This window comes from Colias eurytheme, chromosome 3 (genome assembly GCF_061535395.1).
Source record: "Colias eurytheme isolate Ceu_HAF_F1 chromosome 3, ilColEury1 Martin Lab GWU primary, whole genome shotgun sequence".
In the NCBI taxonomy this organism is placed as follows: Eukaryota; Metazoa; Arthropoda; class Insecta; order Lepidoptera; family Pieridae; genus Colias; species Colias eurytheme.
This window is the reverse complement of record NC_142982.1, coordinates 12,940,655-13,062,704: the sequence shown is the minus strand read 5'-3', so window position 1 is coordinate 13,062,704 and position 122,050 is coordinate 12,940,655. Positions and strand designations below refer to the sequence as shown.

The 122,050-nt window shown below is 34.6% G+C and overlaps 4 protein-coding genes and 1 long non-coding RNA gene across 8 annotated transcripts; 2 read left to right on the top strand and 3 right to left on the bottom strand.

Moving 5' to 3' along the window:
- The first annotated feature begins 28,748 nt into the window (after positions 1 to 28,748).
- Positions 28,749 to 81,668, top strand: LOC149910022 (uncharacterized). 3 transcript variants are annotated; one of them, XM_090120124.1, is made up of 8 exons: positions 28,749 to 28,836; positions 67,899 to 68,102; positions 72,342 to 72,479; positions 75,753 to 75,922; positions 79,016 to 79,149; positions 79,480 to 79,604; positions 80,240 to 80,571; positions 80,799 to 81,668. In XM_090120124.1, exons 2-8 carry the CDS (start codon positions 67,952 to 67,954, stop codon positions 80,889 to 80,891), a joined length of 1,143 nt encoding a protein of 380 aa, XP_089976250.1. In that variant the 5' UTR covers positions 28,749 to 28,836; positions 67,899 to 67,951; the 3' UTR covers positions 80,892 to 81,668. The 3 variants fall into 3 exon arrangements, with proteins under 3 accessions (XP_089976250.1, XP_089976249.1, XP_089976248.1); XM_090120123.1 differs by lacking the exons at positions 28,749 to 28,836; positions 67,899 to 68,102; positions 75,753 to 75,922 and adding exons at positions 70,651 to 70,803; positions 75,964 to 76,052 and having other exon boundaries at positions 72,366 to 72,479; XM_090120122.1 differs by lacking the exons at positions 28,749 to 28,836; positions 67,899 to 68,102 and adding an exon at positions 70,651 to 70,803 and having other exon boundaries at positions 72,366 to 72,479.
- Positions 81,669 to 81,932: 264 nt separating this feature from the next.
- On the bottom strand, positions 81,933 to 83,729 carry LOC149910021 (thialysine N-epsilon-acetyltransferase). The gene is made up of 4 exons (XM_090120121.1): positions 83,537 to 83,729; positions 83,411 to 83,462; positions 83,107 to 83,321; positions 81,933 to 82,549 (listed from the first exon to the last, which is right to left on the bottom strand). The coding sequence occupies exons 1-4, from the start codon at positions 83,618 to 83,620 to the stop codon at positions 82,382 to 82,384; spliced, it is 519 nt and encodes a 172-aa protein (XP_089976247.1). The 5' UTR covers positions 83,621 to 83,729; the 3' UTR covers positions 81,933 to 82,381.
- Positions 83,730 to 84,372: 643 nt separating this feature from the next.
- Positions 84,373 to 92,026, bottom strand: LOC149910020 (uncharacterized). Its single transcript, XM_090120118.1, has 10 exons — positions 91,294 to 92,026; positions 90,545 to 90,673; positions 90,014 to 90,234; positions 89,524 to 89,646; positions 89,193 to 89,293; positions 88,699 to 88,898; positions 86,221 to 86,343; positions 85,836 to 85,978; positions 85,339 to 85,416; positions 84,373 to 85,119 (listed from the first exon to the last, which is right to left on the bottom strand). Exons 1-10 carry the CDS (start codon positions 91,866 to 91,868, stop codon positions 85,040 to 85,042), a joined length of 1,773 nt encoding a protein of 590 aa, XP_089976244.1. The 5' UTR covers positions 91,869 to 92,026; the 3' UTR covers positions 84,373 to 85,039.
- A 1,083-nt stretch (positions 92,027 to 93,109) lies between these two features.
- Cad96Cb (protocadherin Fat 4-like Cad96Ca) lies at positions 93,110 to 121,662 on the top strand. Its single transcript, XM_090120117.1, has 16 exons — positions 93,110 to 93,371; positions 101,398 to 101,528; positions 106,657 to 106,719; positions 109,109 to 109,198; positions 109,273 to 109,469; positions 110,709 to 110,903; positions 111,097 to 111,324; positions 115,495 to 115,677; positions 115,904 to 116,152; positions 116,413 to 116,559; positions 117,008 to 117,207; positions 117,729 to 117,846; positions 118,753 to 118,895; positions 119,211 to 119,395; positions 119,645 to 119,898; positions 120,646 to 121,662. The coding sequence occupies exons 2-16, from the start codon at positions 101,471 to 101,473 to the stop codon at positions 120,712 to 120,714; spliced, it is 2,379 nt and encodes a 792-aa protein (XP_089976243.1). The 5' UTR covers positions 93,110 to 93,371; positions 101,398 to 101,470; the 3' UTR covers positions 120,715 to 121,662.
- On the bottom strand, positions 98,831 to 100,287 carry LOC149910019 (uncharacterized). Of its 2 annotated transcripts, XR_016458623.1 has the most exons (3): positions 99,994 to 100,283; positions 99,418 to 99,662; positions 98,831 to 98,929 (listed from the first exon to the last, which is right to left on the bottom strand). It is a non-coding gene; the product is annotated as an uncharacterized LOC149910019 (long non-coding RNA). The 2 variants fall into 2 exon arrangements; XR_016458622.1 differs by lacking the exon at positions 98,831 to 98,929 and having other exon boundaries at positions 99,436 to 99,662; positions 99,994 to 100,287.
- Positions 121,663 to 122,050: the final 388 nt, after the last annotated feature.

Genomic DNA, 122,050 nt, shown 5'->3' with positions numbered 1-122,050 from the left:
AATTTGCATGAAATTTGGTACAGAGATATTTTGATACCCGAGAAAGGACATAGGCTACTTTTTATCCCGGGAAATAGGATAGTATTTATCCCGGAAATCCCACGGGAACGGGAACTATGCGGGTTTTTCTTTGACTGCGCGGGCGAAGCTGCGGGTGGAAAGCTAGTATTATGATAAAAGTAAAAGATTTTTCAAATGTCAACGACTTTTTGTTTTGTTTGATTAGGTATAAACAGTTTTAATTGTCATCTTCCTATTTATGGTACCTACCTACCTAATTAAACCTTACAAATTATAAAAAATGAATTTTATTTTTTCTGTGAAAAGAAGCACACATATTTTAAATTTTTTCTTTGAAATATTGTGATAAAAAATTTATTAGGTATAATATTATGAGTATTGAGATCCCCTCCAACTTTTTTGTTTGAATGTGCTTTCATAGAGATCTAGAGCCAGAGGCTATCTGATAACTAAACATTAGTAGGTAGGTATATCTATAACAAATTTTGTAATAAAATATCTAATGATAATGCAAATATGCACTATCTACATAATACCTATCCTTTCTTTATCGAAAGTCATGACTAATCATTATAAGAATAGATCCTAAATTCCTAACCTAATACATACCTACGTCATGCCTACAGGTAAAAGTTGGAATCTCTTCTCTATTCTCTATCTTTTAAAAATGTTGATAAGAAAAATTTTAAGCTTGTATGTATCTTCATTGGTATCGTCTATATTATTTCTTATTTACCTTTATGATTAATACCTTTATCTATACATATAATAAATCTGTAGAAACTAGAAGGGTCAATTCTGTACATTGAAAATATTGAAAAAATAAATAGCAGGGGGTGTTACTGGATCGATACCAAACCCAAATATGTGATTAAAAAATTTTTTGTCTGTCTGTCTGTCTGTCTGTATGTGAAGACATCACGTGAAAACTAACGGTTCGATTTCGATGAAACTTGGTATGATTATACCTTATTATCCTGGGCGTAAAATAGGATACTTTTTATCCTGGAAAAATACGTAGAAAAAAAATTAATCTTAATTTTTCAGTTTTATCCATAGACGTTGTTCTGTAGAACCGCGAACACACGTTGCGTATTATTATAGGCCTAGCCGTATTTGGGTCCAATAGATATTTATAAGATGTCATTGTCAGAGTTAATCAAAATGGAGACCATCCACGCGAAGACCGACATCCGCGCGGACGGAGTCGCGGGCGGAAGCTAGTGATTAATAAAAATGAGGTTCAACACGGCTTCACAGATTTTGATTATTTTTATTTTTTTAGGTTTGCTTTAATTACGAAGTAAGTATGAAAATATATTCAACAATAGATTAACATGCGACATCCTGGCGACTATAGTCTGTCCCACGTCTGTCCACTATAAGGATTGCTTTTTGACAGCTCGACGGGTGATACCAGAAGTGATGTTCAATAGATTATCGATTGTGATACCATTTCAATTATAAATTCAAAATATTATCATAAATCGAATCAGGTACGTAAATAATAATTACAACGTAAACGTACTAATAAGATATGTTATAATGTGTCCACATATCTATGCATTGTATGTTAAAACTAAACTAAACTAATATTTTATTATTTATTGGTTTCTATCTTACAATTTGGTTGTCTTTACGGTTAAATTATATAACATAATAGAAGAGTTTTTCTATATCGGATATATTTTACAGAGTATTTCTATCGATTATTATAATCTATCGACCCATCATTGAATAATTCTGTGTAGACATCACTAAGTGGGCGGGACCTGTCCATGAAGTACGATAATTATTTGTATGACATTTTAACATAGACAATACAATCCTACATAGGCGTGAAGCTGTCAAAAAGCAAATAATATAATGGACAGAGTATAGCTAGTATATAATTAAATTTTTAATTATAATAAGCACGTTTCGTTATTGTAGCGCCATCTATGAATTCCATGTGTAAACAAAAATTGTTTACAGTTGTTTTTGTTTCAGTTATAGATGGCGCTGTAACAAAAAGGAAAGTAAAGTACTAATCATTTTGAAACGATATGTCTGCTGACTTTAGTGTAATTGTAACAATTAAGCCTTTCTTAAATATAATTGATAGTTAATCATAACAACTAAAACATGCTATTCGATAATACAACTTCATAGAGTTTTACACACATTTCAATAGATGGCGCTAATGATTCGTAAACTTAATTCGCGTCGCTATGTACAATATAATAATTATTAATAATTTTATACGGCAAGATTTCTAAGTACATTGTATTTATATTTTACATGTAACTAGGTAATGTTAGTTTCCTACATTGTCATTTATAGTCAGTTTAACGATAGGAGACGATATAATGATACATCTCATCTAAGGGTTTACGCGAGGCTGTAGAGCCGACCGCATTATAAAATTGAATTAACTCTCACAACTATACATACCTACCTACATAATAATTTATGTTCCTACCTTTGAGCAGAAACAAAGTACATATGTAGATACTTTGCTTAAACTCTATGTAGGTATCTTTATTCTCTACCTACCTTATTGAATTCAATCCATTACGTACGTACGTTTCAATCCATTACGTCAAAAATAAAGTTTTTCTACATAATAAATAATAATGTAGGTTACCTATTCTCTACGCACCTAAATATCATTGGTGATATCTCTCTACGAACAAGAACTTTTGGTAGGTAGGCATATGACCTTTTACAGAGGAGAATAACTTTATCCATACTCAGAATAAAGGACCTGATGAGGCGTAGAGTCGGACTCCTGATGCCCAGTGAGCAGAGGACAACCGACTAAACTTCTCTGTGTTCCTTCGAGAAGCTTTCAGTAGCTGGTACTTGGCAGGCTGGTAAATATCATTACGCTGGTTATCAGTCCCGTTGGCTGGAGAAGGAGATTTTTTTTTCAGGGAATCGATCGATCCCTTACCAGCATTAAAGCTAAAGATCAAAGGAAATAATATGAAAACAGTTAATATAATTTCAGTCAACATTGCCCGGGTATTGTAAAAATAAAATTATTCTAAAAGTAATATACCTACCTACCTTTATCACATCACATACGTACCTATTGTTAATTTCCTATTAATATCTGCGTGGTGATAAACATCCTGAAATCATGATTATATTGTACTTATTTTAAAATGTCTTGTGTTTATGCTGCACCCTTACCACTTAGGCAATTAGGTTATTTGTTTCATTGGTAAACCTCCGTATTATCACGTTCGTCCCATATTATGATTTATTGTTTATTTTTCTCTATCATCATCACTAGTTCACACAAAAGAGCTGAATACTGAATTTATTTAGGTATGTAGGTACATTGCGTACAAAATTGGTGGGACGCAGGACGCAACTGAAAAACGAAAACATTACTTTTTCTTTCATTATATAGAAAACCATATCTTGTCTATATTTTAAGGTAGATTCCAACCGTCACTCTGGTATACCTATATATAATGCGTTTGTGCGACAAAGTTTCAGTGGAGTCACACCTTTACAGAGCTACAATCTCCTGAGGCGTGAGTTAAATCATTTTGATGAATGTCTCTGCTCTTAAACCTAAATACGGAATGTTTATTACGAAAAACCTTTTAATTTGTTTGATAACATTTATTTCCCATAAAGATGCAATTAAATTTATTGATATTATCGTTGATAGAGCGAAATTAAGTTTCCTCTGCACGTCACACAGTACACAGGAGTAAAGATAATACTAAATACTCGGTTTAAATATAGCTTAGAATTATAGTCATAATCTAATAAAAAAGTCATAAAATATATCTAATTTTTATCGCATTTTTATTAACTAGGTACTTATTTAATCATATCATAACTAGTCATTTATAGTTTTATAAGGTTTTATGAATGAATTTATTATTTTTTAGGATTATATTGGCATACCGAGAGGGTGAAATAAAAAAAGAAAAACGAATGAATTGCTATAAATTTCCCTACAATAAGGAGATAGATGGGTATCAGAATTTCCATGACTGGAAAGTTGAATATACTTATCTACCTACCTAATGTAAAAATAAAGTTATTAATTTTTGAACTTTGAACATAAAAGCTCTATTTGTTATTGACTTTGATGATTAATTTAGCTTATCGTAATAATCGTCAGTTAAATAACACGATGACTTATAAAAATAAATAATATCTTAGCTATAATAATATTAATAATATATTTATTTTCAGATATTTATCCATATTTGTGTTAGTATACATTAATCTTAGAAACTATGTTAGTAATACATATATATTATATAACTTCACATAAAATGATTCAAATAAAGTTCCTTTAATCTACCTCCCGATCTGGTTTCCTGAATCCAATGGAAAACAGGATTTAATTAACTTAATCGTATTTATATTATACTATAAAAATATATAAACTGACATTCATTTAATTATAAAGAAATCAAACTTAATTTCAAATATTTTTTTAAACTTGGTAACTTCTTAATATGTATCTACTCAATTGTTCGCATAAATATTGGCATTATAATATCAATTATCTCGTAAATATATTAAATCATGTAGCAATATGGCGACCCCATTAAATTCCGACACTTAACAGAATTTGATAATACATATTTTATTGTAGATACATACCTACCTACTGTGGGCTGGACCGAAACATCCCATATCTATTATTTTATCAATCTTAAATATATCGTTTCAACCTTGTCTTGTTTAACTTTCCGTGTCGCTTTTTTGTAGAAGATTGTAAAAGCAACGTGTCATCTATAGATACTTACCTGATTTTTTAAACTTATTTTTAAAAAATAGTCTCAGTTTTATATTATACTTATTTGTATTGTACCTTATAACCTATGAGTTGTTTATGAAATATAATGCTCTACTTATTTAATTACTTTATGTTTTTAATTTTAAGATACGTAGATACTAAATATAAATTTTTGCTCTCCTTTTTTCTTCAACCTTACGTATTTTTTTTTATTCGATTTGTCAGGATTAAGTCAAATCACGTAGAAAGCCTTCATAAAAATGTAAATGATTAGTAATAGGACACGAGTCACATAACACGAAGCGGCGGGAATAGGTATCTAAATACCATTTCCAAAGCGCTAATTCGCGATACACAATCTTGCGACGGACGTATCGCTCAAACGAATCACAGGTTTTCCTGTCGCGCTTATGTCATCCTGTACATATTGTACCTACGTTAGAAATTAATAAGAAACGGAAAATATTAATATGTTGTAGATAAGAAAATTACTTTAGTATGCTTGAAATGTTAAGCTCTGACGCAGCGACGGACTACGGCCTGCCGTGATTTACTGTATGTAGAGTGTAGACTCTACATACAGTAAATCACGTATCCGTAGGGATAATTTTGTTTATTAGTGATATAGCGTGACGTCGATCTCCTGTTAGGTTGGGGTACCTTTCCCGGTGCCAGCTGGCCGAATTCATACCGAAGCGATTCGTGTCGGCTTCCACATATTTTTTTTTTCCAAATAACATTGCAAATTTGTAATATTATGTACATTGTACATTCCCTCTGCCACTTGTCGGTGACGTCCGCGCATTGTGACATACATAATGAATTTGTATGAGTGACCATCATACTTAATATTATAGTCTACAACATTTTGGGTTTTCTCACAGTTTGATTGCATTTTTATGTAAAAATTGTTCAACCAAATAGCGTAGCTGTGTCTACGTGACTTGAGTAATTTAAATTTAGTCAAAATTTAGATTTGAAACCTGCTCAACTTGAGGAACAGCATTTTTAAATAGGTGCCATATTCATTATCAACTATATTTATTTATTTTTATGAATAGTTAGGCATCAGCCAGGCAATTCATAGAATGTTAAGGATACTGTTGGATATAATATCATTCAGCCAGGTCAATCAAATTTAAACACATCCATACTTTCACATTATCCATTAATCATCGCATACATAGATAGAGACATATTCGATTGAACCTATGTTTAAGCCGTCGCTAATAATTGTCACAATATTAATCCATAGTCCTGATCAAAAGTGACGATGTTACTGCAAACTTCAATTAAATATTTAACATGCAGGTCGGAAAGAAGATTCTGTGATATTCATAGTAAATTATAATTTTGATGTACATATTTGGGTTGTTGAGGAAGTGATTATGAGGAAGAGGAGGAGGAAGAGGAATTTTCACACACAAATTTAGGGGATGCGGATGAGGAAGAGGATATTTTTTTGAGGAAGAGGATGCGGATGAGGAAGCGGAAGAGGAACCGGATGAGGATGAGGATGATAGGAAATTATAATCAAAATTAAAAAACAAAAACTTTTAAAATTAAAAATTAAAACAAGAGCCATTCTCCTGTCTGTAGGTACATATTGATGTTTAAGGTTAGGGGAGGTTAGCTCGCCCGATCGCGAATTTACAAAGCCTCTAAGTACTATACTATTTGAGTCACGAGCCAGACTCAGATGAGCTTTTGTTTATGCATATTACTCGAAAAAACTTAATCTATCTCAGTGCCAGAAGCGACATTAGGCGATTTCCACAAAAAAAAAACTATTAACTGGTAGTAAATATGTAAGCTTAAACAACTTGTTTGTTTTTTTAATTTAAAATGACTTTTGACACACATTATTTGGTAAAATATGTTTCTTCTGAGTATGAGAGAAAATGTTATATTATTATGTTTAGAGATAAGTGTTAGGCGCAGATATAAATATGGCGGTAAGACTCTAATCTTGTTCATTAGTAGAGTCCGACTCGTAACTCAAATACATAGTCTAAATAGGCTTTGTAAATTCGCCGCCCGATCGGATCAGAATCCTCATAAATTTCCTCTAAATTTTGAGGAAGCGATAGCGGAAGAGGATGTTTTTATTTTCATTTTTGAGGATGCGGTAACGGTAGAGGAACCCAAAATATTGCGGAACTTCCGCATTATGAGGAAGCGGAAGAGGAATCCTCAACAATATATGTACTACATATATTCAAAAGAGCCTGTTGTAAGAATAAAGATAGAGTCGTATTATTCGTCGAAAAACGAACAAACAGTAGGTATAGGTACGACATGAATTCATATAAATTTATTAATAATTAGTTACATTAATAAATTGTAGTATTGTATAGGCAAACTAAATTTGTAATTACACCTTTGTTTTTAAGCGTCACCAATTCATAATAATTAAGACACTTTTTTAGCGTGTTTATTAAAATCTAATTTGCAGATTATATCTAACGCTCTTTTTTTTATTTTCCATTGTTTGTAGGTACCTAAGTTAAGCACATTCATCACTAACATTAGGTACTAAGTGGGTATCGGATTGTCTGATCTGTTATTTTTTATATGGCTTGAAACGGGTTAATAGTTAATACAATAAAACAAATATTTTTCCATATTTTTTTTTTATTTTACCACTTTGGCTTTATATTTACATATTGAAATAATATTTTTGTTTTAAAATCTGTTTAAAATTTGTTTATAAATCTCTATAAATAATAGAATGATTTGCTGGAAAACAACAACGATTGACCGTTAAAATAAAATAATTGTAAAAATAACGTATCGAAAAATGTTATGCAAGAATTTTGAGAATATTCAAAATGAATGGAGAAGTTCTCAACGATCACGACATCGGTTAACATAATGATTAACGTTAAATTAATAATTTTATAACCTCAATGATCAAATGATCTGATTATTTGTCCTAAAAATGCAGACACTTAACGTTGGAAGGGTCCGAGTGATAAGCAGATGGTAGGAGCCGACTCGGACGTTCATTAGCTCGCATTGATATATTATACTTACACACGTATCGACTAAATTGTCCTTACGATAAGTGGGCGGGCGAGCGGCGCAGCGCGCGCACGCAACAACGAGATTAGCGCACGGGAAAAGCGATCCAATATCGATACGGGGAGCGATCTGATCGGCCTGATCGGAATCGCAGTTACGACGCTCCGCACAGATCTGCACCGCGCGCTGCACGCGGCAGACTGGCCTAAATCATTGGAACATCCATCGGAAAGTGGACTCTATGCCAGCAGCTGTAAGTAGAGTATGTTTCGCGCGACGGCGGCGGTTGGTACGCGCGGGCCGGGCGCGGCGCCCGCGAAGGGCTAATGTGTAAGCGTTGTCGCGGGCGCGCCACTAATGCGGCCGGCGCCGGCGCCTGCCTAAAACGAACTCTACGACATTCCTGCGTTTAGTTCGCTTTATTTCTTTTTTATCTCGAAATAATAGAATAGGTACAAAGCAGCCGCACTTATCGCAGCTTCGATTTATTAAAGCAAGCCGTTACTATGCTTAGACAAAATATTGGATTTCGATGAGGCTTTGGTGGTTGCGACATTCGTTCGATAGATTACAACTGTTTTATATTATGTCATCGCTCCGACTCCCACTCGGTGTATAGTGTTTGTTTTGATGCCTGGACATAAACGTTCGGAGTTTGACCAGTTTAGAAACACACCAAGTGTATTTACCATTTAACAATTACTCACTATCATTAAGAATCAAAAAGTACAAATACAAGAACCGTGCCTTAAAAATTGAAATAGCTCTGGTTGTGAAATTGGGCCAGGGTACCTACTGAAAAACCTTCAATCTTTACACTGACACTAGAGCAGTTTCAAATTGACGCTAATGAATCTGTCAGACAAGTCAATGTCCTACTTATAGCTCTTACTAAATTTAACGTTTTTAAGATCGAATTGTCAGATAAGAGTGAACATACAATTTGCAAGAGCTTTTTCTTTTTTTTTAAAATAACAATTTAGATACCTACCAATTATAGATACAGTCTATATAGGTATAGGTCTACCAGAATCTGATGGCATATTTATATTTACGAAATAAAAGATTTTCATATGGCAATTTTATTTGACAACTATCAAATTGGTTGTCAAATTATTTGTCTTCTTTGCAATTGATGAATAATTTTTAGGATTTTGTCTAAAAAATCTTCGAAAATGTCGAAAAAGCCGCTGCGATCACAAGCAAGAGGTGTTGTTTATAATGTGTATAGAAAAACATTCGATGAAGAAGGGTCAAACACATCACAATTTTCAATTTTGAATATTTTATTGGTAAATTGGACTTACCCGTTTTGATACTTAAAATAAAAAATATTTTATGTAGGTAACTATAATATTGTTTGTTGATTACAATATACATAATATTATGAAAACTTATTACAGGAGTTTCCAATACGGCTATTCGTCAAATCCAAGGTGTCCAAGTCAATTTTATAATGTGTGTATCTTTAATACTTACGAAAATAAACATAGTTTTATTTTATTTTTATTTTATTTTATAAAAAAAATATTTGCAATCTAGTTTTGATCTGCATTATCATTACATCCATATTTTTACATGGCATAATGATAATGAATATACAAATACATATTGGTATGTGTAAATAATAATATACAGTATTACATAGATAAAAGTAATATGTATATTATACCTACATATAAATATGTACCTACATTATATTAAGTGGATATCTCATTATTAAGTACAGTATTGTTCACTTATGTAATGTGACTAATGATGTTGAGGACAAAATAAAAAATAAGCAGTATCAAGATCGTTCAGTCCATTTTCCCTAGGGTTGCACACTCAAAATTTTGATTTCCCAATTTGCCATCAGATTCTGGTTTACCTATACCTATTGCATTGTAAGATAATAACTAATAAGCCACATAATAAGTAGGTATACTAAATTCCTACAAATTAAAATATTTAATAAAAAATAACATTTCAAAGTCTATTTATTAAGGTAACAACGTGTTAAGTTTTTGTCAAAATATATTTTATTAAACAAACCGTAATTTTCTTAACATGAAATGTGATAGAAATGTGTTCAAAAAATCATACTATAAAGATAACTGGAATAACATAGATAATATTAAAAATGCAGGTTTAATAAAAGTTATCTTGTCTAAATATCAATCAAATTTATCAATGCAAACTAAATTATAAAAAATATACTATTATATATAATATTATTTACCTTTATAACGATATTATTTATTTGAAAGAAAGAAAGAAAACATTTATTCCAACACACACAACACACATATAAAATAGCATTGTAAATTTTAAATAATATGTAATAGAAGACATAAATATATGTGTGGTTGCATGCGCTAAAAAAGGAAGCCACTCAGGATACCTGAGGCATAATACCTCAGCACTGATTTTCAGTGACCCCTTATGACATCCAGAATGTCAGCTGCTTTAAGTACTGGATAATAATAATAAATAAGGACAAAGTGATAAATAAATATAATTTGTGGAGTACACAAATAAGATACCATAATGCTTTAATGAATACGCTAATATTTTAATAAATAAACTTAGATGTAATAAAAGATATGAATGGTTATGTAATATGTAATAAAATATATTTATTAAATTCTTTTATAGAATGCTGTAATGTGCCAAAGAAATGTTTTAAAAATGTTTCAAGGAATGCATATTACCTATTCGAGTGTGAAGTTCAAAGGCGGACCGGGCGTGTATCGGCTCGACTCTTCCTTTTTCCTTTGTACCTTATTTGGTCTCCAAGCACAATAAATCGAAATATTTTCAGCTTTTAATCACCAGAGCTTGGGCCTTCTAATAATTTATTTTGTATACAATGTTGCATTCAAATTCAAATATTTTATTTCATTAAATATTCCTACAGGGTTATGCTGCTATGTATATAAAATGTAAATCTTATATATAAAATTCTCGTGTCACAATGTTAGTCTGCATACTCCTCCGAAACGGGTGGACCGATTCTCATGAAATTTTCTGTGCATATCGGGTAAGTCTGAGAATCGGCCAACATCTATTTTTCATATGTACCACGGGCGAAGCCGGGGCGGACCGCTAGTCTTATATATAAAATTCTCGTGTCACAATGTTAGTCTGCATACTCCTCCGGAACGGGTGGACCGATTCTCATGAAATTTTCTGTGCATATCGGGTAAGTCTGAGAATCGGCCAACATCTATTTTTCATATGTACCACGGGCGAAGCCGGGGCGGACTTCTAGTAATGCTATAAAATGCTATATTTTCTTCTATTCCAATTTCGTTTGCGCGACAAAATTGTCCATTTGTCCAGTTGTAAGCTCTTAAATGTAGACATCATAATATTTTCAACTAAATGAATAAGCGTTAAAGCCGCCTATTGTATATATTGTTTACCATAGGTACCTAAGTTCTGTACCATGTAACAATTGCTCTGTTTGTTTCATCAATTCATTCATATTTAAAACTCGCAGAAAACATTACAAAGCGCCAAAGATTCTTCTTTAAACCAATAAAATATAAAATATGTACTCATACCTATATATATATGGGTAGTTCTACAAAGTATGGAAGAAACTGAGTCTCATTTCGACCCACATTTTTTTAAACGTTCTGTTTGCGGAATTTAGTCTAATGACAAGAGTACAACGTCTCTAAAAGTATATAGAGCGGAACAGTCAGAATATCTAAAAGTTTTCGATTTATGACCATTTTAAGGAAATCAAGCCACAGGAAACTGAGTAGGTCACCAGGAAACTGAGAAAAACCACAAAAATCGGCAGAGATCTACGAGATCAACGTATATTTATCATGTTTTACATGAATTTGTATTATTAAATAAATTTTTAATGGTACTAGTACCTTTAATAATAACGAAAAATAGCTCTATGCTTGGCTTACATACTAATTCTATACTTAAAGAGTCTTGAACAGGAACTCTATTCGTCAAATGATCATTGAGCATTAAGAATTAAGGAAAATCTAATTCTAATTCTAAATTTAATTAAGTAAAATCTTCTTATAGATAGTTAACAATATGAAAATAATGAAGTCTGAGACTTAATGACACTTCAACCTAGCATTTTACTTTAATCTAGTAAAAGAAAATAATAAAAAAGGTAGGTATTAATAACTTTGGCGGTTGAAATTGATATTTTTTGTTTTATGGCATTCAAATGCTTTATAAACATAAATTTATATTTCTATTCTTTATAAATTTATATTTATAAAGCATTTGAATGACAAAAAAAAGGTCGTGTTCCATCGTTACAATATTGTATTCACTGAAAAGTGTTTCATATTGGTTGAGATTGTTGTTAATCATTTCAATAGATGGCGCGCGGTGTGTCCCTTAGACACATAAAACTGAAAGAATTGAATAAATTCGATTGCTCTGGCGGGTCACAAGTGACTGAATTTTACAGGCATCCGCCCCAGAATGGCGCGAAAGGATGCGGGTTCGAGTCCCACCTCGTGATCGAATTTTTTCTATTCTTTATAAATTTAAACTTTTGCGGTTTCAATACTATATTATTTTTATGCTAAATTTTAAAATCACAGTCAGCTGAGCAGTCAGGGCATGTGAACAATATAGAATCGCCTTTAATGCATCCATCATGTGCCCAATTATTGCATGCTAGACACTGGAACCAGTCATTTCCTGTAGTATCTTCGCTGTGAGACCACCACAGATAAGGCACTCACAGTCACTGTATTTATTTTCCTCTCCATTTTTGTTTCATTTTCTTTGCATCTACATTTCTTGGAATTCAATTTTCGCTTCTGTTTTGAGTCTGTTTTTTATCGTAGTCTGTCTTTTTTTTTCAGCTGCCAATCTCAGGGGATCAATTTTAATCAATTTTTTCATACCTCAATTTCTAGCTTTCCTTTGGTTTCGCAATTTTTTCTGTACAACAAAATATAATATTTAGTGTTCAAAATACAGTGCAACGCAACCAACTTTATTTTACACTTACATGTGTATAATCATTGTTATTAGACTATTAAAAAGTAATGTTTTATGCTTTTTTCCGAAGTTTCTAAGAGATTACGTGCATACTTAAAGATGACCGTTACCAATACTAATTATCTGTAGATATTTAATTACGACAGCTACTCAAATGATTTATTCTACGTAGTAGTATAACTAGCCAAGTTATAGGCAGTTTATAATATAACCTACTTTCCTGCTTAATTAAATAAATTAATATAAATATTTTATTTAATTTAATGTATTTCAATATCAAATAAAAAATTAAATCTCAAACTTGAAGGTTTATATTAATGACCTTTTGAGAAGTTGATGTACAATTCGCTACAACAGTGCGCAGTGTTACAGATAAGCTCTAACATCTTATACATAATATACTAGAGCTTACTAACAGCACCTAGCACAGAATCATCGGTTTTCTATTTATTAAAAACACAGTATCATCTAGGTAACGGTAAATAATTTAAAAGAGAGTTAGGTTTATTTATGTTTATATTTTATTTAGGCAAATCTAGAAAAGTCTCATTGAAGAAGAAAAGTTTGAGTTTTCTTAATATGGACCGAAATTAAAACCGATTTTTATTGAAACTTTTCATACTTACTTAAAATAGCTGTTTAAAAACTTACTTTATCTCTTTAACATAACGATTTCTTTTTAAAGAAAATTAATCAATAAAACTAACCTAACAAGTAGGTACCCGCTGCGATGACAACTGTAGATCCCAGAGGACAAACAAACAAACGCCAATACGAGCGAGACTTCAAAAAGCGCTGCACTTACCATGATTCAGGTCCCAAATAACACAAAAAACAGCAGAGTGTCGTCGAATCCGACTCCGCTTTGTCTTAAAAATAAAATCGATGTAAAGCAGAAGATTGTGAAAAGGGAATGATGCCCGGCGCCAGCTGATAAGCGATGATAGCGATCCCGCCGTACTAATGCCTCGCTTACTGCATTCCACACTTTTTGTGGCCGTGTAACACTTGCTGGACTTCTTAATGGATAGCCATGGGCCACGGGACGTAGGAAGTCCTGTCAGCAAAGCGTCAAAAACTATATAATTTTGACACTTTGCTGACAGAACTACCACCTTATTCAAGTGCCCACTCAGAAACAAACATAACATTAGTCCTTAAAAGTTAAAGTTAAAATTACACGCTTCATCAGTTCTTTCGAGGGTAGTGTAAAATTTATGTGTTGAGGTACAAGTTAATATAATAAAAAAATAATATGGACCGTTTTAAAATAATTGTTTATTTAAACGTAGGTACCTAATGTTCAATTAAAAAAATAATAATACCGTGTTAGTAAATCATCGTTTGGTAGAAAAAAAGTGCAATTCGAGGGGTCATTTCAAGTTCATAAGACGATGAAGATGATCTGGAAAAATTCATTCAACTGACTATATCTTCAGAAGCACTTTTGACTTGTCAAAATACACAAACATTTACCACCAGTCCGGAAAGCTTATCTGCAGAGAAGATCCGACAAGAAAGTCTATAGCTGCTCTTTTAAAATCATGTTAATAATAATTATTATACAATTTACTTTTTTATAATAGGTAAATATGGTAATAATGAAAAAGCTCCTGTGGTTAGCGACAACATTCCATAGATTTTCGTCTTCCATATATGTAGTATATAATATAATAATATCTAAAAAAATGTATGCGTGTACTAGAGTACACACGTAAGAAGTGAAACTTCTTTATGACCTTAAAAATGTCACGAGTATGGAGTAACGCAAAAATGTCACGCGTACGGCGTAACGCAAAAATGTCACGCGTACGGCGTAACGCAAAAATGTCACGCGTACGGCGTAACGCAAAAATGTCACGCGTACGGCGTAACGCAAAAATGTCACGCGTACGGCGTAACGCAAAAATGTCACGCGTACGGCGTAACGCAAAAATGTTACACAAAATTTTTGTCCAACCCCGATAAAGAAGTTTCACTTCAATAATACTATAGCGTGGTAGGCTCTGAACCACCCATTTTCCTGTTGGAGTGAAAAATTTTATATCGTATATTGCATGTTTAATAGTTGTAAACATTTCCTTATAATAAGTTCTCTCGGGAGTATGTAGGTACATAAAATTTTAAGTAATTAAAATAGAAACAATATTGTTATACGAATTGCTATGAAACTTTAATTGAGAGAAATTCTTTCACTTCAACAATATGTACCGAAGTACATCGACAATTAATAAATTTTAAGAAAAAATTAAAGACGACGACGGGAAGACAAAGCGTGGGATTCCCACAAGATGGACAGACGACCTGGTCCGAGTGGCAGGGAGCCGCTGGATGCAGGCCGCCGGTTAAGGGTCATACTGGAAATCCTTGAGGGAGGCCTTTGTCCAGCAGTGGACGTCCCACGGCTGATAAGAAGAAGAAGGAAAAATTCGAAAATTCAGTAACATGGCATTGTGATTTTTTTTGTAATTTAAATATCATCCAGTATATTACCTATATTAAAATTAAACTTGAAAGTTAACAAACGAAAAAAGTTTAAATTCAAATATTTATGAGCTTTTAAGCTAGCTATTAAGCTTTTAAAAAAATATAATTTGGTAATGTTTTTACGCTATATAATTTCCATGGGGATCCTCTTATATATTTTCAACGACAATAATTAACATGCACAGCAAGGAGCGGGTGAGATCTCCTTAAATATTGTGATTTTTATCTTATATTATCGCAAAAGTACAAAAATAAAACAGTCTTGGTCTGTAACAGAAAGTCAACAAAATCGATCTCGAAGAACGCATCTGATCTACGGTGACCTCCACAAGGGGATCCATCACAATTATAATAAAAATTCATTGAATAGGTCTAGGTTTATGTTATTGAAGTGCTATACTAGGTTTCCGCCCGCGGCTTCGCCCGCGCAGTCAAAGAAAAACCCGCATAGTTCCCGTTCCCGTGGGATTTCCGGGATTACATCATTTTCCCGGGATAAAAATTCATACTAATATCACCGTATATATCTGTCAACTGTGCTAATATTAATAAATGTGAAAGTAACTGTCTGTCTGTCTGTTACTCAATCACGCCTAGCCTATGTCCTTTCTCGGGTATCAAAATATCTAGCCTATATCCTTTCTCGGGTATCAAAATATCTCTATACCAAATTTCATGAAAATTGGTTCAGTAGTTTAGGCGTGATTGAGTAACAGACAGACAGACAGTTATTTTCGCATTTATTAATATTAGCACAGTTGACAGATATATACGGTGATATTAGTATGAATTTTCATTTGACATGTGCTATCACCTGAAACATAATACGTGACGACTGACGTAAGGACAATGCGACTACGAAATACAGTACCTATATGCACTGAACATCTCTTGAATGTAGAGTTCCTTTTAGCATAATGTATATAAAATATTGAAATCGAAACATCTTATGGAATTCCGAGCTACTGTATTGATGAGATGCACAATAGCGACTGAAAAACTACGAATTGCGATCTAGTCGTTTCATCCCTTTGGGAAATTTTCGAATTTCCCCAAAAAAGGTGTTTGTATTTCGATACAAACACCTTTTTTGGGGCTTGTTTCCTTTTATACTTACCTATATTACTCCAACGCGCACGGCAATGTTTCGACCAAAGCACGTTGTAACTATTAATAAATCCATAAATGAATAAATAGTCAATAGTAAAGTATCGTTATCTATCGACAATAAATCAAACTGCGCAGCTGACGGTTCGGAGCTCGCAGGCTGGCCGCTATGATTAGCTCCTAATGCAATGTACTCAGGGGTAATTGCTGCTTAATGTGCAACGTGTTTTTTACTTTTGATAACATTTAGAGCAGTTAATGTCGTACATATTTATTTGCTCCGTTTGTCGGTTGTTTGGCACATAGTTATAATAAATACTGAATAAATAATAATTTTACGTGTCGTAGTTTATCAAAGTAACTGCTTCCTGCAGAGTATGGGAGTTTTCCGCTCGCCGTAGCCAGCCTACAGCCTCTTAGTTTTCCCGGGGTTGGGCCTGGGAGATGTCAACAGTTACTACTCTCACACACCATCAGCAAACTATAAGCAATACTTAAAAACTTTGTATGCAAAATCCCTTGCGAGAGAATGTATAAATAATTTAAAATGTAGAACACATTCAAAGCGAAGTCAGTTTGTAATTCATTTTCAATCTCATAAATATATTTCATATTTTTGAATCATATAGCAAAGAAAAACTAATAAAGATCCTTACAAGCTTAATAATATTAGGTACGTATAAAAAACTTACATATTAGGTAGCTCTTGCTTCTTAATTTCAGTTTTTTGCTATTCCCTTTCTTAGAAATATCTATTGCACGCCTCATAAGCGAAGCGTTGAGGTGGGTACTACTGTCACTTCGCGCAAAACATCTGATTTTTCAAACTTAAAATGTCTTTATGTATCATACATTGCACTTGTAAGATAATACATACACACACATATTAAGAAAAAACACTATTTTTAACATTCATGATATTTTTGATGTCATTTTTGTTATTTAAACTAGTTAAAAAACAGTTTAAAAAAGTTCTTTCTTGGACGTCCGTGTGTCTGTATGTGCGGAGGATTTTCTTGTTAACACGATAGCGACCGAAATACTTTACTAATCGAGTCTTTTTTTTTCTCTTACGCTTGAGTATGCTCAGGAATAGAACCCTTTCATTTTTCAGGGTCTGATTCGATGTGGTTTAATTGTTATTAAATAAACAAAAATAATAATTAATAAATAATTATTAAAAAAAAATTATGAGGCGTGCACTTTTGGATTTTCCAAATTATTTATTTTTATGAATAAATATTCAAGTTAACCTTTTATTTTTTATGTATTACTCTATTATCGCAAATTTATTGTGTACTAGCGGTCCGCCCCGGCTTCGCCCGTGGTACATATTTACGTTTTCTCTCTACATAAAAACCATCCTCGTACTTTAAGGAATATAATAAAAAAAAGAATTATCGAAATCGGTTCAGCCGCTCTCGAGTTATGCGCTTACCAACACATTTTGCGATTCATTTTTATATATAAGATACTTATTAACGATAGGTATATCTCGTTGTGTCAGAAGAATGTTACATAAAATATTTATTAACTCAAATAGGTAATACAGGTAGGTATCCTATTTGTAAATGTGAAGGTAATATCTAATAAAATATCCACTTATATCTATGTCGTTATTTTTTTGTTACCTATATATATTTGTGTAAAATCTATTCAGTTCACATCTGATAACAGTTTCACAAAATATAATAAATTTTATTTTAAATGTAGACTTTATTAGATATATAATATACAGATTCATTTTATATGCCTGATGGAAAAATAAGGATATAAATTATAGAGCACATTTCAGATACATATTGCAACGATAATGTTATCTTCGTATATATAAAAATAGTTTGGAAAATCCAAAAGTGCACGCCTCATAATTTTTTTTTAATAATTATTTATTAATTATTATTTTTGTTTATTTAATAAAAATTAAACCACATCGAATCAGACCCTGAAAAATGAAAGGGTTCTATTCCTGAGCATACTCAAGCGTAAGAGAAAAAAGATGTAAAATTTTCGTCGGCGCCATATTGAATTTTAGTTTTGACCTCATATTGGTTAATAGATACCCCAATAACCATGAAAATGACACCCATGACGAAAATATGTAAAATTTTCGTCGGCGCCATCTTGGATTTTAGTTTTGACCTCATATTGGTTAATAGCTACCCCAATAACCATGAAAATGACACCCATGACGAAAATGTGTAAAATTTTCGTCGGCGCCATCTTGAATTTTAATTTTGACCTCATATTGTTTAATAGCTACCCCAAAAACCATGAAAATGACACCCATGACGAAAAGATGTAAATTTTTTGTCGGCGCCATCTTGGATTTTAGTTTTGACCTCATATTCGTTAATAGCTACCCCAAAAACCATGAAAATGACACCCATCACGAAAAAAAGTCAAATTTTCATCAGCGCCATCTTGGATTATAGTTTTGACCTCATATTCGTTAATAGCTACCCCAAAAACCATGAAAATGACACCCATGACGAAAAGATTTCAAATTTTCGTCGGCGCCATCTTGGATTTTAGTTTTGACCTCATATTGGTTAATAGCTACCCCAAAAACCACCCACATTTGCAAATGTGTTTGCTACTTAGGAAAAGTTCAGATTTAAAGATATAAGTAGGTAATGTGACGAATTTAATTTATTTCATTCCGACTGTTTCTCGGAATAACATACATTTACTAAGAATTGCATACAATGCCGGTTTTAATATATTGCCGGTAACATAATATTATGTATGATAATAATTCTTAAAAAAGTATTTTACACATTTCTTAAAAAGCTTCGATATTGTATACAATAATACAATTCATATTCAAATTGTTGTAAAATAGTCACACTTTTTTAAGTTGGTTGAATACACTAAAATACTTATAAGGATCGTACCTACTAATAAAAGTAACAAAATGAATTTTTAAAGTTCCCAGTAATCTTCTGGAATCAATTTCAATAAAAATATAAAAATTCACTTCAAAAAAAAAAAAAAAAAAAAACAGCCGAGTTTTTTTTGTTTATTTAATAACAATTAAACCACATCGAATCAGACCCTGAAAAATGAAAGGGTTCTATTCCTGAGCATACTCAAGCGTAAGAGAAAAAAAAAGATTCGATTAGTAAAGTATTTCGGTCGCTATCGTGTTAACAAGAAAAAGGATCCGCACATACAGACACACGGACGTCCAAGACAGAACTTTTTTAAACTGTTTTTTAACTAGTTTAAATAACAAAAATGACATCAAAAATATCATGAACGTTAAAAATAGTGTTTTTTCTTAATATGTGTGTGTATGTATTATCTTACAAGTGCAATGTATGATACATAAAGACATTTTAAGTTTGAAAAATCAGATGTTTTGCGCGAAGCGACAGTAGTACCCACCTCAACGCTTCGCTTATGAGGCGTGCAATAATGAAAATAATTTAATTTAGATAAGATTAAATAATTAAAAATTAAAGATTTATTCAAATTTAATTTATATGCAACGATATATTTCTAAGTAGGCAATATAAATGTGGGATAATTTGGTTTTCCACGATATTTTAAATTCATTAATGGGGTGGATTTGCCAGTTCAGTCTTGAAATTTCCATCTATATATTGACTGATACGATACAATCTGTTAGAAAATATTATGTATCTATATTTTATGCCTTAGATTTTTGAGCCTATCTATAACTGAAGCTCATGCTGTTGTAATAAAAGCTTCACCTAGTTAGGTACTCGTAGGGAATATAATGTAGGTATTTTGTTATTAATAAGTTTTTTATATTTTTGTAATAAAATATTATTGGTCTGTAAGAGTTAGAAAAATATTTTGGTTATTGCACTAAAAAAGGGAGCAATCGCAAAATTCACGAATTCAAAAAGCTTATAATTTTCAAAATGAATATAGTTTCACAATAATAATTACCTATAATATAAGAGTCGTAGTAGGATACAATACGTGATTAAAAATATCGCGTGATCCTGTTACAAATGTATATTTATAGATATATATCAATTGTAACCAAAATACGTCTTAAACAGGCTAACAAGTATAAATTTAAATACGAAGCTTATTTCAAAAAATAAGTCTATAAAATTATATCCTGTTTATAGATATGCTAATAGGTATGTGATAGCTTATCTAGACTTCACTAGACACTAAGAAAACCTAAGTAGTGGTATCTTAATGCTGTAAATGGAAAACTTTAACTACTATTCCATTATTGTTGAAATGAAAGAAAATAGGTAGCGTTTAATGCTCTCTGAATCTGCGAGTAGAGAGAGGTTTATCCTAATAATTGATATCGATCGGTGCAATAATAATAGGTCTTTTCTCTATATATATCTAAATATCTCTAGTAGGTACCTAGGTATTAGATTTTAGTCGGTTCACCCACCCATCGTAAGCGAATTTTCGGTATTATTTGAATGCACTTTTCTTTTTCTTTGAGTAAAACTTCCTATCTATAGTATTAACTATTAAGGGTACTTTCTCTTCAGGTGGCATTATAAAATTACACGCTATATAGGTAAGTGTGTTAGTTCGCGTTTTCTAAAAAAAATAATTACCTACAATACTATACTTAATGCAGAACCTGAACAAGTAAAATAAGTTCCATATTTCAGGCTATGCCTTATAATATAAAGAAAAATAACTGTAAATAACAATGAGCGAGGGGTGAGACCTATTGTATGTTCCAGATGGTTCCAGGGACGTAAACAAACATCTAAATAACAATTATTATCGGGACTGCTGCTGCTAAAATGTCACAAATAATGGTTAAAACTTCATAAGTCATAGATTAAACACCTGAATGCAATATATCAATATTTTTTTTACCTTTTGTGCTCTTTATCCCCATTAGGTAGAGCGCCTATTTTCAAAGTAGGTAGGTACTTTCATTAGTCACTCGATGAACCGGTGAAATATGTGTCATTTAAAACTAATTCTATGTAATTTTAAATGAAACATCCCGGAAAAAACAAAAAATTGTAATCAGTTTAGGGTGCTTACCTACAGCTTGAGTTTTTCATGAATGTTGCCTTATTGACGAATATCAACAATCAACTTTTTGAATTATACCAATAAGAATTTCCATTCTCAGTCACTATTTAATCTAAAGTGATAATAATTAACAAAGCATTTATGTAAAATGTCAATAAATTACCACAATGGTGTCTTAAATCTTAAGCAAGCATATCTAATTCAAAGTCGATTTGAAGCAGTTTGTTCATAAATTGTGTTGTATTATAATTATGATTTATTTGTGGAGTAAGTGCGGCTAGAGCAGTGTAATTTATATAATTTATGCAATTTAGCCGGTCGAGCACGCGAGTCCGCCATAGAGCGACTCATTTACATACGAATAGCGGTGGGTTGCTCACTCCGCCCCTTCGCGTATCGTGGGTCAGCACAATAAACAATTGTTTTAAAACATACCTACACATTTTAATTGCAAGAAATGCAAGGATTTTGTACAATGAAGGTAAATGAGAATTAACATAAATTGCAATGTATAAGGTTGCAGAAACAATTCGTTTACTTTTTAAACAGATTACTAAATAGTTTCCTGATAGCCTTATTTTTGTTCCTTTATAATATGGTCATTAAAGAAAGATTATGGTTTAAACATAGAGTACCTACCTATGATTAAATCTCGTAACCCCACAAACACATACACTAAGTATAGTTTTAAGTAAATCTTATGTATAGTACCTAGTACCTACCTACGTATAGTTTATTTACATGATTTTGAGTGCACTAATACTAGATACGTAAACCTTCTAGAGCTTCTTTATTTAATTTAATTGTAAGTAGGTAAATGAAGATATTTTTGGTTGCATAAAAGACAAACTCGTCCCTTTGGCACTTGAATTTTACAAAATTAATCATCACGTTTCGCCACCAGTGACACCTTTTCTTTGCTATAAACCTCACGGAGCCCGAGACCTTTCCAACGAATGCAAAACCCTGGAAATCGGTTCGTGCGTTCTGGAGTTATAGCGTCAGGAAGGAAAACCCACTTATTTTTATATTTAATCATTAATCATCATAACAATTGTAATAGACCTATTTAATAAGCCTCCAATATGAGTCTATTATTTTTCGTTCCTAAATAATCCTTTAGTTATTATAGAGAACTTAAAGCTTTTCCTCTAATTTTAAAACTAAGTATGTTTTTACTGAAAAAGTAGAGAGTTCATATATTCGATCCATATAGTTACCTAGAAATATTTGTTATATTAAGCAGAAAAATTTAAACTTTCTTTGAAAATCTCTTTAATGATTTCATTAGGTAGGTATGATAAGAACCGGTGCCAAAATACTCAGGTTGATTCAAATAATTAAAACTACATAATAACTATACAAGCATAAATGCTGAATTTTTGAGAGATTCATAAACACCATTTTTAAGATTGCATTTGGTTGTAATGATGCCTCGGATGCAAGGCACCTTAAATCTACCACAAAATTGCAATGTCCACATTAAATGCATTAGGTACTTAAATAAACGAAAAGCAAAACATTTGGCAAATTCGATGAAATTGGCAACAAGCGTGGGAACGTCGCCAGTTCAGCTGAGCTCGTTATATTGAGACTGATAACAGATAAGACTCCATTGTTGCGACCCGGCTTTGTTTGTGTACTTAGAACGTTTGTAACTAAAGGATTACGCACTTGAACACTCTCATGAAAAAATCTTCTACTGTTATGTACAAACAATTAGTTACCGCTACAGAGAATGAGCATAAAAAATGTCTCAAGGAATGAGGTGTAGATTTTTTATGGGTGCTTCAACCAAGAAATTGCGGCATTGCCTATGAACTATACCTACACTCTGCCAGAGCTCCCACAAGTCAAGGGTACATCAGTTTGTCTATATTATTAAATTCATAATAGAACATGGGTGATCTATTCACTGGAATTGCTTTTCCCGTTTTTCTTATAGGTATCCCTTTCTATAATCTTTGGATACATTCATGTTTTTATCAATCTCAGAAATTTTAATTGAAAAATATAAAAGCATCTAACCTCGCCCGATGGAAAACGATAAGCTTGGTCTACGATGGAGCATGTTTAGGTACCTACATGTAAAATGTATTCACATTATGAATTGAATTAGTGTTTGAAGATATCCTGATGATAGAGGTAAAGATATAAAATATGAAATGTCCTCAACGTTCGTCTTTTGGATAGAAAAAAAAATGTCGAACCAAGAAAGGCTATATATAGGCTATATAAGTAGGTAATATGACTATTGACTATTGATTCCATTATAAAAGTTCTCTGAATCTCTGAAAAAGTTTTCTGAATTTTTATAATAATTTATTTTGATTTTAATTTTATAGTATTTTAAGCAATTATTGTATTTTAGCCATTTTATGAGTAATTTATACCCGTATTTTTTATTGTGTTTTAAAATTTATATTGTATTTTTATTGTATTTTAATGTTATTCGTGCAAAAAAATAAATAAATGCAAAAAATGTCTCTGGACTATAATCCAGAGGTGGCGCGAACACTCTGTGATGACGGGTGCTCTTAAAAAAAAAAATTATAAAAGTTCATGATTCATAAAATCAAGTCCCCTTTTGGAAGATGAATCAAAATCACAAACATGCACACGATGTTTGCAAATATCGGTTCTAAGAATCATTTACAGGATTTTTAAAATCCAGTCAATAATCCTCACTCCTGGTCATCGCTCCTGCCTGACAGCCTGCTATAAAAATATTACAATATAACGGAACAATTTGACTGGAATCCATACTACTTAGTTGCGTAAACGCCCATCATTGTAGACTTGCTTCACAATGTCACGTAGCGAAGGGATCAGCGACGCTAATCACACAGCGCGAGGGGTGCGAGCCACCCCTGCGAGGGTGAGCGTGTTCCAAGCGCAGCCTAATGGACAAGCTAGTCAACGTGCCTATCACACAACTATGTAATTTAAACGTTTGACTTTTTGTTATTTAGTGCATAATATGGTTAAAAGCTCGTTATTTTTGCAATTTATAGTACCCACGTAGATATAAGTCATGTTGTTTAGTTTATTATGAAAATGCTTATATTGATGATAAATACAATAAATTATTGCAATAGAAGACTCTATTTTACTCATGGTTTTACTTTAATGATGTCGATTGAAAATAATAACATTCTCAGATCGACTTGCTGTAGAAGTCAACTTCAGTCTACAAAAATAAAAGAATTTATGTATCCATATATGTACCTACTTTAAAATAAAAAAATGGTTTCAACAAAGTAAAATTAAACGCTCAAATATTTAGCAGATATTAAACATAACAAAACATACAACGAAATGATATTTCAAAAATCGTAAAGTGCTTGTAAAAGCCTTAACAAAGAGATAATTTAGAGGTTGGCTCCGAGCTTAACGGGCTAAAGTAATAAGTAATAAAAATCAATTAATAAGTAATCATACAGAGATAACTTGCAATATGTGCTTGAAACTTAAAACTGAAGTCATCTGCTTCGCGTTATCAACTCCCCTTAGCGGATTAGCGATCATTACTGAATGCTTTTGGTTTGAGAATATGATTTAAGCTGCTTTTGTTTATTTTGAAGTATTATAATGTCGGATTTTATTAATCGATCTGTGATTAACTTAATTTCCTAGAGTAATTTTAATTCGTCATAGCCTTAAGGGCTCCACGATTTCAATAAAATTAAAATAATCATTTGGGAAAAAAACCTTACGGAAATTGTAAAGAATATTCACAACTCTACCTTTTTTTGAAACTCAAAAATGGATCTAATTCTTGAAATGCTATAGGTAGATACAATATGCTAAATTATGACCTAAGAAAAAAAAATTTATTTGGCATGACTTGGGGACCCTCTTTGTGAAGAATAGAAAAGCCTTGTCCGTTGGATTGTGTCACTTACGAAAACTTATTTGACGTCTCTGCAGTACAATCACAATGTGTTCATAATCGTGTAAGGGTCCGTAGTCAACATTATTGCATCATAATATCCTCCAATAACCTTCTAGATTTTAAATGATATAATTCAACATTATAAACTTGAATAGTATTTAGCTACATACAATTAATATTCAACTTAAAATTGTAGAACATTTGAATAAATATTTCAAGGAAAAAGGTTTTTTCAAAATTTTATCACGTTGTTTACGCCAATTTTATTTCTAAACAAGTCAAATGATGATATGAACATTAATGTCTAATTTTATGTAGATGTATCTACATCAATATATGATATCATATGATTTGATGTCAAACTGCTGAAGTCAAACGAAAATTTTTAAATATTTTTGTATGATAGGAATTAAACAGATCTATTTTTCTAGCAAAAGTTTTCGTTGTTTCGTCTTCGAAGACGAAGTAGAGCAGCGTTTTATCATTTCTAATTGTTCTGTGTTTTTGTTATTTGTGCGAAAATCACAAAACCAGCTAATAGCTTGTGATTCAAAGCATAAACATTAATGAGATTATGTTGGTATTATATGTTATTGTTCCACGATACACATACAGTTTCCCACGGTGCGCTCAGAGCTACGGAGAAGCTACCTGCTAAGTCGCTGACTGCACAAAGACAGTTTCATACGAACTATTACTCACCCCTCACCCCTAATGACTTCGCGGAATATTACAACCTCTTACTAATCCCAAGGAATATGTTATGATTATTCATACTTTACTGTGAAGTACTGCAGTCTAGAATTTACCAGATTTAGGTACGCGTAGAGTTTTCTGTAGGGAATGTATGTAAGTATAGATTTGTTAACTTTAGATATTTCAGGGTAATTTGTTATGATAGTTATGTAGATACTATTACACTTTTGATTAATTAAAATTTTATGTTTTAATAAACGCTGGTATGAAACTTAATACACCTAGTTACTTGTTAATTTTTTTTTGTAATTACATATTTGCTACCTTCTATTAATCACATATACCTACCTAGTTCAGATATAGAAGGTAAACTATACGTACCTGTCTTTTCTGAATATTGTAAACGAATTAGAATTAAATTATGCATTATCTTGATAAGAATCTAATCTTTATGAGGCGAATTCGGTTCCTACATTTTCTTTTTTGTACTTTTCGGAAAGCTCCTGTTCCTATACAATAATGTGAATAAATTTGCGATGGAATAATATAATTTCGGTTCTTTAAATATTTACAAATTTTAAAAGGTACAATATGCATAACTTTTAATTCGATTATCTTTTCGCAACATTTCACTCCCAATATGGAGCTTGTCACGGCCCACTTTTGTAACAATTGTCAATTATATACAATGCTTATTTACAATACATTTAATTGGTTTATATTTAACCGATCGATATTAATTTATGATAATATAAATTGAAATTAATGAAATGAATGCAATAATTCCATTTAAGCAGGAATTCATTGTGCAGAACCTAATTGGTTCTAGATAAATTTAAGACCACTTTGTAACTAAATACATATTATATAAATATAAAAATAAGATAATTAATAAGAGAAGTAATTAACTCAGTCATGATACATACACTGTATTGTCATTGTTATCAGTAGGTAATGTAGTAGGTAATATAAGTAGTCACGCCATGTAAGTAGGTAGATAATGAGTATTGTATTTCTAAATAATTAGTAAACCTTATTCTAACAATTATTTAAAACTAGGTATAAGCGGATACAGATAATTAGGTAGGTATATTTTTTTAATAAACATGATTTAGTTATAGTAAGCGATGGGAATGCAATGAAGACCTGTATAAGCTATAATTATTAATTTATGATGCTAATTAATGTAGGAATTAAAAATTACTCAATTAATTAGCCAAGATTTCATTATTTTGGGGGTATTACACAAAAATATTAATTCCCTTGTTTTACAGTTTAAAGGTTGTCTAACACACCCAAGTTCGGGGACAGATGTAGTCACATATGTTTCACTAATGGATTTAATTGAATAGCTAAGCAGGTGATTAGTCTTCAGAGACAGACCTAGATGTTTTGTGGAACTAACATACCGCCAAATGTCTCTCTATCATTTATTTGCCAGTATATACCTACTAGGAGGCTTTAAATTAGTTATTATTTAAATTATAAGAGGTTGTTGTACATGCAGCTATTTTTATTGTTAGATATGTATAGATATGACTACATTCAAAACTGTATTAACGTAATTCAAACGTATTGTATAAAAAGAAGGAGTTTCATTATGTTTCTTATTTTATCTCAAATCTTGCTAGTAGTTTTAACAAAACTCGAACTTTTTTAGTAAATTAACAATCACTAATACTGTGCTAATACTAAACCCATTATATTCGTTGTAAAAATTGTTATTTAGTATGCGGTAGGCAGAGCTGTGGCCCGTGGCCGGTAGCCGCTCACCATTGGTCCAGCGCTATCATCCCATCTACACGCATCTTATCGGCTCATCTTGTATCATTCGATCCGACGTACTTCCCGCGACTGTTTACACATTATTATTGGTTCATCCGTTGATTAACCGTGTAATGGGACAGAATTATTCGGATTTTATTGATTTGTTTTGTATGAATTGGTTATTTTGGGAATAAACTAAATTGTAGACAATTGTGTGGTTTTGTGATATTTTGTAGGTAGAGAGGCGTTAATGATCGACGTGCGTAATAACACGTAATAAGTATAAGACTAATTAATAATTATCAATAAAAAATAGCACCTGCACCTTTAATCTCTTCAATGTGTAGTTGATTATATGTATTTTATAGCGACTATTTACTGCTATTAAAGCTGAAATTCCATTGTGAACTAAATATGTTACAAAAAATTCATTCATTCATCATTTCAAGGTGTTTCCATAGTACTTAATTGAAAAACTTGATTGACTTAAAAAGAGCTTTATTAAAATCTTAGGTAGATAAGGGTAAGTCGTCAACGTCCAGACTCTGGCACCCACAGGCCCTCGGAACGCAACGTGATGTGCGATATAATACTAGTTAGTGGTCAATAGGAACTGAATATAGGAAAATAAATTGGACTGGCCGCGGCGTACAATCGATAAGCCAGCCCGACCAGTACTGGCTATTAAGGCCAATAAGCGCGCTGCAGCGGCGCGTCGATAGGGTATCGTAGCGCTACGTCGTAGCGCGTATTAGCGGCCACAATTAACGTCCCGATTGATTTAAGCCAAGTACCAATTAATTAGAGACGGCCGCCATAAACAATGCTCCATTAGGGCCGCGGGCCCTAACGTAAATCTCCACCCACCGCGGGCGCTCCGAGCGACGGAAAAGCCGGTTTTCCCGGGCCCGCCCCGGCCAATCGGCGACTTGCGGCCCGCCTGCTGCCCGCCGGCCCGCCCGCCGGCCCGCCCGCTCTGGGCCGGCCCCGCCCGCGCGCCAGTCCGCTCGCGGCCCTCTCGGAGAGCACACGCGTCTGTTTGTGTGAAGTGCCACTTAGTGCTGTGACATTTGTTTAGTGTTCAATACCTTTGGCCCCAATCAATGTAAGTTTTTATTTGTATTTTTGTGAAATTATAAACGACACCAAAATCTCCTCGATTGATCGTTTTTTCGTTTTCATGTAGAGCAAGCAGGCAGGTAGATACAATATGAAGATAATAATATATGTTACTTAGGTATATACAAAAATTTGTGCCGAAATAATGCCATACTTATTTGAAAAGGCTTATACCTACCTACATTAGAACTGAATATAAAGACATTAATTTATATTATGTGCCTTCAATTTTTCATCGACATGCTTTACAAAATGAACATATTGCTGTAAACTCTACATTTTATATTACTAATTAGCATAGATTTAACTCTAGAACTTTCACCCTGCACTAAGAAATGTATTAGTGCTTAAATAAACATAAAGACCTAAACCTACATTATAGGTAGACACCTAGTTATAAGTTAAGTGTAGAAGAACTAAGGTAATTAAGTGAATGCTAACCGCTTTGTTTATTTATTTAAGTTTCACTTCAACGTATTTAAAGCACAATAATAAATAAATCGACGTTTAAAAACACATAAAGTACATCAAGATATGCTAACACAAACACACAAGCAAGAAAACAATAAATAATTTAATTAAAATGTGCATCGGCTTGTAAAACTTTCCGCCCAATTAGCTGCGAGTGTGCGTGTGTGTGCCGACAAAATGCACGGCGCACACACGGGTAAATAACTTACAATAATAATAAGTAAGTTAATAGGTACAATTATACATGCAATAAAAAGGGCTGAAGATATGAAAAGGTCAAGCAACGTTTTCCATTTAAGCTCCATATTGAAAAAGGTAACGGCGCGACGGGCAGATTAATCATCTGAATTTAATAATTATTGTTTTGTTGATTGAAAGTCAGCAGTAGGTAAAAACCCACCTGAAAAGGATGAACGCACTCTACATTCAAAGCAAGAGAAAAAACTGAAACAAATGTAGAGTATCCATCTACCTAACTTAATCATGCCTTATTCAAAATCAAACATTTATTTATTCAATTAGACGTCTTCTAGAAGCACCTTTGAATCGTCATAACATACCTACTTATTTTTAACATTTACCACCGATTCGGAAAACAGTATCTATGGAGAAGAACCGGAAAGAAACTCTATAGGTACCTAGTATATATATTACATATTTGCATAGGAATGCTTCTAATTCGCTCAAATCATAAATAATGTGCATTAGCAAATTGTATTAACAATTTGCTCTTCCCTTATCTAACAGTAGGTATTGGTAGTTAAGACAGTAGTTACCGTTAGGTAGGTAACTATATTCTGAAACAACTCTATATTTTACTGAAAATGAAATAGGTACCTACTGACATTTAATAATGTCCTCATTTCATTGATAAACTAGATTTCCGCCCGCGGCTTCGCCCGCGTTTTCAAAGGAAAACCCGCATAGTTCCCGTTCCCGTGGGATTTCCGCGATAAAACCTATCCTATTTGTTAATCCAAGTTATCCTCTATATGTGTGCTAAATTTCATTGTAATCGGTTCATTAGTTTTTACGTGAAAGAGTAACAAACATCCATACATCCATACATCCATACAAACTTTCGCCTTTATAATAGTCATTGATAAATAAGAAATTTCAAGTTTAAATAAAAAAACAGTCTATATGAATTTGAAAAGTATCCACTGATTAATTATAGTCTCACGTGCATTCAGCAACTTACGGGGCTGATTTTCTTAAATACATGTCATTCAACTCATAACAAACTTCACCATCGAATATGGCATGAAACAAGAACAACCATCACAAATATTATATTTATCATTCTACTTTCTTGGCTCAACAACGGACAAGTTTTCAGCAGGGATTGAAATATCGGCTCCAAATTAAACATAATTTGACCAACTGCAATCGAGGCTAGTCGGCAAATTGTTATTTCTTTTAGTTTACATTAGGTATATTTAATTAAGTGAGAATGCAAATGTGAATATTCGTATTTTTGGGTTACCTAATTGTAGAGCAGTCACGCAGTGGGTATACTAAACTACATTTAGATACTTATAGGACTAGTGCAATTATATTTTTCAAGCAAATTTCTATGGATATGTACCTATACGTTCACTTAGATATCAACCTACTCGTTGATATCTAAGTGAACCATAAACCTAAATGTGAATTTTTCGTCCAAAAGATGCATCTAACTCCCCATCTTGCGCTTCAATATCCTATTGATATATTTGTTAGCCTTAGATATTCTGTGTAGTTCGAAAATTTAAAATAAGGTATTTGATACAAACTAAATATATTAGCACTAAAAATTTTGGCCTATGGCTGTAGTTTACTATTTATATATATGTACATAGATATTATTTTAACCGCGCTTCACAAGCCCTTATCGTAAAGAATATTCCATTCGTAATTTAACAAAGGAAAATCTTTGATTACGAGTAAAATATACATATTTTGCTTTATGATTCAATTGAAGTACGTATATTATTATAATATAAAGGTAATTATACGCCCTATGAAAAAATTAAATATCGTACAGATACCTACACTAGTCGTATGATAAAATAAATTGTTACACCAATGTAACATTTATATCTCAAAAGATACAGCTTAATGTTTAATGACTACATATTTCTATGAATTCTAAATGTTTCTCATAGCTCATTTAAATCGTCTAAAGTCAAGTCTCGAGCTCAGATTTTTTCTTGTTCAACTTTGAATTTTAATGAAGTAGACTGTAGAGACATCACACTTTATTAGATGTCGAACCTTTCGAATAACTGTTTTGTTTTTATTTTACTTTTAAAGTATTAAATGCAATTTATAAATATATGAATAATTCAAAAGTTTATTCTTTTATATTACCTATAACAATATTGCAATTATTGACCTTTGATAATTTATTATTATTTGATTGAACATATAGGTTAACAATTTAATTCGAAATAATACGTGTAGACAGACAGTAGGTCCTCAGTCCTCTTTAACCTACCTAGTTACAAATTATAATTTGCTCTCGAAATAGGTTTCATTCGTAATGACGAGCAAAATATTATCATTTTTGAGGGACTGAGGGATATATCTATATCTACTATGTAATATATACCTACCTAGCTAAGTTAAGTAGGTACATGAGCTTGTTATAAAATCATAGCTGCATTCATCAATGAACTATAGACATAGGTAGGTAACTTATACATTATTATAAAAAAACAACCCAAATTAGACCTGTTGAAGCCATAATATAGATATTTCAAAATTATTACTAGACACAAAATAGAAAGCAGGTGTATAAATAACATATTGTTTTATTGTAAATAAATTGATTTCTTACGACCCAATATACGACGCGTAATGGCATTCTTCAAATACATTATAGATATATTATGCGCATATCTTAATTGTGTCGCAGGAAAGTAATAGCGCGGTTTGTCGACACTCGAGATGAATGTCTCGAATTGCAATCTTATTATATGCACAAATAAGTGTCATATTCTAATGACCCGGGGCGGAAATGACACATCATAAGCGATTTTTAAGTTTAGAAAAATATACTAATTAATTAAATTTATAGGCGAATTATACGGGCCGCGTAATGGATTAATCTGATAGTACAAGTTATAAATAATGGAGTGGCAGATCATTATCGCGATCTGATATCGATAAAGATTGCGTAATGCGCCGCTGCGCCTGTGTGAGTGTGTTCGCTGAGTCTGTGTGCGGCTCTGCGCGTGCGCACATTCGGGGAAAGTATAGCCAAAATATACAACATCAAATTAAATGACCTATGGCACGTATGACAAAAATGAAAAATTATGAACATTGATTAATAAAATAATTTTATTTTTTTAAACATCTCACTTTTAATTCCGTTCATAAAGATTATCAAATATTAAAAATAAATATTCATTCTACGAAAACACACACAGATGTAAAATCCCAAAATCAACGTATCATTGAAATTAATCATAATATCTACCGTGATAATATTATTAGACATATGATATACCTACATGATTAATTCAAAAGCTTAGGTAATTAAAACAATGACGTCTGTATTTGATATTTATATGTGGCAGCTACCAACGAAGTTTTCTTCAGAATAATATTCAGTTCAAGGATTACACTTAGGTACTAATTAAGCTAATTTAGCACACAGCACTTGATTTATACCAATATAATATCTTGAAGCACATACCTATCTAAAGAAAACTTATGCATAATAAAAGCGAAAGAGATTTCCATAGGCTTAAAAATCACATTTATAGGTACTTATATGAGTTGTTTCTGAGTCAAGTGAGATAAGTGTCCACAACATGATGTCTCATTTACCGATCTGTTTAGCCAATAGAGAGTCTACAGTACATTCCCCTGAGTGCAGTAACGCGGGCATTGTTTAGGAACGGCAGGTACGAGGTAGGCTCGGCGCCAGGCGCTGGTCGCCGCATACCGCACATAGCTGCTCGCTTACTCATTGCACTTGCTGATAGCAAAAGATCTTGCACATCGTTACTAGATGAGTTTTTAGCTAATAAGTAAATGGTTACTTGTGGTGGATGGGATGTGGAAAACGTTATTAGGTATATTATGAGTACCTACCTATAGTAGAACGGTGCGTCGTACAAGATTGACTTCGTAGAGCCATTGCTCTGTAGAGCAAACGAGACAAAAAGCATTCTTTTGTCTCGTTTGCTCTACATTTTATAAACGTAACTCAAAAGTACAACACGTTTGCGTTATGTATAAAATATAAATTCAATAATATCGAAAACAATGTATAAGGTTCATGATAGAGCTCTTACTTAGAAAATTTTAATATTATTACGTATTGAAAATAGATAGCTCTACATTTTTCAAAACTATCTATATATATTTTTGTGAATTACTAATTTACTCTTTTATTGATAAAACTATTGGCTAAACACTGAATTTACGTATTCTAATTTATCTTTTAGCCTTTTAATTATATTGCAATCTTAGTTGGGAAATGTTTAAATGTGACATTTTCGTATGCATTTTATTATCTTCGCACAAAGGCAATATAACCAAATTCATGTGGGAAGCCATACAAAGAAATTTATGAATAAAGCAGTATTGAGACAACTGTTAACGCCCCATAACGAAGGTCGAAAGTTCAAAGAAAGAGATTTGAATTTAAATTTATCGACATGATATACGTCTGACGGCAAGTGACCAAACTAGCCATTGCCAGCGCAATGAAATACCCTAAAGTTTAATGTGAAAGAAATATGGAAAATACTTTAGGTATAAAGCAGACAAAATATTTAAAAACAAAGGTTTTTTTAACAAAACTAACTTATGTATAAAATAGAATATCCAATCGTTGCTATGAGAATGTAAGTACATAGACGTAACTTAGATTTTTTCACTGTTTTTCAGTGGTCACCACTTTAACCTACTAGACTGGTAATGAGTTTTGACTTTAACATAACCTATAAGTACCTATATTATATGCATGTCGGAATAAAAATGCTTAAAACATGGATATCCTATACCTGACCAATAGTAGGTACCTAGTCACGTCCAAACTGAATGCATGACGTCACATATAAAGTATAGTGTCCCCTGTAGTGGTCTGTGGTATCAACCAGCTAGTTACGCGTGTATGCTTGTAGGAGGTATAAAGAGAGCTTGTAGGAGGTCGGCCGGGAGCCGGGACTAGTTTACGGCCCCATAAACGTGTCACAGCGCCCGGCGACGCTCGCCACTACCTGCCGCGGCTCAAGCGACACGCAGCGCTTTTGTTTTAGTTACAAAAACTTGCACAATCAATCGTAAATCTTGTAGTTACTCTATTTCACATGATAGAGGTTAATGGTTAAGTGCAATTAGAGCCGTTTATATGAATAGATTTTTGTATGATGCTATATATTCAGTTGTTAGAGCTTCAAAAATGAGTTATGCCGTAGGTAACAGAAGAGAAGAAAATATTTTTAAGAAAACTTACGTCAGAATTATTTAATATCTCCAAGATGTAGAGTAATAATTTGATAAAGCGACATTGATGACGACAGAGGGAGAGAAGGTGATTCCTTGTTTCATGGAGATTTAATCAGTTATTAAAATATCATAAGTATGCGCATGAACTTGTTGGTGAGCAAATAGACGGAATCTAATCACAGCTCTGAAACCAAACTCCTGAAGAACAATCAGCTTCTATGCTTTGTTACTGTATACAATAGTTTACATTTCAAACGTCAGCTATCGTTTGGATGTCACACAAAGATCCAGTTAATTTATAACGTCCACAAAAAGGCCACTCCAGCCCTTATCGCGCTAATAAGCGATTTGCAGTTTTTTGTGCGAAAGAATGCGATATAAATCAGTGCGGGGTGAGATAAGGAACGCGCCGACCGGAACTCACTTCCTCTCTTATTGTCACTCTTATAGACATCAGTTGTAAATTGTTATGGTTAGGGAGCCAGGTGCAAATTTGGTTAACTATTTCCTCTCAAGAGATAATTCGCCAGACGCATGAGAGTATAGTATTATAAAGCCTCGTGAACGTCAGCTGGCGCTCGGTTGGGGGGGTGAGCGGTTGTAGCCTCCCACGCACATAGGAAAAAAAATACATTCATTCATTCATTTCCTCTCAGCTAAAAATTTGTCAAATTGTAGCTAACCCAATATCTCAACGAAAAAAAATAGTCAGCTGGTTACAACATGGTGTATTATACGTCAGCTGGTGTCTCGAACATGAAAGTTAAATTTAAAGAAAAATTTATTTTCCGTTATTTCCTCTCAAACAAAAATTTACCTGATGATAGCTTATATGTAACTGTGGATAAATATATATGTCAGCTGGCTGTATCTTGGTGGAAAAACCGTCAGCTGATACGGGAGGCTACAACCGCTCTTCCCCCCAACCGAGCTCCAGCTGACGTTCACGAGGCTTCATAATACTATACTTTGATGCATTTTACTAATTACCGCTTGAGAGGAACTTGGTCATAAAATCTGCTGCTGGCTCCCGGACCATTACTTTTGTTCCCTTTTACGTTTACGTTGAAACAATAGCATTGTAAAGTAATTTAAACTTTTTGTAATGTTACTTACGGTTATATATTCAGTTAATTTTCGGTTATCTATTGGTGAATTTTAAGTTATTTTATGTTTTTTATAAAGTATAAGGATCACATTACAAATCTATTAGGCCCGTCAGCACGTAATGTGACGCGTCGGGTCGGAATGCGGCGCTAATCCCGACCCGATGTTATCGCTGGAGTATCGCTGGTGTCGCCAACTTCCATAAAAACACAATCACACCGTTTACCGGATATTTGCACAATATCAAAACGTGTAGATTTCGTCAAGATCGTGCGATTGTTTTGAAAGATAAAAGGAAATTAGTCTTTCAATGTACGTGTGGGTAGATGTAGAAATGACGTTGGTTAAGATAAAATTTTTCGTATAATTTTTTTGGGAAAAGTGTAATAGGTATTTTTATCTTTAAAAAATTTATAGATCATTATTCATTATTTAAAAAAATCCTAAAAACCAAAAAGTCAGTAAAAAGTTATAGCACCACTAATTGAAGTGATATTACAGATTACCTACATTAGTTCAGTCATGCATCATGCCTCTCCTTTTTAATAATTCCTATTGTTTTTAGTATCACAATAGTTTATGTTAGAATATATACATAATGTGTCATTTTCATTTTTAACTTTTTGATCCTTCGGCGGCTTCTTAAAAATATTAGCTTTCATCGATATTCTAACAAAATAAACTCTACATTAAAGGGTCAACGACCGTAACGTCCGCACGTTCAATAAAAAAAATTAAGACAAGTTTATATCGAGAACATAGGACATCCTTTGTTGTTATAAATAGAATTTAACTATATTTACTTGACCGGAAATCGATGGCGATCGAAACAATTGATATTTTTCCATTAATAGAACAGACCTAATTAGGAATTATGACCCATGAATTCAGATTAATTCGAATTGCAACCTTTATTAGTATAATTAATTCACGTGAGGTGTCAAGCACTTATTCCCACACATTTTTATTTATTGTTAGTTGTATCCGCAATAAACGGTATATGTAGTGAAAGGAAGATCGAAGACTCCCATTTATCTTATTTATCAGCGAGTTGACATTTAATCTAATAAATATTGTACTTGAAAATGAAATACTTAATAAATATCAAGAAACAATTGAAAATTGCATTGCATAAGAATTTTTTATATTAAAACATAGTAAAATGTCTTATTCACAGTTTAAAAAATGCCAGAACTGACCGGAAAACCATAAAAATCGTAATCACCAGGATCTTTGGCAGATTTGATACGATCTCGAGATAAGCGCAGGCGCCGCGCCGCGCCGCTCGCTCGCACTCTTTGATTTAGACCTCATTCACACGAGAGCTTTTTTAACGTCCGTTAAAAAAGCGTCCAAATAGAACAAATGCATTCCCAAGTATATGTTCACACGTCAGCGCTTTTAAAGCGCGACGCTTTTTTATCGCGCAGTGTTCTATTTTCAACGCTCGGCGTTGGGCGTTAAATAAAATAGACCATAGGAAACTTCTTACTATTATTCAGACGAGCGCTAAAAAAGCGCCGGCGCTGCGTTCAGTATGCCGCACGCTCGCTCAGCGGTAGCACGTGTTTGTTGTGCTTATAATCATCAGAAAATCGATACGATGTCGTGGATTGTTGATCCCGAACTATTAATTATAGATGTGGAGTCTCGTCCGTTCCTGTATTCAAAATCGTTATAGACATTTGAAAATAATTAAAAAAATTCCGGGGTATTGCCTTAACTCTTCGTACAGTGTCACAAACTGCCCTTTTAAGTATCTCTGTTCATTCAGAGGATGTACCCAGAATGCCTTTTGTTTTCTTTTTCGTCTTTTAATAACACAAATCGCTAGTGCCAATCTTTCTTTCTTTCAAATATACCTAACATATAAAAATTAAAACAGTAGGTATTTTTATCATATTCCTTTAAGTAACATGTTTATCGATGACGAGTTTGAACAAATACCTAAGTAGGTACCTACAAGTGGTTTATTAAGAACAAACTTTCCGAGGAATTCTAAGCAAATATAATAATATAAATATCATAAAGATATTACGCAACTGACATTACGTAATTATTTTAGCAGAAACCATTTCCACGTCTTACTGAAGCCAGAGACGAGACATGAGTGATTTTAAAGCGTTAGTATGAACAACCACAGAGAGAACGTTTAAAAAGCGCCAACGCCGGGTTTTAACGCAACGCTTTTTTAACTCTCGTGCGAATGAGGTCTTAGAGTGACCTGACTCAACGTTTTTTTTTTTCAATAAAATAAAGTGGTTTATGCAAGATGTGACCTCTAATTTCTCTAATTTACACTATAAAATATATAATATCGTAAACAAATATGAAACTTATTCAATATTTTAATATTTAATTAATTAATGAAGGCTCGTATTAGTGCATTAGCACTAATAACATTAAAACAAAAAGCACCTTGTAACAGATACGAATACATTAATATCGGTTTTTGTCAACCACACCGCCTCTAAAGTAGGACAAAAAATTTCCATCAGGGACTCACACTTGGCGACACTTCGGTAACTGTAGAGCGACTGTGCACTCTTGATATTTGATGCAGTTAAAAAATAATAAATTTCTCTATACTTTTGGGTTATCTTGCTCACTTACGAAAATATAGTGCGACTATAATAAGAGCGAAAATGGTCGCTCTATGTTTGTTAATAAATTTCCTCTATTCTAAAGCATAAAGTAACTTATTACATTACATACAATTTTGTATTTTTAACGAACTAAACAAATAAATTTTCACATCTTCGCAAATATCCTACAACATGATAAAATGCGTATAATTTGAATGTTTAAGCCATTTAGATACACTTAATATCTGTCTAATTGTTAGAGAGTATGCGATTACGAAGTCTAGTTCAATAGTAATTGCGACGATAACATACGATAATTACACTACCAATAATAATTAAAAACTGGGCAAATAGGCTACATCTAGTTTATATTATGTATAATTAAGTCTTAAAATAAAAATTTCCTCTCTCTAATTTTTATGCGAAAATTACATTTTGTATCACATTTACAGTGTGAATAAGCTAAAAATAGAGAGTTAAGTGCAAACTTGCGTAACAAACGGACAAAAAAACAACGTGAAATTTTGCACCACCACTATTCACAAAAATGTATTTGTTTGTTTACCTGACAGACGTCGAGTGAGTTAATCGCACTTCAGAAAAAACTCGTGGCGCCTGCACATTAGGGTAGAGTTATTTATAGGGATTAGGGTCCAGCCGTCCTGCTCTCTCCCGTGGCATCCCGTGTGTCGGTCTCGCTCGCGCCAACAATTAGCCGGGCCCTGTCAGCGATAGCTCAATAAGTCGTACAATGGTTTTTTGGGTGGGTTTTGCGCAAGTTGGCTCGTGCCGGCGCCTAATGATGCGCCAGCCCGTGACGTCACAACAGACGGCCCACAACCGAAGGTGCCCATTATTCGACACTGACCGGCCTATCCCCTCGCCCCGGTATCGATATTATCATACGTCATTATAGATGCGTGACGTCAATCGTCAACACGCTGTAACGTCGAATGATAGTTTTAATGGAGGTCGAATATTTATCTACTTAGGTCCCATCGAAACATAAAACAGCTATACGCTCAGTAGGTACAATATAACGCAATTATTTTTAAGATTGTGTAATAGTAACTGTTTAAAATACACTCTATTAAAAAATCACAATGCTACAAAAACATACTGTCTGAATTTGTATAAATTTTAATATAATACAGCAATTTATGGTAGTTATGTTAATGAATAAATTATTATTTTATATTGGATCGGAATCGATGTGACCGGAGACATCGCGAGTTAGGTAATCGTGATGAAATTGTGTTTAGAAAGTATTTAATATTTATATTTTGAGTGATTCCCTTTCTCACGTTATTGGCATACGAGTGCAATGCCGCTGGTGTCCCGTTCGAGTCTCGTTTTGGTCACTAATTAAATGGGCTCTTCCGTCAGCTAAATGTTGCAAAATAAACGACAAGCAAATCCGGTTTGTGATTAATTGCTGGTTAGCGCTACTCGCTGACACGGCGACTTGTGGTGTAACTTGTATCTGAGCCTCGGCTTGTATTATTCTACCTTTTGGAGCGTTATGACTTTTGGTATTTAGCATAATGCCACCACAGGAATCTCGATAATGAAACATCATTTTGGAAAAATTAATTACAAAAATAAAACTAATGTATCTATAGGTAACTCTTGGTATTCCATACACTCGTATTTCGTACTGGAAAGTTTTCTAGTTCCAAATATCATAGAATTAGTATTTATTTTCTCTTCTACCGAGTTCCTCGACCAACCCTATTCATAAACATGTCAAATGACAGAACTGCTTACTTTAATGACCACACATAATAATAAGTAAGTGTAAGTCAATCTCTAATGTGTGCTAAGCTAAGCAAAGGCTTTACTTGTAAGGCAGCTGCAGAGTTTATCTGATTGTCACCACGTTTATCTGATTGTCAAACATTACACTTATTAATACTGCTTTATTCATACAACATATTGTGTCTGCATGGTTAGCTTTTTTTTTTAATTCATTCCTATATTCTTTTCTCAGTCCTCTATTAGTGAGTGCCATCCAATATCTGCATTCAGACCAGATCATAGAATCAAAATTGAATAATTAATAAACAAAATACCTAACATTGAATTTTTTATCGAACACTGTGCAGTGTACACTGTGTACAGTGTATACTGAACTTTCACTTTTGTACACTTAAGTATAATACTTTATAAAACGATATGCCTATTAACACTTGCTAATAAACTATAGCCGTCACAAACAACAACGAACTGCTTAACATTTTTATAAACTTCCCCACCATACAAAACCACATTAAAAGTCGCTTCATTATTTGAAGAGTAACATAAAGTACAATTAAACGAGGCTATAAAATAATTAAGTACCTAGTCTAAATAATATTATTATGTTCGCACCTCGCATTACTTGCGCGTGGCGAGCGGAAGGCGCGGTGGCCGGTGACGCTCGGCCTGTCCGCGTCGTCAACCAAGGGTCACCAATCACCATGCTAATTATAACATTAAGGAACTCAACGTTATTTCTCGAGGTCATAGATTCGTTCATATTAGTCGTTTGTTTTTTATTTGAAACACTACAATGAGATGAATAACTAATTAATATGTTGTTGTTTGTTTGGTTTTTAGTTTTTACGGAACTTTGATCTGTGAATTGGAAACCCAAGTACTTACTGCATATTTCGGTGAAGAACTTGGAGATTCTTGATTTACGAAATAAGTTGATATTAAAATGCACTTAAGTTGTTTAAATATGTAAACAAAACACCGTTAGTATTTTGCTGTTATACAATATGGTAATTATCAAGTTTTTTTGTTGTATTTTAACAGTTTCATAAATTTAAATAAATTAGAATTTATCATGTGATACTAAGTCAATATAATAAACAAAATGTACTAGTTCGTTCCCAATGTACGAGAGATTCAATACACGACTGACATGATCCCTTGTACGCCATTTTGAAGCATTTAACGAACATGACTTATCTCATAAACAAAGGGATTTACATCATACGTTGAACATGAGAAGCGAATATGGTTAATTAAATGAAAGACAGCTGCGATCCGAGTTTATTCTATCGAGAATATATCGACTAAACCTCAGGTCTCACTCACACTGACTTATTAAACAACTTTTGCATGATATTATTTCATATGAACTTGTCATATTTTTGGTCCAATCAATCTCTGTATGTACAAGAATGAAGAATTTTTAAATCCGTACCTATTTGCTACATGGTTTCAATAGATGTTGTTCAAACACACCACCAATCCTAATATTTAAAATCTAGTTAAATGTCTACAAGACAGCTAAAAATAGAGAAATAAAAAATTAATGAATAAATAAGAACAAGCAAACAATGATTATTATTTAAATTAAAAGTTTTAAAACTCTACAACCGGCTCTATTGTTTACTACAACTTGTTTTTACGCGATTTTTTTAAATTTTTTGAATTGAATTAAGTATTTTTTATTACTTAACCAGGTTTAAAATTATGTTTTCTGAGATGCTGTACGCGTGTTGATATTGATAGATTCTTGTGTGTGATTTGGTTATCTAAATATCAACAAACAGTAGGTACCTAATCCGTAATCCTATAGATTGATTGAAATGCAATTTCACATAAATTTAATTAAGTAATAATGAAAGAATTTCTAATATAGTCTAACTATCATTAATGGGCAACATAAAATTGTATTTTGTAAAAATAGAATGTTAAGAATTACATATAAAAACCATTACGAATTTCTGCCGGAGTTCCCGAGCAGCTGTTGCTCCCAAACCTCTCATAAACTGTTAATTTTATTTACGAATTATAAAGTAAATAAGCTTGTAACATTATTATATTATATTCAATTTTATTTTATTGTCTACATTAGCAATTTTATGAGTGTAATTAGCAATTTCTAAACATAAAAAATAACAGTTAAATGTGTGTCAGTAAAGCACTCTGACGGATCCGCAACACAATAAATATAAGATAAAATAAAATAAATTACAATAAGACCCAATTTCACCAATATTTTCTAAATCAGACATTTATTAATCGAGCTTCAAATTAAACATGTATTTTAACATCGTTGTCAACTCTACAGGTCCCAAGAAGGAAATCTAACAGCCGATTATCAAATCGACCATTAACTGAGCGACTCACGAATCATTCATTCGTATTTTAAACCGCCCGAAACAAAATGTCATAGTTGACAATGCCATAGTTTCGCACGTTGGGGCTATTTGTTCTAGTTGTATAATAACTGTCATGTTTGGTAATTCGACTAAATTGAAATGTTCTAACACAGTATACAATTTAATAATCATGTAGAAACTTTTACGTTTGCTGGTTTATATGTCAAACGATTTGGTCGTTACCATGGTTACAAATGTTTGATGTTATTTGGAGATTGTTTTGTTGTGATTTTTCTTGTGTTATTTTAATTTTATTTTGAGTTGAATAAATACAATAATGTTGAAGAAAAATTGCGGTTCAATTTCACTTGGTCGAAGGTAAACTGGATCTGGTTGAAATTACGAAAAAAAATTCGGAGTCCGAAGGAAAGTGCGAGAGATCTCATACTAGAAGAGCAATTAAAACAAGAAAAATAAAGACAAAGCAGCAAGATACATTTAAAGTAAATTAATAGTAAATTCTTGTTTGTAATAACCTAGTATCTAGTTGTTATAACCTATTTATTGAATGATGTTGATAGGTACAATCTAAGGGTACAATAAAAAAGTTTTATAAAAACACAAGTTTTATTTATTTAGGTAACATGAAAAATTACATATTTCTATAACAATGTCACATTTAAATTAAATTAGGATCATCATCATCGTCAGCCTATATACTTTCTCACTGCTGGGACATGGGATTGGTAGTGCTAACTTAAACTTAAACACGGTAAGGGATCAGGTCATTATCCACCACGCTATCTTATGATATGTCGGTTTCCTCACAATGTTTTTCACCACTGAGCCATCACTGCACTGCACTACAATAAGCAGTTGGTCTGTAGGTGAAACTGATAGGTTCCTAAAACAGAATTTAAAATTAAGATAAGTACATTTCATAATCATGAGGAGGCCTGAGCCTTACCTGAGTAGTGGTGAAGTTTACATTTTAAGTACCTATATTGGTATTCAATACTAGATTTGACATGACTCACAGGATTATTATGGTTTAATTGAAAATAATACAGTATGTAGGAAGGAACCTTTTATGCACATAAATATAAATATTACCTCACGAGATAGTTTTACTTACAGATCCGACGGTTATTCGAGTTTATCTTCAATTAATTGCAATACTTCCAAAACCGATTGTTTTGATAAACGAAATCTTGTACTAAAATCAACATCATCATATTCTTCGAAACAATGACGACGTCTTTATAAATTCTGGGCCGTCGCGGTCGCACTATATAATCCAAATTATACAAATCATCCAACACATCTTCATTTACAAAAATAAAATAGTATGCAGAGTCCATCTTGACAGCAAGAAAACTTCAAATCATTTTTTCTAATCGCTTGTTAAAAATTTAAAGAGCCTCTATGCCACGGGTTAAATATAATGCCGTGTTAAGGAAACTAATCCTCGATTAGGTCATGGTGGGACACTCCCTTACATTGATGTCCCGTTAAAAGAGTTAACAGCGTGTTAAACTAACTAACAGAGCTTGATGAAACTGGGCCTAAACCTTCCGAATTGACGCAAGATGTATCTTGCATACATTTCATATTTGTAATATTACATATATGCTCTTATTTCGTTTCAATTTTCTTCTTAGAACGAGATATAGCTTCCCATCACCAGAAAGAGCAAGGAAGGCCTAGCCCAGAGACATTATGACGAAAAAGAAATAGAATAATTTAAATTAAAATTCAATGAGATAACACTGGACCAGCAATGCTCAAAGTAACACATGAATGTAACTTCAAACCTTCTGTTAATTTTCGAGTCCAGTAAGCGACATAAATATTTATAAAAGTTGTTTATAAATTGCGTTTCATTATGAGCTGGCCGAGTTATTCAAATGAATGCGCCCTACACGACAATCCACTTTTGCGTAACTTCTAAAATGTGCTCGAATTTGGCAAAAATTCTAAATCGTCATTATATCAGAGTGTTAATGTCGGAGCTACAGCCGGCCGCTGTCGCCTGGCGCCACTCGTATACTTGCTGTCACTTTATTGATATACTTAATGCTTGGCTTCGATTTAAATACACGGTTTGTTCGATGCGTTTTGGTTGGAAAAGATCACTCAACTGATGTTCCTTTGATGTGGGTCAGGGTGACGTACCTATAGTTTTACATTAGTAACTACTAACTAACGTCCATGTCACATAGAGTCAATAGTTTGGTCTTACCTCAATTGTTTATGTTAACATACATATAACATATATTTATTTTATCTAGATCCTCAATTGTTTGCTCCTATATAAATATAAATACATACAATAAGACAGTTCAAATGAATCATTATTCAAATAATACTTAAGTAATTTTAAGACACATAGAAAGAGTTCGATAATAAGTTTTACGGTCAAGTGAGTAAAAAAATCAATAATTGGTAATGGTTATTGATACTCAATAAAATAAAGATGAATGAATGAAAGATATTATTATATCAACCTATTTACTGTTATCTTAATATCAAGCTAGGTACTTAGGTATAGGTACCTACCTACTCTAAAAATTTAAGATTTTTGTGTGTTATTTAAAAACTAAATTACGTATTCTTTAATATTATATTACTTTATTTTTAAGATAATATACATTAAATTGCTTAAGATAATATATGGAATGGTATTGTACCAACACGATTAATATAATATAAAAGAAATTAAAAATATGAAAAAAATACATTATTAAATTAAGTAAAAGCAAATTACTATATTACCTGGAATGCCACTAATTGCATTGCATAATATATTGTATAACACTTTAGATTCTAGATGTTCATGATGATCTTTTAAAAAGTCAGGTAAAATTAATATGTACCTATCTATATGTATAATAGAATAGTTAATTTTACACAAAATCTTAACTATGAAATAAAACGACTAATGAGTATGTTAAACGTACTCAGCTATAACATTCCAGTGCAATGTTAAAAAAATTTAGTGCAATGTTAATAGTATTCAACATTCATTCATTACTTTAACTTTAAAAATGCGCTTGCATTGACATTGTGAGTTCGTCCTACCTATATATCGTTCGGCATTTTAATTAAAAACGAATGTTTTAACCAAAACCGAATCTAGTGCGGCAGTGTGTAACGGGCCTAGTGCGATCGGCGCGCGCTTCAGAAGCGCCGCCTCGAAAGCCTTTCCGTGTTCCGCCGACTGCCCCCGCGCCCCGCGCCCTGCGCCCCCGCGCCCTCCGCGCCCTGCGCCCGGCGCCCGCGCCCCCGCGCCCCCGCGCCCTCGCCTTCGCCGCCGCAATTAAATCGATCGTCGAATGAATTCGACCAGCTATGAGACCGGCCACTTACCGACACTTAGCTACAATATGGATTTAATGAACCTATATGATACGCTAGATGTCCGCAGATAGCTGACGTGACGGGCGGATGCTTTCGCGAGATCGCTTGTCTGATAACGCGATCTCTATCTCTCAACGATTTATTGGACTTTTTCTTATTGAGAACTTGTGAATGATGCAAAGAAAATTATATTTATATTAAAAATCAATGAATGAACGGTCTCTCGTGTTCCCTGCGACGATACCTATTACATATAATGTCATTACTCACTAATAGGTATGCGATTCAAATAAGGATTCTTATTCTAAGGTCATTAACGTTGACCTTTACGTGTCCATTTCGTGTCAAAAGTCATTTAAACACGATTTAAGTACTTCGAATTCCCTTTTTGCATTTCACAAACAGTTTATTTTAATGGCCTAGGTAACTCTTACTGTCTTACATCTTTAAAAGCAAACTTTATTATTTAACTAAGATTATTAATGACTCGTTTGAAGTTTGAAATTAACACCTATGACGTCAAAATGATTCCATGCTCAGTTGAATCGCATGGTAAGATTTATTTTTTAACTTTAATAATTAATGTTGTTTAATTCAGCTAAGATTAAATCAATCTCTACAACATCCAGAGGTGAATATGTACTTCTATTCAGTCGCGTATTAGTTGTGTCATGTACCATAACTGATAACACACACAAACAGTATCACGTATGTAAATTGTGATGTACTAAGTGGCTGGGTGCATAAATCGGTCCGTGTGTGGATGCGGCGGCGGCGCGGCAAAGCGCGGCGAGCGGCGCGCGGCGGCGAGGAGGCTAATGTATTCAGATGTTCGGCTAAAAAGCGGCGCTCGCCCAACATCTACTAATTGCGGCCGCCTGAGAGCCTGTCACCGAATTTTTTCCGGCGACATACACCGGGAATGCTTTTATACCGGCGACATCGGACCTCTAATGTGTTAATCCATTCCGTGGATCTTGTTCCCGTGTTATTAATAGCCAACAAACAAAAGCTGCCGTCCCGCTCTCGCTCGCCGGCCGCCGCGCAGGTGTGAGGGGATCGGGTAGACCTCATAATACTAAAATTATTAATGGCTGGTAGCTAGGTTGGAACTAACGACCCGCGGTATCGCCTCAAGTTTTTGTTTGAATTATGTGAAGGGCCGACACTTTCCTGTCTCGGGTCGCATTACAATTTTGACACGTCCGAAGACGTAAATAACCTACAGACGTTCAGATAATAATATTATATTTATAGGACACAATGCAGCATTCTTACTGACATTACATAACTCTTTCTGCTTTCATAACACCGGAATGGCCCCTTTCACAGGTTGACTTATGTACCAAATGATTTATGCAGGTTTTAATAATTTGTAAGCAAAGTTTATAGCATCTTATATCTACATTACACTTAGGTACCTACTAAAACTTAGGTACTTAATTTAGGTATAGAAACGATTTCAATACTTTTGTGTAGGTACATCGTAACACCAGAAATGAGAATACCAGTTCAGCGTTATACACCTATATCACAATGATATCCTTCCCAGTGAAAGTTCTAAAAGCTCGCAAAACGTATCGGTCTCTAGAGCTCTAATTAATTACCTTCGACACTAAAAAAACAGTGACCCTTGTCGTCTTAAGAGCGGCGGCGCCGGCCGAGGGCGCGGGGCGCAGGCCGCGGGGGCGCGGGGCGCGGGAGAGCAGGGCGCGGGACACTAATGCCGGCGCCACGCGATAACGCCGGCCATGGGAAAGTGTCCCGGACAATATCCGACTTTAATTACCCTAATAATCCGATCAAGCTAATCTCTCGAGCGACGATCGATTTTGGTTTGGGCTCAGGTTCCACGGAGCCCGCGACCAACGGACCTTACGAGATTTTTAGAAAGTTATAAGGAAAATTAATGTTTATGGAAATGATCTCGTTTAAATATCATTAAGAAGTGATTATGCATAAGTCATTTTTTGTAGAGCACAAACAAAGGCATTGAAATTAGTCGACTACAACTCCAAATCTGTAATACTATACCTAAAGAGATTATTTCAGTTCTTTCGAAGTTTCGAGCGTAATTACGTACCTACATGTTTATTACACACTACGACGTAGGTAATACGTAAGTGTAGACTGAAATTAAAGTGAATTGAAACACTATTTGTTATTAATAAATAAACACATCTTAATTACTTAAACCGTAAACTAAATCCGCGCGTTGAATCAAATTAGATACATATGCAAGAACATGATATCTTACTGAAAGCAGACGTCATAATTTCGTTTGAAACGTGGAATATGAAAATTAATATTGTTTGAAATTAACGTAATTTTTTTTTATATTATTTGAGTGCAATGTTGAAATATGTATACAGTACAATCTATATGAACTTGGTGTGCAATTTACATTAATGAATATAGCTTGCAGACGAGCGCAGGCCGCTAACTGCTAGTAATTATGTAGCAAACGTACAAGCCCTTCAATGTTCTCGATGCGTTTGAATATTCATTCGATTCGCGATTGACAACTAGTTACCGAGACAATCTTGATACTTGATAGTTAACCGCAACTTTGTTGATGCACTCACCTTAATGTGTTTATTAGCGAGCCGTGTTGTTAATTGTTGGCGAGCCGCGAGTGTCATAAGTGGGGACCGTTGCAAAACTGCATAATGAGTGAATTTTTTGATCGCAACATAAATTTAAATATTAATGCATAAGCAATATATAAACAATACTTATTACATTAAAGGAATCAATTCAATCGTGTTAGCTGTCGTGATTCATGTGTTTCGTAACTAAATTAAACTCACTTCAAGTTACAGCTACTACATATTTAACATAATATGAACACCGATCTTGCGAATCAAATGCAATCATCAAAATATTTATATATTTTAGAGAACACATAAACTTTCCACACCACTCCCAGTTTACAGCTAATTTTCATAATTTAAACAAAAAGCAGAGTAAAATTTGATTATAAAGCACATTTTTAATTTAGCGTCGGCCAGTTTGGTATTAATCGTGCTTTTTATGGCGACTCGAGCGACATTTATGAAACTCCGGAGTTGTCGAAGTCCGGCGGGCGGCGGGCGCAGACCGACCCGAATAATTTTATATTTATTGTCTGTACTTATCTGAAAAGCAAATACGTGTTGCCTAAACACACTTACACCTCACTTGGGATTCACAACGTTAAATATAAAATATATGAAGATACTATAATATTTTATGTTGAGATTCTCTAATACATATAAAATATTACAGTATCTTAAGGTATCCGGTATCAGCGTTCTGACCATCATTTTTCTTTTTTTCATTGTGTACTAAGACCCCTGTAGAACCGCCATCCTGTTACAAATGACCCGAAACACTGACACAAAATTTCGAAAAAATATTATGGTATCCATAATGGTATCTTCACCGTGTGTGACGCGCTTTACTTACTGTACCTGATGATTTCTTTAGTTTGTTAAAGCGAAATATTGGTTTAGAGAATTGAAATCAATTAAGACGAAATAATCCGGTCAATCTAAACATTCCGTGATACATTAATTCAATTCAAAATCATTAAAATTGTTTTGCTTCTTTTATAAATTGGTTTAATTTGACCGGATTAAAATAGTATTAGTCAAAGTAATGAGTGCTATGTCATTGTAACAGTTGATTCCATTTATATATTACTAGCTTTCCACCCGCGGCTTCGCCCGGGTTTTCAAAGAAAAACCTGTTCCCGTAGGATTTCCGGGATAAAACCTATCCTATGTCCTTTCTCGGGTATCAAAATATCTCTATACCAAATTTCATGCAAATTGGTTCAGTAGTTAAGGCGTGATTGAGTAACAGACAGACAGACAGAGTTACTTTCACATTTATAATCCTATTAGTATGGATGTTATAATATAGAGATATCCATAAATAGAATTTTTTAAAACCTACTGTAAATGTAATTATTTTCTACACTAATATGTATATATAACGAAGAAAGATTTGACTGTGTGATTGTTTGAAATGCATAGGAATTAGGCTCCGAAACTGACAGATTTGAAAAATTCTTTCACCAGCAAAATCTTCATTATTCTTGAATGACAGAGGCTATTTTATTTTATTTTTATTACGGGTCAACCCAGGGAAAGCGGCCAGATCATAACAAATTTTCAATAGGAGAAAATGTAGAGTTTCTTTATTCTTAATTACAATAAGAAACTCTACATTTTCTCCTACACATATAATATTATGCTATAATAAAATAATGATTTAATGTTTAATTCATTTAATAGAGTACGTAGAGAGAGAATGCTTAGTTAGGTATGTATCGAGGGTCTCGTCGTCGTCGACCCTAACTAAATAACTTAAAGCACTGAAAACCACATTTAATTTCTTCGTTGGTTAATTTTATTAAATAAAACCATAGTATTATGTGTTTGAATGGTTTCATTAAGCTTCATCTAATAGTTACAGTAAAAATTAATCGCCCAAATGAGTTGCTAAGCGTATAACTCGAGAACGGCTCTACCATTTCGACTATGTATACCTATATTTCTTTAACGTTTCTTGCAAAAGAAAGGTGCTTGGAGAGATACAGATTTCATTTATATGGATAGGATAGTTTTCTTAAATTAACATTAATAAGTAGATAGGTACAGCTGCTTGTACTGATATTTTACAAGGATATATCAATTCACAATTGTTGCTGACATCACACTGACATAGAGACATCCAATTCGAATATTTTTTATAGGCTATAGGATTCAAATTCAATGCAAATATCAAGCAATCTAATTAAGGGCCGGCGCCCACTGCCGGCACGGCGTGGCATGGCAGGGCAGAGGATTTTATTACTAATGAAGTTATTTTGAATCTTATTTCAATCAGTTTAGAATTCAAGTTACTTTATTTCGATGCCACGATGCCGCGACGTATCGCAGGATGCTGCAGCATGACGCGGCACGCCGCAGGATGCGGCGGCATGACGTGTCTTGCTGTTTCATTCCAAGGAATGCCGCGGCGCGCCATTGCATCCCGCGAGGCGTATGCGTCACTTTGGGGTCGAGGAATTATGATTGCTAGCTAGTTGAAATAAGGTTGAAACTTATGCAGCATTAGTGGGGCTTTTAGCAGGTTGCCACGGCATGCCACTGAATGCCGCGGGATCACGCAGCATGCCGCGGGATGCCACTGCACGCCGCGGGATGCCATTGCACGCCGCGGGATGCTCTGCCGTGCCATGCCGTGCCGTGCCGGCAGTGGGCGCCGGCCCTAAATGTATAATCAGTGTCGAAAATTATAATTCTATACATTTACATTCCTAGAATATTTTTAATAGATATGTCATACAAATTTGAAATACGGTAAAGCCTTCCAATTGACACGTATTATCTACTAATAATACGATACAATAAGATAAGACAAATACGATAAGATTTTTACAGTAGGTACCTACCATATTTCGCTTTGCATTATTTTACAGAAAATTGGGTTTTTCAAAATGTGGGGTAAACAAGCTTTTAAAATTTATAACAATAAAAATAACGAAATAGACGTAGGTATCTATGTATAAATATTATATGATTTGCTTGATCATATTAACTTAACGCTGAAAAAGCTTTCGATCGTGTCGATCACATTACTCTTCAAAATAAACTTTACGCACTTGGTATAAGAGGTGACCTACACAGATGGATTTGTTCTTACATAGTAAACAGAACACAGGCGGTAGTTTTGGGTTCTGCTAGGAGTGACTTTGTGGGCATAGTATCTGGGGTACCCCAAGGATCTATTCTCGGGCCATTGCTGTACAATGCCTACTTATTTGACATATTTACCTGCATACAACACGTGCGCTACTTAATGTACGCTGATGACAAAAAAATTTACTACGGAATTGAATCCGTCGAACACTGCCGCCTAATTCAAAGTGACTTAGATAGACTGGCAGCATATTATATTACGAATCGTATAAGTGTAAATGTTAATAAATGCCAAAAAATCACTTTTAGTAGGAAAAAATATCCAATAAACTTTGAATATAAAATAAACGATGTTTTGATAAAAGAAGTGAACTGTGTACGTGATCTAGGCGTATCGCTAGATTCAAAATTGATTATGTCGGAACATATTGACATCATTGTAAATAAAGCCTATAAACAACTTGGTTTCATAAAGCGATCATGTAAAGATTTTAACAGCATAAATTGTATAAAATCTCTATATTCGGCCTATATTCGAAGCATACTCGACTACGCGTCGAGTATTTGGTCTCCCAGCTACGCCGTATACATAGATAGAATATAATCAATACAAAAAAGGTTTCTCAGGTTTTTAAGCTTTAAAAACTTTACTTATTTTGACAGCTATGATGAAGCTTGTGTCCGCTACGAAATAGAACCGCTAGAAATACGACGTAAACGAAGTGATCTAATGTTGCTTCACGCATTATGGAATAACCACATTGACTGCTCAGAATTGCTTGAATCGATGCAATTGAATGTACCCGGTTTTCGTACGCGTCAGACTAACTTATTTTACATCCCTAAAGTTAATACTAATTATGCACGAAACGGTGTGTTAAATCGCATTATGCGTGTATACAACGCAGAGTACACAAGTGCTGACATTTACCTACTCTCTAAACAACGCTTTGCTAATGAAATATCTAAAATAAATGGTTTTTTAAACAAGCACTAGCACACACGCACACACCTACACGCACGCACACGCACACATACACACACACTGGAGAGTCTTCGTGTTTGAACCGGTGCAGGTATTCTCGGTAACAACCGTGGCCAGAAAGCATTTGAGTCAGGTAATAATTGACCTCGCCATGATTTCGGTTGACCCAGGGTTTAATTTGCGGGATGAGGCGGTGAGTCCATCTTCCTTTAGTGAACTCTCCAGACTGCACAACATGCAGCGGACAGGACGAAAACGCCGAACATGTATTCTTCGCATGTCCAGATTACCAGGAAGCTCGGCAGACCTGGAAAGGTATAGTAGGAGCAGAAGTTTGTCCTGAAACTCTAGTAGCAGCGATGCTCTCATCAAAACAAGCATGGGAAGCAACAAGCAACTTCGCAACAGAGGTATTAAAAGACCTACGAAGCAAGGAGCAGATGCGAAAAGCTGTGGCGTAATACCTAAATAAGAGGAAGAGCAGCAATGCTATACGTCCCCCCGTGAAGTAAAGCCTAACGGCCATCCCACGGGGATACGGACTGGAGAAAGAGGGTTGTTTTAGTCGGTATGGACCATGAGACCATGATCGAGACCGACATACCAGGTCACAGATCTAGACCTGCGATACTCAACGGTATTTTTTCCCTCTATAATAAAAAAAAAAAAAAAAAACATACACACACACTCACACACACTCACACACACATACTCTCACACACGCACACACTCAATATGTTATGTTTTTTGTTAATATTATTGTTACTAGTTTATAGTCGTAGAGTGAGAATGAACTATAGAGACGACATCGGCGTATACCCGAACGAGATGGCGAATCCTTACGTCAATGTTGCCAACTATTACAAAAACTTTTTATCCGAAAAACTGGCAAAATATCTATAAATGTTTGGGTATTTTTTTGTAAGATAGGTTTATGAAGAAAAAGACAGATTTGAAAAGATTTTGTTATTTATTAACTTAACTAGCGACCCGCCCCGGCTTCGCACGGGTGCAATGCTGATACTAAATAGTAAATACACTACAGAAAAACTGTGAACGTTGTATATAAAAACATAGCGGCCCGCTCCGGCTTCGCACGGGTATAAAATATATAGCCGGGCAATATAATATTAACTTTTGAAATTAACAAAGTAATATTGTTCAACATGATTTTTTATTAACTTTTGAAACATAAAAGTAATATTATAGAACAATGAAATCAATTTCAAACGGAAGAGAATATAGGTAACAAAAATTAGAGGAAAAGTTATTTACGATCGATCTGAGATCGGGATTAAAAAAAACTATAACTGTGGAATAAAGTTTAATGGTAAAGTTGTAGGTATTTAAAATATTTATTACAACTTTTGCTTTTACACTTCTCGCAATTAACCACAAATATCGAAATATCCCAGTTCATATATTTTTTATAAAAAAACAAGGCTAAAGTTTAGATATCATTTCAATCAATGGTAAATAATAATAGAAAATACAGTAAAATTAGGACAAAAAAGGTCAAGTGCGAGTCGGACTCGCGCACCGAGGGCTTCGAACAAACTTAGGTAATTGTTTTATTATGTTGTATCTTTAAATGTTGCTTGTAGCAATTTTTTCTTTGTCTGTGCTATAGGACGTGGGGAGTACCTTGTAGGTTGTGATTCCCTTGCAAGTAGTTGCTAGTTTCAGAATATGCGGTTTTAATTGCTATTTCTTCTGATTCAAATTCAAATTGAATTTGAATCAGAAGACAGAATAATATGTTATAAAACAGATACGGGAATAATTACGAAAGACAAAAATTTTTTATTACATTATATAAAAAAAAAATATTTTTATTTTTAACTTATAACCCCTTTACTCATGAACGCAAATATTGTAATGTATTCAATTGATATTCACATCAAAAACTTAGCTTTATAGTCATAAGTGTATTTCTCTCACGCATTACTTGTCATTTTAGTGCCTATTTATAATAAAAAAGTACTGGGAATAGTTCAAATTAAAAGCAAATTAAACGAAATACATTTATTTGAAAATGAACAGCAAAATGACGGTAGAAATAAATGGGTAGAGGTTCCGCGATGATGTGCGCGCGAGTAGCAGACGAAAGCGCGCCGCACCGCGGTGAGGAAGGCGCGGGGGGTGGCCTTCCGGATTTTACTCCAACACGGCCTCTCCTGACGGGGCAGCGTCCTCGCTGCCTTCAGTGGCAGCTGCAGCTCGTGTGGAAGGGCCAGCTTCGCAGTCTTCAGCGTTATGATGTGCATCGTAACCTGGAATATACAAAAAAACCGACATTGAAAAAAAAAATACTTAAACCAATGCAAATGAGGAAAACTGAACCGGAAAACCGAACCGTGTAACAAACTTTACACAAACATTAACATTTAATATTAAAAAAAAACATTTCACGATTTTGGGGAAAATTTTACCCTGTACTGGTATCCCTCATGTTAATCACATGATTATACCATAAATTTGAAACTACGTAAAAACAAATGGCGTCCTGAACAACAAGAACACTTCGTAATTTAGTCGGATAACACAAAAAAATGTTTACGTCTATTTCGATGAAAATATTATATATTTGTAGATAATTTCACATTAGAGTTAATGAAAATGTATCAACTATATCCAGTTCTATAAAACAATATACTTCAAATAAGTTTACTTACGTGTGAAAGGTAATATTTGGTAATCTTCGTTCCGGCCGATTTTTACAACCAATCACACTACAACGCACCATATTTTCACTTAAAGTCGGATTAAAACAGATCACTGTCAATGTTTATTAAACTTTGAAGTCACATAACAGCGAGAAAAAACAGAAAACTAGCAAAACAATGGACTGTAGCCGCTTGTTTGGGACAAACTGCCTTTGTCCCCAACAAAAGAAATCGCATAACATGAGAGAAACAAAAAACAATGTTTCTGTCTCGCTTGCTCTTAGCTTTATAGTCATAAGTGTATTTCTCTCACGCATTACTTGTCATTTTAGTGCCTCCTCTATGGTTCATTCTCACTCTACGTTTATAGTCTATTCTTGAGAATGATATTATGTTGTAATCCTTATTGGCTATTTGTTCAGTTAATCAGCAAAATAGTGGTCTTGTTAAATGTAAAGCTGTTGGATTACCAAATAAATAAATAAATAAATAAATAACTGCAGGATACTACTATACTAGTTTACAATGTAATGCAGGGATGCACAGACTTATTAAGACTAGGGGCCGCTCGGGCATATTATGAACTGATAGCGGGCCGCCAGAAGTATAGGTAATTAATGACAATAAAGAATTCATAATAATTATTAAAATTGAAAAAGAATTTATTAATTTTAAGCGTGGCACTGCGCATAGTGATTACAATCTTTTTTATATTTGGCTTAAATTTACTTGTAGCAACACGTAAAACTGCTTCCAAACTTTCGTTTGCAAGGCGGTTTCGTTTTTTTGTTTTATTATTATTTAATATTGGTTTGTTCACATATATAGGTAGAACCAAATAAGCTGGCACATTTCAGAGCGTTTATGCACAACTCTTTGTTCATATTTTTATCAATGCAGCGATAAAAGTTCAGCAAATCTGCTTTGTTGCGTAAATCTTGGTCGTTTTGAATGTCGATAATTTCTAACTGCATTGACTCTGACGCATTTTCAACTGAAATCGTGAAAGGATTGCTGAATATGTCCAACAGAGGTTTCACTTTTTTACACTCCGAAAATCTTAAAAAGATTGAATCAAAATATCCAGCTTTTCTACACAACTGGAATTAATCGCAGTTTTGTTGAATTTTTCAGCCATTTTCTTATACTTCTGAAAATTGTTGTAATTTCCAGAATTCAATTGCGATCTGATAAGTGTCAGCTTGCATTGAAAGGATGATACATGAGCGTAGAGCTGGGATATCAGTTGATTTTTGCCTTGAAGCAGTGTGTTCAAGACATTCAAATGATTTGTTATGTCAACTAAAAAAGCCAAATCACACAACCAATCAGGTCAGGTCATCATTTTTAAGTTCCTGTAGGTACATCCCTTTATTTTTCCGCCAGAAATATTCAGTTTTATTCTGGAATAGAATTCAATATCTTTCGAATGTACGAGACTATTATTTATGCTGTAGGCGGGCCACCAGTATTCGATCGGCGGGCCGCATGCGGCCCGCGGGCCGCGGTCTGTGCATCACTGATGTAATGTATGTCGTGTGATTTTTAGTCAAACATCACGAAACTTAGTCCGAAGTTGAGTGTTTCTTGACGACTTTTCACACCGAACACAGCCACAGATAATAAATATACCTAATACAGTAATACTATATGTACTAGTAAGTAGGTACCTACTACAGCCTTTCCGACGCACATCATATTCGCGGAACGGGGACCCGTCGCGCTCCGTCGACTTTATCTTAACTCTTAAGAGCTCGTATATTTACAATTAAACATACAAGTTACTTTTTTACTTGTTAGTGTCAAAGTCCATTGTTACCATAACGCGTGTCTAAAATTTTGAATTATTCATAGAATAATTGTATTAGTAGTATTGTTTTTTATTCAACGGTCAATTTATTAGTTTTAATTGTTGGTTTGATTCAATTTCATAGCTTGAGAATAGGAGTTTACCAAATTATCAAATAGGATACAAAATTCTAACAATCGTGTTAACTACAGTCTATAGGTATCTATTGCTTATTTTCTGTTAAAATGTAGAGCTGGTACAATCATTTTGTGTTAGCCATAAATAGGTACTAAGTAAGGCAACTAATTACCAAGTTTATTGTGTGTTCTCTGCTGCGAAGGTAGGTATTAAAAATTTTTGACAAATATTATACTGTGTTACTACTTAGTACCTAGGTACATATTTCTAATGCATGCTTTGCAGGGCAGTTGAATTTTTTCAGATACCTATTAGGTACCTAAGTTGTTAAATATAAAAAAAATAGTATTAGATAATATGCGGACTTAGGTATGTTAATCATCGTGCAAAAAAGGGATTTCTTAATAAAATCTTCTTTGGAGTTTCTTATGACACAGGGGAAAAATTCATCATTTTATAAACATGTTTTATTGAAAGTCCACATTTTTAGGAAATTGATATTCTTTTTAATAACGTAAGTACAAGATAAGCTTTCCCTCACGTCAAGGGCTGCTCGCTCTGAGCTTTAAAAAGTTTCCAAATTGATTCGCGTCATTACCGCATACGTTCAATGATTGTCGTGGATTGCCGAACTCGGCCACTGTCAGTAATCGCGGATAGCTCGCCAATTTGCAGCATGTGTAATTGTGATTCAATTTAATTTGTTAAAATAAAACGTGCGATAACACGTAATGAAATGAGGCACGGCTTCATTGCGTAACTCGACGGGGACATTTCGATATGATTGAATGTCGTGTATTACAAAACAGTAGAGGCGGTCGCGCGGCCATTGGAGGCGGGCGGGCGCGGGCGGGTGAGGGGGGGCGTGGGGCGGGGGAGGGGCGGGGCGCGCTCACGACAATATCGTTTTATTTTTTGTGGCCGCCAGCCGTATTATTATTCAGTTTATTGTGTACCTACTGCAATATACTCGGAACCTGAAAGCAAGGACGTAATCTCGCGTACGACACTAAAGATGTTGATTTATGAACTTCGTAATTACGAGCCTGCTCGGCTGCGGGGATTTTATTATAACTGAAACGATGTTGATCTTTTTTAAAACAATGTTGACAACGATTTAAATAGATACGCTAAAACACGAAATTGGAAAGTCTATCGATCGAGATGTAGTAAGAGCTAAGTATGTAATCTTAGGTCAGCATTGACTCTACCTACGTAGCTGCAGTAGATAGAGCAAATGCCTATGAGAACCTAAGTGAATAGAAGAGACGAAGAGCTGAATAAAATAAAATCCATGGGTAAAACAAGTTTAATAAATTGCTATTAATAATCAAAAGGTACATAAAATTCCCCATTACTTTTGAAAAAATATACTGCCTATAGAATATAAAAATCCGCTTTATCTATCTCAATAAACTCCTCTAGGTATCTACATAATATATAATATCTACATTTTTATGTATAAATAATAAATAAATAATTTGAACTAAATATTATATTTTTAATTTTTTACAAATTAAACAGATAAATATATTCTATATACCTAATTAAATATTTAATGTCATTAAATCCATTGCTAATATTTGCTAATAAACAACCAAAAGGATTTTTCGTTTCTATCGGTTATAGCCAGAAGCAAAACTCAAGAGCGTCTAAGTAAGAATACAGTCAAATTCAAAATCCATGTTTTTTATTCTGAATCATGTAAATCAAAATTTTTCCATTAGATCCCTACAATACCTATACCTACCTACTTAGGTAGTAGGTACCTACATAGCTACGTAGAGCATGCGAATAAAATTAAAATTAACTACTAGATTTTAATTGCAAACGATGTAATAATTCGTACAATTTTACGAGTCCCACACAAGAGCAACGACCAGACAGACGATAAATATAATCGGCCAATGCAATATCAGCATACATCTGGAGTTACGTTTGAACCGCATTAAGTTTTGCATTTCCTCCAAATTCGACTGACGATAGTTTATAAGATTGTATTGTGAATGCGATAACATCGGATAACAAGCCATTAGCGGATAAAGATGCTATAAAAGTGTACTACTTAAGTACTCAAATAACTACACGGTGGCTGCGCCGACGGACAAAAAATGCCTTTTATGGATTTTCAGTCTAAATACTAATTGGGGTGGCATACATTGCTCTTTTACGATATTTCTTACTATGTATGATGCGAAATAATCGCACAATGTAATCGCAACGAAGGCTAATTGTATTTTTATCAAATATTAAACTCTAATTAGTCTATCACTTATCTATACACTGCTAGTTTGTATTACATTGTCGCTGGGAGACTGGTTAAAATACCGCAATGTACGATCAACAAGTGTACACAACGCTAATTTCGTTTTAATGATTACTTTATGAGTTTATGACGCGTCGTCAAATTGATTTATGGCCTTTTTACGAGTACATTATTCTCGGTTTATGGGAACGTACATCAAGTGAATTATTTTATTTACTCCGGAGCAAATTATGAACGTTTTTGAGGATTACACACGACTTTATTGCATGTCAGTCATTATTGCAAATTACTCACAAATAAATTGCTTGCATTTAACATATAATAGGTACCTAGGTACCTACTACCTTTATATATATTTAAAGTTCAGAGTTCTCATACATTATGTACTTATACTTTCAATGGGAAATAGAAGAAATATAAATTTAGTCATATTTTTATATTGTTTTTAGAAAGGAAGCTGGTAAAGAAAAAGTAAAAAAAGACGTGTGGTAAAGCTATTGCATAGCATGCCTTCAAGCCACACCTCCGAGCCAGTCGGAGTGGGGAGCGTGAGGTTTTTCCGTTACGGAATTTTTCGATTCGGTCCCCGCGCTCAAGGCCCACGATAGAAGCTATGCAATAGCTTAAAAATAATCTTTGCATTTTTCAATTCAAGTTGTAAAGCTTTGTTTTAAGAACCTGGTTATTAATGTTCAATGTTCAATGCACGATAGAATATCAGGCATTTATCACCAGCTGGTCATTTTGCGCTCTATTTTCTGGAAATTTAACATTTGTACATAAAGTTGTTTGTAAGTACCTAGGTACTCTAAAGGAATTAGTAGGTATTTGCTACTTTTCTAGCAATCAAAACGTATATTGTTTTGTAATCTGTGTAAATAGTAGAACTATTTTTACAATTCAAACTGAAAATATCAGCTGCTACATTCTACAAATAAATGTCTACCAATATATCATGATCACCATCAATTTTCACCTTCCAAATGCGCCCGCAGTAACGTCAATTACTTTGCCATTGACTTTAACAGTTACCTCCGCCCCTATCGATGATTAGTGATTACAATGGCTATATATCAGTGAGGGACTGCCGCCCTCACCCCCGCACTCCGCGCCCCTCGGCCCTCCCCCGCAATCGCCGTAGATCTGCGCACGAGCACGGAGAACGTGACGTGACACGCTATAGATACACTGATAAGATCACATAATATCAGGGTATTAAGTAGACTCATCTATATTGCTTTTCGGCTTAAGAATCGTAGGTATACATGTTTGAATATAGGTAATCCGTCAATAAGACACACTTGTGCCGTGTGCGCCATCATATTATTGTTGTAAGGTTATTTTATGATCGATTTCATTACAAATGCTGATCAAAATCAAATGTATTTACTGCTACAATTATCCAATTACCTATAGATACTATACCTACCCACAAAATCATCTTTAATCATTTGTATCCGTGTTGATTGAAACTTCATCAATACCAAAAAACTAAAGAAGCTAAAGATCTCCAATACATCGCAAGCAACATAACGGTAGGTAGGTACCTACTTAGCTCTTAAGATTCCCACAGTCCCGAGGTCCGGGGCCGGGGACACTTGAGGCATGTGCGCTACAGGTGCCGCCGCTTCAAGTGCATCAAGTGACATGGCCCTGCACTTTACTGATCCACCATGTGACACGAGCAAAATATTATACCAATTAATACAGAAAAACTGTAGAAATGAGACACTGTTCCTACTTAAAAACATAATAAAGCAGGAGTTATAAATGCCAGTCCTCCTTATACTGCTTACAATAGCGATAGGTACCTATGTCTTGATTTAAAAAGTATAGTTAGTTTGGTTTCATAAATTCTGCGCATTACACACAAAAGGAAATGTAGTGTTATCAAATAAGTATTAGAATACTTCATATAAATTCGTCGGAATAATTTGCTTTTGTAAAAATATACACACAAATGTTTTATCTTTCAGCCCCGAGGTAAGCCTTGTGTGAACTCGTAAATTTTATTGCACATTCAAAAATAAGGTTATCACCATTGCTGATAGCACTCGAATTTGTTAACCAAACATTTTCACTTAATTAACAAACGAGTAATTGTAATTTTTAGGCCAATGTCAGACTATTTTAGGCAACAGAAAGCACTTAGAGCGGTATCTGGCGATCAAGTGCAGACCCTCCGGAAATATTGCGTCTTTGAAGCTAAATCTGATATGTTGCTGCCAAGTTACAAATGTATAAAACCATAATATAGTACATTAATAATATATTGTATAAATGAGAAATATGAAACATGATAAATGATTACCTATAAATAAATAAATAAATTCATCTTAATAATAATGCATAAAAGTATACAAAATTTACCAGAAGGCAATTTTACTGTAAGAAAATAATAATATATAATACAAGAAAGAACTTATTTTAAACTAGCTTTCCGCCCGCGGCTTCGCCCGCGTTTTCAGAGAAAAACCCGTTCCCGTAGGATTTCCGGGATAAAACCTATCCTATATCCTTACTCGGGTATCAAAATATATCTATACCAAATTTCATGCAAATTGGTTCAGTAGTTCAGGCGTGATTGAGTAACAGACAGACAGACAGAGTTACTTTCGCATTTATAATATTAGTATGGATTCCTACCAAATCTTATAGATATGAATGTGTCTCTATGTATGTGTCCTATAACTTAGAAAGCAATATTTTTTAAGATTCAGCATGATCAACAAGATTTTTAGCTTTTATGTAACTTCATACAGCAAGAAAAGTGAGTCTTTCATCAAATTTTTCACCATTACCTACCGAAATAATACCTATCCTATCTATATCCACTCGCAGGATGAGGATCTTCTATTATAATAGTTCTGTATAATGTGTTCGTTTTTTCTTGCATAGAGATTTAAAATAATACGCAATTGTTAGTTTTATTGAAACCAAATTTTTTGCTTACATTTTTTGTGTAGCTTGTTAATTTAAAAGCAATTACATAACCCAAGTGTACTACCGTACTCAGTCAAAATTGTGCAAATAAAAGTTGAAAGGTGTTGTGACGCTGATCCACCAGACCTTAAAGCAACGGCTCCTGCACTTGCACTTTCAATGAAAACTAAAATTGTAATAATATTTTTACATTTTTTGCGTTGCAATAATATGAGAAAGTTTAAACGAAACTGTAGACACTTATAAAAATGATTGTATTTAAAATGAGCTATTTTAAGTTACATCTTTATGTAGAGCAACTCTGCGCATAGAGAGAGCATTGCATTATGAATAACCAAAATTACAATTGCCCTTGACCGCCTTCTTATATTACAATAGGTACCTGCTTCATCAAGAGAACACAAGTGTTTTGAAATTAGAATATTATGTAGGTCTCGATAAAAAATCTTTTTTTAGTAGAGTTTTCGTAACACAACCGTAAACACAAGTGAAAAGATTAATTAAATCGCTTGATTTTATATGTCAATACTTAATGAGTGAAATTTTTACGTGATTTTATTGCTTTTCTATGAAAAATATCACAGTAGTTCAAGTGTGAAATTTTTCATGGAATGGTTATAAATATAACATAGCCGTGTGAAGTCACAAATTGTCTATACATATTTTGATCCATAACCTATTGATACATGGTAAAACTATGTTACGACGATTCAAAAGTGCTTCTAAAAGCCTTATTGAATTAATAAAAGTCCGATTTTTTAGTTTAATGTCAATTAAGGATTCCTGATTTTCATTATGAAAAAAAAACATAATTAATTAGATATACCAATGGTTTAAATGTATCGATTTAAAAATTGACAGTGTAGCACTTTAGATATTCCTATATTCTAATTCTGCGTATCGATTCAGTACTTATGAATAGAACGCATGAATGCTGGAATAAGGTTAAGTTGTAAGCTGACCTACGGCAACGCGGCACTTGAGCGCGGCGCCGGCGCACTCAGCCGGGAGTCGAGGCGCTCGCGCTGGCGAGCGGCGAGCGGCGGCCGATCAATCGCTGCAGACGCATTAGCCAGCTAGCTACATCTGTCTTTTGTTCAGCTAGCGGTTGAGCGATCGAGCTCCGAGTCATGACGAATTATTCTGGTTTTATTTTTACTATTTGATGGGTTATAAACTTATAAACTACATGGCTTGTTGATAACTTGAGAATTTCAGTTTTTAGTTCACATAGAGTAATATTTATAGTGGCACGTATATTTTTTGTAAGTAATTAAGACATCAGCAAAAATAAAGGTTGTAAATAAATAAAACAATAAGACAAAGACAACATTAGACTTGTCTATAGGTATGATCTCTAGAAAATGTAGAATTTCACAAGATTTTAAATGTAGAGTTTCAAACGAGTTCACTTTTAGATTTTATAAATATGTAAGGATTTTGATAAAACTGGTGATAGTAAAAGGTGCATCACATGTAAAAAAATAATTTATATATTTTAACGATCACCTTTCTACTAAAGTCATCAGAGTGAGCAGTAAAAGTTAAAACCAACCACCGAATGATTTCCATAGCCGTTTCAAATTAGCATGCTTGTGGAACTATCTCTTAAATTGTGGTTTGTAACGGGACACAATGGCGTCGTAAAGCAGAGAACGCACAATAATTTGTGTATGATCGTAAACATGGCGGCCGCGCTAATGCAGCGCATAAATCCAGACTAGCTCAGACACCACACCTACATAGTGGCCTGTAGGTGCCTGTAGCCCGTCCGTACGTTCGCACAGCGCACACGGCACTGCTACATTATAATACCAATGTTATACGGTTTATTTGGCAGAGATAGCGCGCGATCGCTTCATATTTTAGTAATATATTAGCAACGTTACTAGATTCTGTTCGATACTGCAATATTACAATGTCGATATGACGGGGCTCTATTATTTACTCATTTGAGGTACAATTTGTTTCATTTGTGTACCGAAGTAAAAACCTATATAATATAGAAAGGTCCTGTATGTTTCACGAATGTTATTCAATACCTAATTTGGAGTAGGACCTAATTTGTAGATATATCTGTGCTCTATACAACTTGTCCTATATTACCGAAAACTTTTCTAATGGAAAAGCTATGTTATATGACTCCTGTTCTTCCTTATATGATTAACATTAATTGACATCTATTAGTTATAATTTCCGACTTTCTGTTATTAGTTGAAAATAATCTGTTCATACCGCTACACAATACACATCCTCGCTTCCATATTATCTTATCACACAAATAACATGTATGTGTACAAAAAGTTTTAATAAATAAAGTTTAAAGTTTAAATAAAGTTTAAAGTTTAAAATATATCGTCTAATAGAATCTCTGAAAAAGTAAGTATCAGCTAATGAAGCATATGGCCCGCGCCCACTAGGCGCCTCGCTGCGATAAATCCGTATCACGTGACGCTGTTGACACGTCGACGGGTGACGTCCAGCGCCGCGCCGGGTACGTGCGACCCCCGGGAATGCGGCCGTGACGTCAGGTGTCCTGATTTATGATTATTGGCACGGGGTGTTTGCTGCCGTGCGCTATGTTTAGCGGGTTGCGTAATGGAGCCGGCATGAATGCAGCATTGAGATATGAGATGTAATCGAGCTTCTTTATGCTATTCTTGTTGCCAGATTGGTGCTAATTATACACTTAAAACTGTATTTGGCGACTCCGTTGATGCGTTGGCTCGCTCTATGGCGCCAAATCCCAGTGGACAGTTAAAATTGCATAAACCGCATAGAAAACATAGTAGTACGATTAACTTTGTATTTTGTAGTATGTGGAAGTTCATAAATATGATTATTTTTATTACTTAGATTACTTTAAACAGTCGTTAACATCAAAAAAATTTTTATTTAGTTTTGAACTCGATGGCTTTGCGACTTGCGCGACATGAAGGAAAAAATAATACGTAGGATTGACAAAAAATCACCTACTTGACAAAAATAGATTTTAGCAAATGTGCAAATACTTGTATAGGTGTGAGAAACGTCAGTAAGGCACCGAGTCAGCTGCGTTGCAGCGCGAGCTCGCTTATCGCACCGCAACGTGAGCGTTTTTTGCGCTCGTAAAGCGACGTTTTAGCGACTGCGCTAATAGCAACTAATTCCGTCTACGCCACATGCTGTGCACTGACAGTTTGGCAAAAAAATATACGCCCTTTAGAAACTTAAAAAGCAATAAAAATGAAATAAAAGCGTCTTTCTCAATTCGGGTTATTCGAGAGAAAATATTTTGTTGCGTTTTACATTCTTCTATTTTACTTTAAACACTGTACATATTTAAATTATATATTTAATATTATTATTTACCTACATTTAAAAGGTCGTCTAAATGACATTTGTTTTTTGTGCAACATCTTTGAATCGATTCGACTTCCAAGTCCCGACATGACAAAAAGATCATTGGAAGTTAATTAGTACCGCAATAAAGTAACCCTTTGCATTCTTGTTCTATTTTGGTACATAAAAAGGTACCTAATGGGTATATTTGTCGAGTAATGATGTAACAGGATGATGACGGATGCGCTGGAAAGCTTAGCGGACATATTGTGTCGCCTGTCGGCGTCGCTTGCGGCGTGAGGACACGTGGGCGAATACTCTCACATTTATTTATAAAACAATGCATTCGAGACATTCTAAGCTCGTGGATTATGTGTTGTTTTTGTTTTGTTTGGAAATATTGTTTCATGTACATGTAGTTCAGTGTTCGGAATTGAATATGTTATTATTTGAGGGCAGATGATGTCAAAGCTTTTTGAAAGCTACAATAAAGTCTAAATTATTCACTTGAGGTATTTATTCATAGTTTATGTAATCAAATTACAATATAGATAAAAAGTATATAATTGCAAATATGAGATGAACATTATTTTGATTAACACTTAATGTTGTAAGAAACTGCGTAGTTGTCTCGAAAGCTCGTCTATTGTGAGCTTTTAGTTCCGCAGTGCAGCGCGTGTGGGCTTACGTTTTGACAAAATCTTATCACATCTGGCTTTCTAATGATACACACTCTAATGCATACAGATTGTATTGTGTATTATAACTGTTCTCTATAAATTGTGTTGGAAGAGATTTGCCGTCAATCGTTACATGAAATATTGTTGTTTAAGTATGCAGATTATAAAGTTATATTAATGGCTCATTGGTGGTCATTTTTTTCGTAAAATAGTTTATATTCTTCATTTGCATTCTTTATTTTTATGAAATTAAGAAACATTTTAAAAATAAACTGCAAATTGTTAATTTTTTTCAAGGCTTATGTTGCGTCTGATGTAACACGTCATCAAGTTATATTATAGTACCTATTTAACTATTAATTAGTAATCACTTGACTGAGTTGTATTTATAGTTACTGATGCCACAGCTGTATTGACTATATTATACTCATGCATACGCTATTAATTGATATATTTTCATTAATCTGGTACTCGTTCAGAAATAAACGTGAGCTATCCGATATGTCTCTATCGGCCAATAATCAATATACGTAATATAAGGTACCTAGGTACTTAGATAATTTCTTCACTTTATCCTCGTTGGCTAATAAACCAATCACTTCATATTCGTACAAAACTTAGTATTTTTTTTAATTATGCTACCATTTGAAATAAACGTAACGTTTCTAAGTTGTAATGTATTTTTTTCCTTTTAGTAATTAATTATAATATTTATTAACACAATTTCTTTCGTATTATACATAACTTAATAATGCATTATCAAGCTAAATAGGACAAACGATGATTAAATACATGATTTCTAAAGAATCAACAAACGCCCAGCTATTTCGATATACACTCGCACGTCACTGTTGCGGTCGGGTTCCCGGTAAAAATGTCGCGTTTGTCAATACCGTGACAACACGAAACACTTGCTGTTTCAATACACTGATATTAGGTAAGTGAGTCACTGTAACGACCAGCTCGACAAACATATCGGATGCTCTTTATTTTTATTAAATATATCGTATTGCGAGTGGTTAAAAGCTATTATCGAGTAATAATTAAACGCGGAGTGAGTATTTCGCTGCGCGTGCCGTATCTGCGGCGCGCTTATCAACTGCGATATGTTGCTATAATCCAATTCTAATTTAATAAGCATCACGCCACTCTATCTCGTTGTTTCAACCTTATCATAATTTGCCTATTGAATTTAATTTAGCATTTAATTTCTGTGGTTAAGCAGATAAATGAAAACGTAGCGAGTTGCGGGCTCTCAGGCGTATCGATACATGTTGATGGGCATTGTTGATCCACATACAATAGCGTAAAAACACAGATCACAGAAACTCTATGCGTAAAAACTTACATAGGAGTTTTCTATTGACAATAAAAAATCTATCGTCTATCCGTTTATATTAATTACCAATGGCTATGCCTTCAATCTTACCAAATGTAAACCTGAAAGACAGCATTACATTCCACATCGCAAAACCATTCTAAAGGTGAACATTTCCTTGCAGCACGGTCTCCAATGCCCAAGTGAGTGGCAGTAGCGTGTATAGCACACTCAGTCATGTTCGGCGGCGGCAGCGGCGGCTCGTACAGCGGCGACTGCGGCGAGGGCTACGGGCTAGGCTACGTGGGCAACGGCCGCCTGCAGCAGTACGCCGCGCACTTCGCGCCGCACCAGACCTGGCACCACGCGCCGCACCACGACACTTATGGTACGTCTCCCACTGCCCTGACACACCTCCAGGGAGGTTATAACATGATGACTTATAGCAGCTTGAAATAATACCGCTTGACGTAGACATCATGGTAGGGGAGCCAGCACCAACATAAGCCGACATAACTCACGGCTCCATCCCCGGGGGCAAAAGGGGCATCACGCTCACTGCATCCTTCTTCTACAGCGAATGCAATGTTTCTATGAGTTAGTAAATATATGGTTGTTATTAAGGTAGTTACAGTATGGGCGAGTTTCACGGCTTACTGAAAAATGTATATTTGTGATTGTAATGTAAATTTTCATACATGAGGCGTGTCGCTTAAACTCAACGATCAGCAAATTAAACTAATTTGGAAGCTGTAAAATCCAATGATTTAGAAAAAAAATAGGTGTGTTTGTAATTTGTATTAAATATTTCATAATGGAGAAGGAAAAAAAATATTCACATCACAGGGTATTAAACTGTGCTATTAAGCGTAAATGGTCTCTATAAACATCTATTAATAAAAGAATATGTTCTCACATATTTAGATGATAATCATTGTGGAAAAAAAACGTTTAAAAATTTTCCCTGAATTAGTGACATTTTGTAAACGTTCAAAATGTCACTTGATGACGTCGGTAATAATTGGTAAAAAAACAGGATTGAATTATTGTTGTAGTGTAAATATATGCTTATTATATGTATAGATAAATAAATAATATACATATAAATATACATAACATTGTAATATAGACTTCACACCGAAGCTTCACACATTAACATAATCATGAGCAATGGGAACACTCGTTTGATTTAAATATAAACTTTACATTAAAAATTATCCTTGCAATTTGCGATAAAACAACAACAATATCTTTTAATTTAAAAAACATTTTATGGCATTTTTTACCGAGGTTTATAAATTGATTAAATAAAAATTTATGTATCGAATATGTAATAATATCAACACATTTAAATTAAATAGTCGAATATTTTGGATACACGCTGAGATGTGTCCAAGTGGAGTCTTATCTATAATTCTATAAGTAGTGCGATTGTCGCAATGTCGGTCACTTGCGCACACAAAACCGCAGGGCTGAGTCAGTGTATCTGCACTCATTCCCCGAACGATAAACTTTTCCCTTCAGGATAAACTGCTGTTTGTGCGATCTGTTTTGATGAATTTTAGTTTCGAGGATAGCACGGTTGTGGTGCGTGTGATGAGCGATTGCGAGATTTTAATGTCGTGATATATTGCTCTTTACTTTAAGTTTTAGCTCTATTTTGGTAGAGCAAAATAGAGCAGAGCAACGAATAATAAAAAAAACCGGCCAAGTGCGAGTCGGACTCGCGCACCGAGGGTTCCGTACAAACCTGCAATTTTTTTTACGGGTTAAAGGCAATTAGATCTAAGTATTTGATATGAATTTCAACTTGATAGCTCTACGCGTTCATGAGGAAAAATCAAAAAAGTAATAAGTTTATATTTATTAAAAAATAAATATATTTTTTGTAATGTAACTAAAAATTTAAGGTTTTGGGAATTTTTCCTTTATGTGTGCTATAAAACGTTGCTTCATGCCAAATTTCAAGATTCTAGGTCGACTGGAAGTACCCTTTAGGTTTTGATTCCCTTGCGAGTACTTGCGAGTTTCAAAATATGGAGCTTAAATTGCTGTTTCTTTTGATTGCGTTGACATAGAAGTTTAATTTTGTTACAGCTTAAAGGTATTATAGACCTGAGTATTTGGTATGAATTTCAATTTAATACCTCTACGCGTTTATGAGGAAATGGGTAGTTAGTTTAAAATTATTAAAAAGAAAATATATATTATGTGATGTAACTAAAAATTTATGGTTTTCGTAATTTTTTCTTTATCTATGCTATAAGACGTTGCTTCGTACCAAATTTCAAGATTCTGAGTTCACGGGAAGCACCCTGTAGGTTTTGATTCCCTTGCAAGTGTCGAAAATTTGCGGCATAAACGGCTGTATCTTTTGATTGCGTTGGCTTAGAAGTTTGATTTTTTCACAGCTTCAAGGGACAGTAGACTTGAGTAATTGATATAAATTTCAGCTTCATACCTCCACGCGTTTCTGAGAAAAAGGGTCTTGACAGACGGACGGACGGACGGACAACAAAGTGATCCTATAAGGGTTCCGTTTTTTCCTTTTGAGGTACGGAACCCTAAAAATGTTACAAAATTTACCTACCCAATGTTTTAATATGTTTTTATAATAATCGACATGCATCAATTATTAGGTAACAAACAAATGTTATAAAACACGCATTGCGTAATGACGCGTTACAATGGATTGGGTATAAAATGCAGGAGCGACGATAGTGCCGCACTTATTGATATAATGAGATTGTTAAATTCCGCGCACAAATCCTTTAACTCGCTCATTCTGTATGAAAAATTACATACTAGAAGTGAATTATTTTCGGCTAGATGTGATAATACCTATCCGTAAACGTTTGTAACTTGGACCACAATAAAGCTGACAGTGTGAATAAGTGATTGATACGCTCCCGGCCGGTCGGCGGTCAGTTCGCGCCGTGACCTTTACCCGAAGGGTCGTGTTGGCTCGCCATTGGTCACTTGATAGTGCTTGTTATCAGCTCGTATCTCTTATCACTTGCGCCATCTTTGCGTTAACATGGATATACCGCTGACGGAGAGCATTTTGCAGAATATTGTTTTGCTAGCAGGTTTGTTTATGATAGTTAAATCTAAATATTTATAATGAAAAACTCATATAATTTTCTCAAAGTTTTTTTTTAATAAAGGTTTATTTATTACTCTACAAGTTGTAAATAAAAATACTACCTACTTATAATTATTAATTTATTCGTTTATATTTATGCAGTCATAAATTGTAATTAAAATGATAAGTCACGTGCATTACTTGGGGAAAACGATAATTTTAACATCTGTCTAGTTGATTTATCATTTAGTTACCTACATAGGACATATTCTTCTAATAGAACCTATTTATTGAACATTATTAAACTAATCAACCAAAGGTTATGAATTAATTAAATTATTATTGTTTTTAAACAACGATAGTCATGTCTGACTCAACGAGATAACGGCATGATTAAGTTTTAAGGTTAGATGTAAAAACTATTAAACAGTTGTTTGTTTAACATTGCGATACTATAGTCAATAAAGTAATATTTACAATAGAGCTATACCTGTGTACTTAATAAATGATTGGTATCCATATTTACAAACCAAGGGGAACGTTTTTTATACAATAGATGGAAAATTAAATTAGTATTGGTAGCAAGAACCAAAAAGGATTGATTTATAAAAATCATGAAACAATGCCTACTGAACTGAACAACACATCAAATGAAGAGAAGATATTCTAAAAACTTTCCTCCTTTGTAATCCGCTTTAGCTTTTTTAACTTTAAAGGTTATTTATGACGTCTTCTTTAATAGATCATTTAATGTGTCTTGTGGTGACTGGTGTGTGGTGTCTGTCTCTACAACGTTAGATTATAAATTCGATTTATTTATTCGATTTCGATTTATTTATCTGGATTGTAGTGACAATATAATACCTAAATGTATTTGTTTCATTAAAGATTCGTTGTTTTATTTTATGTAGGTAGGTAGTTGATAGTCATATAACAAGGATAATTATAGCGTTATTTTCCAGCAGATTTCCCGAAGCTATGGTATTTTGGGAACTCATATCAACACGCCGCGCTGGCGTGATACACAACACAGATAAAAGCTTTCTCTATACGGATTCCACATGTTATGCCAGACCATCACATATCTGCATATGCTATTTCAGTTGTTGTTTTTTGCGCTAAGCTGAAAATATCTAAAAACGTTTTCACATTCGTGCAAACTTTCGAGTATAAAACACACTCAATTTTTTGTCCATGTTATCTTTTACACATGTAAGAATATTAATTTTTATCTTACTGCAGATTTTTTCGAACAATGGCTCTACTGAAATAAAATTAACATAAATGCAGGCATATGAATAAAAGTAGAGCCTTTATCATTTACGAATAAACTTTATTAATTATAAAGCAGTTTCAGAGCTTATTTATAAACCTTCTCACTTCATGAAATTACGATAGAATTAACACACTACCTTCAAATACACTTGTGGATCAATAGATATATATTTAACAATATGTAGTTAAGGTGGATGATATAACAAACATTCAGTAACACTTCCAGAACAATGATAGTATAAAAGTGTAGTATAGATAAGAATTAAGAAGGTAATATAAGCTGTGTTGCAGGTGGAGGCAGCGTGGGCGGCGTGGGGTCGGTGGCCGGCGGGCTGTACGGCCAGAACATGGTGATGGGCTCCTGGTGCGCGCCCTACGACGCGCTGCAGCGCCCGCCCGCCTATGGTGAGCCCAGCTCTTCAAGTGTTTACATTTTATTTTATAATATTATGATTATTAGTTGTTTTTAATGATAAACTGTCATAGATCACATGCTTTATTTGTACTATTGGAAAATGGGACATATTCTTTGGAAGAAAACTTGCAAGGTAGATTTGAACAGAAATTGAGGCATAGTTTTGATTATAAGGCGACTTAGAACGTTTTTCCATTGTCTATTTTTCCGGAAAATTCTGTAAGAACAGCAGTGTATTTGTGACTTATGCAGAAGTGCTTATATCATCGTTTAACATCAGGTAAAATGACGGATTAACAACAGATAAAATACTCACTTTTACATTCAGTGGTTATGTTTAGTTAGTAATTAACTAAATAAAAATATATTTTTAAATAATAAAAACGACAGAAGTAGAGACTTTACCTATCGACCTTGCTTTTTTGTTCATACTTGTCTATTAATTATTTTGAATTGATGCACGAACAAATTCTAAGGAAGTTTAATTCGCAAATAATGCTATATGTAAGCCCAAAGATTAATAGTATAATTACTAGCACCTACTTACTGTAATGAACGTTATAACTTATTTTTAAACAGGAATACTAGCTCCTATTTAGTTATTGACCTTTACACAACTTGCTTTTAAACTTTTGGAATAATTTTACACTTCAAGCTTAAATTGATTAATTAAAATATAATTTACTTTGAAATTACAATAAAACACGTCTTTTATTATAATTATTTATTTTATTTTTTTATATTTACAGTGAGTTTACTTAAATTTTTTTTTTGCATTCTTGTTTAAATGCTATGAGAAGCATGAAATCTATTCGTGCTAAGTTTGATAATAATTATGAAAGTTTTAACGACTACAAACTTACCTTACTTTATTTTGAATAATAGGTACCTGAGTATTAAAAACTAAATAGGCATAGGGTAAGACAAGATGGAACTTTTTCGGTTACACGCTCACGCTCTGGCGTTAGTTCAGTCCATCACTTTGATCCGGCTTAGACTGATGCCAGAATGATGGATGAAAAACACGGTTATTATTACGGTATTTTGTCATTCTGAACCATCAGTCCGTCAGTCAACCGGTTAGACAACAATTCTCCCGTCATTCTGAGCAGACTGATGGACTGAACTGACGCCAGACTGAGCGTGTAACCTAGGTATGTCTTACTTACACATAACACAATATTGTAAATTATAAAGCAGCTTATAAAACATTATCAGTTTTTTATTATTATTTTCATTTAATCTGTGGATCGTTTAATGTCGATGTTTTATCTCTCACGATTGGATGTGAAACCACTCTGGGATACTCGTAAATGTCCCGCGATAGTTGTTCTTTTTTATTTACTTCAAAACGCTTCAAATGCTTCCCGCCAGAGCTTCAGTTCAGTTCAGTTTTATGTGTCTATTCTTTATAAATTTATATTGGCAACACAAATCGTTAAAATCCCTTTGTTTTCAACTCCAGGAAAATTATAATGTTTAGTTACATAATATAATTACCAAAAATACCCATGTACATTCAACATGACATACCTACCTATGTTTAATCGAATGTTATAAGAAAATGGGTAAACGTGATTGAACGGACATCCCCAGAGGCATGACGTCACGGCCAGAGGACGGAGGGACACAATCAGTCCTGTGGTTGCAATGACAACGCATTTAGCTTGACTTCAGTAAGCTGATAATGTTCTAAATTTAGTTATAGGTAATCCTTAAAAGTCCTTCCAGTCAGTTTGACAAGAACTCTTGATAGATTGCTCTTATTTTAGCAATAATGTTAAAGGGATTTTCGAGTTAGTTTGACTGTTTGGTTGCATAATTACCTAGAGGTATTCATATATTTTTTTATGTCTTTACATTGAACTCTCCCTCTGTCTAAGTAGGTACAACCAAAATAGATTCCAGTTCGATTCGCCTCTTATTCAAACTCCGTGTTCACAAATTGTTAGCTTGCTATAATTTACCTATTTATTACGGCTGAAATAACGATAAACAGGGAAACATAATCGAAGCGGCTCGATTAGCTCTTGTGAAACCCCAACCGCAGAGCGCGGGCGCAGATAGCGCAATCAGTTAACCGTTGTTTGTTACAAACACAATGTCCTTGCGTCATAGGGGATCTTTTACGTCAGCACATTTACTGAATAATCCTGTTAATTATAGCACTTGATTTCATCAATTATTGTTTTGTTAATAATCGTTTAGAATTACTGCTCTACACTAAAGGGATAATTCTACATAAAACAGTCAATTTAGTTTTGTAGGTATGTACCTATTTATTGTCTTTGTAGATTATTGCTTTGTCATTGAATAGTTAGATTTTTATAATAGATAGATCGCGCTTATTTTATTTAGATAATTTAGTTTTAAATTGAAAGGACATTGTGACTTTACTTTTAAAAAGCTTCGACAGATCGAATTGTTTGGCTCTGGGTTGAATTGAATAGAAATCGATATAGAAAAGTAAAATAATTATTTATTTTCTCTGTACATATAAATATTTGACAAAGATCTTCTAAAATCGCACTTACCTACCAAGTCAGGATAGTGCAATTGTAGCTTCTTTATAAAACAACAGGAACTGCTAACATCTATCTAAACCTTATGGTTTATGCTCAAGAGTATCAGTAATGAGTCCGTTATCAAATTAATGTTGTTGATAAGCATAACGTCTGCGACGGATTTGGGTGAGCAAACAGGCGGTCGGCGATAACGCTACCTATTGTACTGTTATTGTTCCTATTTGCGTTTCTAAGAAGCGATAAGGCATCAACTTTGTAACCACTCTGATAGGGCTCTATGGACATCGATACCTTTGTTTACAGCTATCGTGATATTAATAGCGCATGCTAACTCATTTGAAACGTTAGGGTATAGGTAATCTTTAATTAAAATATACACACGGTGCAAGTTTTTTTCTAAGAATAAAAGAGGCCCCGGAGGAATAGATTTACGATTGACATAATATGTATAATATGATCTGTGACAATGATAAACACTTTGATATTATTCTACCTCCAGTCTCCCCTTTTTTGCTACCTATTTAAATTGTCTAAGATTATAAGATTTATGTTGTAAAAGGACGAACACGTCATTAGTCAATTTTCAATACTTGTATAACACATCAATTTCCAACCTCTGTTTGAGTGATATCCTTCGAGAGGTAGACACTAATATAAGCAATAGTCGTATGGGCTATGCAAAGTGGTCGCGCGTTGGCTAGCAGCCAGCGGAGCCGTGACCCAGACTGGTGAGCGCAGATGGCGTGCTGGAGGCGTACGAGGAGGGCCGCGAGTGCGTCAACTGCGGCGCCAACAACACGCCGCTGTGGCGCCGCGACTCCACCGGCCACTACCTGTGCAACGCGTGCGGCCTGTACCACAAGATCAACGGGGTTAACCGCCCGCTCGTTAAGCCCAGCAAGAGGCTGGTAAGTCGCAGCGCCCTCTCTAATCGCCTCGTCTTGTTCAGGTGCCGACGCCGAGCTGCTCACGCGCTTCTATAAGGACGGCTCCGTGCAGCGGTGGATGAATGAGGGCATGGCGCGAGGCATGAAGAAGGTGAGTCGGTGGCGTGTAGACTAGTGCATGCAACTAACACCACCACGCACGTTTCTTTACTCTAACGCTTCCCGAGCTAGTATACACGCTACCGCTCCCTTGTTTCCGCCCGTGCCCCTTCCCCCCGCTCGCACCCGTCTCGCCTCGTAGTCACCCCAATAATGTTAAATAGCGTCGGAATGCACCGGCCGCCCTATAACTTTAGTGAAACACTGCAGCACATACATTTTTATCGCCGGGCCCGTAATGTATTATACGGCCGATGAAAATTTTATAAATCACTTAATACGATAAGGAGGCACGGAGGAGAGGAGGCCGGCGGCGCGCGGCGGCCAATGGCGCGCGACCCCGCCCGCCGCGCGCCATTGGTGCCGCGCCGCACGCCGCACGCCGCACGCCGCACCGCGCGCCGCACACGTGTCTCCATCTTGCCGCTTGCGATAGTAGCGTGCTGATGGGTATAACGAGCAGCCGGATAATTTGCCTATCGATCGACAACTCTTCGCAAATGTAACATTGTGTTTGATAATTTTATCGGAACTAACTTATTATGAAAATTGGTGATGGCTGCACAGAATAATAACTAGTAGCTACTAGCTAGGTGATGGTTCGATATAATAATTGCTATACCTATTGGGTTTATGTGTATATTTTCTATACAGATGGGTGTGGATGAATTAATTTCCAATTTGCTTTTCATATTCATATCTTATCTTTTTAGATAATAGGTACATATTTGAGGATCTTTTTATATATGTATAGGTAATATAATTATCGTAACAGTTTCAAGCAATATAGGTACCTACCTAACAATGTACCTAATAAATAATAACTTAGACAATATTTTTAGACATTCGAAAGAATAATTGAAGGTGGTTTAGGTTATAAAATTATAAATATAATACCTATGAGGTAGTGAGTAGAACCTACCTTCCTTCATGAATAGTAGATAAATAATTTTATGTATTTCCTTAATAACACTTATTTTTGTATTAAAATCTGTTGATCGCGAACCATTTTTTTCCTTATTTACTTTTGTAAAAAAAATAAATTATTTAAATTATAGACATTTAAATGAGATCCTAGTCTCAAAAAAAACCTAGTTTAACGTTCTCAATGTTTATTTAGGTAAAGTACTACTTTAGATGATAAAATTCGTCAACTATTTTTCAATTCAAAGGAAAACCTAAGTAACTATAGGTAGGTACCTACCTATACCGGCATGTCATCTGCCTACATTTATTGATAAGAAGTAGGTAGGTACCTAGGTAGAGGCGGTATTCGCTTCGTGAGCTAAGTATTTAAATAATTTTCGGTTACGTTAATATTTGACCGTAGAAAATATAGTTTATTTGCATTTTGCTATAGGTAGGTATATCTACCTAGCTGAAAGTTAATAGCTGACTCTACTGGAGACAGCAATCTCAATATTTTGTCATTAGATATGTAGGTTGTAGGTACTCACGACTTATTAATAGTTGAATATAATCTACACCTTATGCAGAATGATTTTCGAGATCTCATGTAGAATTGTAGAGCCTATAGCTTCTAACTCCACACGGCTAACTGTAGATGCTTCAATTTCATAAACTTTACACCTTAATTTAAATATGTGACTTGGCTGTTTCGATACTACATTAATTATTACCTACAATGAAAGCTTTTGTAATAAATTAATTAATTTTCATCGTCATAGGTCATACGGTCGAGAAACAGGCAAGTCACAAAGATTTTAACTAAAATTCGAGTTTATTAAATTATAGGGCTTGTAAAGTTAGACGATTAGAGTGTAGAGTTACCTATACCTACTCTTGGCACAGCTCTTGGCCCTACATGTAGATTTGTCAAAAATATTTAGGTACATTTTGTATTTCGACAGTGCAGGCGCCATATACTAGGTTGATCCAAAAGTAATGATAATTGGGTATTTCCTGTGCACTGTATAAAAATATAAAATAAATGTTTTTTGCTTGCTCATGTACTCACTAAGTTATCACAAAAAAATCATATCAACAGGCCACGTTTCCAAGTATTTACATTAATTTGAATGTGAACCGTGGGTGCCAGAATGTTTCCCGACGAAAAGAAGAAACAACGATTCGACATTTAGAGGGTGAATTTCTAAATTTTTTATGAGATCAGGATAATTTTTTGTCACGATTTGTGATCATGGACGTTACCCGGGTTCACCATGTTTATGCTGAAACCAAGAAACAATCAATGGCCTGCGATGGGAGCTTCCAAAGTGACGATGAAGAAATTCAAAGTGAAAATTAGTGGGATAGATTAAAGCGTTAGTTTTTTTGGGACGCTCAAGGAATAATTATGGTGGAATATTTTAAGAAGGTAGCCACTATATTGGGCTCTTACTACACAGACCAAATTAAAAGATTGCGGTAGGTTAGTAAGGAAAAGAGACATGGCAAAATGCGGGCTTGAATGCTGTTTCACCCAGACAACGCACCAGATCACAAAGCGTCAGTTGCAATGGCTGCCATTAAAAAATCGGCCTTCCAAATTCTTGAACACCCACCCTGTTTGTTAGATCTAGCTCCTAGTTATTTCTATCCCTTTCCTCGGCATAAGAAACACCGTCTTAGCAAGAAATTTTAAGACGACAGCAAAGTGATGGCCGCAGTAGAGGGGTTTTTGTTGATGAAGTCAAAGTTTTTTTTTTTTTAGTTTAGGAAAAAAATATCGAAGTATATTATCTAGTTAGAAGACTATCTAGAGAAATACATAAATATTTTAACTGTAATGACTTTGTTTAATATTGATTATCATTACTTTTGGATCAACCCATGTATACCTATATATAGGTAGGTACTCATCATTCATGTAGGTACAAATTGCTCCTGTGCACAACTGCAACGGGGAAGCTCTTTTACCCGCTCCACAACAATCAAACTACCGTCAAGTGTATTCTATACCACCGATCGCGTTAACAACAGAGTATGTTGCAGTCAGCAGCACGGCGGCACGGGCAGTGCTGCACGAACTGCGGCTCGCGCAACACGACGCTGTGGCGCCGCAACAACGACGGGGAGCCCGTGTGCAACGCGTGCGGCCTGTACTACAAGCTGCATGGGATTAATCGGTGGGTTTAGACAAATAAATACTTAATTGAATTGGGTTTTCTAATTTGTAAAGTAATAGTAGTGTAAAGTCTACTACTCACTATACTCAGTAGTGGGGTAGGTAAATCGTAAAGTAAGTTCTCTAACATTCAATCTGCAAATCCCTACCCGTGATTTTCTGATTATAGAATGTAAGAAAACATCACAGACAAAATGGTGCATTAAATCGATTGGGGTACCTAAACCGTAAATACATTTATGACGACTCTATCTAATCCTCACACAAATATGTTTCTATCTGATATCTTTCTATATTTATCACACCTCAACCATAATAATACTGTTTCCAGGCCGCTAGCGATGAGGAAGGATGGCATTCAAACCAGGAAGAGAAAGCCCAAGAAGTCAGCGAATGGCACGAAGCCGCCGCAGGACGCGCCCAAGAAGGACGGACAGGGATCACCCGGCATGGACGGTAAGCATTCATTTATTTTCAGTTAATTAGTTACTTAAAACTATTTCTGAAGCCTAAGTTGACAGACAGAAAAACAAAATTTACAGACAAGTTTGTCTGTACCTAAGTTATTTGAAGTGATAAAGATAATTATTATAGAACTTGTTATTGATAGCTATATCGATATTGATACTTAGACTTCTGTACGGGCTAGCCGTACATCCTGACTCAGCGCTTTACACGATCCTATTTCATTATGGTGACAAGAACATCTTCACCCAGTTGGTCTGCGCTCGCGGCTCGTGTAAAGCGCTCGGGGTGTACGCGCTATATCAATTAATCTCATTATCAACTATCAAATATATCAATATATCATATTATCATCATTAGTTTATAGCAACCAACAATAAAGTGATCAAAGGCAATAACTTGTTTTACACCATCAAACCATCAACTATCAATTTATCAGCTAAAGGAGTGTATGGGATATCATATCATATCAATCAGCAGCCCATACAACTTCTTATTAGCATGCGTAAAATATATTGAATTTAAAGATTTAACTTTTAACTAATACCTAAGAACCTATTATCATTCATAAGAATTAAGACTTAAAACTCCAGTTGTATACCAAAATCGAAATATTAAAATTACAGATAGCAAATCGAGTATAGCTGAAATGCCGCTGCCGCTGACAGCGTCGATGTCTCACTCGAAGAGCCCGCGCGAGGCGCTGCCGCAGAGCAGCGCGTCGCCGCACGCACACACGCACGCGCACCCGCACACGCACGGGCACGCGCACGCACACGGGCACGCGCACGCGCAGGCGCAGTACCCGCTGGCGATCCCGTCCAGCACGGCGTTCCTGTCCACGCCGTCGCTGTTCAACATCAAGAGCGAGCCCAGCGCGGCCGCCGGCTACGAGCCCTACTCGCACTCCGCCAACGGGCCCTACCACTCGCAGCAGCACTACCTGCACGCGCTGCAGGTCACTCACTTACCTCTTTAAAGTTAAATTATTGTTGCCTGCAATTTGCTATAATAATATTATGTAATTACGACATTTAACAATGTCTCAACAATAACGGTCTTTTTGGCTATAATTCTATACTTATAAATATTCATATTTTATATTAGTATCAGTAACTAGATAAGTAGGTAAGGTAGTTGTTGTTACTTAAAATTTCAACTTATTTAAATTCTGTTTCATTGCAGTACGGTCTGGGCAACGGTGAAGAGGAGGAAGGCAGCGGGTTCCTGCACCAGCGCAACGTCACCGCACACGCCAAGCTCATGGCGTCCACGTAGCAGCGACAGCCATTGAGTTATAGTCCATTTAGACAGAACTCATCGGAACATGGCCGACAAGATTCCTGAAGTCATCGTTTATATTTATTGACTATGTCGAGTCGATCCATTCTTAAGCTAAATTAGTCTGATGGCTAATTGGTACACCCAATTAAATTTCAAAAACATCTATGTCCTTGACCGGAATAGAATAGTCTTACTTTTTAATTTTAATGTAATTTGAAATGAAGACAGTAACAGAAACTCGAGTTAGTGTGAATTTGCCCATTTCATTGCAATAATGAAGTGAATAATTTTATTATGTACTTAACTAATGTACCTACGGAAAATGCAATATTCAAAAGATAGACGTATTACTTCATATTTTGTAAGATGTTTGGCGCGTAAAACAAATATTAGGTACTAACTTATGAGTATGTTACTGAAATAATCTTGCCAGAACATTGTGTTCAGGCACAGCTTTGTATAATATGTAAAATTATTCGACTGAATAGCTGTTGTCGTTATATAGTTGTCTATAAGCTCTAATTGTAAGGTCTAATCTTTGTATCTAATGTATGTTAATTGTTGATCATACCTCCGTAACGACTGAGCGTTGTTAGCTAGTGTAGACCCTGCTTAATGATTTATTATTCAAGTTCCTTTGCTTTTAAACACTAGTCTATTGATGGTTGATTATGGAAATAAATTTTTATCTATTAAAAAAATGCTAATGGACCAACAAATATTGATTGTTTAATTGTTATTTGCTGTAGATAAGCTTGTTATAAAATCGATTAGCACAGAGCACTTTATTTTCAATCATTAATTAATTGATGGTAAACAAAATATTATTTGTATTGTACTGTAAAACATCAGTTATATGATATAACACTGCGCTATAGATATTTTTGAAGAGGTCCAAGCATTCACAAATATCTTCCAATTCCTTAAGTGGCACAATTTTAGTAGCTAATAATTAGGTTTAGTTAGAAAGCATTTATTACGAGATGTATATAGTAGTGTAAAATAAAAACGAACAAATAGATACATAATATTATGTCAGTTTATTTGTAACAATTATCACAGAATTGTATTTTACGATCTCTTGTAAGTGAAATGTAATATAAAGTTGGGTAAATGTACAAAATTACATGAAATACATTTGAGCACAATATCACTTTTTGTTTTATTTAAAAATATGTATCAGTAATGAGTCGAATTTATATTCAAGGCACATTCACAAATCACAGTTATTATTAACAAATTTTAGTATTAGGATACATAAATATTAAAATGAATGCATTTTTTAAATAATTTAAATATCCAATTTTAATAAATCTCAAAAAAATTTTAACCAAAAACATATGGTTAAAAACAATAAAGATAAAAAGCTTCACCATTCACATATTTTAACATAATTATTTCTGATAAATTTGTGTAACAAACAGATTATTCTTAACATATTTGTGTATCATACATCAAAGCATAGCCATATAACTTGTATTATGTTAAGCTTCACTAGCGGCCTGTTGCAGCGCGTCCCCGGTCAAACGGTAGTAACACCACTGTTCTGTGTTAGTGAGGTTCACTGCTCCCTTGCGCTCGTAGAAGGAACGAGCGTCATTCCACTCTAGCACATGGAACTCTAGGCGAGAGCAGCCAGATGATGAGGCTTGCTGGAATATTTGTTTTATTATACATATATTATATATTATTATAATATTATATATTAACTAATATATTATTAGAATATTTGTTTTATTATATATTATATATTCTGACTCCTGACATACAGGTTTTACCTAGTTTGGGAGTCAGAGACTTCAGTATTTCAAAATGTTGTATTCTATTGTCAATAAAGAATTTTTATTTTATTTTTATTTTTATTATTATTTATATAGTCAATATAGAGAAGGAAATAAATTTATCTTTTTTTAAATGCTCTTGAATCGTCAAAATACATAATTTGAAATTTATAACTAAACCAAAAATATTCCACAGGATACTTTGCAATTTATTCATTGTGATGTAAAGGAAGATAATATATTCTTTTATTTATAAACAAAAAAATATTGTCAGTTCATAAATCAAAGTGCTACTTGTATACATAGTATATTATTATTAGTCTGTGGTAGTACATTAACTGATAGTGCATATTGTCAGTAGATAACAATATCTGATATAAACCGTATCTGTAACACAATTATTATCAACAATGTAAAGTATATCCAACCTTAGCAACAGCATTGAACAGCTTCTTCCCGACTCCCCGTTTCCTCTCACTGGGCCTCACGTACAGGTCTTCCAGCATCATGGCTCGGCCCCGCCAGGTGGAGTATGTGGGGAAGTACAGCGCGTATCCGACCGCGGGCTTTTGGGTGTTAGCCACCTCCGCTACCAAACACCGGAATGCTGGTGGGTTCGATTCGAAGCCATCGCGTTGGAGATCTGGAATTGCATTTGATTTTCCATTGTAAATAAATAGTCTTCATATAAATTTCCATACGGTTATAAACCTAAATATAATTTAACTATACCTTTTACCGATAGTTTCGGTCCATCTGGCATTTTCTCGAAGTCAGCGAGTTCCTACACAGGATAAAACTTAAATATATGTACATTATGAAGAAAATAATCTTATTTCAGAAAGTAAATATTTTTACTTGTATCATCTCAGCCACAGCTTCCATATCCTCATATTTAGCCTCACGTATTGTTATATCGCCGTCCTTGTATTTTTCAGCCATTATATTGTATTACTTCTAAGTTCTATAAAAAAATCGAAAATGTACAGAATTTATCACATAAACTTCCCAGTTCCCGGCAAACATCTGTCAAAATTTGAATTATTTTGAATTTCCTTATGTCAACTGTCAGTGTCAATGAATGTCAAATGAAGAATATTTTCTTGTACTTCCATAGATTAAATTAAATTGAATCACAATTGAATTAAGAAATCCTTGGCGGCAAAAATTTAATTCATGAAATTTATACTCAATATGGGGAAACATTCATCGTAACAGTTAGATATGTAGCAAAGGAAGTTACGTGAACTCATACAGTCATACTAGTAGGTAGTTAGTTAGGTGTGAAAGGGATAAAAAAACATACAGGCGTCATTCGAGGTCATATTTTCTTGTTACAAGTTTATGTTCATACTGAAATATCCAGTGTATTAGATATAAGCTTCTTGATTTTAAGTGAAAGGGTATAGATAATTTAACATTTTACTTTCAAAGCATACTATATAATAATTAGCCTCTTCATTCATTCACCAATGATGGGTGCCCAAAAGACTGGCCGTTGCCCCGGTATAGCGAAAAACACGAGTTCGAATTCCGCCTCGTGATCGTTTTTTTCTATTCATAAGTTCTATTCTTTGGACTTTGAAGTTTAAAAAGAAACATCTCATGTGTAGTTAGTAGGTTAGCCGTTAGCTTCCCATAATTCCAATAATTATTTTAAGTCATGTTCATCGAGGTTTAATGAAAGAAGAGAATCATAGTTGTGAATGATTTATTTAATATAATATGTGATGTACTTATGTAATATACATATTTTAATATCTGATCCATAATTTACAATAATAATGTATCTTACAGCAAATAAAGGACAGTCTGAATCGTGCATCTCTGTACATTAAGTATAAAAATAAGTATACTTTGAGAATATTTTAATGATCTTAAATTCATATCTATTATTTTATAACTTTACTAATTCTAATATTGTTCCTATCTCAAAATATTTACAATTATTATCATTCAAGGAATAATATGAAATAATACAAAACTAAATATTGAAAACAAATTAAAAACAAAACAGTACTGTTTGTTGGAAAAATTCATTACAATGTAAATATAACGGACAATATTAATTACGACAACTAATTGCTATTGTGCTAATAAAACAAAAAAAAAAAAGCTTCTTTAAAAAAATTGATTAATGAGTAACCTCAAATAAAAAAACTAATTGCGGAACATAATGCCGAAAATAAGGTATAACTTATACAAATAAAAATATAAAATAAAGAATACCCTCATTTAGAGAAATATTATAAAGTATTGCATAACGACCATTGCTCGATAACCTAAAGTCCAATCCTCTTAATCATTGTTCCATACACATCTGAAACCTTTTTGTTGGCGGCCCTACAGTTGTTAATGTTATTATTGTGAATACTCCTGCCGCAGCGCAAACTCTGCAGTATACACGTTGGTCCACGCGTTGATTGGATCCGTTGATGTCGCTGTCATATAAAGTAATAAGCTGTTAAAAGTATATTTCAATTTCACAAAAACGTAGTTGTGAAATACATGTTTATCTATGAATTACAACAGTTAGAGAATATGTGAAAGCTTTGCAAAAAATTACAACTTTTTTAACGCTTATAATGATAGGTTACTAATGGTAAGTTATCAAATAATAATAATAATGTGAAGAATCAAGAAAGGAGCACATAACATACATATATGTGACACCAGCTTCTGAACGGTGACAGGTGATGTTCTAGTCTCGGGGCTTCGTGAGTCTTTAGTGTCTGAATCTGGAAATTGAAAAAAAAAAACATATTTTAAACATTAGCGTTATTTATATATGTATTATATTTATTGGATTCACCATGAAATATCTGTTTACATGTGTTGAGGTTTTTGAAGTGAAAACTTCTTTAGCGGCGTTGGGTATAAAATCTTAAACTCGCGTCAGGACACGTGGCCTGATCGAAAAAGCGTAAGACGGATGTTTTATTTTTTTTTAGCCCTTATATTCCATGCGTAAGACGGATACCATTCCAAAATATCAAACATGCTGAACGTTAATAATCAAGTTTTCACTTCTGCCGGCACTCTCGGAGTGCAACCCGTCTTTTTTATAATATTTTATTACGTGTGCGTGCTTTTTCGTGTGTAAGTGCGCTCGTATATGTGAGCGTATTATTATGTGTGTGTGTGTGTGTGCACTCACTGTCCCTAGCTGTGTGCGCGGCGTGTGCGGCGCGGCGCTGCGCCTGCGCCTTGAGCAGCTTGCTCATGGTGTTGCGCGGCGTGGGCGGGGGTCTCTCCAGCGAGCGGCCGTGCGCGCACGACACGTGCCGCTCCAGCATGTACCTGCACACACGTCAATGGATATTCTTTATTGTGATAAAAATATATAAAATGAATAAAAGAATTAACATAGAACAGCAAAAGGCGGCCTTATCGCTAGGCATCGATTTATACCAGTTAACCTTATTTAAAAAAAGTTCACTTAAACAGCCAACAATGATTCAATAAAAATCATGCGAGTAAAATACATATTTTTATTTATTTATTTATTTTAAAAATCATATCGTAGGTATCTAGGTACGCACCTCCTCTCGAAGCGCTCCTGGCAGAAGGTGCAGCGGAACATCCTGCGTCGCTCGGGCGCCTCCGCCGGCCCGCCGCCCGCCGGCCCGCCCGCGTGCGACTTGCTGTGCGCCAGCAGGTTGTACCTGTACACACAATAAATGTATACATATTATGTCTCGTACATCGCACTTTAAGAGTGGTTTAAAAATCCTCAAAAACAATTATAGGATATTTATTTCGAAGGAATCTTTTACCATAATTTAATTGATTTCGGATATTTACAGAAAAACAAAAATTTTATGCATTAATCTTCATTGTTTAAAAAATATATATAATATTTAACCAACGCATTTTAGTCCATCGAATGAGTCCCTCCAAGGGGGGTCTAGAGTGCGTGAGTTAGTAACGTAAGATGTTTCTTCGGAAACATGTCAAGAGTCCCTAGGTAATAAACATACTAAAACCCCGGGACACTAGGAGGAGCCCCGGAGTGGGGGGAGGGGGGAAATGGGACCATTTTTTCATTTTTCGCTTAAATCTCAAAAACGGTACATGTTAGAGAAAAACTTTCAAGGAAAAGTTGAAAGGCCATAAAATTATCTACATGTTGTACCTCAATCATTTTTTCCTATATCCTACCGTTTCTGAGTTATACGCAGTAAAAGATGATTTTGGCTCAAACAATTTCCCCATACTACACATCAATCGATCAAAAAATATTTATTTCTTCCAAAAAACTCAAATGTGCAACTTGTGACCGGTACTGATAGATTGCTCATAATTAGGTCTATAATCGGTAAAATAAACACATTCCTCCATGGAAGCCTTTAGGAGGAATCGATTGTCAAAATATTATATTAGGGTAGTTTGAGTTACTGAACTTGATCTTTTTATTTTTTTCTTCCAAAAAACTCAAAAGTGCAACTTGTGACCGGTACAGATAAATTGCTCATAATTAGGTCTATCATTGATAAAAATACTAGATTCCACCACGGAGGCGTTTACGGGGAATTGAATTTTATTAGGGTAGTTACGATACTTGAACTTTTTATTTTTTTTCTTCGAAAAAACTCAAAAGTGCAACTTGTGACCGACACCGATAGATTGCTCATAATTAGGTCTATCATTGATAAAAAAACCAGATTCCACCATGGAGGCGTTTAGGAGGTATTGAATTTTATTAGGGTAGTTACGATACTTGAACTTTTTAACTAACTACACTAATAAAATTCAATTCCCCGTAAACGCCTCCGTGGTGGAATCTAGTATTTTTATCAATGATAGACCTAATTATGGGCAATCTATCTGTAACGGTCACAAGTTGCACTTTTGAGTTTTTTGGAAGAAAAAAATAAAAAGATCAAGTTCAGTAACTCAAACTATAATATTTTGACAATCGATTCCTCCTAAAGGCTTCCATGGAGGAATGTGTTTATTTTACCAATTATAGACCTAATTAAGAGCAATCTATCAGTACCGGTCACAAGTTGCACTTTTGAGTTTTTTGGAAGAAAAAAATAAAAAGATCAAGTTCAGTAACTCAAACTACCCTAATATAATATTTTAACAATCGATTCCTCCTAAAGGCTTCCATGGAGGAATGTGTTTATAAGATCAAGTTCAGTAACTACCCTAATCAAAATTCAATTCCCCGTAAACGCCTCCGTCGTGGAATCTGGTATTTTTATCAATGATAGACCTAATTATGAGCAATCTATCTGTACCGGTCACAAGTTGCACTTCTGAGTTTTTTGGAAGAAAAAAATAAAAAGATCAAGTTCAGTAACTCAAACTACCCTAATATAATATTTTGACAATCGATTCCTCCTAAAGACTTCCATGGAGGAATGTGTTTATTTTACCAATTATAGACCTAATTAAGAGCAATCTATCAGTACTGGTCACAAGTTACACATTTGAGTTTTTTGGAAGAAAGAAATATTTTTTGATAGATTGATGTGTAGTATGGGGAAATTGTTTGAGCCAAAATCATTTTTTACTGCGTATAACTCAGAAACGGTAGGATATAGGAAAAAATGATTGAGGTACAACTTGTAGATAATTTTATGGCCTTTCAACTTTTCCTTGAAAGTTTTTCTCTAACATGTACCGTTTTTGAGATTTAAGTGAAAAATGAAAAAATGGTCCCATTTCCCCCCTTCCCCCACTCCGGGGCTCCTCCTAGTGTCCCGGGGTTTTAGTATGTTTATTACCTAGGGACTCTTGACATGTTTCCGAAAAAACATCTTACGTTACTAACTCACGCACTCTAGAACTTTTTATTCAATGGACTATTTGACAATGTTAATCATCAATTTTTACACAGAATTGCAGCGTAAATAGATCAAAAGTAAATAATTAAGAGGCTTTCTAAGACTGCTTAAATAATAAACAAAAAATTATTCAATAAGTATGACTAAAAACCATGTAATCTCAAACTTTTTCTCTGGAGTTCCACAGGGAGCTGTGTTGGGCCCGCACTGCACGTGTATACGCACCTCTCGGAGAAGCGCTTGCCGCAGACGGCGCACTCGTGGCGCTTCTCGCCGCTGTGCACGCGCTTGTGCCGCTTGAGGTGCGAGCGCGTCATGAGCGCCAGCCCGCACACGTCGCACGAGTGCGGCTTCACGCCCGAGTGCGACAGCTTGTGCATCTTGAACGACGACGTGTGGATGAACGACTTGCCGCACAGGTCGCACTGCAACACAACACCTACGATCAGCGTATGACTGAGTAGCACATTCCAAACTATTGCGGAAACACAATTATTATGGAAATTAAGATTTGGCTCAGGACCTGACAGCCTCAAAACTTCAGAATAGGATAGAAAATGTTGTAATAAATGGAAAAAGTTCATGTGGTATGTCAATTAACTTTGGTGTTCCGCAAGGATCCATTTTAGGTAACTTCTAATTCTTAGTATGTATTACATTACTCAACATGGTTATAAAATTCCAATAATATAGAAATGACAGGAAAATAAAAATAATACCTGATAATTTAGCTTCCCTGTGTGTATATTGTTATGCCTCTGCAGGGCACCCTTCGATGGGAACAGTTTATTGCACTCTTCACACTTCCAGTCACTTATTCCTGGAAACATTGCAAAATTCATTGAACTTAATGATTATCATAGATAATGTTGCATTTAGATTTGATTTATTCTCAAATAAGTCTTTGCGAGCCATGTCTAAAACAAACTTTATACTAAAACCTTCCTCATCACGCTATCCATTGAAGAAAATAGGAAACATTGTAAGATTAACCCCTGCGGCGGAAGACTTTATTTTATAACATGTACTGATTTGAAAGGAATGTTTCACCTTTGTGTAATGCAACATGTATGTCGCAGGCGCGCTTGTGTTTGTAGTGCGCGCCGCACACCTCGCAGATGTACGGCGGCTTCGAGTCGTCCTCGTGCTTCTGCTTGTGGTGCGCGAGTCGCACTGCAACACACATACATACACATAGCAATAATTATTATTATTACTTTATCGTTCACATATGAATCACAAATTTTACACATTCTTTTGGACGTTAAAGTGTAACATTGTTAAATGCAATCATAAATTCATTATATCATCAAAATAAACAAAATTCTTTCACACCAATAATATTTATATATGATACTCAATATGTATTACATATGTTTTACTTTATATTTGTTCATTATTTGCAAGAGAATCAAAGTTCAGAAAGAAATTTCAATAAAAATATTGATAAAATAGTGAAATAAATGTAATATAAAACTCATACATACATTAGTTACATTACAATAGACTATTTACTAATATTAAACACAAAACAACATACCCATAGATGTATATTTAGCATCACACTTATCACACGCATAGCACTGATCCTTGGGCTTCCGCTTGCGTTGGGTCAGAGAGCCCTTCTTGCGTCCGCGCTGCTTGGTGCTACACTTGTCCTCTATGTCCTCGTCCGGCATGAAGTCGTCGCCATCGTCGTCAAACGGTTCCAACTCAACCTTGAATACATCCTCAAATGTACCAATTTCTGGACTTTCTGTTCTGCAAATTGAAATATAATAAATGTACATAAGCTACACTGATGATATCTATTTTGAATAAGAAAATCGACATCAAAGATTCATTTTACAAAACAAATTCACAAAATTAGAAAATCTACTGTTGGAATACACTCATGCGTTTATCATATTATTCCTCTTTCTGAACATAAAAATAGGTTAATCTTTTTCACATTTGATGAAACTACTAGGAAAACAAAATAATATGTATTGTTAACGAAATGTGAGCATAATACATAACCAAATAACAAGTCGCCAAGCACATTCAGAATAAAGAATCATTATAAACATACTTGTCATCTTCCTTCTTGATAATATCCACCTGTATGGGAGCGAGCTGCACGTGATTGAGCAGCATGTGTGAGATGAGACCTTGCTGGCCCCCCGTGTCTCCACGCTCATTGCATTCCTTGCAGCTCCAGCTACGACACCATATTGATTACTTGTGTGGTGTAATAATGTATCTTACTGGTCTAATTTAAATGTACTTGTTTACAAAATTTATATTGAGTTTCATTTTCAAATTAATAATCTAAAATGCAGTTAAATGAAGATGTACATTTAGTCAAGAGTGTAATATTATATGGTGCATACATAATTCTTTTTTTAGAAACAATAATTAGTTTGAAAAAATTCCACCTCATTAGCACTTTAACAAAAATACTAATATAAAGTAACATAAGAATGGTTGAATTGATGATTTTTCAAAATGTATTAACAATCCATCAAATTTTACATTAAAATTGTCATAGTTGGGATAAAATTAAACTTAACAAAACTGTATTATAATTTTCAAGCCAACAAAGTTATCCTAATACTATTATAAAGGCGAAAGTTTGTATGTATGGATGTTTATTACTCTTTCACGCAAATACTACTGAACCGATTACAATGAAATTAAGCACACATATAGAGGGTAACTTGGATCAACACATAGGATAGGTTTTATCCCGGAAATCCCACGGGAACGGGTTTTTCTTTGAAAACGCGGGCGAAGCCGTGGGCGGAAAGCTAGTATAAAATAAAACGGTAGATAGTATACCTGTCTTTATTAACTTTTTGCTTTGTTTTTCTTTTATTGGTCTCTGCGACATTATTTTTTCTAGAAACACTTTTCTGATTGCGTTTTCTCTTTGTTAATGATAGTGGTTCATCTTCTGAATCTGAATTATTTGCATTATTACGAGCTGCTTCTGAGGATTCATTTTTAACAAACTCTACATTAGTCACTTGTAGCTCAAACAAGGGATTTTTACTTATTATAGATTCAAAATTTTCTTTAAGCTTTAAATACTCTGCTTCCGTTTGTTCGAGGATATTTATCAATTCGTAACAGTTTTTACATATTAATTTGGAAGAGCTTTCTGATCTGGTGAGATCGACTGAGGTATATTTAGAAAGATAAACATGCAAGGAAGTCCCGGCGTTGGTTTTCGTGTTAATGTCCGTGTGGTCGACACTTCTTTCCAAACATACACCACACTCCACGGGCTCCCGCTTTATTGTTATTGCCTCTTCATTCTTTATATTTACAATACCACCATTATTTTCTAAATACTTATCCTCCTTTTCTAAGTTTACTACAGCAACTTCGGTCATCTTCACGGATATTTGCATAAATCAAAAGTTATACAGCCTTTAAAACAATCATGTCAGCAAATGTAGGAATTTAAACATATTCCTAAAACCATTTAGAATAACTTTTGCTAAAAAATAACAACCAAATCATTTCAACAAATTGCTTTGGTATTTTAGACTGACGTTTAAACTAAATGTTGCTGTTTTCTAAGTCATAAATATACATTCTTGCCAACCGAAATAAATAGTTAAGCTCAGATTATAAAACATGTGTAATGGCTTGGTAATGGATTTTATAAACGTAATTTAAAGATTAAGTTGTAATTTATTTATTTAATATCCGTTATATTAATAGATATTTCAATGGGTAAACTTATGTAAAATTACAGTAGTTACTAATAGGATACACTATTTCAACTAACAATATTTTTTTATACATAAAATCAAAATGGTAACTAAACCATTTTTGTCTTATTTCTGTACATTAAATATTTATTAAAAAATAAATTTCAGTTCAATATTTGTTTAATAGAAGCCAAAACAGTGGTTAATCACATTTATTCCACTGGACTTATTGTGATAATTTTTATACGATGATATAGCTCAACTTATTGGCTACCTCTTCTACCTCTTAGACTCTAGACTCTAGAGCATTAAACCATTCTACCTCTAAGACGTACTCACATTCACTTATATTGTAAATCAATCTAAAACATTATCGTGACTGAGTGTTTGCAGCGCAGAGCCAAGCATATTTTATAACTGTGGATATTATTTCCTTCTAAAAATCGAATTTGGACATAAAAATAAAGTTTAGTTGATGTTTTACACTAATAAGCTAGGTACTTTATTTGAAAAAAAAATTATTATTAAATAGTGTACTTAAACTAGGTACATCGATGAATAAATTAGCGCTGGAGTAAGTATATAATTATATTTTGGATGTTGTATTCCTATTAGAATAGTTCCAAAATTAATCTCTGGAAGAGCCTGTCAGTAATTAGTTGCTACCTACATAAGTTTTCGTACGTACGCGACATAATAATATGACGTGAATTAGTAATCCCACAATACCCAATTTATAAATTATGTACCTATAACACTTCCAAATTTTATAGGAATCCATGTTCAAAAACCGCCAATTTGGGAACCTCCGTTAAAAGGCTTGATCAGGTGTTCGACAACCTGACGAAACCCCTATGGCCAGCCAGGCGAATCACCCCAGCCGGCAGCCCCTTATCCGCAGACAATCAGTGAGCGAAACGCAACGGCCACAACGGCCACGGGGCACGGACTAGTGCAGTCTTTTGACACCGGTTTGGATAGACGCGAACGGAACGGCTCTTTAATTCACTGCACGTGTATTTAAACTGTGCAGTCTATTTACTTTTAAATTTAGAATAGTGTCGAATTCTTTTTTATTTTTAATCTGTGCTTTTTTGAATCCCGTTTTGGCGGTTTTGTGAAAACTGAAAAAACTTAGCCCGTTATTCTTAAGTATTGGATTTATGGATTAATTGGTGCACATTTTTATGAATAAATGTAAGTATTAATAAATATCCTATAATACTTTAATATTTTGCAGTAAACAAAGTTTTTGTTGAGTTATTGTTGATACTTTCTATTTAAACTAAGTACTTAAATTGAAAAATTTCATTCAAACATTTTAATGAATATTTCAGAATACCATTTTTTTAATAATTAAAATAAACCCTTATGGTTATGTACCTTATTTAATTAATCATTCCTAATTTCCTGTTAATAAACCATATTGCACGCCTCATAAGCGAAGCGTTGAGGTGGGTACTACTGTCACTTCGCGCAAAACATCTGATTTTTCAAACTTAAAATGTCTTTATGTATCATACATTGCACTTGTAAGATAATACATACACACACATATTAAGAAAAAACACTATTTTTAACGTTCATGATATTTTTGATGTCATTTTTGTTATTTAAACTAGTTAAAAAACAGTTTAAAAAAGTTCTGTCTTGGACGTCCGTGTGTGCGGATCCTTTTTCTTGTTAACACGATAGCGACCGAAATACTTTACCTACTAATCGAGTCTTTTTTTTTCTCTTACGCTTGAGTATGCTCAGGAATAGAACCCTTTCATTTTTCAGGGTCTGATTCGATGTGGTTTAATTGTTATTAAATAAACAAAAATAATAATTAATAAATATTTATTAAAAAAAATTATGAGGCGTGCACTTTTGGATTTTCCAAATTATTTTAATTTTTAATATCGTAATTTTGTTTCTCATAAATCGAAACACTTACCTAAACAGTATTTTCATATAACAATACCTACGTTTTAATTATGTAAACTTTCTTTTTTATGAATAAATAGAATACTTTACTAACTTTTTTTTTGTTTGTTTGTTACCATTTGACTCAAAACCTATAAAGATATATTTACTAAAAACTGTCCATGTAAAAAAGTTTTAAATTTAAATTGCGTTTGCGGGTAGTTAGGGATACAAAAAATCTACGAAAGGAAATCGTTGACGTAGGTACAAAAAAGTGGTTTTTGTTTATAGTAAGAACCGAAGTCAATATAAGTAAATTATACTTAATAAAATTGAAAATTACTAAAGACACTACAAATTTGAAATCATTGCGGTTATTGATTGGTAGTTTTTTATGCTTCGAAATACGTACCTGGTAAATAAAACTTACATGGGGAACACTAAAAACAATTTCGTGATATCCGAAAGGTTTTCGTTTTCACGCGGCATGAATTATATCTCCTTCATTAGTCTTAGATCTCATTAATTTTCAACATCGCACCAAAATTCAAAAGAGTCGAGTTGAGCTTAGCGTAGCTTGAAATATAAATATTCTCTACAATAGAAAAGCTGCGTAGTTAACTCTAAAACAATTGTACCTGTAACCGTATCTAATCCATGTCTCAATGATACTGGGTACCCAGTTTCAGACAATTAATTTTGAAGCGATTTGCATAACACTTGTTCCTGCGGTAGTGCATTATGCCAGTACAATGGCCGACATTGTCAGTAATTGAGGCCAACAACCCTTCTTGATTTCTACATTATACGCGGGTTGTGTTGTGGTCACGTGATGCACACAAAAGTAAACACAGGGCTGCCATAAACATGAAGTATCAGAGGTCAAGATACTAGAAGCAAAAAAAAAACAAAGCAAGACAACAGATATCGAAAACAACCTAATTGATGTTCTCTTACCCCTAAACCTATATACATATATAGGTATAGTAAAAAGTTACTATGCTTATGGTGTCGTCAATCTGCAATAAAAATAACTAGTTACCAACCACTTACCAACCCTAAAATTGCAATATGGCTAATTATTTTATTTCTCGTGTATGGCATGCTAGGCGTTCTCGGCAGTTTTTTAACTTTTCATCGTGTGCTAGTTATGGCAGTGGGCTAGAATGGTTCAACTAGGTAATATTTAGCGCCGTTGTAATTGTTACAAAGCTCGTATTGATTTTTCTGAACCCACTAGGTATTCCCACTATGTATATTATACATAATACATTGTTTACGCTTTCTGCTTCTCTACTGTCATCTCATATTACAATGTCATGAGACTAGCTTTTTGACTCGTCTTAAACGGTTCGTTCGTCTGCCTGATGATGAACGTATTAACTTCTATGATGATCCGTTTGATGTTTAAGATGAAGATTGCATACTTACATCTTCATCTCTTATATTATTCACATTTTTCTCCATCAAAGTATCTACTTCGTTATTTTACGTAGGTAGTCATATGTAGGTACCTATGCAGCTATGCCATGAAATTCATACAGCCCATAGTCGTGAATTCACAGCTAGTCTCTAAAATGGCGATGTCGCGTGATCCATAACCTACTCAACAGCGAGATCACAGCATACGGTAACGTGCGTGGCCCATGCGTAACGATGCAACGGGAAGCTCTACATTTGTGTATCGTTGTATGGCGCCTAGCGGTTCATCATAACCGTGAAAACGTTTCGTATTTCGTATCACACTCGATATTTTTGTCATCGGAACACCCTACTAAACGAAAGATTACTGCTAAGATTTTTATGGTATTACTAATCCAATTAGAGTCAATTTCGTAAAGTAAAACGCCTTCTTGCATTTAAAAATCCAATTAGTTTGACCACAACCCAAAAATGTAAATACGTACGTGACACATGAAAACGGATTAAATACGGAACAGCAAGTAAATACAATTATTTCGTATGTTTTATGATGTTATATTTTAAATATACGGTTTAGCTTTCATGTGATAACGTGAAGTAAGAGCTCGCAAACAAAGGCTATTCTTTCCAACACTTTTTGTGCGGAGTTCCGCACGCGCGCCTTACCTACACGATCCGTATTGACTTTAACTTTGTTTCATTTGAATTTTAACATTATGTAAATTAAAAATATGTTCATTTAATTGGAATGGAATACATAATGCAATTCATAATTTCCGAATTGCGCAAAATATGTATTAAAAAGAACTAAAAACATTATATTATGTATTAGGTAGCCGTAGATTATGATTGTAGTATAGTAAAGATTGTAGTAGGTCTGTATTTCATTTCTAATGAAATAATCTTCGCCTCGTTTACGAAAATGGTTCGCAACTATCCATATGCATATTATAAAAACTGCGGTCTTCGAGAGCTCAATTCTTCCAGTATATAATATGTATGTGTTTTACTGTAATACGAAATTTACGTACAAATAATAATTTGCGAATAAACTTTAATAATAAGCTCATACTATTCAGGCATATTTATAAATCCTACACAGGTAGAGATATCCAATAACTAGGGTGTAGAAAAGCTTTAAAAAAAATGTCTTGTTGTGGTTGAGGACACAAGGTGTGTAGTGCATAGTACCTACATACAGTAAATGTTGGGTTGCATCCGCCGCACGGCTGAGTGCGCAGGACCTGAGGGATCAAGTGACAAGAGGGTGCTGACTCTGGCCGCCTGGCGTTACGCGTCACTGAGCTTTGCTGGCAAGAGCTTGACTAAACGTTATTGTATGCTTGTATACAAAACCTTCGCGATGTAATGGATAGTGTATCACCGATTGTAATCTAGTTAGTAGTAGCATAGACAAATATAACCAAGGTAGTAGCATGTAGTAGTCAGTTATTTGGTTACACAATCAGTGATAAAGTTAGCAACAGGTTCAAAGATATTTCTTACTATAAAATTTAATTTCAATTCATTTGACGTCTTCATATTATTTACGTTTCATAAACAAACTGTAAACAAAAAATAAACGTATAACCACTGAGCCAATTTTCTTTTAGCCGATCTGAAAAAAATCCACTTTGCCGAAATTGATTACTAAATGTAATTCATTTCTTAAATATTCATTTATGTTATTATTTATATCTATGTAATCTTCAAGAACAACATGCATTCATTAGCGCTTGACTCTCGTTGACATATTGACATACAAGTTGCTTACATCCGATGTTTCACAGCATAGCTTCCATTGTTCGCAAGAAATCAGCACACGCGGCAAAAAGTTTAATGATTGTAATCCAATAAAATTATTTATTGTTTCTTTATTCATAAGGTAGGTAATCATTGTAATTGCTGTGCTATACATGCCTAAATACTAAGGTATTATGGTTTTGATTTTTATTAAGATCACAAAATCTATCGAAGTCACGTAGGTAGGTACTAGTGGTAGTGTGAAGCATTTTAAAGAAATAAAAATTACCTGCGGTTCTCTTTCTGAATTGGATCAAAATTATTAGCTAAGAAATTGTTTTCCCGAGCTTTCTCTCATAGATTTAAATTTTAAATAAATATCATGTTCATAATTTAATCAACATAGGTATAGAGTATAGACAACCTACTACGAAACGTGTACGCGCCTCTACCAATGATTAATGTAACTATTTTACGATATGATCAAATAATTTTGATCATTTCATGAAAAAACCGCGCGTTTAGTTGGCCTTATCATTGATCTGCTCAAGCCACATCATGATGTAGCCAAACTAAATTGGCCATTTCACGAAATGCGACCATTTCGTGAAATGGCCAATCATATCATGAAATGAGCAAATTTACGATATGGCCACGAAATCACCACAGCAAAAAGTATACACAGTATTATAATCTATACTAATATTATAAAGCTGAAGAGTTTGTTTGTTTGTTTGTTTGAACGCGCTAATCTCGGGAACTACTGGTCCGATTTAAAAAATTCTTTCGGTGTTAGATAGCTCATTTATCGAGGAAGGCTATAGGCTATAATATCATCACGCTACGACCAACAGGAGAGGAGCCACGGGGGTGAAACCGCGCGGAGCGGCTAGTCCTTTATAATCGCTTTAAGTTTAACCCTACGCCCTACGGTAAGAGCTATTGCAATCCTTGGCCCAGCGGATTGTAACCCGAGCGCGGTATAATATTACATTTGTACCTGACGCCGCTCGCCGCTCGCCGCAGCGGTGGAGCGGTGACCGCGCCGCTTCGCTGCTGCGTCCACTCGCATGGAACGTGCGTGCGTTGATATGATATTATTCTTACTAAAAAAGATAAAATTTATAAGATAAATTTTCCAAGATAAAATAATCTAATTTATTATGATTATTTTTCCGACCCAAATATCGACCAATAGAATTGCACCATTCGACGTCACGTGGTACAACCTACATGGTATTATACTGATAATTTTTTGAAAATTTTCTCTGGTCGTTGACGTCAAACTGACAGGTTCAATTCAATTGTGAAATTATTGGCCGACATTTGGGACGGAAAAATAATCTCCCGAATACCACACGAGCTTCAAAATTATCTGGCATTTCCCTCAAGGTTCCCTGCAAACAAATAAAGTCGTCAAGTTTTTCAGGAAAAATCACTCGCGCTTCGCGCTCGTGATTTTTTAACCTTGACTAAAAACTTGACTCCTTCATTTGTTTGCAACGAACCTATCGGAAAATACCCGATAATTTTGAAGCTCTTGTGTTATTATAAGTGAAAGTAAAAAGGACCTAACTACTTACCTATCCTCGTAACGCCCAGGCTATTTTTACCAAACATTGGCTTGCAGCCCAAGTACCTTTTAAAAGGTTCACATGGTGCGGACCCGGAGGTGATGAAATCTAAAAAAAGTGCCTTATTATTTCCGTATGAGCGTGGGATTTTTTCTGCATGTAAATGTATGTCAGTGGAAGGTTTTGAGACACTAAATAACCCCAAATTCGTTATTCTTTATTTAGGCATATGGGCTTTAATGTATTACAAAACCCGATTTCGCAAAATTCGTATTTTTTAAATTATTGATTAGCGGTAGACAATATAGGGTTTATTTTATATTACAAAAAACAATGAACATAAATATTTGGATTAATACATGTCTTCCAAAATTTTAATGACCAAAAAGATATCTCACACTAACAATCTGAGAAAAAAATATCAATTTTTGAACAATATGATCATTATTTTCTGTACTTATTATTTTTAAAGGCTAGTTTATCACGTGTTTTAGGATTTCTATCAGAAGAAATCCACTTCCAACAGATGACAGAAGCAAAAATTAGCAAGTTTCTAAATTGGACCCAAAAACACTATATAATAGCAACCCATATACCTTTTAAAATCAGAATGATAGTAGGTAAATTGATATATTTCTATAGAAATTTTAAATAATTTCGCAAATAAGAGTTGGTTTTTAATAAAAAAATATTATTTTCAGATTCTTCAGAACTGGAAGAGCTTTCTTGGTTTTGGTTTATATGTTGTAATCCTCATCTCCAAATAGTTCATACTCTTCTATATCTGACTGATTTAATACTTCTAAAGCTTCTTCGATTTGCTCATCTCTCATTGGGTTACCTGAAAAGGATAGGTACTAAAATATTCTGTAACAGACTAAATATTTTACTTTATATTATGAAGGAGAAAACGGTCTAAATCATAAGTTTCAAAGGCAAATCAAATTGATTAGTGGTTTATTCCCTTATACCTTTTAAAATCCAATAATATGTTAATACTCTTATACCTTCTAAAAGGTATCCAGATTTTACGAGGTTATTTTACACGCATATTCTTTATTTTCGCGTAAATCTTAATGTAATTATAATATTTACTTATTTGTCAACAAGCAGAGTAAGATACTCTCAGTTAAAAACCTAAGATTGCATCAATAATCATGGATTGAACTTACCACGTCCTCTAGTCAGTCAAGATGGCCAGACTTTTCGCCGGAAATTACATATATTTTATTTTTCTATTGGCACTATTGCTTAACCATAGACAAAAACATACTTTCCAGTAGCCGGATAAAAAACAGTAATTAGATTTGGCGCGTAATTTAAAATGTTACGGCGTTTTCAAATCAGATACTGTCAGATACCTTTAAAAAGGTACCGTGGGCGTTTATGTCATAAAGTTGGATAACAGCTTGGGCCGGTACCACTATCGAGCTGCATGCCTTTTAATAGGTATCTGGGCGTTACGAGGCTATCTAAATTTAGGAATTACTTACAGTTTATTTTACCCCACTCACCTTTGTTGTACCTTATTCATTCATAATTTAGTTAATCTCAAAGTACACTACAAACAAAGTACATGCAAATAGCGTTCAAAAGAAAGTAAAACCAACGAATGAATCCGATGCGATTTTGATATTTTTTCCGCTTTCTAACTGCAGCGTCGTTAGGCTTAACACTTGTATTTAAATGTATCTAAGTAATTGGATATAACAATGCGACCATTGTAACTTTCAATTTCATACGTAATCTATGTTGCTCTTATCGTCCATCAGGTAGAGGTTATCTATCTTCCCTATTAGGTATACCTACAGTTTTAATTTTCTTCCAATCGCTTATTTTAGTAAATTAATTTTAATTGTATGTTGTGTTTATTGCAAATATTGCAATATTGTGGAGTCAAATAAATGATCTTTCTTTCTTTCTAATTTTATGCTCTGTAAGCATTTACTAACTTTCTAGGCTTTATGCAATGGAAATCTCTACATTTTCTCTAGATTTTTCTTTAAATGCCTTGGGTCATTCAAGTAGGTTCGGTGCTAATAATTGTGTATCCCGTAATAAACGGTATATTTTTGAATGAACGATAATATGGTCAGTCGTTGCTCTATAACCTTTGTGTCGAGATGGTGATTAGTGACTATTATCACCTATTGTTGAGGTGTGGGCTTGGTGGTGGCACTAGAATTTTTTAGTGTCTGGGTGTTCTATTTATGTATGAATTATATGATACACACGACGTTTATTTTGTGAATAATACCTAATGTATCATTTTATAAGTACATACCTATATGGTACATATAGGCTTTTCTCTATATTTGGGACTTGATAGGACGATAGATCGATCCAACGATTGAGAAATGTTCAGTTCAGGAATTAAACGTTGGAATACGCCGTTCCTCTTGCGTGATATCTAAGTAAAAAAAAAGAATCGAGATGTTTCTATTTCTTTACCAAAAATATATTATAGCATGCGATCAGCTGTTTTTGGTAGATCAGCAAAAACATCCTCCATTAACGTCCTCTTTTAGCAGGAGGTTGACTAGCACGATTATATTATTATTATGTATTTATTCCAGTGCGTGTGCTAGACAGGCGCAGCAGGCGCGGCAGGCCGGCGGGCAGACGCCATGAGCGGTCGGTAGCGGCAGCATGAGCGCGCTGCTGTGCCTGGCGCTCGTCGTCGCAGCGCCCACCGTGTACTCGCAAGGTGAGCTTAAGACACTGCATGAAAATTGCACTTTACAGGGTATTTAGTAGTTGTTACATAGTAACTATGATAGTAGAGTATGTATTGTTAAATTAGGCCGGCTATAATGGAATGACTTGGCAAATCTTCAGCAATAAAATATGCGTAAGGCTCTTTAAACACCATTTTTTTCTGGGATCATTAATTACTATTAATATAATGTAAAAACTTCTTAGTTAATTCAGCACGGTAAAAAATTCGCTTACTTATAAATTTTTATAGTGTTATTTTGCAAGTGGATAAAAATAGAAAAAAATTTCAATCCTACACATGATTTAAAGTTTCGTGTCTACACAGCGCTTTTTGTAACAGCCCGGGCACGCGATTCCGTACATTTTGTAAACAGACAGATTTTCTTTGTTAAGCTCGTTCACGCGACAGCTTTCTTACCTTAAAAACTTAACATTAATAAACATACATATACATACTTTATACCACTACTTTACTGTACTTTGTACAATTTTTTAAATAAACATATAGAGTATTCCTACTTGATTAAGTTAGAAAATTTAAAACCATATTTTATGAATAAAAAAATTGCCACATTAAAAGCGCCTATTCCGTGTTCCTTGCTAGTTAATCCTGTAAGGTAAGACACCCCCAGCCCCAGTTTTCGGCCGTTCACTTGTCCGACCGCAAAGAGGTCACTAACTAATAAAGTAATAACAATGTTTTAAATATACTCTGATTAAATACTGTTTATATTTATTGGAAAATATTGTATTTAAATGTAGTAAGGAATTTAAAGAAATCGTGATAATATTACAGTAAGCATAGACACGGGATAATATTTAACAAATTTGTAAAGGATCGTTAGTTTTCGGTTGATTGATTAACAGATATCCATCCTTGTAGACTTTCATTATTATAATTTGAGAAGGAAACAGTAGGTACCTACCGACTGCAGAGTAGATATAACCGAACATAAAAATTAAAATTTAATTATTTCCCTGAACATTATCTTGCAATGTAAAAACTAAAACATCCGCATGCATATTATTTAAAAAATCTCAAAAACAAACGCGAAATAATACTTTTGAAGCCTTTTTGTACTCTTTTATTTACATACATAAATGTTTAATTACAACACACATTGCATTCGTTTCTAAGACGTCCAATTAGAGCAACAAAAAATCCTGTAAAAATACTGTTCCGATCACAGAACATTATTTGCACGCATATCAATAACATCGTTGCCTTCACAGTTGCCTTGGTATATTTTTTAACCCAGGTAGACGGCAGTTATTATTCTGTGACCTGTGACCTGTGATTTGTTATTAACACAAACATTTGAATAAGAATATGTAGTATTAAAAGCGAAGGCGGGGTGCTGATGAATGGGCAGTGGTGACCCACCCGCCACCACATTACCATAATATGATAAATATACTTCCGTGAAACGTTTTTAACCAGACTATCTCGCACGCTCATCTAATTTGAACGCCATTGTTTTTGTGATTGCCAGATGGGTGTACGTGTAATAAGTAATTATAGGTACCGGATAGTTGAGGTTTGATTCTGTACTCAATGAAATAATCAGTTACGTGTATCATCTTCGAGGTACAGGGAAAGCTGATGATGGCTCGGTTAGATATGCTATATTTCTGAAGGGCTGAAAGCTTTGCATTAATATGGGTTAATAAATAAATTTTGAGAGATGGCTTCGTTCAGCTTCGTCATATTTTTGTCAACGTTACAGAGATAAGAGAAGCATTTTAATATTGTAAGAAGTTATATTAAAAATTGTATACATAGTACAATTTACGTTGATCTATAAAATAACATAATTGTTAATTACTGTTAAAAACTACAAAGTTTCAACCTTTGTGAAGTTGATATGTAACAGCAACATCCTCACGGCTCTAATTAGATTCGAAATCTGTTAATTGTTGTTTAAATAATAAACGAAGTGTATGTAATAATTACAAAAATATCGCTATTCAATTCCGCTCTGTCAATTTACGAAAATAACAAAGATCAGAAGTATCAGAAGTATTTATCAGAAAAAAATGAATTAAAATAACGTGAGTGTTTCAGTGATTTATTAAAGCTTACCTAAGCGTAATAATATGTAGAGTCGAGTAATCAGTAAGATAATAAGAATAACAATAAATGTTGAACACACAAAGTTATGTTTTGAACTGTGATTCTATTCTATACAAAAACGCAACTTTAAGCTGATGTGATGTATGACACTGTGAATGACACTAAGGTTACATTTAACTTGAAAGTCTATTGTTCGCTAAATTATGGCTATTAATATTGTTGGCGATTGCTATAAATGCATCCTGAACACGAAGGTCTTCACAGTTTATTTATATATGCCTAACTACTAATGTAATAAAACCAAAAGCATACATGGTATAAGTTGGAATTGTTTCCGTGTCGCCATAATCATGTAGTTTTTGAAGTGAATACTTCTTTAGCGGCGTTGGGTATAAAATCTTAAACTCGCGTCAGGACACGTGGCCTGATCGAAAAAGCGTAAGACGGATTTTTTTTTATCGCTTATATTCCATGCGACGGATACCATTCCAAAATATCAAACATGCTGAACGAATAATCAAGTTTTCACTTCTGCCGGCACTCCCGGAGTGCAACCCGTCTTTTTTTTCTTTATCTAGATCAATTCGCGATTAAAGTAGCGGATTGAGATTAGTATGTAACTATAGGAAGATAAATTTCCGATGAACTCACTGGAGGTATGTTAGATTTTGTAATATGAATCATATTAAATACAAGGAAGCAAAAACTCGGCGCAGTCAGCGAGGTCACGCTCTGATTTTCGCGGAGAAATGCCAGCGCTTGCCCTGTAGAGAAAATATGTAAGAGTTAGACATACGTATAATCGTAATCAAAATGATTCAGATTACTAAATTACCGCGAACTAAGTAGATAAATTATAAAGAAACAATATTTTAAATGAGAAAGGGATCATGGCAGATCATTGTGTCATATAAATATAAAGATTTGGTTGGAATTTTTCATTCGAATTACAATTTTTAATATTTTAGAACTTAAAACCAAATACGTTGAGTATTTAATGAAAACCGTCGAATTTGTTAAATAAATGCTTACACATCGATAAATATTAAGTTCTTAATCGTTAAAATTGAAAAACAAGTGCAGTAATTGCATTTTTTTGATGGATTATTAAATGATTACACCAAGATCCGTAATGACTGCTGTTAAAATGATTAGTGACGTAATATCGTCTTCTATCAGACATCCGTGCCGCAACCCGTAACACTCTGTTTGGTGCGTTACAACACCAACACATCTGTTGCATCTAGATGACTAGATGAATAGATTTTTCTAGCTACTAGCTAATTTTCATGCTTATGAAATATCAAGTTTTCATCTATTTTGTGATAATTAACAATTATTAAAAACTTATAAGTAAAATAATTAACCAGTTAGTATTTAAATTGTTAAAAAATACAATTGGTAACTTAAAGCTATAAAGCCTTATAATAAAATCTCTTCCATGTGAGATTTAAAAATAAATGTACTGGCTTGGAGAAAACTATATCTACGCTCTACGTAATACAATATTATGATAATTACTTATTACTATAATTCTCATTCAATTACAGTTTCGTATCATCTTATTTATAATACGCATGACGCATCTTATTATATTTTACGTTCCAAAAATAAATACACTTTTTGTTATTTCGAAGACCCTTTAAGAAATAAATTGACAAAATCCGTTACGAATTTATCAAAGTGTAAACAACCTTATATGTATCAGGATACAGTATCTATTTACATTGTAATATTGTTAGAGTGCGGTAGGAGGTGCGCGGAAGCACGCATCACCGCGGACGACCCTACTGACCACTCGCCACTTACCTGTTGCCTTTGGCCAGTAGTTATTTCTTGTAATAGATAATAGGGAATTTTTATCGTATGATTTAATCACTAGTTTCATACGAATCAAAATATTATGAAGATCGTTGCAATTAGATGTTTCAAACAACGTAGCATTTTACAAAATAACGTATCTAATCAAAATAACGTATCTATCTAACTACTCATCATACTCTATGTTTATGCATTTGATTGGAAGTTACGATTTGAAGACGGATCTTCCTTAAAACAATCGTACATTTCTATTTAATTACCATCATTTATTTTTTGTTCACTAATCAGTTCGTGAGAGGTTGGCGATATAAATTACACAGTAACTTTCAACGAAATTGGTCAATATATTGTACAATCACGATAAGTAAGAGCTTTTATATTATTTTGATGAAATGGATCGGAAGTGCCAATGTAGCGGATCATGAAAGGCTTGTTAAATTATAATATCAGTAATGGAAATAATGAAAGTACATATAAGTATAGTGCTGTCGAATTAGAATCGATGACTAATGTTGAAATTCATTATGTTATGCATGGGGTGGGGGTGTGAATACGGAAATCGGATTGGGACGATTTGACTAAACATCCGATTTTGATTCAATACCTATGTAATTTATAATTTGTATTTACATAATATTATAAAGCATTATAAAACTTTTTGAAATGTATGAGTTTGAGTTTGAAAAAAACTGTAATTATACAGGTTAGCATTTTTTTAGGCATATCTACTATATAGGGTTAATTACTAGATATCTTCTAGATATAATTTAAATTTAGGTAAAATGTATTTAATATCTGTTTTAAATAAATAAATCCTCAAAATACATCGCCTCCCTCAAAGTCGTTTAAAAATCAATTAACGATGCGTTTAGTAAGCTAAAGATTTTACTCAAAGTAAAAAGTTGAGTGGGTAAATAAATTCTTCCGCCATTTTGAATTCGAAATGCAACGGAAGTGACGCGGGGGATTTATTGCGATACCGACTTCCGGTTCACTTCCCCTGCTTGTTTCTACGCACCTGCCATGAAAATGTTTCTATTTAAACCACAGTTATTTTACTTTAGATATTTTCACTTGCCAGACGGTAGGTACATTAGACTAAATATTTCGATATTAAATAGGTATCATTTTTATGTCAAAGTACTTAACTATAATTTTCTTAAAGCAACAATTATAAGAAAATAAGGGCATCATTAAAGCAAAGAAATTGCAATGTTCCTAGCTGACGAGGACCCAAGACTCGAGCCGCCCCTCGCGGCCATAGCGCTCTCTATCCGTTCCAGACGTAAGTAGGCACAGACTCACAAAACACGGAGTGCACGAGCTTAGAGGAACTCATTGTAGTGAAATATTTTGAAAGCACAGATATTATGAAAGACACGTATACCCATAAAATAGATGTAGAGGCTTCCCGTTCATTACAATATAAATACTTAAATAGGTACTTACCTACTCACTTATGTAAATATTATTATTCGTTATACTTAATACAATTATAATATAAACGATGGATAAAAATGTATATTTTAACGTTAAAGAGTTTCTGAATTCGTTCATTATTTTCCATAAAATAAAATAACAGTGAACAATACTTGAATTAAAACAAATAGTATACAAATAACGGCGCTCTACCCGGCTACATAGAGCATGGAACATTAATTATTATTATTTAAATATCAGATGAATACCATAATAGTAAATTATTAATTAATATTAATAAATTAAATATTATACACGATAAATTGTTCCTATAAGATTACCTTTTAATTTCGTATTTCACAGTAAACTATAGGTACTATTATTATCATTGAACCATGAATGCATGAAATTTTTAAGCAAATTGCAATTCTTAGAAAGTAGAAAATTTACAAAAAATGTTCAATTTACTGTTTCATAATGCGGATCTTAAGTAAGTTGGAATTTTTTGCGATTCATCATATAATTTCATAATTCACCTGACAGATTTAAAATACTACGGTGTAATACGAAGTAAAATACAACGAATAAAATTAGAAATTTATTTTTAAATTGATGAAAATAAATCACAATATGCTAAATGTGCATTACAACATATTATTTTAATGATTATAATACAGATTATTTATAATAACTTTATAACAACGTTACAACAATCAGGTTGGATTAAAATGTTGTTCAAGTTTTTACAGACAATTGCATTAGGTAAATTATATAATCGAGTCACGCTACGCCAAATAAATGCAGGCTAGTTCTCATCACCTCAGAGGTCAGCCACAATCATAGAGCACGGGAAAGCTATGAAAGCACAATACCTACTCCATTCCACATCCATTATCTATATTTTACGCTCGTTCACGCTCCAATTTGATTTTATAAGCGTATCACATTTGTAATTTACATCTAATTTCAGCGGTAAATTATTGGGTAAATTATTGGCTTAAAGTACAATCTGATTAATAATATCAAAGGCTAGGTACTGCTTATATCATTTTTTATAGATCTATGTGATATAATATTATGTATATCAATTTCATGTTGCTACTGGCTACTGCACAAAAAATTTATACTTCGCGTAGGTATTTCGTTTAGTTTACAGAATGTGTGTGAGCAAATAATACTAAATAGGAAATTAGGTATAAATAGGTCTAGACTTTGATAGCATTGCAAGCATATTGCAAGGCTGTATACTCCATCGATCATTGATAAACGGTTTCGTTTTCATCGACAACACAATATAGCACATGCGAGCCGAATTTCTCGCTCGACCACAATTAGGTATTAGTCTCACGTAGTTTTTGCACGATTATCATTTTCACGCTCCAGATCTGAGCACGCACGCTAAATCGGCATTAATTCGTCACAGCGACACATTACAATTAATTATAATGTACAATGGTAGGTTTATTGTCTGAAATTGCACTCATTGAGATCGGAGATTTCGTGTTAATGTACAAAGATTTGTTTCAACAAAAACATTATAAATGAGTCAATAGAAGAAATATCATAAACTATTTTTGAAGTGAAAACTTATTTAGCGGCGTTGGGTATAAAATCTTAAACTCGCGTCAGGACACGTGGCCTGATCGAAAAAGCGTAAGACGGATTTTTTTTTAGCCCTTATATTCCATGCGTAAGACGGATACCATTCCAAAATATCAAACATGCTGAACGTTAATAATCAAGTTTTCACTTTTACCGGCACTCCCGAAGTGCAACCCGTCTTTTTTTTACATGTAGTGTAAATGACCTCACTCCATTTGTTAAATATTCTTCATTTATTAGATAGGAATCGACATTATATGAAAAGTTGTTATTTATTAAAGTATTATTTGATGAGGTTATATTTCCGCTGAAATTAATTATTCATTGATTATAGTTTTTAATCGATTAACCCAAATCAGAGCTGTCTAACCCCAGCCATTGATGGCATATCGGTGACCTGCTTACGTAAAGTGCTGACTATCCGTGCAATTAGCTATTATTTCCCGCTTTTGTTTTTAAAATGTCACAATCTAAAAACAGAAGTATTTCAGAAATATGCAAACACCAAAATGTATTCTTTTGAACTTCTTTTTTACGAGGGAAACCTTTTTCTCTGTAGGTATAAGTAATAATGGAGCAAATCTTGAAATATCGTTCTTTGTAGAGTTAACGATAATCGAATTGAGAGTTTAAGATAATTTAAAAATTTTCAGCAATCCAAGACAGCCGGTGCTACTTGATGAATGGCGGCGCTGTCGAGAGCTTCTTCATTAGCGAGGACACGCCTGTGGGCAGTATTATTGGTAAGTACTTTTTTGTGAAAATAATTTTCAATATGTTATGGAGTGAGGCTCGTGTATAACTAGAATATTTTTAGGCACGCTAAGCGTGAACGGTGACCCATCGAGTGGGGGCGACATATCTCTGTCGCTACAGGAGCGCGGCGCGGCGGTGGGCATCGCGGCGGGCTCCAAGAACCTCACGCTGCTGCGCGCGCTCGACCGCGAGGAGCGGCTCGGGCCCGCCAGCGTGTACGTCAACGTGCGCTGCGACCGCCGCCGCACCGCCGACCCGGTGCGTACATCACTAGTGTTTTTGTGTAATATAAGATCTTGTAACACCACTGGTGTTGCTAGTGTTAATGGTCGGGGGTGACTACTTAACGTAAAATGAGTTCCTTTTTTGATTTTTCTGACATAAATATGTCGGAGAATTTAAATAATTTGGAAAATCCAAAAGTGCACGCCTCATAATTTTTTTTTAATAAATATTTATTAATTATTATTTTTGTTTATTTAATAACAATTAAACCACATCGAATCAGACCCTGAAAAATGAAAGGGTTCTATTCCTGAGCATACTCAAGCGTAAGAGAAAAAAAAAGACTCGATTAGTAAAGTATTGCGGTCGCTATCGTGTTAACAAGAAAAAGGATCCGCACATACAGACACACGGACGTCCAAGACAGAACTTTTTTAAACTGTTTTTTAACTAGTTTAAATAACAAAAATGACATCAAAAATATCATGAACGTTAAAAATAGTGTTTTTTCTTAATATGTGTGTGTATGTATTATCTTACAAGTGCAATGTATGATACATAAAGACATTTTAAGTTTGAAAAATCAGATGTTTTGCGCGAAGTGACAGTAGTACCCACCTCAACGCTTCGCTTATGAGGCGTGCAATAACTCTCCATAATTAATTATAATTAGGTAGATATGTGAAATAATATTAAATAATGACTGAGTGCGCACACCTTGCGCGGTCGATGGTAGTACCGAGACTATATCATCGAGCTACTGACTCAAGGAATATAAACCATAGCATGGCCCGTAAGCCCATGCATTTCATATCAATTCAATATCGACATTATGTTGTACATCATAGAGTACATTATTATAGGAAGGTATAGCCACATAACAACTACTCTGTTATGATTCTCTCACAAATAAATTGTTAATTTTTAACACGCTTAACCCTTCATCTGTATGTTTGTATGTGACCGATTCTGTTAGATTCAAATAACGTACTTGAAACAGACAAATAACATAAAGAATAATTTCATGATAATTAAAGCGCATTTTTTAGTTCTTTAAACATTTATTTTAGGTGATATTAGAAAGTTGATCAGGGATATTTGATAAAAATTTAACCAATTTCACTTTTTTCGTAAACTGATATATTTTTTATTTAAATTGGAAAAAGAACACTGTGCAACTGTTGCGGGTAGTTACAAAAGTAACTTTTGAAACTACCCGCAACATACTTGCTGACCGCTGTTTCTATAATAATGAGCAAAATATTATTTTAGAGCTTCGTGATCCCCGTATCAGTGCGCGTGTGGGACGTGAACGACAACCCGCCGGCGTGGCAGGGCGCGCCGTACGCCGCGCGCGTGGCGGAGAGCGCGGCGCGCGGCGCCCGCGTGGCGCTCGCGCGGGCCAGCGACCCCGACCAGCCGGGCCCGCACGCCACTGTGCACTACGAGCTCATGGGGCCCGCTAAGGTGAGTCATACTGACTTATTGCCCCCAGCTGGCAGGGCGCGCCGTACGCCAGGTTATTATAATATTATCAAATTATTTTATCTGAAAATTATAATTTTCATATTCGGGCACATCACGGTGATTTATAAAACAGAACTGTATAAAATCCATTTTTATTTCCTTTTTGTAATCTCCCAATTTTTCCGACTTCCAGGAGTACATCGACTTCGCGAACGAGCTAGACGGCACCATAATCATCAAGAAGCCCCTCGACTACGAGAAGTTCCACAACCTGACCGCCACGCTCCGCGCAAGAGACGGCGGAACTCCGCCCAAGTCAGCCGATACAACACTACATGTGGAGGTGTTGGATGCTGATGATCAGAACCCGGTGTTTACTCACCCGCACTATGTGGCGGTGCTGGGGGATGATGTGGAACCGGTGAGTTGACTGGATTATAGTTGATAATGTTGGTCCTATACAGTCAGACAGTATGCCATACGATATCTAGAAAAACTGAAAAAATACTAAATGTATCAAAAACAATCTTTGCTGTTAATTAGATGTTTGAAATGGAGAGGATTTTTGAAAATATGTAATTATTTTTTTTTTTTTTTTTTTTTTATTTATTTGGCTCACAAATCGAAGTTGTCACTCAAATAGCCCTAAAAACAATTCACCAGAACAAAACATTTGCGGTGCAACTCCTAAAACCAGTGAGCACATCGTGCCCAGTAAAACTACATAAAATAACACTACTACTACTATTTTTTAGGTACTCAACGCAGAGTATATTTTACTTCTGGCTGAGGCTAGAGAACTCGAGAAAATATCGAAATCATACCTAATTCCATTATAGTACGAACAGCACCTGTATAAAGGAGAATTTTGACCTACGTTAGTACGACAATAGGGTAATTTAAAGCACTTCCTATTTTCCAAACGGCTAGCAGGACGTGGAACTTCTATTTTAATGCGCGAAAGGAGTTCAGGGCAATCCACAAGACCATGTATCAGTTTGTACAGAAACAGTATGTCCAAACCTTTGCGGCGCACACTTAGAGGCCTCATTTTGTAAAAACTCAATCTTTTTTCGTATGATACCAATGTTTTGCATTGATTATTAATGTACGACAGTTGATATACAAATCTTTTCTGAATTCTCTCCAATCTACTGGAATGCACAGCATAGCTGGGAGACCAAACACAGCTGTTATATTCCAAGACACTTTTTACAATGCAATTGTAAATAGGAATCACAACACAAGGGTCCTTAAAATATTTTAATTGCCTAGAAATGAATCCGGAAAGACTGGACGATTTACTTATTATGTGATCCATGTGATCTTTGAAATTCAGTGAACTGTCCACCATGACTCCCAAGTCTCTAATACTGTATACTTGTTTAAGATTGCTACTTTTTAAAATATATGAAAGAGGTAACGTGTTCTTCTTTTTTGTGAAGTTCATGCAATAACATTTATTTTCATTTAATAGCATTCTGTTCCTGAGACACCAATCTTCAACATGGTATAATTCTTTTTGTAGCATATTCTTATCGTCTTCGCATTGAATTCGCATATACAATTTTAAATCGTCCGCATACATTTTAAAGTTACATTTTAGACTATTGGCAAGATCATTTACAAATAATAAGAAAAAAAGGGGACCCAGATGGGATCCCTGAGGCACGCCCGTTGGGATTACACTAGCTCGTGATGTATATCCTCGAATCTTGACTAATTGAGTCCGGTTACTTAAGTATGATTCGCACCAGCGGTACAAGGACCCATGAATACCCAATTCATAAATCTTTCTTAGTAATAAATTATGATCAATTAAATCGAACGCCTTACTAAAGTCCGTGTAAATAGCGTGGATTTCCTGTCCTTCATCGATAGCGCCGGCAACATCCTCAATGAAACTGACTAAGTTAGTGGTGGTAGATTTCTTTGGTAAAAAACCATGTTGTTCTGGGTGCAGTTTATGTTTAACATGCCAGTAAATTTTCTGTTGAACCAGCGATTCTAAAACTTTACCAGGTGCCGGAAGAACAGACACAGGTCGGTAATTCGATACAGCGTTCCTATCACCATTTTTATGTATTGGTGTTAAACGCGCCCTTTTCCAGTGCAGTGGGAAAATGCCATCTTTTAAAGATCTATTGTATAATTCACACAAAGGCCCAGACAAACTATCCGCGCAGTTTTTAAGAAAAACGTTCGGTATATCGTCCAAGCCGGATCCTTTATTTGGGTCAAGTTTTTTTAAAGCTGTACGTACCTCATATTCACTTAAACAAATATTACTTAATGAGTTCAAACAATCAGGTAACACAGATGGTGGGTTGTTTTGTGGTTGGGATATTATAGAAGATGGCAGTAATTCATATACCGATTGAAAATATTCCGAAAATAACTCGCATATTTCTTCTCCACCGGAGGCCGTTTTAGTACCTAAGATCATCTGGTTAGGAATAGAACCACTGTTGCGCTTTAAATTATTCACAAAGGACCATATATGTTTAGGGTTAGTTTTCAGTGTATTCCCAGCATTTTCTTTAAAATTCTTTAAACATTTTTTTAACATACTATCATATCTTTTTCTCAGAATATCAACTGTTTCTTTGTCCCTCGGATTTTTGTATAATTTATACCTTTTATTGTATTTATTCTTTTCTTTCGCACATTTTATTAAAGCTGAACTAAACCAGATTGGATAGTTTTCACTTTTAGGTTTACTTAAAGGAGTATTTGCCTCTATAATGGGAACGATGGATGAATAAAAACTGTTAACCATCTGATCAAGACTCTTATCATCTTCCCAAATTTTTGACCATTGTAAACGCGACAGTTTTTCATTCATATCGGTATAATTAGCTTTTTTAAAATTTAAAAATGGAGTTCTTACCTGTTTTAGAGAGATTTGACTTTTTCCTGTACTCAATTCTATCTCAAGAGCTGGATGATATGAATCTAGATTTATTAATGGCTGTTGACATAAATTAACCTGTATTAGCTTAGGAGTATCCGTAAGAACGAGGTCCAGGATACCACCTCTATCGTTTTTAATAAAATTGCATTGGCTTAAATTGTTAAAGATAATATCATCCAAAAATATGTTTTCCACATTATTACAATTCGATCTTGACGGTACGCAAGATGAGCTTTTGTCGTGTTCCCAAATTATATTCGGCATATTAAAATCACCCAATAATAGAGTAGATGATTGTTTAATCTTGTTACCTCTTAGCTTGTTACAAATTACATTGGTGACATTTTTATCAAATAATTTTACATAATCAAGAGTTATTGGAGGAGGCATATATACAGCACAGATATTTAGGTCATAATGTTTAGACCCGCTAGCTATATCAATCGTTAGCCATATATCTTCGCAATTGGATTCCCATGAGCGCCTTCTTGTAACATTTAAACGTTTATGTACAGCAATGCAGACCCCTCCGCCGTCTTTTTTGCTGAGGCATGATCGTGTGGATTTACGATCCCGTCTATAAACATTATACCTATTATCCAGAATCTCATAATCATAAACAGATTCATTAAGCCAGGTTTCTGTCAGTACTATAACGTCATAATCACTTTGTAACACATTTAAGAAAAAAAATTCAGTTTTGGTTCTCAAACCTCTTACATTTTGATAATATATACTTAAAAACATAAAAACGACAAAATAATAAATAACAGTTAGGGAAAGTTAATTAGGGTACCTATAACTAATTATTACAGGTTTTTAATCGTCTCCTCACTATCTATTAATACAGGTTTTGATGCTACGTTTTTACGGACGAATATTTTACCGTTCCTAACCCATATAAAATCGTATTGTTTGTGCTTAATAGCTATTCGCGTAGATGCATGCAGTTTCTTATTCGCAGGGGACAGATGCTCGGTGACAAAAATTGGCTTATTGCCTGATATACCTAGATGCCCGGAGTGCAGCTTCTCCTGAGAATTGGTTCTATTAAATGTTCGAACGGCTGCCAGTAGTTCGTCTCGCTTATGTTTGCTTTCCATAATAAAATTGAGTTTGCTTTCCATAATAAAATTGAGTTAAGTAGCTTATAGCATTTTTAATAACCATGTACATAACACCTACGCCCTTCAAATAAATCCCTTACACGAACATCGTAAAATTTAAAAGAAGGCAAACATTCCGATTGACAAATAATACATTACAAGGCTAAAAGGCTTCATATAGACTGTTTTTACGCTACAATGCGAAAGAGATGCACATCCCTGGTGCGCCGTGTGCGGGACAGCCCCAATGAAATCATGCGCTGTATAGCGAGTCGGCTCGACTGCTGGTATGTGAACCACTGCTGCAGACTGTCTGCTTCCTTGATAGCTCTGTAGCGGTGGAGTACATTTCTAGCAGTCATAATAAAAATTTTATTTTTACTAACATAATTTTTAAGATTATAATTGTTACTAACAAAATGAGTCCTGGTTACTTGAATAAATGAATGAATTATTATTATTATTATTAAAAAAGTGGTCCTATAGCAATATCTATATTCGAAGAATGTAAAAGGTCTAATGGATGATCCATTAGACTTCACAATAACTTTTCACCAAATACCAATCCCAGGGCACAGAACTAGAGACCTCCCCCGGGCCAATCTCCGCGCAGGACCAGGACCGCGGCATCAACGCGCCGCTCGTGTACTCGCTCAGCACCCCGGCGGTGCCTGTGCGGGTCGATAGAGAGACGGGCAAGATATTCCTGTCTAACGACTCGCTGGATGCTCTGCCACTTACTGTTGTTGTTAAGGTGAAATATTTTTATATAACTTTATTTATTTTTAGAGTAACTAAATTATATTAAATATTTATTTAATATTTATGCTTTATTACTCTAGAATCGAACGGCCAAATACTTATATTAATTTAGTTATTTATTTCATTAACCATCATTGAAAGGTGGTGACTTTTTAGATGCAGGTGTATGTAGAAAAAAGTGCGTATTGCAATTGTAAGTCGTCCTTATCACGTTCCAGGCGACGCAGATAGACAACAGCGACCGCTACGCACTTGCCACGGTGTCGATCCGGCGGCGCGCGCCCCGCACCGCGCTCACCGCACTCACTGCGGCGGCCGCACCGCCCACCGCACCCGCTGCGGCGGGCGGTGCGGCGGGCAGTACGCGCGGCGTGCGGTTCACGCGCGGCGAGTACAGCGCGCGCGTGGCGGAGGACGCGCCGCCCGGCACGCTCGTGCTCACGCTCACCACCACGCCGCACACGCAGGTTACTGACACATTCAATGAAATATAATAAAAAAGCCTTTTATTTCTTACAAATAAATACAAAAATAATAGATTTTAAATTTATATAAACTAGATCTTATAATTTATTACAATTTTTAACTAACTCACATACATAACATTGTCTATTGTAAGAACTGCTCATTTGCGAGGCCTCGATAATGACACATTAGATGAACATAAATTACTACTATTCTTTTACCATTAATGTTTTATATTTTTATAACTATGTGTACATTCCAGGCGCCGCTGCAGTTCTACGTGTCGGAGCGGTCGTTCCTGCAGCAGTTCGCGATCAACGCAGCGGGCGAGCTGCTGCTGCGCGCTGCGTTGGACTACGAGACCGCGCCGCACTACCGCTACCGTGTTATGGTCACCGACGGACACACTGTATGTACACTACAGCGAGCTGCTGCTGTGTGTAGTTCAAACGATAACAAAAACAAGACGAACGTACACGACAAAATTAGTCTTAAGTTATCCATATTCAATCCACATAGTGATATCATTGAAAAAGAGCAAAAAGTAACCATCTAGCAATCAGTACTTAACCAACGTTTTGTAATCTGTATTTAAATGTAACGAGGCTTAGACGTAGGAATCGTTGTTTTAGTCAATATGTTTTACGCGAAAAGCACGCTGCTGTCCCGTGAAGCTCTACATCTTGATTAAAATTGCATTAAGTGACGCACAATTTCCCGCCACCCGCGGGCCCTTAACTGTCACTGATTTTCAGAAATCAAGTTTTGCTATTTACAAAAATTTTTGGCCCACCCTGTATTATAATCAACACTCAATAACCAGTATTCCAACCATCTAACCCAGCACAAATCTTTAGAACGACACAGCATCCCTGAACATAACCGTGGACAACGTGAACGAGTGGGAGCCGCGGTTCCGCTTCCCGCTCTACGAGTTCCGCGCGGACCTGGACCAAGTCAGCAGTGATGAGGAACTGGTTCCCGTGGGACAGCTCGACGTGTACGATGGGGACACCAATGATAATGTCACCGTCACGCTTAGGGGACTGCATGCTGAGTGAGTTGTTGACACTTTCGGTTTATAGTATGAAACTGGTTTTACTAAGTATAATAATAGTCCGTGTTAGGATGCAGAATCTACGTAAATTATAAAAATATTGTATTATTTTTATAATCAATACAATTAGGCTAACATTCAACATCAGTATTGGTTGAAAAAATGGGGAAAAGTGATAATGTAAAACGATCACAATATCGTCAATGTAGTATTGTGAATGAAAATGTATTTGGTAATATGACTGATAGGTCATACTCACAAAAGGTTATTGCTTTTGTGTAAATTTTTATTTGTTGTATTTTTAAGCTTATGTACCTATATTTAATACTGGAATTTGTTGTTTTTACCAACAGTAAATAATATTTAAAAAAATCTAGATGATACGTATGCATTTTTTGACAAACTGCATAGAACAAAAATAGATTCACGCTCAAACTTACACATTGATCAAAATTGATTCGTACATTATTATTGGAATACCGCTTTTCAAATAGTAAAATATGAAATTAAATGTGATTTAGGCTATTCGAGGTGGGTCCGGGCGGGTCGGTATCAGTGCGTGCGGCGGCGCGGCGCCTCAACACCAGCGCGCTACATCTCGTCGCCACCGCACTCGACTCCGGGGCACCGCCGCGACAGGTGACAATACATAATACATAGTGCACACAATACTATACCACTGCACTACTAGGTACGCTAACTGACACATAATTAAAACTATACAATATATGTCGGAGAATTTAAATAACTCTCCATAATTAATTATAATTAGGTAGGTATGTGAAATAATATTAAATAATGACTTAGTGCGCACATCTTGCGCGGTCGATGGTAATACCGAGACTATCCAACCGAACTACTGACTCAAGGAATATAAACCATGGTATGACCCGTATCTCCATGCATTCTATATATCAATTCAATATCGACATTATATTGTACACCATAGAGTACATTTTACTCTCTGTCTCTCACACATAAATATAAAACTACACTACTGCACTGCTTTACTCTAATCACTGGATTTATTCCACATAGAGCACATTATGCACACTTTAAGGAATATTACGAAAAAGAAAAAAATTAAAATACATAGTTAGACATTCAACAAACGCAATGTATTCCTACAAACTACTTTGAAGATAAGAAAAAAAAATATTTTTAAAAGCATGAAGTGCCAGTTATAATCACTTAAAAATCACACAAATAAGAAAAAAACTTATACATTGCATTACAGCTGGTTAGATAGCACCTACATACACTTCCGTGTTATTCCATTTCTGAACATGCTCAACAACAAATCCTACTAATATTATAAATGCGAAAGTTTGTATGGATGTATGGATGTTTGTTACTCTTTCACGTAAAAACTACTGAACCGATTACAATGAAATTTAGCACACATATAGAGGGTAACTTGGAATAACACATAGGATAGGTTTTATCCCGGAAATCTCACGGGAACGGGAACTATGCGAGTTTTTCTTTGAAAACGCGGGCAAAGATCTAGTATGAAATAATTTAATTAATAATAATTGTCCCCAGTCCTCAGTACCGGTGGTAGTCCACGTGGGTGGGGCCCGCACCAGCGAGGCGGTACGTGCAGGCGGCGTGCTCGCCACGTTCCTGGTCGCGCTCGTGCTGCTCGCGCTCTGCGTGCTCGCGCTGCTCTTGTATATTTGTGCCAAGTGAGTTGACATAACTTAGGCTTAAAGGTCTCGCAACCAGGCCATTCAATCTTCAAAATAACTTTAACGTATTTTACTTGTAAAGTAAAATAGTGTTGAGTCTCGAAGGACCTTTCATAAAGTATTTAATTTTTCGAATGTTTAGATATAAAATAATTAGCTTAAACAATGCGTTTATTTTACGCAATGAGTTAAAAATTAGTGATGGATACATTCATAATGATACTAGTAAACGTTGCAATTTAAAGAGGATTGGTTTATAGCATTGAAGTTAATTTGATTGTTGTGATATAATATGAATTTTGATTCTTGCAGTCGTCGGCGAGCATCTAAAGGTGAAGTATCGAGTGTTCCGCCACAAAAAGCAGCAAGCGGCGGGTCTGTGGGCGGGCCGGTCGGCGGGCCGGTCGGCGGGTCGGGCTCGCTGCAGAGCGTGTCGGCGGGCGCCTCCACCATCCTCGACTCCACTTCCAGTCTCGATATCCGACACGATGCCACTAGTCAGTGCACACTTTTCTGTAGTCATATTTACCAAACTTTTTGCGAGTTTTCGTTTTTTTATAAAAGTCATTTTGCGTTTGTTTTTTAGATAGGATACATAGTTGAATTTAATATTTTTTGGCTTTACGTACATACTGGCGAGTCACGTATGGCTGAGTTGGTCAAGTGCCTCATGCTCGAATTTTTTCTATTCTTTACGATAATTTAAATTTGTCCTTGTTTTGTTGATATCGTGTTTTGTGTTGCAGACGGCCGCCAGTCGCAGCGGCCCAGCAAGAGCAAGGTGGCGCCGGCTCCGCCCGCACTCCCTGTAGAGGCACCAGCTGCGGGTACACCCGGTACAGGCGCCGGTACTGGTGCTGGTGCCGCTGACGGGGGCGAGGGCGCGCTGATGAGCGACCACCTGTGCGGCGCGGCGGGGCGCTCGGGCGTGGCGTGGCCCAGCGCCACCATCCCCGCGCGCGTCAAGAAGCTCAGCTGGGACGACGCGAGGTGCCCTCAGGTGTGTACCCCCCCTGAGGCGCTCGGGCGTGGCGTGGCCCAGCGCCACCATCCCCGCGCGCGTCAAGAAGCTCAGCTGGGACGACGCGAGGTGCCCTCAGGTGTGTACCCCCCCTGAGGCGCTCGGGCGTGGCGTGGCCCAGCGCCACCATCCCCGCGCGCGTCAAGAAGCTCAGCTGGGACGACGCGAGGTGCCCTCAGGTGTGTACCCCCCCTGAGGCGCTCGGGCGTGGCGTGGCCCAGCGCCACCATCCCCGCGCGCGTCAAGAAGCTCAGCTGGGACGACGCGAGGTGCCCTCAGGTGTGTACCCCCCTGCCCCCCCCTGCACGGGGGGCGACCATGCGTGTGTAGCCAGTAGCAACGTCCCTACGAGTCGGCCAGTTGCTCCGACCGAGAGACACCAGTAGCCCCCACAGTTCGATATTCCTTGATTGTGCCTTAGTAGACTTTTTAATCATAAATTTCTGGTAAATACAGCCGCTAGTTACCTACGCTTTTTCCAAACATGCATGAATCGCCCCTACCATTGACTCGACAATCCATGTAGGTGCAAAACAACTACAACGATGAAAGAGTCAGCTGAAGTAAAATGTGGCTAATTAGCCACATTTCGATATACCACTACCAGAGCGATAACAACCCAAACTTTTTTACTTATATCATGTCTATACACTGTGTCAAACTATACATCTTCAAAATAGTAACTGAAATGTAATATTTTATACTGATAGTGCTATGTTGTTGCAGGAGGGCTCCGCGGTGGAAGCAACCAACCCCGCAGTGGCTGAACACATGAACCTCACCGTATACTTCTAGCTGATAACACACGACACATTAACAAACATTTTGACTACTTAAAACTATTAAAATTAATGTTTTGTAATATTCAGTAATGTTATAATCATAACAATTGTATTATTTATTTATTCAAACTGTTACACAACCTTATATTTCAGTACCACCACTTCGTATGCTATCTTTATTCAACAACAAATTACCATTAATATCATTTAATTAATGATTAAATCATTTATCCGTTTTGAAAGGAGCGTCGTAAATTATCAAGCGTGTTGACATTATTTTTTCATAGGATTAAAAAATCTCATCACAAATCAGCTGCTTATTTTAACAGATGAATCAATGTATTGCATAGAAATTAATCCAGTACTATTATGTTTTATTAATGTATTGGATAGTCGAATCCGAGCAAAAAATAAATCGAATTAATTATTAAAAAAAAAGTATTATAATTTATCCCAATAATAGCTTTGGACAAAAATAAGTTGCGTACAATAGAATTATATTAATCAAAATATTACATATTGTTTCTATCCTGTAACATTCCACTATGTAAATATATACTTAGTTAAATATCACTTATAAAGAAAATACCTTAGTGCAAAGATGATCAATATTTTTATTCATTATTCTGGTTATTCAAAATTGGACTATTTATCTTAGTTTTAAAAGACAACTCTACTTTGAAAAAGAATTCTGTAATAATTTAATCTATGACAATTTATATAAAAGTGTTCAAATATACTAGAAATAATTTCATAATAACTTATAGCTAATACATAGCAGATTTAATATAATTTTCAAAATATGGTGATAGGCTAAGTACATATTAATTTGTAATTAATGTGAATTATTAATATATTAAATTATTGTAAGTTAACTCCAAATGTTTCTACTTTTATATTGTTAAGAATTTATATTGTACATTGTGATTTTGTAATAAATTGTTATAAATTATTGTTAAAATGTTGTTTTTTTTTTCTATTCCTCCAAATTTGAATCCCGTAGGTCATGAAAATGTAGATGTTTAAAATTTTTATTGCTTAGCAATGTTGAATTTATGCTATCAAATTAAAAATAAAACATTAGGACGGTGCGTTTAGATCAAACGAGTGAAATGCTCATTCTAATTCCACTATGACCATGGGCGTAGCCACGGTGGGGCATATTTCAATACATGCATAAAAATATGCCCCATGCATATTTTTATGCATGTATTGAAATTTTCTATTTTACGCCCGGTAACCAACATTAAACGTTAAATATCTCAAAAAGTATGGGCACTAGAGAAAAAAGTTTCAAACAAAAGTTGTAGAGAATAAAGTGATCTTAAAAAATAAACAGATGCATTTTA

Coding starts and splice junctions, on each gene's coding strand:
- LOC149910022 (XM_090120124.1), top strand. CDS start 67,952: ATGTTCGGCGGCGGCAGCGGCGGCTCGTACAGCGGCGACTGCGGCGAG. Junction 75,923..79,015: donor TTAAGCCCAGCAAGAGGCTG/GTAAGTCGCAGC, acceptor AGTATGTTGCAG/TCAGCAGCACGGCGGCACGG. Junction 80,572..80,798: donor ACTACCTGCACGCGCTGCAG/GTCACTCACTTA, acceptor GTTTCATTGCAG/TACGGTCTGGGCAACGGTGA.
- LOC149910021 (XM_090120121.1), bottom strand. CDS start 83,620: ATGGCTGAAAAATACAAGGACGGCGATATAACAATACGTGAGGCTAAA. Junction 83,463..83,536: donor CTGTGGCTGAGATGATACAA/GTAAAAATATTT, acceptor TATCCTGTGTAG/GAACTCGCTGACTTCGAGAA. Junction 83,322..83,410: donor ACCGAAACTATCGGTAAAAG/GTATAGTTAAAT, acceptor ATGCAATTCCAG/ATCTCCAACGCGATGGCTTC.
- LOC149910020 (XM_090120118.1), bottom strand. CDS start 91,868: ATGCAAATATCCGTGAAGATGACCGAAGTTGCTGTAGTAAACTTAGAA. Junction 89,294..89,523: donor ACATGTTGCATTACACAAAG/GTGAAACATTCC, acceptor CAATGTTTCCAG/GAATAAGTGACTGGAAGTGT. Junction 88,899..89,192: donor CAGGGAAGCTAAATTATCAG/GTATTATTTTTA, acceptor GTTGTGTTGCAG/TGCGACCTGTGCGGCAAGTC.
- Cad96Cb (XM_090120117.1), top strand. CDS start 101,471: ATGAGCGCGCTGCTGTGCCTGGCGCTCGTCGTCGCAGCGCCCACCGTG. Junction 106,720..109,108: donor GCTCTCTATCCGTTCCAGAC/GTAAGTAGGCAC, acceptor AAAAATTTTCAG/CAATCCAAGACAGCCGGTGC. Junction 119,396..119,644: donor TATCCGACACGATGCCACTA/GTCAGTGCACAC, acceptor TTTGTGTTGCAG/ACGGCCGCCAGTCGCAGCGG.